General features: G+C 41.4%; 1 protein-coding gene across 1 annotated transcript; it reads left to right on the top strand.

Annotated features, from left to right (window-relative positions):
* The first annotated feature begins 19499 nt into the window (after positions 1–19499).
* LOC136844860 (uncharacterized) lies at positions 19500–84368 on the top strand. The gene is made up of 2 exons (XM_067114104.1): positions 19500–20068; positions 79774–84368. Exon 2 carries the CDS (start codon positions 79994–79996, stop codon positions 82604–82606), a length of 2613 nt encoding a protein of 870 aa, XP_066970205.1. The 5' UTR covers positions 19500–20068; positions 79774–79993; the 3' UTR covers positions 82607–84368.
* Positions 84369–144179: the final 59811 nt, after the last annotated feature.

Here is a 144179-nt window from a genome sequence, read left to right on the forward strand (position 1 = left end):
CCGTTTGTTGCAAAATGAAGGTGATTGATTGAATATTACTAGACTGTAAGTGTTTTAGATTACAATTGCAGTTTTCGACCATTTCAGTCGAGTTAAATTTGACCGAAGGGCTAATTTTTTCTATTTATCGTGATTTATATGAAAATATTTCAAAACTGATAAAAGCCACAACCATGAGTTATTTTGTGTTGTATTCTATATGAAATTGCGCACATTTTCATATATAACACTTTATGTAATGCCTAATAGAAAATGGTGCGAAAATTATGACAAGGTGACTAAAGAAATTCTGAGATTTTCAGCCGAGTTAGCGAGCATGGAGGTAAGGAAAAAGTTTTTTTAAAAAATTCACCATAAATTGAAATATTATGCTAGAGACTTCCCGTTTGTTGCAAAATGAAGGTAAATGATTGAATGTTACTAGAATGTAAGAGTTTTAGCTTACAATTGCATTTTTCGACCATTTCGGTCGAGTCAAAGTTAACCGTAGGTTTAAATTTTGGTACTTATTGTGATTTATATGGAAATATTTCAAAACTGATAAAAGCTACAACCATGAGTTAGTTTTTGTTGTATTCTACATGAAATTGCGCACATTTTCATATATAACACTTTATGTAACGCCTAATAGAAAATGGTGCGAAAATTACAACAAGGTAACTAAAGAAATTTTGAGATTTTCAGCCGAGTTACCAAACGGAGGTAAGGAAAAAGTTTTTTGAAAAATTCAACATAAATCGAAATATTGTGCTAGAGACTTCCCGTTTGTTGCAAAATGAAGGTAAATGATTGAATGTTACTAGAATGTAAGAGTTTTAGCAAAACTGATAAAAGCTACAACATTGAGTTATTTTTTGTTGTATTCTATTGCATTTTTCATATATAACTTTATGTAACACCTAATAGAAAATGGTGCGAAAATTACGACAAGGTAACTAAAGAAATTCCATTTTTCAAAAATTCACCATAAATCGAAATATTGTACTAGAGACTTCCAATTTGTTGCAAATGAAGGTTTAAATTTTTAAGAGTTTTAGCTTATCGCATTTTTCTACCATTTATTCGAGTCAAAGATTTATATGAAAATATTTCAAAACTGATAAAAGCCACAAATGAGTTATTTTGTTGTATTCTACAAAATTGCATTTTATAAATGAGTTATTTTTTACGACAAAGTGACGAAAGAATTTCAGAGATTTTCAAATATTTTTCAAAAATTCACCATAAATCGAAATTTGTGCAGACATTTTTGTTGCAAATGAAGGTAAATGATTAATGTTACTAGAATGTAAGAGTTTTAATATTTTTCGAAAATTTCGGTCGAGTCAAAGTTGACCGTAAAATTTTATTATCGTGATTTATAAGGTAACTAAAGAAATTTTTTGTTGTATTCTACATGATTTTTTCATATAAACCATTATGTAACACCTAATAGAAAATGGTGCGAAAATTACGACAAGGTAAGGAAAAGTTTTTCAAAAGTTTTTTCAAAATTCCCATAAATTGAAATATTGTGCTAGAGACTTCCAATTTGTTGCAAAATGAAGGTAAATGATTGAATGTTACTAGAATGTAAGAGTTTTAGCTTACAGTGGCATTTTTCGACCATTTCGGTCAAGTCAAAGTTGACTGAAGGTTGAAATTTTGGCACTTATCATGATTTATATGAAAATATTTCAAAACTGATAAAAGCTACAACCATGAGTTATTTTTGTTGTATTCTACATGAAATTGCACACATTTTCATATGTAAAACTTTATGTAATAAATCGAAATATTGCTAATATAAAATGGTGCAAATTTTAGCGCTTATTGTGATTTATATGAAAATATTTCAAAACTGATAAAAGCTACAACCATGAATTTTTGTTGTATTTTTGCACACATTTTCTAGTTACTTTATGAGCCTAATAGAAAATGGTAAGGAAAAAGTTTTTTTTTCAAAAATTCACCATAAATTGAAATATTGTGCCAGAGACTTCCCTTTTGTTGCAAAATGAAGGTAAATGATTGAATGTTACTAGAATGTAAGAGTTTTAGCTTATAATTGCATTTTTTTCGACCATTTCGGTCGAGTCAAAGTTGACCATAGGTTTAAATTTTGGCGCTTATCGTGATTTATATGAAAATATTTCAAAACTGATAAAAGCTACAACCTTTGTTTTTGTTATTTTTGTTAAATTGTATTTTCTACATGAAATTGCATTATATTTTCACAAATAACAAAAGAATTTCTATGTAACGATGCTTTCTAATAGAAAATTAAATTCGAAAATTTACACTTGTAAAACAAAACAACAGTGTGATAACTCAAGCATCCCTCAAACTAACTAGGAATTATTTTTCTGAAATTTTCAGCGACGAATTTTACCGACTTGGCACCCGACAGACAATTTTCATGTAAAATAAAAAAGTGCAGTTTTAAAGGTTAAGTCAAATCTTAGGTGGCTGACTTAAGGAAAATAAAACCTTTGCTACATAAAGTACCCACATTTCAAAAATTTAGAGGCAGTCCCATAAATCGAAATATTGGCACTGCTAGAGACTTCCAATTTGTTGCAAAAATGAAGGTAAATGATTGAATATTACCTTTCAGAGTGTAATAGTTTTAGCTTATAATCGCCGATTTTCGGTTAACATTCGATCATCACACCCTCAATGGAACATAACCAGGGACTGTCAATCTTTTACCATAATGTACTTCTATTGATATATTTTAATCATTTATGTGATATTATGTACAGGTTGACTACAATGGATTTAGGTTGAATGTCAAAAAGTTTGTTTTAATGTAAATCAGTTTGCAATTCAGTCTCCAGTACAGTTAATACTGTATGATGCTGCTGATAGGCCAGGGTAACTCAAACTGATGCTACCTGAGTGATGAGAGAGCTTTCCTGAGATGGCACATTGCTAAGTAACTCAGTGGTCAACTGTCATACGGCATGTATTCTTATCCATCAACCCACCCAGCCCACACTGCCAGAAGTAGGGTTGTAAGTACGAATGGTCGTATGGTGGGCAGGTTGTAAGTCGGATGGTACTTGTAAATATGCTGAGGTTGTTGAGCTCATTTGTAAATACAACAATCTTTCTATGGAAGCTGCAACGACTTCTTTGGATTTCCCTGCAGGCATTGAAGCTTTGCTCGGTCCTGAGAAGGATTCAGACACTTCTATAAGCAGTCCCTGGTTATCGGCGATCCAGTTTTATGGCGCTTGTCTAGTTATGACAATAACTGGATTTTTGGCGCCGATATGCGCTGTTATCGGCAATTTTCGGTTATCATCATGCTGTTGGGAACGGAACCAGCGCCAATAACCGGGGACTGCCTATAGAGTTGCCATGCTCAAATTATGCTGATTCTGTTCAGAGTCACGTTAACCCTTAAACGCCTACTGGATGTATCATACGTCGACTAAAATTGTCTGTTGGGTGCCAAGTGGACGTACCGTACGTCGACTACAAAAAATTTCAACCTCCGGTCAACTTTGACTCGACCGAAATGGTCGAAAAACGCAATTGTAAGCTAAAACTCTAACATTCTAGTAATATTCAATCATTTACCTTCATTTTGCAACAAATTGGAAGTCTCTTGCACAATATTTCGATTTATGGTGAATTTTTGAAAAAACTTTTTCCTTACGTCCGCGTGGTAACTCGGCCGAAAATTTCAGAAATTCTTTCGTCATTTTGTCGTAATTTTTGCATTGTTTTATATTAGCCGTTACGTAAAGTTTTATATATGAAAATGTGTGCAATTTCATGTAAAATACAAAAAAAATACAACCCATGGTCGTAGCTTTTATCAGGTTGGAAATATTTTCATATAAATCTCGATAACTGCCAAAATTTCAACCTTCGGTCAACTTTGACTCGACCAAAATGGTAAAAAAATGCAATTGTAAGCTAAAACTCTTACATTCTAGTAATATTCAATCATTTACCTTCATTTTCCAACAAATTGGAAGTCTCTAGCACAATATTTTGATTTATGATGAATTTTTGAAAAAAAACTTTTTCCTTACGTCCGCGCCAGAAATTCTTTCGTCACGTTGTCGTAATGTTTGCACCGTTTTATATTAGTCGTTACATAAAGTTTTATATATGGAAATGTGCGCAATTTCATTTAGAATACAACAGAAAATAACTCATGGTTGTAGCTTTTATCAGTTTGAAATATTTTCATATAAATCACGATAACTGCCAAAATTTCAACCTTCGGTCAACTTTAACTCGACCAAAATGGTAAAAAAACGCAATTATAAGCTAAAACTCTTACATTCTAGTAATATTCAATCATGTACCTTCATTTTGCAACAAACTGGAAGTCTCTAGCACAATATTTCAATTTATGGTGAATTTCTGAAAAAAACATTTTCCTTACGTCTGCGCGCGGTAACTCTGCCGAACATCTCAGAAATTCTTTCCTCACGTTGTCGTAATGTTTGCATCGTTTTATATTAGTCGTTACATAAACTTTTATATATGAAAATGTGCACAATTTCATGTAGAATACAACAGGAAATAATTCATGGTTGTAGCTTTTATCACTTTTGAAATATTTTCACATAAATCACGATAACTGCAAAAATTTCAACCTTCGGTCAACTTTAACTCTACCAAAATGGTCGAAAAACGCAATTGTAAGCTAAAACTCTTACATTCTAGTAATATTCAATCATTTATTTTCATTTTGCAATAAATTGGAAGTCTCTAGCACGATATTTTGATTTATGGTGAATTTTTTAAAAAAACATTTTCCTTACGTCCGCGTGGTAACTCGGCTGAACATCTCAGAAATTCTTTCGTCACATTGTCGTAATGTTTGCACCGTTTTATATTAGCCGTTACATAAACTTTTATATACGAAAATGTGCGCAATTTCATGTAGAATACAACAGAAAATAACTTGTGGTTGTAGCTTTTATCAGTTTTGAAATATTTACATATAAATCACATAAATAGAAAAATTCTACCTTCGGTTAACTTTAACTCGACCGAAATGGTCGAAAAAACTGCAATTATAAGCTAAAACACTTACAGTCTAGTAATATTCAATCAATTAGCTTCATTTTTCAACAAAGGGGAAGTCTCTAGCACAATATTTCGATTTATGGTGAATTTTTGAAAAAAAAAAATTTTTACGTCCGTATGCGTTTAATTCATGCATCATTTTGTGATAATATTTTCTCTGTGTTGCTTTGATCGTTTTACAATTTGTTATATACCAAAATCATTGCAATTTAGTGTACAATACAAAGAAAAAAAATAACCTGTTAGCTTTAACCGTTTTGCTCACAGCGCGATTTGTATACAATTATATATGAAAATTTTTTTTGTGCTGTCATATATTTCAATATTTATGTATGATGATATTTTTTCATTTCTGATGGTTGCATACTAAACTTCAGGCAATTACAAAAAAAAGGAGCCAAAAATGAACTCTTAATCTTAAAAACTAAGCGTGCTGTGATTTTTTGAAAAAAACTTTTTTTCCTCTTCGGCGCTAACTCCCGAATGCCGCCGGCATATGGTAGATGTTTTTGTAAACAGAGGCTTGGCGTTAGAGGGTTAAGCTGCATTGACCACCTTCTCTAGTGAAAGGTTTTTAAAGAAATTCAGATACACACTTATGGCACAAAAGTTGTTAGATTTTACTTCCTAACAATGGGAAAAGATCAGGATTTGAATCTACCGTCGATGGCTTGACTAGGCAGTGTAGGAGAATGACATAGCATTCTTTTACATAGGAGTGTATGGCCTCTTAATATTCACAGAATAAATTCTTAATTGCTCCTCTTCAAGGGTTAAGCCTTTCTACATAAATCCTAACTGCTATAAGTGAACATAGCAGAGCATCCTCTTTTATTTCCTACTAAAGCTGTTAAATTAGGTACTGTTGTAAATATATTAAGGGCTTTGCTTTGACATTGTGTTTAGCCCTACAAAATTGGAGAAAAAAAAAAAAAAAAAGAGATGTGTCCCTTAACCCTTTAACGCCGAAGCCCTATTTTCAAAAACGTCTCCCGTATGCCGGCGGCCTCTGAGAGGTAGCGCCGAAGCTGAAAAAAGTTTTTTTAAAAATCACAGCGCGCTTAGTTTTCAAGATTAAGAGTTCATTTTGGCTCCTTTTTTCTCATTGCCTGAAGTTTAGTATGCAACCATCAGAAATAAAAAAATATCATTATCATATATAAATATTGGAATATATGACAGAGAAAAAAACTTGTATATAATTGTATACAAATCGCGCTGTAAGGAAAACAGTTGAAGCTAATGAGTTAATTTTTTTAGTTGTATTGTACACTAAATTGCGATGATTTTGGTATATAACAGATTGTAAAACGATTAAAGCAACACAGAGAAAATATTATCACAAAATGATGCATGAATTCGTAACGCGCGGACGTAAAAAAAGTTTTTTCAAAAATTCACCAAAAATCAAAATATTGTGCTAGAGACTTTCCAATTGTGCCAAAATGAAGGAAATTGATTGAATATTACTAGCCTGTACGTTTTTTAGCTTACAATTGCATTTCTGAACCATTTCAATCGAGTTAAAGTTGACCGAAGGTTGATTTTTTTCTATTTATCGTTATTTCGATGTAAATATAAAAAAACTGTGAAGAGCTAAAGGAATGATTTATTTTTTGTTGTATTCTACATGAAATTGCACACATTTTGATGTATAACACTTTATGTCACTTTATGTAACGAATAATATGAAACGGCGAAAAAATTACGGCAAGCTGACGCAAGAAATGACAGGATTTTCAGCGGAATCTGCGCGCGTGGAGCGAAGGAAATTTTTTTTTCAAAAATTCACCAAAAATCTACATATTGTGCTAGAGACTTTCCGTTTGTTGCAAAATGAAGGTAAATGATTGATTGTTACTCGAATGTAATAATTATGGCTTTACGGATGCATTTTTCGATCATTTCGGTTGAGTCAAAGTTGACCGAATGTTAAAATTTTGTCAGTTATCGTGATTTTGGCGAAAATATTAAAAAACTGTGAAGAGCTAAAGGAGTGACATATTTTTTGTTGTATTCTACATGAAATTTTGCACATTTTGATGTATAACACTTTATGTAACGAATAATATGAAATGGCGAAAAAATTACGGCAAGCTGACGCAAGAAATGCTAAATATGCTGAGGATTTTTTTTTTTTTTTTTAAATTCACCAAAATCTAAATAATGTGCTAGAGACTTTCCGTTTGTTGCAAAATGAAGGTAAATTTTTTTACTCGAATGTAAATTCACCAAAATCTAAATAATGTGCTTATCGAGATTTCCGTTTGTTGCAAAAAGAAGAAATGATTGATTATTACTCGCACAATGTAATAACATTTTATGTAATGAATAATATGAAACGGCAAAAATTACGGATGCGTTTTTCGATCATTTGCGCTGAGCGAAGGAAATTTTTTTTTCAAAAATTCACCAAAAACCTAAATAATGTGCTAAGACTTTCCGTTTGTTGCAGAATGAAGGTAAATGATTGATTGTTACTCGAATTAATGTCAGTGTTTTCGATCATTTCGGGTCGATCAAAGTTGATTTTGTTAAAATTTTGTCAGTTATCGTGATTTCGGCGAAAATATTAAAAAACTGTGAAGAGCTAAAGGAATGACATATTTTTTCTGTATTCTACATGAAATTGCGCACATTTTGATGTATAACACTTTATGTAACGAATAATAAAACGACGAAAAAATTATGCTGAAAGAAATGCTAGGATTTTCAGAAAAATTTTTTTTTTTTTTAAATTCACGGCAAGCTGAAGGTAAATGATTGATTGTTACTCGAATGTAATAATTATGGCTTACGGATGAAATGACTAGGATTTTTTTGTCAGTTATCGTGATTTCGGCGAAAATATTAAAAAACTGTGAAGAGCTAAAGGAAAATTTTTTTTTATTCTAAAAATTCATAACACAAAAATCTAAAGAGTGTGCTTTTTTTTTTTTTTTCAAAATTCACCAAAAACCTAAATAATGTGCTAGAGACTTTCCGTTTGTTGCAGAATGAAGGTAAATGATTGATTGTTACTCGAATGTAATAATTATGGCTTACGGATGCGTTTTTTTCGATCATTTCGGTCGAATCAAAGTTGACCGAATGTTAAAATTTTGTCAGTTATCGTGATTTCGATGTAAATATTAAAAAACTGTGAAGAGCTAAAGGAATGATATATTTTTGTTGTATTCTACATGAAATTGCGGACATTTTGATGTATAATACTTTATGTAACGAATAATATGAAACGACGAAAAATTACGGCAAGCTGACGCAAGAAATGACAGGATTTTCATCGGAGTTTATGCAAGGAGCAGAGGAAAAAATTTTTTTTCAAAAATTCACCAAAATTCTAAATATTGTGCTAGAGACTTTCCGTTTGTTGCAAAATAAAGGTAAATGATTGATTGTTACTCGAATGTAATAATTATGGCTTTACGGATGCGTTTTTTTCGATCATTTCGGTCGAGTCAAAGTTGACCGAATGTTAAAATTTTGTCAGTTATCGTGATTTCGATATAAATATTAAAACATTGTGAAGAGCTAAAGGAATGATATATTTTTGTTGTATTCTACATGAAATTGCGCACATTTTGATGTATAACACTTTATGTAACGAATAATATGAAACGGCGAAAAAGTTACGCTGACGCAAGAAATGACAGGATTTTCAGCGGAGTTCGTGCGTGAGAGCGGAGGAAAATTTTTTTTTCAAAAATTCACCAAAATTGTAAATATTGTGCTAGACACTTTCCGTTTGTTGCAAAATGAAGGTAAATGATTGATTGTTACTCGAATGTAATAATTATGGCTTACGGATGCATTTTTCGATCATTTAGGTCGAGTCAAAGTTGACCAAATGTTAAAATTCACTTTGGATGCTGGGTCCTCCTCCAGCAACCCAGTCTAAAACTCGCCTCACACGCTCACTTCCGACAGGCAGTATGCGCCTTTCACGGTCCTGACGCCTTTGTGACATCTCTGCAAACGTTCTGTTGCAGCACGAATATGCTAACACTCGCAAAAGTTCAACAAAACACGTCTGTGTCAAAATATCGCTCTCGCAAGGTGCTGATCTGATGCTCTCTGATGTGAGATGGGGGAAATTCGCGCATGCGCGTCTGGGTGACGCTCAGAAACAAAACAACAGCTGGATCCGTGAACTCCCAGCATCCGCCGAGGCGCGGGATTTGAAATCTTCCGCAAACTAGGCCTACAATTATTTTTCCGCGAATATTTAAAAAAAGCATTTTCATTCGACGTTTGCAACGTCCACTCGGCATTCAACAGACAATTTAGGACGACGTTTAAAACGTCCAACAGGCGTTTAAGGGTTAAACAAAGCCAACATTACAAGAAAGGGCTTGAAGCTCACTAATACACTTAACTGTAGCAAAAGCAAAATGAAATAGTGTTTTGAAAGCTAAGTTCTCTTGGGAAGTTTTATCCAAAGGCTCAGACTGAGATAACATCATATTTAAGGGTTATGCCCAAATTTCCATCCTAAACAATGATATGAAGATTTCAGGGCTTCTGGCTAAAATTATCTGAAGACCTCCTTCAAATTCAGGAGCGATATTCAAGTTAGCATGCTCTGGGACTGAAGATAACATAAAGCAATATACTTTAAATTATGAAACAGAAAGTTGCTTCATGTACCTGAGATACCAGAAGAACTTGATAGGTTATCTATAGAGGTATGGGTGCTAGATATCCCTTGGGACAAGCACCTAGATCAATAAACTGACCACTGCTGTTGATAAGGGCTAACAATGGAGGGCCTTCTCAATTTAGAGATTGGTTACCTAGCTAGAATAGAGTCTGGAAGACAAAGACTTGACTCAAGAGTTCTAGAGGTAAAACTGAAGTGGTCACTCATAGACAGACCATGTTAATGAACATCACCAAAGAGATCAAGTGACCTGAAAGTGGTAGCCAATTTTTGGGCTGTTGGCTTTTTAGGGTCGAGATTCTCTTAGCAGGGATAGTAAATTATCTACCTAGCTTTCTGCCCAAAAAGTCCAAAGAGAGATTTGATCGTCATCCCAAGGTAAACAATTGACTGGGTTAGAAAAGCATAAACTTTTTGGCATTGATCAGAATGTCCAGCACCAAGTCCAGACACACAAGATAATCCCTTGCCCAGAAGATCGCTGAAATGAGCTTGCAAGAACTAACCAGTCATCCAAGTTCAGGGAAACATAGACTCCTAGCAGATGACTTCCTTCTGCTAATGGAGCCAAAACATGGGAGAACACCTGTGGTGCCATGCTCAGTCCAAAATACAAAGCTTTGAATTGGAGGACCTTCCCTTTGAAGACTTAAGTCCCCACGAGGCCTTGAGAACAAGGAAAAGGTGACTATAGTATAAATTGTCTCTACCATCTCTCTGCATAACAATTGTGTGATCTCCTTCAAAACAAAACTTGGAAGTTCTCTGAGTGAAGATGTCAGGGATTCCGACAGTGGTGGTAGAGCAACAAAAGGTACAAAGTATCCCTCCCTGAGAACAATCACTGCCCAATGTTCTTCTCAGAAGTTTTAACAAACACTCCAAAACTCTTTAGACAGTCTCCTACTTGACTTTGTGACTTCGAAACATCCGTTAAATTTCCATTGCGATTCTTTTACTTAGAATGTAAGCCTTGAGCACTTAGAAAGAACTTACTGAAAGCAGAAGAACTTGAGGGCAAATTGGGTTGATATTCTGCGTGGAGCTGTCATGCAGAAAAGGCTGCAGGCACAGGATGTTTAAGAGAAAACTGCAAAGAATTGTGCTAGAGATTCTCTATAGTCCTGATTTGAGACATATTTGGTAATGGCCTGAAACACTTAAGAGTTAAGGACTGTGGCAATGCCATAAGGCCCCATTGTAAAGTAGGTGAGCAATGCTGCCTGATGTTTAAAGGGATTTGCTTCAAATTTTTGCCCCTTATTAAACAACTAATACTGAAAATACATGCATAAGAAAATCACAAAATTCGATTTTTAAGTTTATAAACTTACAATCAAAATAATAACTAATTTTTCTTCACAAGAGACCAAAGATTTATAGTTATGCTACATGCTCTGAAAGTTTCACTGAATTTTGTTCAGTCTTCTTCAGATATGCTCATTTACATTTTTTGAAATAAGTTTTGAGAAAACAGCAAACAAAAATTTTTGCTTATTTTGTAATAACTATGAAACTTTGATAAGGTAGAAAGATGATTTTTGCTGTAAAAATATTTCTCCATATAAGAAACATCCCCTGAAATTTACAAAATAATCAGATGAAAAGAAATATGCACTCTGCTTGATTTCCTCTTGGGTGATTGAAGTTTGTGGCATTTCTCCAGTGGAGATCCATGCCTTTTGTTCAGATTGCTTTTTTCTTTTCAATTCTCATAGTGCATATAGTTTTTGTATAGTTCTCTTATAATACATCTCTTCTTTGCTCCTATTATGACAGAAAAAGTTGTATTCAGAAATGCACTAAAAAGCTGGGCGTGACATGATGCACAAAGTATACACTGTTTCACTACGTGACGCACCTGAAGGAAATGTTGCCATATATTAGACACCTGTAAAGGTATCCTAAGGAAATAAAACATATATTCATTTTATTTTTACCATTTGTCAAAAAAGTAAATTGACTTTTAAATGATTTCACTTGTGATAACATAAATTTTGTATACATGGATGGAAGATTGCCTGTATATCTGTATATAGCATGTTGATTTACATATCGTGGTTATTTTACTGTAAAAATAAGTGAAGAAATACAAAACATTATATGTAAGTTAATTGGTGCAGTACATGTGTGGTGCCACTTTAACTAATGCCGAGAGGAACAGAAAAATTTGAGTGAGCTGATCTTATGTTTTCTTTGATGCTATCACTAGAGGAAACGGAGATCTTTTAGAGGGTAATGCAAGTATATCAATTATTTCAAACTAAATGGGATTAAGAAATTATTTACAAATTTTACGACAATTTGTCGCTCACAGGGTATGTTTGTTTATTTAGACATCAAACAGTCCAAACCTGTCAGTAAATCAATTTTGGTCAGTCCTTGAAATTCAAAGATTGGCATGAACCCTTACCCCTTTGTGAGTGGCTGTCGTCAAATGACGACTATTTATAGCTTTAGGGTAACTTCTGATTATTGTCCTCTGACAGTCAACATTTTGCCCCATACAGTTTGAACAAATTTTGCGGGGAAAGTGTGCAGATCACTTCCCTTGGCCATAAATGACTCATGGCAACTCTCTCTCTCTCTCTCTCTCTCTCTCTCTCTCTCTCTCTCTCTCTCTCTCTCTCTCTCTCTCTCTCTCTCTCTCTCTCTCTCTCTCTCTCTCTCCGTAATTATTCATAAAAAGTTTTCACTCTCTTAAGTAAGGACAACTGTTATCTCTTTCTCTCGTTCGTAGTTAGTGAAACCTACGTATTACTGTTTCTCTGTATGTCTTTAACTGTACAGTAGATAATTTTAAATTGATCTAATTTTACTTGTACTGTTTACAAACTGTAAATGCGCTGTTTTAGAACATAGAGACATAGAGCATTTCAGAACAAAGAGAAAGAGACAGCATAATGAAGTTTTTAAAAATGAGGTTGATAAACCCCATTGTAAGTATGATAATACCTGTATAAGCATTTTTAGTTTTTGTGTGTGTTTGAACTATCAAAATAGGCAGTTTTAAGTGTTTTTAGAAGGGTTCTAAGTATTCGAGGGTTTTAGCTATTCACGGGGGTGCATGATACACATCCCCCGTGAATACGGGGTTTACTGTATATATATATATAATATATAAATATATATATATATATATATATATATATATATATATATATATATATATATATATATATATATATATATATGTGTGTGTGTGTGTATGTGTATAAAACTGATTCACAATGATATGGAATGTGATGAATGTATAATTAAAGGCAAATGCCACAAAGGAAAAAAAAACAACAGAGTGGTTGCTAGGCCTTTCAACACAACAGTCCTTTACTAGTAGACTGATGAAAAATATGAAAAATAAGTGTACAAGAAAGCTCGTATAATTGACAGATAACATACAGATATCCCTGAGGGTGGGGATTATAAGGAACAGATGAACCTATAATCTAACACAGTTGAAGAATTAGTGGACCTACCACAAAAACAAAGTTAAATATTTGAGAGGTTTTACAAAGTTCAGTCAGCCCCCGTATTCACAGGGGATGAGTACCAGACACCCCCCCCCAGGAATAGCTAAAATCTGGGAATAGTTAACACCCCCTCTAAAAACACTTATAACCGCATATCTTGAAAATTCAAATACCAAATGTATACAAAGTATCATCCTGCATCAAGTATACCTTAAATTATTATCCTATTACTGCATTAATATTTGAAATGATATTAATATCATTTCAAAGTCATCTTAAACATTTTACCCTTAAAAATATGTCTGTACTTCTAACCCTTCCAACCAATAACAGAGAGAGAGAGAGAGAGAGAGATGAACTGAGTTGCTTACATGGTTAAACAATTAAAAATGTCAATAATGCAGCATATATTATGTATATCTTTCTATCAACCACTCTCCCTTTCCATCTATCTCTAAATCTATCTATTTATCCATCTCTTACCTTTGGCATGAGAGAGAGAGAGAGAGCGAGCACTCAGTGGGCAACATATATTTGACCAAGTGTGGGCAACACTTTCTACCCTTCCACAGTCAATATGTCAAGATATTCAACATATTTGACAGGTTACACTTTCCCCCCCACGCCCTGAGAAGACTAGGATAAAGATGAGGGGAAAAAATTAATTTACCAAAATCTTAGTAATTCACTACAGTATTTTCTGTACTGAATTGATAATTTGCTGTTTTTACATTAATATTAATATTTGAAAATTAGTAAATCATTTATTTATCATACAAAACAAATGAACAGAGAGGGAGAGAAAGAGAGACAGAGCTGAGAAAGGAAGGGAGAGAGGGAAAATTATTATGTTTATTATTGAATGTTATTATTTAATCTTATTAAACTTAATAAATATTTGAAAAGTTAGTATTGTAAATCATTATTTTATCATAAAATGTATATGTAGTACAGTACTGTGTTTAAGCATGAAAATAATATGAAAATACAGAATATTGCTCTACAAAAAAAAAAAAATCCGCAAATGGGTGACCTTTTCCGCAGATAATTTATAGGTAGGTTCCACAGAAAATTCCACGAATCGCTGAGTCTGCAAGCTTGCGAATCCGGGGGTTGACTGTATTAGACCAACTGGCTCAAAAGCAAAGAGGAATCAGATAAAGGAGAAGACACTAACCACCAAAAATGACCCTGGAATGAGTAAACTAATTACATATTTATAAAAGTACAACACATTTTGTCCTTTTGGGAAGAAACAATATTTGCAAAATGAACATTCAAAAAAACTATTAACATATGAATATATAGAAAACATATGTAAGGTCACTAATTAGTAATTAAGTTAGTGATTTTATCTTTAAGGTCATTCTTGAACATTTTACTAATACAGTGGTCCAAATAATACATGCCAGGGCAAAGGTTGAAATTACAGCTGGAAGTAAGCTGAATAATTGCAGATTCTAAAAGATTTCATGAAGAGAAGTCTTTCGATCTGCCAATCGCCGAACTGTTGGTTTAATTGATCCAGTGAGAGTTTTCACTTAAAAGAATGAATATTGCATTGGATGTTTGCCCATTTTTGGGAGAATACTTATGTTGCTTAATTCTCACTTCTAAATCCTTACGAGATTAACCTATATAAAAAGAAGAGCAGTCCAAGCATGGATTTTATATACAGTGATCCCTCGTCTATCGCGGATAATGGGGCCAGAACCCCAACGATAAGTGAAATTCATGGATTGGCCCCTTTAGGGAGGCATATACTGTATTATATACATGGTATATATTTAAAGGCTTTATAGCCTTTCCCCACTGTTATAAACACTTCCTATGCACTTAAACACTGTATTACTATTTTGATCTCCTATCACAGTAATATGCATAAAAAAGATCGTCCCATATTTGTAATGTTTACGTTCTGAGAATCAGCTGACTGAGGCTGCTCACTACTAACGAAAGAATTAGGAAAATCATTTTTAGTTGTTAAAAAAACAAATTTATCAATGAAATTATTTTTAATTCTGTACATAAAAGTTTATGATACAGTAATTCATATTTCATTAGAGAGAGAGAGAGAGAGAGACAGAGAGAGAGAGAGAGAGAGAGAGAGAGAGAGAGAGAGAGAGAGAGAGAGAGAGAGAAGATGGTGTAACAACAGTAGCTGTCTTGACTAAGTCTTGACAAGCTGGTGATGAGAGAGTATACAGTATCCTTGAACGTAGGATTTTAATTATTTTTACAGTGATTTAAGATGAAACATCAACAGTGATAAGATATTCTCTTATGTACCACTCACGTGCCTTGTCCGAAAGTGCCTGTATTACTATTTTGATCTCCTATCACAGTAATATGCATAAAAAAAGATCCCCATATTTGTAATGTTTACGTTCTGAGAATCAGCTGACTGAAGCTGCTCACTACTAACGAAAGAATTAGGAAAATCATTTTTAGTTGCTAAAAGAAACAAATTTATCAATGAAATTATTTTTAATTCTGTACATAAAAGTTTATGATACAGTAATTCATATTTCATAGAATTAGAGAGAGAGAGAGAGAGAGAGAGAGAGAGAGAGAGAGAGAGAGAGAAATGGTGTGTACTGTACAGCACAGTAGCTTGGGACAAGACTAAGTCTTGACTAAGTCTTGACAAGCTGGTGATGATATATCAGTATCCTTTCAGTTGCTTCAGATTTTAATTATTTTTACAGTGATTTAAGATGAAACATCAACAGTGATAAGATATTCTCTACCACTCACTGAACCTGTAAATCTATCACAGTAATATGCATAAAAAAAGATCGTCCCATTTTGTAATTTTAAAATAATGATACTAACGAAAAGAATTAGGAAAATATTTTTTAGTTGCTAAAAGAAACAAATTTATCAATGAAATTATTTATACAGTATCCTTGAGTTGCTTACATATGAAATTCGGATTTTAATTATTTTTACAGTGATTTAAGATGAAACATCAACAGTGATAAGATATTCTCTTATGTACCACTCAATAATTCCGAAATATACAAAAGCTTCCAGTCCTTTCTCTCCGGTCTCGCAAGCCGTTCTTCTCACGTCTCTGATGAAACATCGCTGTTTTCCAAAATATGGCTGCCGATATGGCGGTACTTTTAATTTTAATTTTTCTGAATATTTCTGAAAAATCCAGCGATGCAGTGAAGCATATTTTTGTTTAATCTCATTTTGTACTGAATTATATGTCATAATGCAATGAACCAACAGTACTAGCAGATATTAATAACTATTAATGGAATTAATGAAATATTTGGGTCTTCATATTGCGACTATTTTGAAATTTCCGTAATCCGCATATATTTTCTCTTATAATATACATAAATAATGGAAAAATCCGCGAAATAATGTAATCATAGATGAACCGCATAGCGAGGGTTCACTGTATTATGTTGTTGCCTTCCTTAGGGCTATTTTTTATTAACATTCCTTTTAGTGTGTTGTTATAGGAAAAAACCAGGTTGACATTCAGAGATTTTAACAATGATTTCATGGGTTCAAACTCACTAAAATAAGACAGGCTAAGAATGTTCTTAGGCATTTCTTTCTTCATGTTACTTTAGCTATGAAACTTTTTGTGGGCTTTATTATAGCAAATATCTAGTACAGTAAACCCCCTGGATTTGCTTTTCACAAATTGCAGACTCAGTGATTTGTAAAATTTTCTGTGGAACCTATCTATAAATTATTCGTGGGAAAACTATGAGATTTTTTCATAGAGTAATATTCTGTATTTTCATATTATTTTCTTGACTAAATACTGTACTGAACCTAAATGTACCTTTTATTTTAAAATAATGATTTACAGTACTAATTTTCAGATATTATTATTAGGTTTAATAAGATTAAATAATAACATTAAATAATAAAAATAATTCTCTCTCTCTCTCTCTCTCTCTCTCTCTCTCTCTCTCTCTCTCTCTCTCTCTCTGTTATGTAAATGTGAGAATTTCTATGCATTTGTAATATGTATGTTTATTTGTTTTGTATGATAAACAAATAATTTACTAATTTTCAAATATTAATATTAATGTAAACACAGAAAAATATCAATTCATTAAAGAAAATATAGTGAATTAGTAAGATTTTAGTTCAGTCCCTGATCTTTTTCTGTATCCAACTTAGGGGGAGGGATGAAGGCTTAACTGTCATCATAAAAAAAAAAGGTTAGCACCTACCTGAAGAGTCTCTCTCTGTGTTGTTTGTATTTCTCTCTCTCTCTCTCTCTCTCTCTCTCTCTCTCTCTCTCTGAGATAGATTTTTTATGCATATGTAACATATGTTTATTTGCTTTGTATACTGTAGTTTTATAGATAAACATGATGTTACTTTGTTATTAATTTTTTCATATTTTCCATGCTATAATTACAACATTTCTATAGTAAATTAAGTAAAAATTTGAAAGAATACTTATCGATTCCCAGTCTTTTCTGAAAGCTTGGAGTGATGGGGGTTTGTAATCTAACTGTCAGTTATCTTGACATATTGACCATGAAGGGGAGGAAGTGTTGCCCAATAACGGTAAAAAATATTGCCTACTTGGTGGTCAAAATAACGCTACAAAGGATACTGAAAAATCTCTCTCTCTCTCTCTCTCTCTCTCTCTCTCTCTCTCTCTCTCTCTCTCTCTCTCTCTCTCTCTCTCTCTCTCAAGGATACTCAGAATGTGAGAGATGGATAGATAGATAGATAGATAGAAAGGGAGAGTGGTTGATAGAAAGATATACTCTCTCTCTCTCTCTCTCTCTCTCTTCTCTCTCTCTCTCTCTCTCTCTCTCTCTCTCTCTCTCTCTCTCTCTCTGTTATTAGCTGGAAGGGTTAGGAGTATATACATATATATTTTTAAGGGTAAAATGTTTAAGATGACTTGGAAATAATATTAATAATATCATTTCAAAGATCAATAGAGTAACAGGATAATAGTTTAAGGTATATTTGATGTAGGATGCTAGTTTAAGGTATACATTTGGCATTTAAACTTTCAAGATAGGCTGTTATAAGCGTCTTTAGAGGTGGGTGTTAACTGTTTGCAGATTTCAACTATTGGTGAGGGTTTGGCATGCATCCCCCGTGAATCCAGGGGTTTGCTGTATATGTGAAAGGTAACATATAAGCCTGTCCGTATTTTTCTTATGTTTTCAATTTCTTGATTACATCCTAAACTTTCATTAAAGATATTTTTAAGTAGGTTTAAAACCCAGTGTAACAGGAATTGATATTCATTAAGCTTTAGCATATATACAGACTAGGCTTATAATATAAAATATATCTCACCTAGGCTAACGCATGAATATACATCAGGCAAAATAAGTAAATTTTCATTATCTGGGTTTTACTGGATGCCAGCAGTGCAGTCTTCCCTGTTGGTCTTTGCAAAATGTCTTCTCGTCACAAAATATAAGTTTCCCAAAACTGTTCTCTCTTGGATAGATATTTGAGCGCAAAACCTATACAGTGGTCCTTATGAGTCTGTGTAAGTAGTAGAGGCTTGACTGCAGGTCTTCTACATAGAAGACCAGCTTCTCAAAACTGATGTCTTACAGTGTCAGCTGATATTTGAATACAGGTTTCCCATTTTACTGAAAATGGATGCTCATTTATAAAGTTAGTCAACTCTTTGTCTTCTGCAGTTGTGCAGCGGTCTCCCAGATCCAAGATAGCTTTTCAGTCCTTCTCCTTCATTGTATCATTTTAGCCATTGTTTTGTTGATGTTAAGATATCGGCTATGTCTTTTTTAGAATATCTGGCGAGATGTACTGTATAGCTCTCTGAGTTGGCGGTGATGTTTCCGGTTTTGGTGGGGTAGCTTCAACCATGTTTGACAGATGACTGGACGTTGGACACAGACAGTTGACGTCTGGTTAGACCATACCCACACCTACATCTCCAATATGTTCAGTACATTAAATCATTACTATGGTGGCTAAAAAGTCAAATTCTTGAAGTATTTACATCTTTTCATATTTACCATAATTAAGAATTACTGTGTTAATGTTTTTATAATGATCTAGCTGATATTTTGATAAAAAAAATATAGCACTGATACTTTAAAACCATGCTTAGTGAACTGTATCTTTTTTTGAGCGAATTTGCCAAAATGTTTCATCATTGCAACATAGCATCATTAGAAATGTGAAGGTAAGAGTTGCCAGTTGGTGACTTTTGAACGAAAATCACTGAAATCGTGTCATACAACTTTTGCTGCATGCTGTACACGAAAGCATTTTAAAAATTCATTTAAGTAAAATATAATATAAGTTGGTTATCAGTTTAAAAAATATGTGTACTGACTACTTTATATAAAAATTTCTTTTCAGAAATTGTTAATGAAAAGCAGAAAGCTTATGTTGAACCGAGCAAAGAAAAGCCAAAGTCATGGAGTTTTAAAGAGAAACCTGTTATTCCTCCTCAGCCTCTTGCTAAGTTGGATGCAAAGTTGGTCCCCTATTATTCCACAAAGTTAAAAAGCAAGACATATGCCTCAATCCCATTTAATTATGATGAAAGTGAGAGCACACCTTCAAGCCGAGCATCACTGAAAAAAGCAAATTCAGGAAAAAGTGTGTCTACCTCAATTGCACAGGATACTCTTGAGAAAGATAACATTTCAGTCTCTACTAGAAATTCAAGATACCCAGGAGTGGATTCCAACAGAATATCTGAACTGAGGGAATCTCGCTGGCCTTCACGCAGATCCCCATCCCCTGAAGATTCCAGCAGGTCTCCATTGAGGGAATCTCGAAGATCCCCAGCATCAAGTAGGAGTTCCCACAGATCTCCTGGACGGGACTTAAAGAGATCTGGGTCCCCCCATGCTTCATCCAGGGATTCTCAGAAGAAAAGAAGACTTTCACCTTATGGACATTCTGGGTAAGTTTCTTATTGTCTGTTTTTTAGGAAAATGGCAGCATAGATGTATAATAATTTTGTAGCAGTTAAAGTGTAAATATTCCCCTTCAGATTTACATCATGCTCTTCCTTCTGTTCAGTTGCCTTCTGATTTACAGCAGATATATACTGTAGCCTGTAAATTCTTTCTTTCAATGTAGACTTAAGCCTTTGGAGGATTTTATATGTAAAAAGTGATATGATTGAAAAATCTTGCCATGGTTAAGACAATGTTGTTATAATGAAACAAATTTCAATACAAATTCATTAATAATAATTAGCCTTATTCTGTGTGAAATAGACCCAGCTGCACTAACAGTACAGAAAATTATGGGTAGTGGGGTTGCATGAATGCATATCATTATAAAAGATTTTGTTATACAAAGCCAATTAATTGTAATTAGCCAGTCACAGTGTAGGAGGAAGGTGGAAAAAAAAAAGTCCCAAAGAGAATAGAAGACCCAGATGCCAGAAGTCCAATTCGCTTAGACAGTGAACAGTGAAACATCATCATTCTTAGAAGTCAAGGTAGTTTCCTAATTGATGAATGTAAGAGAGGTAGTAACCCCAGATAGTACCTACGATTAAAGGCAAGCACTTCAAAGAAACAACACTGCTTCTGCTACCTCAGATCTGTAGCTTATGACCAGCTGTGATAATCAGATGTGAGAGAAACTTCCATAGTTACTATGCCACAGACAGAGATAAGAGAAGGTGGAAGAAACTTAACAAAGCCAAAGGACTGCTCTAAAAGGAGGATGTCTGAACTTCAAGGTCACTGATCTTGATTAGTGCAAAGGCAGTCGAAAGCAGCACAAAGAGAGGTCTTGAGACCATTTCCAGGACTTGTAAGAAAGGACAAACAAAAACAAAAAGGCTGGAGGTATAGTGCAAAAGTCTCATAGGGAACAAAAGAAACAGTCCAAGAATGGCCCCTCACTTGAAGGTGATTGGCTATGAACTCCACGCCAAATGGAGCCCATGAAATGCTTAGAAGAGGCAGTTGGAAACAGGAACAGAGCTTTTCTAGGATAAAACAGAACATTTCTAACAGGAGCCAAAAAAGTGACAAGTGAGACTGTCAAGAAGGAAATGTAGGTTCAGGGAAGCTCCTTGGAATTGCTGGAGCCAAACCCGAAAAAGCGTGAAAAATTCTGTCACTATTGAGAGAGTGTTCCTTCTGAAGGAAGCCTGAAGAGAGAGCATTCAAAGACTCATGAAAAGAGGAACAAAAGCAAACCAACATTCTTATAAGAGAAGAATTTTGGTTGTCATGGGAACCAAAGACCAGTTTGTAAAGGGTGTCATGCTCTTCATGTACTCATACTCTATGAGACTGTACCTGATAACCCACATAAAAGTTGTTGTCACACCCTCCACATAGCTGCTCTATAAGACTAAATCATCACTTGAGTAAATGCAGAAATGAAAACATTGTGGAAGAGGCTGATCCAAAAGACACATTTCATGTGAACTGATATCAAAATCATAAACAGCAATAACAGAAAAGTCAGAATCCTTATATTTTTTTTATTATTTTTGATCATAGTTTTACTTTTCAATTCTTTTATCTTTTTTAATTTTTAATTACTTTACCATTAATATTTTAGGTTTTTTAGTTTATTTTTGATCACCATTTAAATAGAAAATGAGGGGTAATTATAATTATCCAAGGCTTCAGAATAGCTGGAGCTTCCAAACCTGTCTGGACCACCCAAGCAGGAAAAGTGCAAAGATAACCTACCATCTGTGGACTGGACCATGGCAACAACAGTGCAAGCCACTGAGCCTTACTGATAGTCAGAATTTGCAAACATACCTAGCCAGGGCATCCCTACTTGCATTGTGGATCTTCACAGCCATCCGAAGGAAGAAACCATTGCAAGGTAAGGAACTGAAGACATGATGATACAGAAGTTAAGGCATCACAAACATGCTGGGTAAATCAAGTCACGATGAAGACTCCATGACAAGTGAGGAAATTTTCTTCTCTCCCTTACTAATCACAGACAGCCACAACAGAGAAATGGTAGGTCATAGCACCAATGAAGCAACTTGGAACAGGGCAGGGTCTAAATCTTAGCAATTCAGCTCTTGAACAAGATGAACTTTGCTTGCTGCTCTAACAAGACGGGTATAAGAGGATTATGTTGTAAAAAAAGAAAAGCCATAGAAGGACAGATCAACACAGGGATGAAAAAGGCAGCAATTGGCTCTCCAGTACCCTCTTAGAAAAAGTCAAGATCATTGGCACAAACCAATATGCTGGAAGGTGCAAGTAGTAAACCCACCGGATTTGCGTTCTTACAATTCGCGGGCTAAGCTATTCGTGGAAAGTTCTGTGGAACCTATCTATAAATTATTCGCGGGAAAACTCACCCATTCACGGATTTTTTTGTGGAGCAATATTCTGTATTTTCATATTATTTTTGTGACTAAATACTGTGCTGTATGTACATATACATTTTATGATAAAATAATGATTTACAGTACTAATTTTCAAATATTAATATTAGGTTTAATAAGATTAAATAATAACATTAAATATTAAAAATAATAATTCTCTCTCTCTCTCTCTCTCTCTCTCTCTCTCTCTCTCTCTCTCTCTCTCTCTCTCTCTCTCTCTCTCTCTCTCTTTCTGACTGAGATGGAAGAATTTTTATGCATATGTATGTTTATTTGTTTTGTATGATATATAAATGATTTACTAATTTCCAGATATTAATATTAATGTAAACACAGCAAAATATCAATTCATTAAAGAAAATATAGTGAATTAGTAAGATTTTAGTTCAGTCCCTGATCTTTTTCTGTATCAGACTTAGGTGGAGGGATGAAAGCGTAACTGTCATCTTAAAAAAAAAAAAAAGATTAGCACCTGCCCGAAGAGTCAGTCTCTCTCTCTCTCTCTCTCTCTCTAGATTTTCTCTCTCTTTCTCATGCTCTTTTGATAAAAAAATTTGTATAGTAAGCTAGTTTTAAAAGACCACTGAGCTGATTAACAGCTCTCCTAGGGGACTGGGGAAAAGGATTACACTTATTTTCACTGGCTAAGAACCAATTGGTTACTTAGCAACGGGACTCTACAATTTATTGTGGAATCTCAACTCTCTCTCTCTCATTATCTCTCTGCTCTCTCTCTCTCTCTCTCTCTCTCTCTCTCTCCAAATGAATTTGGATATCACCAGAAATAAATTCCTCTAACTCTTCATCAGCTCAGAATGTGGAGATGGAACTATAGATAGAAATGGAGAGTGGTTGATAGAAAGATATACTCTCTCTCTCTCTCTCTCTCTCTCTCTCTCTCTCTCTCTCTCTCTCTCTCTCTCTCTCTCTCTCTCTCAAGGATACTCAGAATGTGAGAGATGGATAGATAGATAGATAGAAATGGAGAGTGGTTGATAGAAAGATATCTCTCTCTCTCTCTCTCTCTCTCTCTCTCTCTCTCTCTCTCTCTCTCTCTCTCTCTCTCTCTCTCTCTCTCTCTCTCCAAAGGATACTCAGAATGTGAGAGATGGATAGATAGATAGATAGAAATGGAGAGTGGTTGATAGAAAGATATACTCTCTCTCTCTCTCTCTCTCTCTCTCTCTCTCTCTCTCTCTCTCTCTCTCTCTCTCTCTCTCTCTCTCTCTCTTATTGGCTGGAAGGGTTAGAAATGCACGATGCGTTTATATTTTTAAGGGTAAAATGTTTAAGATGACTTTGAAATGATTGATAATATAATTTCAAAGATTAATACAGTAATAGGATAAAAGCTTAAGGTGTATATGGTGTAGGATGGTAGTTTAAGGTATACATTTGGTATTTGAAATTTCAAGATCGGCAGTTAGAAGCATTTTTAGAGATGGGTGTTAACTATTCGCTGGGGATCTGGTATGCATCCCCTGCAAATATGGGGGGTTTACTGTACATAGAAAGAGGCCAAAGAACATAGCTGCAAGGATAATTGAAGGGCAGTGTGCAGACTTAAACAAAGGGCCCAGTACAGGAATGTGCAGACTTAGCCAAAAAGCAACAAAACACCATCATGAGCTGGAGGAATTGGATGAGCAAACTTATGTCTCTTACGTCCAACTTACTAAAGAAGTCATTCATTCCAGTCCCCTGATGTCTCTCAGAAACCCAAAGTATCTAATGATGGTCACTATCCTAAATGCCAGAGGATTGGGCAAGGCAAATATTCATCCATAAGTCCACAGTAGTGTGAACATTATCACTGATCCTCAGACAATCTCCAAAACAACCCAAGATCAGTCAGAGGATCCATTGTTAAGTGCCATCATCTTTATCAGACAGAAGGGAAGAAAGGTGATTGGCAGTGAAAGTGGAAGGGAACCTATGTTGAGGAATGGGATTTGAAATGTTGCAAAGAAATTCAGAACTAAGATTCCATACTGGAAGGCACTGAGACCCAATTTCTCCAAGGAGGAAGAGGTAGGAAGGACAACAAAGCGTTAACTTTCCCAGGAATTTCTACCTCCAATTAACCTTCATTGAAGGCAGCAATCAGAAGCAGATTTCACCCTCAAGAACACACAATTGAAAGGAAAGGGCAAAGACTAAGGAAATTTGACAAATATCCGGTAAGGATTTAGAATTTTTTATGCTATACCATATAAATACACAGCCTGTGTGTATTGTAGTTTACATCAGTGTGATGCATACACATACATAAATGCACACACACATACATATGCTCTCAGTCAGAGACACTGATGGACAAGAAAAGTATATGTAACATGGCTTTGCAGTTTATACTGATACTATTTCATAATCTGTTCAAGTTTTTTCAGTTTGCTGCTATTTTAACCTAGGAAAACCTAATTTGTTATTTAGATTAATGAATGGAAAAAGCATAAAACAAAGTATTTTTACAAAAAATTAAGCAAAAATGACATGAGACAATTGAAGCAGATGAAGGCCACCCAAGTCTTCCCATTCAGCTCTCATGGCCTTCCCACCCCATAAGCACTTACCCTGGTTTCCTCATCCACGCAGAAGCAATAAACAAAATGACATTAAAGTGATGTTGATGTTTTTTTTTATAGTGTAGCTGTGTTTCGTCCTCAGAAGAGTTACTCTTACGGTTCCTCAGGGCTCCATAAGGCAGATCAACCACTCTCAAAGAATTCTCTTATAGTGGTTCTTAGCCAGAATAGTGTTTGTTGGCACAGTGATAGAATATAAAGGACTCAAGAAAAGAGGGAATTGTCTCTTGTGTACAGTGACTGTTTCTGCTTTCCCTTCATCCTGCTCACAAAGATGTGGCAACAACTTATATTTCTTCTATTGTCCCCATTACACTTGTGCTCTGTGCCAGTGTTGATTGTCCCAGGGTTTTTCTCTCAAAATTTTTTGTCTCCGAGTACTTTTTTCAATCATCATGGAGAATTCCTCATAAGAAGGAGGCTAAGTACATAGTTTTAAGACCCAGTGAAAAGGTTTGCTTCCCTGTATTTTTAACGGGTAGGATTATATTTGCTAAAATTTGGAGACAGTAGGTCTCCCACAAGGTGAGAAGTTAAGATTAGATGACTGGGCTATACTATAAGTGCCGTCCTGTTTTTCATGTCTAACAAAGTGATAATTAGCAAAAATGCAACAATATTAGACAATTTTATTATTGAGACTCGTTAGTCAGTGACTTATTTAACATTGATAGATAATTTGAGGTTACCCAAAGGTAAATTGTGTTAGCCTGACTTTTTAATTACAATATATAGCCATGATAGTAGTTGCCAGTTGAGCTTAACTTACAAACTACAAACCTTGGTGTTTGCTAAAGGCCAGTTTTTCCTTTGTAGTGTTTTATAATAAAACTAAATGGATTTTGTGATAGAGAAAGTTCCCCAGTTATCCTAAATATTGGGGGCCTTTTCAAGTGTTAAATACATGCATGCAGGTCTACTTTTTAGCCAATAGTGGTATCACAGATATTAAGAAAAATTCTTGTAATGCTTGTCTCTTTGATATGGGAATATAAAAAGTACATTTTTGTGGTGGTGATCTTTGCTAAACAAATTAAGATCTTAGATATACTGATTTTTTTATAAATTTTGTACAATAATTAATAATTTAAATTATGTACAGTCATGTACAAAAGTCTCAGTACTCTCAGTCTAGATATTCTGACAAATTATCAACCTAGAAAGTAACATCTGGCAACTAAGGCAGTGAAGGTGCTGCAGGCAGCAGAGTTGCCATGAAGTGACTGATTTAAAGGGATGCATTATCTTTGAAATGATCATAGTGGCTTACTTTTAATTTCAGGCTCTGATTTGTTTTAACTTGAAAAAAAGCTAAAATGACAAAAAGCAAAGCCTGTACTTTATCAATTATGTATGGTTTCAATTTTCAAGAACTCATAAAGAATTAAATTTCATTACTAGATCTGTTGGTCAGAAACACTTGTATGTATTAATTTATTCATTGTTAGGCATAGCCCTTATACCCCAGACTTATAATGTTTAGCCTAATTGAAATACTTATATACAATACTGCTGCCATAACCAATGCTTGATATTTGTGTTTGACTCAATATCAGACGATAGAGCTACTCTGAAGTATGTGAAGTTATATATCAATTGAAAGCTAATGCTTTGAATATCCTGATACATTATAACAAATAACTCTATATGCAAAGAATCTGATGTAAGAAAATGGTAAAGTTGAAGTAGATTTGAAAAAATTATTATTTTTTTTTTTCAAAATTTACTTTGAATGACCATATAATGTCTTTATAGTTAATTTTCAGTAGTGTTATGGGTATTAAATTGTAAGGTAAATAACATCCTTTCATTTGAAGCCTAGTGTTTCATTTTATTTTGAAAAACAGTGAACCATTCAGGGCAAATTCCCCAATCACATTTTGGGCAGAAAAAAGGGATTTTGACAAAGGAAAAATCTATTTCTGAGGAAGGCCCCGTGTCACCCAGTGAAATAGGCCTTTGACCCTGAGGCGTTTGCGAACTCGCTTTTCGAGAGGTTCTCGGCGGAGGTCGAGTTGAAGCTCTCCCAAATATCGGAGAAGCTTCACAGCCATGATAACATACTGGCGGGAATGGCTCGCCCCGGCGGAGCCAAACCGCAGTATGATATCCCTGACACGGCTGATCTCCCTCCCTTCGATGTCGGGAACCCTTGGCGTTTTGCTCTTCGTGCCATTCGGCACGAAGACACATTGACAGTTGAAGGTCTTGGCACGAGACGTTTAGAGGAACTAGAGTTTTTCCCTCCCGATCTCCTGCCTCCTTACCCAGGCTTCGTGAGGCTGACGGAGGAAGCCTGGGTACGTTCGGACAAGGTCCCTAGAGAGACGGTGATCTTCCCTAGGGACCAAGCTCAGTCGACTCTCCTGCCCACTCTTACGGAGTGGCAGGCAGAGAACACCAAGCTTACACCTTTCAAGGGCAACTACACCATGTTCGCCCTAGGTGATAAGTTGCCTACTCCCTGCATAAACAAAGTGGCTCTGGCTACGGCTCGAGCATGCTTTGAAGGCAACCCTTTGCCTCAATTAAGGGAGACAGACTCCACATCCCTGGTATTCCCAGGGGGTGAGGAGTTCTGGAGGGACGCCCTGTCCACCTTTACTGTGGGAAAGCTGGACGCTTACTGTGCGTCTACTCAGTTCAGCGAGCAGCTTCCTAAGCTCCCGGAAGCCTTGCTAAAGACAGAATTTGAGGCCTGGACTAGGCTAGGCCGGTCCTTGAACTCCGTCTGCCTCACAGAAGCGACTGCCGTCTCCTGTGCAGATGAGCCCTTCTTCCAGGTTCTGGCTAAATCCCTGTTAGCAGGGTTTCAGTCAGACCTATATGACTTTATGGTGGCTAAGCTGGAGTGTAGGAGATTCATCTTTGCTGAGGCCACCATACGTCATGAGCCTAACAAGCTCATGAAGAGCTCTATCTGGGGCCCTAACCTTTTCCCAGAGGAAGACGTAGCCAGTGTGCTGAGCGAGGCTACTAGAGCCAACCAAAGTCTTCGCTCCCGTTGGGATATCTCAGCTTACAAGCGCAAGACCCCAGAATCTGGCGGCTCCCAGGCTAAGTCTGGTAAACGGTTCAGGAGACACAAGAGGCCTCATCATCAGACGGTTGTTCAAGCTGTCCCGGTCTCGGCAGTGGCCCAGCCCTCCACCTCTAAGGCTCATCCCCAACAATACGTGCTGGTCCAACCAGCTCAATCCCTTGCTGCACCCTCGTACGTCGCCTCACCAGCGTACAATCCTACCTATGAAGGCCGTGGGTTCTTTCACGGCCTTAATAGGAGTGCAAGGGGGGGAAGAGGTCGGACCCCTTACAGAGGCAAGTCTAACACCGCCCCAAGAGGTAAACCTGGACGTGGTAGAGGAAACAAACCCGCTTCCTCCCACTGAGAACAGTCAGGTAGGTGGTCGTCTTTACTGGTTCAGAGACCAGTGGTCCTTCAGTCCTTGGGCACACAGCATTGTGTCCAAAGGTCTGGGTTGGAGCTGGACCAAGGACCCCCCTCCCCTGATCAGGTTTTACCAGCCACCCTCCAGAGTCCTACAAGACTATGTGGCAGAACTGCTCAACAAGCGAGCAATAAAGAAAGTAAGGCACCTCAAATTTCAAGGCAGGTTGTTCACTGTTCCAAAGAAAGACTCCAGTCAGCAAAGAGTGATTCTGGATCTGTCGGCGTCTAAATCATTATATAAAATGAGACAAATTTCGCATGCTTACGGTGGCGCAGGTGCGGACTCTACTTCAGCGTGAGCCGTCACCACCTCTATCGATCTTTCAGACGCTTATTATCACGTCCCGGTTGCGCGGAGCTTCTCTCCGTTCCTGGGTTTCAGACTGGAAACAAGCCTACTCCTTCAGGGTCATGCCTTTCGGTCTAAATATTGCCCCCCAGAATATTTACAAAGCTGGCGGACACGGTAGTACAGCAACTCCGGTCCCGAGGGATATCCCTAGCAGCGTACCTAGACGATTGGATAATTTGGGCACCAACAGTTCTAGAATGCCGGAAGGCCACGGCCACGGTCATCAACTTCCTGGAGTCGTTAGGCTTTCAACTGAACAGAGAGAAGTCCCGCCTGACTCCGGAGTCCCGGTTTCAGTGGCTGGGCCTCCAGTGGGATCTGTCCTCGTACACGTTATCCCTTCCGCCGCCCAAGCGGAAGGAGATAGCTTCCCTTACCAGGAAATTTCTGAGAGACAAAGCAGCATCCCGCTGGGCCCAAGAAAGAATCCTCGGTTCCCTTCAATTTGCCTCAGTGACGGACCTGCTCTTAAAAGCAAAATTAAAGGACATAAACAGAGTGTGGCGGAGTCAAGCCAATATCAGGCTCAGAGACAAGGTCTCCTCCATCCCCCGGATTTTAAAGGCGAGACTGCGGCCTTGGTCCACAGTCAGCGGCCTGTCCAAGACAGTCCCGCTTCAGTTCCCTCCTCCGGCGCTGGTGGTTCACACGGACGCCTCATTAAGCGGCTGGGGAGGGTATTCGCCAAAACAAAAAGTACAAGGAACGTGGTCTACAATGTTTCAACGGTTCCATATAAACACCTTGGAAGCTATGGCGGTATTTCTAACCTTAAAGAAAATCTGCCCCCAGCCGGATTCATATCAGACTGGTGTTGGACAGCGCCCGTGGTAGTTCATTGCATCAACAGGGGCGGCTCCAAATCAAGTCGTGTAAACCAGGTTATGGTAGCTATTTTCTCCCTGGCGAACAAGCACAGCTGGCATCTGTCAGCCACCCACCTAGCGGGGGTACGGAACGTGGTGGCGGATTCCCTGTCCAGAACCACTCCGTTGGAGACGGAGTGGTCTCTGGACGGAGAGTCTTTCAATTGGATTTGCCGCCGGGTTCCGGGTCTCCAAGTGGATCTGTTCGCGACGGAGAGCAACTTCAAGCTTCCCTGTTATGTGGCCCCGAACCTGGACCCTCAGGCTTATGCCACGGACGCAATGACCATAGACTGGAACAATTGGGAGAAGATTTACCTGTTTCCCCCAATAAACTTGCTGTTGAAAGTACTGCACAAACTCAGGTCATTCAAAGGTCAACTGGCCCTGGTAGCCCCTTATTGGCCGAAGAGCAACTGGTTCCCTCTACTTCAGGAACTCGTGTTGCAGAGTCATCGGATTCCCAATCCCAGACTGACCCAAGTAGTACAAACCAAGACTGTGTCAGCTTCCTTAAGAATTCAGAATGCCCTAGTTTTATGGACTTTATAAAGTTCGCTGCTCAAAGGGGAACAAACATTGACCCGTTAACACTCTGTTTTAGAATCAGACAAGAGAGATTCTACTCTCAGACAATATGACTCAGCAGTCAAGAAATTGGCTTCCTTTTTGAAGGCATCTGAAGCTCAAACCATGACTACTAACCTAGCAGTTACCTTCTTTAGATCATTGTTTGAAAAGGGCCTTGCCCCGGCCACTATTACCACAGCTAAGTCAGCCCTGAAGAGGGTATTTTTATATGGTTTTAAAATTGACCTTATAGATTCTTACTTTTCATCTATCCCTAGAGCATGCGCTCGTCTGAGACCCGTATCGCGCCCACATTCTGTTACGTGGTTCCTCAATGATGTTCTTAAGTTAGCATCTGAGATTGACAACTCACAATGCTCTTATTTGGATCTGTTAAGGAAAACCTTATTTCTGATTAGCTTGGCTTCAGGTGCCAGAATTTCAGAGCTGTCGGCTCTCTCTAGAGGTGATGATTTTGTTAGTTTCCTCCCGTCCGGAGAAGCCCTCCTTTCTCCTGACCATAGATTTTTAGCTAAAAATGAGGACCCTCAACACAGCTAACACAAATGTTTGGCAAAAAGATTGTCTTTTTTTTTTAAACAAACCCTTTTGAATGAAATCCAGTTGTTCATTGCTTTGCCAAACATTTTCCTTCACAATGAAACACACAAAACATTTCTGAATCACAGGAAGCCATTATATCCATAAATTTTAGTGTTTAAAGCCAAAACATTGCATAAAATATATCGCTAGCGAGTTCCAGTCACACAGCAGCAAAATTAGTCTCCTAAAGCAGCCACATTCAAGACCAAAAAATAAGCTAATCATCTGATTGGTTGCTACTTTATGACATGGAATCAGATAGCCAATGGTAAGGAAGCACTGTAGTGACGTTTTAAGGCCAGCAAAATTGCCTAGTGGGGACGTGAGAGCAGCAAGTTTGAACAGAACTTTAGAGAGCCATGAACGTGGCCTCACGAAGTCTACTGGTAAAGCCTTGATCATGGCCTCATGGAGTATAAGGGTTAATGCTTACTTGTCTTGCATATAAGTATTGTTGGAAGTCTGTTGTTATTTAACCGAGTCATAAAGAATAAAAGGAACAAAAACACAATAAATCACTTAAGAATTTTATTGAAATATGAAACATGAAATGTTGTGAGAAACTAAATATAAATTATAATAATCAATTCAGTCATGTGAGAACAAAATGAAAATATGAAGCATAAAAAGGTAATCTCTTTCTCTCTTAGTTAACAACCGTTAATCAAATAATTTAATTTTCCTTCTATGTCTTGCACATTATGATAGTGAATAAAAGTAAATACAGCAGCAGGTCCCCCTTAATCGTGGGGTTAAGGAACCACAACCACCCGCATTAAGGTAAAACACCCCTCAGAAAATGCTTATAACTGCCTATTTTATTAGTTCTAATACCAAAGACCCCCCTCCTCTAAAAATGCTTATAACTGGCTATTTTAATAGTTCAAACACCAGTTATACCTAGCACCAGTTATATCTGGTGTGTCCACCTCTTTGGAGGCTGTTCCAGCTGTAACTGGCACTCATGCCTCCTAGGAGGCTACATTATCTGTATCTGGTGCTTGTATCTCCCTGGATCCTGCACCAGCTCCGACTGGTGCTCCTGATGCTTCAGAGGGTGCACCAATTGTGTCTGACACTTCCACCTCTCCTTTGGCACTTTGTCTGGTGCTCATGAGCTTGATATTCCTCTAACAAAGATGCCCAACACCCATGAGACTGGGGAGGCTTTGCCATTGGCAGCAGATTCCTCCTCCATGGAAACAGCACCATCATCAACCTTAAAATAGAAGGCAACCATAAACAATCAGTCTCCTGGAAAAAGGCAAGAGCAATGCATTCAAGTGAAACCACTGATGAATTTAAATCCCTTCTTCAACAGCTACCATATAGCCCTTTATTATTGTGGGAGACATGAATAGCAGAAACCCTCTTTGAGGTGATATCATTACCAATCAAAGGGGAAATTGCCTCAGTTCTATCACAGAAAGTGAAAATTTGGGAATAGTAAACAGGGGGAAGTCTACACACATTTTTATGTTCAAACAGGCACATTGTCAGCAATTGACTTATCTATGTGCAGTGATGACTGCCTTATTGACTTCAACTGGAGAGTGATAAATAATAGATTTACCAGAGAACATTTTCCAGTAGTAATGAATGTATCTTCAAATCCTCCATCTTCATGGCTACTAATTGGAACACTGGCAAAGCTCATAGGGCAACATTCCAGTGTCACAGCTCAATAAATGACTCAGCAGATAGTGTTCCCACTGTATTTGATACTCTTGACTGTTTCAGTAGATATATTCTCAGCTGATCTTCAATTAATACCTATGACTTCAGGCATATTTACTCACTGACCAATTCCCTGGTGGACTCATAAATGCCAGGAAGCTCAGAACTATGAGGCCAGCTTTCACCTGATATTGCAGACAAAAATGTGAGCATTATCGTATTGAATTTTGAAAAGCAAGAGCTAATTTCTGCATGGAAATTGAAAAGGCACGAAAGGAATCTTGGACAATTTTCATATCCTCATTAAATTTAAAAACACCTCTGACATTAGTTTGGAAGAATTAGAAAAATAGCAGGCAGATTTACTCCTTGTCAACCCCAGTTATCAAGATCAGTGGTTATGAAGTAGCAGATCTCCACTTAGTCACAAATGAGTTTGCTAATTATTTTGCTAATGTTGCAAAGAAAAATGATGAGAGATCCTATTCAGCTCTAAGAAAACTATTGGAACAAGTAGGCATTGATATCAATACAGGCAGTTAACGGTGCCATTAAGCTGGTCATTAGTGGTATTATCGCCAATTTTTGGTTAGTGGCGCTCAGCCGGGAACGGAACCCCCACTGTTAACCGGGGACTGCCTTACCCCAAGGCATAAACCATACAATGTAACTTTTACTATGAGGGACTTTGCATCCGCCTTAAGTAAATGTAGTGAATCAGCTCCTGGACTGGATGATATAACACATTCAGTGATTAAGTATACTGCTTCAAAGATCAAATTCTTCATATTAAGCCTTATTAACGGAATTTTTCAAGAAAGAATCTTCCTTAAACTATGGGAGACGTTAAAATTACTCCCATTTGTGAAACCAGGGAAAGACCCTTTCAAGATACAATTATTGTTCGATTGCAATGACATGTCTGTGTAAGATCAGGGAAAAAATGGTGAATACACGTTTAATATGGTACTAGGAACGTGCTTAACCCTTATTGGACGGGCATGATCATATAACAAACTGTAACAGGTTTTGAGCAAACGCCGGGCTAAATCTTATGAGTATCAGTATTGAGCGGCACTTGGTTTGGATGAATATAGTGGGAAAAATGCTTATATCATTTCAAATTGCCATAAAGGATTTAAGGCAACTCTAGCCAGCTCAGTACAGGTCTGAATAGGGGATAGAGGTGGATTAGTGTGCCTTGAGACTACGAGGGAGAATGTAGAGCCTTCTCTATCCCAGGATGTCTATTTCTTTGCTCATAAATACAACCAGGTATTGCTGTTGGTTTTAGTTCTTATCTTTTATGATAGTATGTCAGCTATAATTATGATTTTGCAACGAAAAGTGCAAAGAAATATTAGAAAAATATCATGCATACCTTACAAAAAGATACTACATCTTCCCATCTCGGTAAATCTCGTAAATATTTTCCAATAAATGTACTCAGAATTTGTTATTGATTTTAGTTCTTATGTTATGATATTTTGTGAGCTGTAATTATAATTTTACAAAATAAAATCAAATAAATTATTGGAAAAAATGTATAACTTTGTAAAGTTAGCATATTTTTACAAGTGTCTTGAAAAAGAAACCTGGCACATAGTTGTAAATATTCACTTTCAACTTCCCCTGGAAGGTACAGAAAATTTTTTTGAATTTTTTTTTTTACACCTTGTGCATTTACATATCTTCCTCTTTCAGTTGGTGTTTTTTCTTAAACTGGCCAACCTTAAAGTTTGCTTGGTCGGGGGTGTGTCTTACATATTTTAGAAGTATGCACTCCACAATTGATGTGCTGGTTCAAGTGGAATCTTCAGTATACGAAGCTTTTGCTAACAAAATGCACCACATCACTGTTTTCTTTAATCTTGAGGAATATTACACAACATGGATATATGGCATACTGAGGGTTCTTTATGAATGTAAACTGAGGGGCAAGTTGCCATTTTCACCAAGGTTTTTTTTTTAATAGACTGTTTGAGGTTCAAGTTGGAGCAACATTGTCAGATGTATTCAACCAAGAAGAGGGAGTGCCCCAAGGAAGTGTTTTAATAGTAACCTAGTTTGCCTTAGCTATCAATAGGGTATCCAGAATAATTCCCACAGATGTAACTTATACTCTGTTTGTCGATGAGCTTTCACTATCTTTTGCAGCAACAAGGATGGCAGTAGCTGAATGCCAGCATCAGCTATGCATTGATAATGTAGTAAAGTGGGCTGAGATCATAGGCATAGGAGGCAGGGGGGCAAATGCCCCCCCTGGATTGGGAATCTGCTACAATTTGGGCAAATGGGTTGGCATATTCGGGCATTCTGGAGAAGAAAAAAAATTCTGTAACACTGTTGTGGATGTATTTGGCACATGAAAGGGAAGAGACAAAATGTTCTTCTAATTCATCCCCAAATACGCTATAACCTGTACCAGTGTAATACAGATTTTCATTCGTGTTTTTATATCTTTTCTACATGTAGTTGGTGATCTGTAATTCATGCCATATATCATGAAAAATAATGTAAGTATAATCTGTTGATAATATGCTCCTTTATAAGTTGCGTAAGATTTTAAAAGTTGCCCCTGCATTTTATTGTATTTGAGAGAGTTTTAGTACTTTTATAACGCATAAGATATATGCATGAACACTGAATGAAGAATAGAATAGTAGCTACATGGTTTTGCTAAACTTCTTTAAATTCGTAGCTACTGTACATAATTTAACCACTGTTTGGTGTTTATTACACAGATATATGGTGATTTGAAGAAACTCGGAGGGTTTCTGAAATTCGGGCAAATTTGGTGTTGCCCTCCCCAAATAAGTCCCACCTCCTGCGCCTGTGGCTGAGATGAATGGTTTTAGGTTTTCAGTTAGTAAAGTGGTAATCATGCACTTTTGCCATAAAAGAGGAGTCCATCCTGATCCAGATTTATTCATACATGGGCAGAGAATTCCATGTGTTGCTGAAACAAGATTTCTTGGGTTGGTTTTTGATAGCAAGCTGACTTAGATTCCACATCTGAAATATATCAAGACAAAATACTTGAAAGCAATGAATATCCTGAAAGTTCTGTCTTACACTTCCTGGGACACTGACCGAACTTAGATGTTGAGCTATTCAAAGCCCTAGTCTTTCAAAATTAACATATGGGTGGGGAGTCTACACCTCAGCAAAGCCTAATAACCTTAAAATGCTTAATTTAATTGATCAAGGAATGTGACTGACTACTGTACAGGAGCACTTAAATTGTCTCCACTGAGAGCATGCTTGTAGATTGGTGAGATGCCTCTGGATCTTCATTTAACATCTGCTGGTTCCAAACTGGTACAGATTTCAAGAAGTTCCGAAAACCCTAACCAGCATTTGTATCAGAAAGGAAGGGCTTGGCATTTTTAAATCTCACCCCAAGCTACCCACATTTGCTTTTAAGTAAAATGTCCTCAATTAAACATTCCAAGGACAAAGGGGGTATAAATATTCTGTTTTCAACCTGTCCTCAAAAATGCTGTAGATACTTTAATTTGAAAAAGCAAGAATTTTAGCGAGGCACTGAGATTAATATATTTGGAGGGTTTTCTTGAAAGAAAAAATGGAAGATTATCATCTGTTGCACCTATTTTTTACAGCAGAACTGCATGCAATTTTAACCCTGAATCAAAATAGTTTTATTAAATATTGTGACTTGAGAAGTGTTCTTCGCCTTTAGAATGTTTTAACTCCTTATATCCACTGATTTTAGAGATATTGGAATGGCTTTTGTTATTGAAAAGAAGGGGTAAAGAAGCAAATTTTTGCTGGATACCTTCCCATGCTAGGGTTCTCTGGGGAACAAACAAGCTGATCAACTTGCTAAGTCAGCAGTCACCTCTCCAGAACCCAGAAGATGCCTACTACCATAGGGACATATTTCCTCTTGTAGGTCAGAAAATGAAAAATCTCTAGCAGTCCCATTAGGAAAATATTGAAACAAACCAAAAAAATGTTCAGCACTGCATCATCAGTATCTCCTTGGTCATATCCTTATTTGCCAAGACTACAAATGATGCTATGCAGGCTAAGGATTGGACATACAAGACTCACTCATGTGTTCTTGATGTCAGGTAAAAACCATCCATTCTGCGACAGCTGTATTGTCCCCTTGTGTGTGAGACATTTGCTGGTCGAATGTTCCACTCTTGGGAATCTTAAGACAGCTGATTGAGGCCTACTACAAAAATAATTAGGAGAATAAAGGGATTTTGACAAAGGAAAAATCTATTTCTGGGGGAAGACCTGTGTCACCCAGTGAAATGGTTCCAATAGCACTCATTTCTAGGTATAACTATTGCTAAATATACCAGAGAAAAAAGCTATCCATAATGCCGGGGCTACTACCCCCGGATCGATCACCATAATGGTGTTGGTATGCACTAGGGGTGAATGGACTCCACTATCACAGGTCTTAGTCCAATAGATCTCTCTTTCTCAAAGTCCCAAATTTGGGTGTGCCGTACCAAGGATTGCTTCCCACTCACCCACTGGCGTCTGCCACCACGCGACCGCCACGTCATCCCAATATTAGCACCACCAAGCTTGGTATACCACCGGGTGGGAAAGGAAGTGCAGGGATGGGATGGGTCGCTGGACGACACAGGCCTTCCCCAGAAATAGATTTTCCTTTGTCAAAATCCCTTTTCTGGGCTCAAACCTGTCACCTGGTGAAATATCCTTTCTTACATATTTCTAGGTATAAGTATTCTTCGATATACCAGAGAAAAGCTAAACACAATGCAAGTTCTGACCCCTGGATCGAACGCCATTATATGGTGTCGGTATACACAAAGGGTGAGTGGTTGCCACTATCACAGGCCTCCACCCTATAGAGCTCTCCAATTCCAAAACCCCGAAAAGTGAGGAGCCGTTGCATACCTCATCCTCTTCTCCCAGCCAACCACCACCCCGGCCGCCATCTTGTAAACATTCCAATTTAGCACGCCACCAGACACACTGTGTTTTTTCTTTGGTGCCTTGTTTTTTGGATTTTGCTTCCAGAATTGCCACCAACTAAGTTGAGTACCATCTCCTTTTGGTTTTTTCTTACAGAGGCATCTAATTTGACCATTATATATATTGTTTACCAGGTAAATAACGCTTTGCATGTTATTAGCAGAAAGTTCCTGCTAGTTTTTATCCGTACTCCTTTCAATTTGGAGTTTTATTTATAGAATCACCATTTCGCGGGTAGGAGGTTGGGAGCCCGTATCATGACTGATCTAGGCTAGAGATGGAGGTTTTTTCCCCTCCCCTTTTCCCTTCCTTTACCAGCGAGTTGGTACATTCTCCATGGTGTTGTGCTCATGATCATTTCTGATGTGTACGAAGATGGATGACATATATATTCTTGAATTAGTTTTTATGTGTGATTCGACGTCAGGGTGTCCATCTTAGGTATCCCCCGCTTCCCGTATATCGGTGATTGTTTGGCCTTCTCTGCCGCTGAGTCATTCACGTATTTATAGTATATAATTCTATGTATATATGTTTTCATATTTCACACATCGTTTAGTTAACTTTTAGTACTCTTGAAGTCATTAGTTTATTTGATTAGGTATTTTCTAGCCTAGCCTACTCGGCCGTACCGCAATCGGTTTCGGAGAGTTAGGCTGGACAGGATAGGCTCTTTTACACGATGCTCATGCTTCCTAGCTCTCCTGACCAGGCCGTTTTGAGGTTTTGGAGTTCCCCCTCGTTCTCTCTTGGCCCACCTGACCATGCTGTTACGTTTTTGGAAGGTGAGGTTAGGCTAGTGAGGTAGTTGTCCTTCCCCCCCCCCCCTTAGCCCACCTGACCAGGCCGTGAGGTTTTGGAGGGTGAGGAGTTAGAATAGTGAAGAGGTCTCCTCAATTCATAATAGTCTTCCACCTGACCAGACTGTCGGTTTTGGAGGGTGTGGCCAGGCTTTGCGAGATTCCTCCCCCCCCCCTTTTGCACCTATTCAGGCCTTCCTGTCCAAGCCAAAAAGCTTTGGTTTTGGAGGGTGGACTGGGATCAAAGGTTGCACAGATCATTTCGTGCATGTAGCCTAGTTCTTCTTTACCTGATCAGTTAGCTTTTGGCGAGTGACCCGGACATCTCCCTATGAGAGGGACGCCGATCGCTTTCAGTTCGGCACCCCGTGGGGAGTTTTTCTTTATTTCCAGAGGTGTTACCCACCCGTCTGTCACGCCGTTCACTGGTGCACGCCACTATGCTACCTTTTCCCCTTATCGGCCGGTGTTTAGTTTGTTAAGCTTTCCACAGTGTTAGCTGGGCATGGCACAGTCCCAGGGATGCTATCTTGACTTTTCGCTATGTTCAGTCTCCGCCAGGTTAGTCAGATCTCTCGTTGTTATCGTCCACGTTACCACTCCGGTGGGTATGGTATTCGGTTAGTTGGCGCTTTCCACTATCTGGTTCCCGCTCTGTGCGCTGAGAGTTGAGCCATATGCAAACACTCCTCTCCGCCTCTTCCGCCGTTACCATAATGTGTGATATAACGAGATTTCCGTGACAATCATGGCGGAGTACCATAACATCAGAGTATCTTAGAGTACTTATGCTTACATAATTAGTAGTTGACCATTCCGTAGCATAACTTATGTTTATTAACGCCGGATTCATTACCCATAAATCTGTGTATTAATTTTGTACTGCGGATTTAACTCTGGCGGGTTTTGCTTTATGACAAACATCTTCCATCACCCATATTTAGGTTTTAGGTATCCTATTACCGCTGGACCTACTCGGCGAACCTTAACTCGACGTTACTCATGTATCGTCTTTCCACTTACAGATGGTACGCTGTCAGGAGCCAGGGTGCACAGCGGTTCTCCAACAACCCTGTGGCCACGAGGTGTGCCGTTCACACTCCGGCTGCTCGGTCCGCGTTGGGGACTTGATCGTCTGGCACCGGATGGCTGTGAAGTTTGTTACGCTCTGTCTGCGAGCTAGTGGATGAGTCGGTAAAAGCTTTAGAGACCGCTAACCTTTAGTCTCCTTTTGACTTTAATGTCTTATATTGACATATCTGATGGTGGAGAATATTTTCCAGTAAATCCACACCCTTTCTTTCAGTCTGACGTGATATCCGTGACTCTTAGCTGTCGACCCTGAAGATCTGGGTGGCGGTTAGAGGAGGCGTTGCATCAGCAAGCGTGCGTCCTGTCAGAGGATATGCAATCTCCTCTACCCCGAACCCGGATCTCAGCTGCAGTGCCAATGAGTAGCCACCCCTATGGTGAGCGGATCCGGGAGGCGCCCTCCCAAGAAGACAACCTGTGCGGAGAGTGCATTGGAAGGTGGCGACCATCAACATCACCTCGAACGATGGCGTCGTTTGGACCACCAGGTAGAAGGTAAGGTGGTAAGTGAGGCAGGGGAGAGTGTTGGTAGCCCCCTTTTGGTTCTCCTTCTTCATCTTCTTCTTCCTTTCAAGGGTTTCCCAAACCAGCTATCACTTGAGGACAGGTCGAGTCTGTTGTCCCCAAGAGTGAAATCCTTGAAAAAAGAGAAGGACTTTACCTAAGTCCTCTAGACCTCAAAGGTCTAATCCGTCCAGCTCCCTCCAGAATTAGGTCACTGGCTCTCAAACCAGTGGCATCCTCTGTAAGGCTACTCCCCCGCCCAAGGGGTTGAGATCCAGGACGTCTAAGGCTAATCCCCCACAGCCTAACTTTGACCCTGAGGCCTTTGCGGAACTTCTGATGCAGAAGTTAGACAAGAAGGTTGAGGCTAGGATTCAAGACCTTTCCTCCCAGCTTGCTACAAGCTTGCAGACCTCTGGTCAGTCTGTGCAGTCATTGGCACAGAGGTGCGAACCAGGAAGCTTATGAGGGTGGAGTAACGGGGGCAATCTTGCTGTTGTTCGGATGCCTCCCAGACTGCCCCTTTGATAAGAAACCCGTGGCGGCTGGCTCTTCCACGTCCCTCTGCACAATGATACCCTGACCATCGAGGGCTTGGGAACTGCGTCGGTTGGAGGAACGGAGTTCTTTCACCCGACCTGGTGCCTCCTACCCCAGGCTATGCCAGGCTGACAGAGGAAGCCTGGATCCAGATCAGACAAGGTCGAAGGGAGCAGTTATCTTCCCCAGGGACCAAGCCCAATCCACCTTGATCACGCTCACTGACTGGGAGTGCGAGAATATAGCTTACCACCTTTAAGGGGACTTTCACGATGTTCTCGGTAGAGTGACTCCATCCCCTACCCCTGCCGACTAAGATTGCAGTTCTGACTAGTCGAGGCGGGAATGTCGGAGTAACCGCTGCCTCAACTCCGGAGACAGATCCCACCTCCTCGTTTCCCGGGGTCCGAATTTTGGTCAGGGCTCCAGCCACGTTCACGGTAGATGGCTTCGACTGCGGTGCACCTCCACACTATTTAGTGAACAGCTTCCCAAGATTCGGAGAGGCCCAGCTACAGAGGAGTTCGAGGCTAGATGCGAGGTTAGTCGCTCCCTGCGTTATCCACTATTGCAGGTAACAGCGTTAACTTCGCTGAAGAACCTCTATTCCCAGGTCTGACAAAATCCTGTTATAGCGGGCATTCCAGGACCTGTATGACTTTGTAGTGGCGAGACTAAACTGCCAGAAACATAACTGGGCGCCCACTATTGAACCACGGTAATAGACTCATGAAGAGTTCTATCTGAGGTCCTAACATCTTCCCTGAGGACCAAAGTCGACAATGTTCTGGCGGAGGAGGCAGCCAGAGCAAATCAAAGTCTTGGCTCCCGCTGGGAGTCTCCCCTTTAAAGAGAAGGCCACGAGACATGGGACCTCAAGCCAGGGATAGGAAAGAGTTCAGGAGGTACAGAAAACCCCAGACCCAAACTATGCTCCAAGCTGTGCAGGTCTCTCAGATCGGGACCTTCCAGCTTCAAGCCCAGCCTCAGCAACAGTTTTGTTCTGATGCAGCAGCCAACAGACCCTTGCTCAACCTTTGTAGTGTCTAGCTTTCCAACTTAGTTTGAGAAAGCCAAGAGTGATTCGAGAGCTTTTATGAGCTTGTCGAGGAAGCAGAGCCAGACCCACCCTTCAGAGTAGAACTGCATACGACCTCTTTCACGTGGAAGAGGGAGGCGAGGAAGATAGAGGAAGTAAGCCCTCTTCCGTTCAATGAGTCTCCTCGGGTGGGAGTTACATCTTCATATGGAACCGTTGTGGACCTTCCAGTCCGTGGGCTACAGCATGATTTTCAGGGTCTGGGATGGAGCTGGAGCAGAGGGCCTCCGCCAGTCAGATCCCATCAGTCTTCTCCAAGACCTTCTGGACTTTGTAAAGTCCTTCTTCAAAAAGAAATAATACGAAAGTGGGAACACCTGAAATTTCCAAGGCGGCTGTTCAGTGTTCGAAGAAAGACTCAATCAGCAAGTAATTATAGACTTGTCGTCTAAACATGTTCAATGCGACAAGTTTAGCATGCTTACAATCTACTTGAGTCGCGGACCTACTTCCCGATGAGACGTCGCACCTCTGACGCTTATTATCACGTCCCGGTGCGGCTTCTCTCCTTGCCTTAGGATTCAAACTAGGGAAACAAGCATACTCGTTCAGAGTCATGCCATTCGGGCTCAACATAGCGCCCAGAATTTTCACCAAACTGGCAGAAACAGTAGTCCAGCAACTACGGGCCCAAGGGATTATGTTAGCCGCATACCTAGACGATTGGATAATTTGGGCGCAACACACCAAGGAATGTCGGAAAGCAACATCCATAGTGATCAGCTTCCTGGAATCCTTAGGTTTTTTCAAATAAGCGGGAAGAAATCCGCTAGTTCCAGACTCAGTTTCAGTGGTTAGAATCCAATGTGATTTGGACACACACAAACTGTCACTTCACTTCAGCAAAAGGAGGAAATAGCCAAAGCTACCAGGCAGTTCCTCAAAACAAAAAGCCTCTGGTATTGCAGGAAGAGTCCTGGGTTCTCTTCCAGTTCTGCGTCAGTGACAGATTTGCTGCTGAAAGCCAAACTGAAGGATATAAACAGAAGTATGGCGGAATGGGCAGCAGCAGGTACGGGAACAGGATGTCTCTAATTCCGCCAGTGTTGAAGAAGAGGCTTGACCATGGTCAGCGGTCAGAAGTTTGTCAAGGTCAGTGCCTCTCAATTTTCCCCTCCATCATTAGTGATCCATCACGGATGCTTCTCTGAGCGGGTGGGGAGGATATTCTCAACACAAGAAAGTTCAAGGCATTAGTCCTTCCTGTTCCGCCAGTTCCCATCAACATTCTAGAGGCAATGGCAGTATTTCTAACTGTAAAGAAACTCATTAACCAGGCGAATTCATATCAGACTGGTGCTGAATGATCTTAGTAGTTGTACATTGCGCATAAACAGAGGGCTCCAAATCGAGCCGGATCAAATCGAGTAATGATGTAATCTTCTCTCTGGCAAGGAAGCGTAGTTTGGCACCTGTCAGCTACTCATCTGGCAGGTGTCGGAATGTCGTGCAGATTCACTGTCAGGACAACTCCGCTGGAGTCGAATGGTCATTGGATAAGCATCGTCGAGTGGATTGTCTTGGTGCCAGGTCTCCAGGTGGACCTGTTTGCCACGAAGAGCAACCACAAGCTTCGTGTTCACGTTGCTCCCAATCCCCAGACCCTCTAGCTCACTCCACAGATGCGATGTCAATAGACTGGAACAGGTGGCAAAGAGATCTATCTGTTCCACCAATAAACCAATTAATAGAAAGTTTACACAAGCTCAGATCATTCAAGGTCAAGTAGCACTTGTGGCACCAACTGTTCGAGAAGAGTAATTGGCTCACCTCTTCTTCTAGAGTTGAAACTCCGGTATACAAATCCCAGTCAAGGTTGACACAAATGAGTACAAACTCGGACTGTGTCAGCTTCTTCAAAATTCTGAATACCCTAACTTTGTGGACTTCATGAAGTTTGCAGCTCAGAAAAGCGCTAACATTGATCCTATTAATACACTGTTCATAGAGGAATCAGACAAAGGGAATCTACCCTCAGACAATATGACAAGCTGTTCAAAAGTTAGCATTATTTCTGAAGGAATCTGAAACTCAGAAATGACTTCACGAACCTTGCAATCTCTTTCTTTAGATCATTATTAGAAAGGACTGGCCTCTAATTACTATTACTACAGCAAAATACGGCTTTGAAAAATATTTTTGTGGCTTCAATATTAACCTTACAGACTCATATTTTTCGTCAATTCCTAAAGCATGCGCTCGTCTTAGACCAGCAGCACGTCCCCACGCGGTTTCCTGGTTCTTAAATAGCCCGATACTTAAATTAGCATCAGACACTGGTAATGAACTGTGTTCATTTCGAGTCTGTTAAGGAAAACGTTATTCTAATTGGCTAGCCTCAGGTGCAGAATTTCTGAACTGTCGGCTCCTCTAGAGAACTGAACCATGTTGATTTCACTCCGTCAGGAGAAGTTCTCTTGTCTCGGATCTCAGGTTTCTAGCTAAAGTGAAGATTCACAAAATAGATGGACTCCATGTGGAAGGTTATTCCCCCTTCCACAGGATCTCATCCTTATGTCCAGTTAACACTTTAAAAGCTTATTTAAATAGAACTTCTAATAGAATGTCTGGCCCTCTTTTTGTTAGGGAGAATGGAGGAACCATTTCTTTAAAGGCCATCAGGCAACAAATACTGTATTTCATAAAGCAAGCAAACCCGTTCAGTACCTAGGGTGCATAATGTTCGAACGGTGGCCGCCTCCCCACTAATTATTTCCATAATATGAAATTTGATGACCTTAAAAATATACGAGGCTGGAAATCCTGTAGTTTTTCAAATGCCACTATCTTAAATCTCTAGGGGCTCTTAAATACCCCACAGTGTTTGGCTGCAGAGTGTATTCCCTCCTGCCCTAGACCTTATGTAACCTTAGTTTATCCTGTCCTTTATTCCTCTCTCGCCTGCGTGCCTCGTTTACTCTTGTGCCTTCTAACCTTTAGGTCAGGCCTTCACAACCTGACTCTGACCATTTGCATATCTTGTTGTACCCCTTGTTGTTAGCCTTAAGAGTATTGAATTGTAATTATTTTTGTCTGTGTACCTATATTGTTAATCATGTTTTATTATTAATGCTTTGAGTTATTAAAACACAGTAATTTTTCTTATAGTTTTATTTAGCTCCTTAAGGTAATTCTTGAGGCTCACCAAGCTTTTGTATTGCTGATTCTCTGTTATAATTTCACCCGGGTGACACAGGTCGAGCCCAGAAAGGGATTTTGACAAAGGAAAAATCTATTTCTGTCAGGAAGACCTGTGTCTCCATCCTGTCTCCCTTTCCTCCCCTGAGTGGCATACCAAGCTTGGGGTGCTAGCAGGATGTTTACAAGATGGCGGCAGGTGGTAGATTGCCTGGGAGAAGAGGATGATTGTCTAGCAGCTCCTCACTTTTAGGGTTTGGGATTGGAGAGAGCTCTGGGGTGGAGGCCTGTGGTAGTGGCAGCCACTCACCCTTTGTGTATACCCGACACCATATAATGGCGTTCGATCCAGGGTCGTAGCCCTGGCATTGTCGTTTAGCTTTTCTCTGGTATGTTAGCAATACTTATACTAGAAATATGTGCTAAAAGGATATTTCACGGGTGACACGGTCTTCCCAGAAATAGATTTTCCTTTAATCAAAATCCCTTTTCTGGAGGCTCGACCTGTATCACCCAGTAAATCATGTGAAGAATCCAACCCGTACAAAGGCTTTGGTGAGTACGCCTCAAAGATTACCTTAATGGAGCTAAATAAAACTAAGAGAAAACTTTTACTGTGATTTACTACTCCCAAATTATAAGATCAACAACAATTTCAAAACTATGAGGCACACAGTCTAAAATTATAAAATTAACCAAAACCAAGACACTTAAGGCTAACAAGATATGAATGAAAACAGGATATCTGCGGTATGTGTAGGAGTCAGGCTGTGAAGCAGACCTGACCTAAGGCTAGAAGCAGGGCAAGCAAAAGCGAGAGCAGGTGAAGCCAGAGAATATACCAATAGGTAAACAGGATTACAAACCAAAAGGACAAAGATATACATAAACTAATCTTGAGCTGGACGAAGTGAGACAATGCACCTGCAGCTACTGTGGAATATTTAGAGCCTCTAGGGACTTAAGATAGTGGCGTTTAAATACTGTTGATTTCAGCCCATTATGTTTTTAAAGGTCATCCAAAATTCATATTATGGAAATAGTTAGCTGAGGTGGCCACCGCTCGAATATCATGTACCCGAGGTACTGACTCCGGGTTTGCCTGTTTAATAAAATAAAGAATTTGTTGCCTGATGGCCTTTAAGGAAATATTACCTTCATTTTCCCTAACAAAAAGAGGGCCTGAAGTTCTCTTAGAAGTTCTATATTTAAATACTCTTAAAGTATTGACTGGACATAAAGACAGATCCTGTGGAAGGGAATACCAAGGAGACCATCTGTGGATCCTCATTCTTTGCTAGAAAACTGAGGTCGGAGGGCAACAGAGCTTCACCTGACAGGAGGAAATCAACATGATTGGGCTCTCTAGAAAGAGCAAGACAGTTCAGAAATTCTGGCTCCTGAGGCTAGACTTTACTAGAAGATACTTGTTTTCATAACAGACTCCTGGTATGAACATAGTGCGTTATCAGTGTCTGATGCCAATTTAAGGTATGTCATTTAAGTACCAGAAACCGTATGTGAGCGGGTTGTTGGTCTAAAACGAGCACATGCTTTAGGAACAATGAAAAATAGAGTCTGTAAGGTTCAATATTAAAAATACATGTAAAAATATTTTTCTTAGAGCAGATTTTGTTGTAGTAATAGTACTAGTGGCCAATCCTTTCTCGAATAGTGATCTGAAGAAAGAGATCGCTAGGTTCGTGGTCATTTCATGAGCTTCAGATTCTCTCAGAAACAATGCTAACTTTTTAACTGCTATGAGTCTGTTCTGTCACGAGAGTAGATTCCCTCTTATCTGATTCTATGAACAGTCATTAAGAGGTCAATGTTAGCATCTTTCTGTGCTGCAAATTTCATGAAGTCCATAAAGCTAGGGCATTCCAGGAGTGCCGAGGAAGCTGACACAGTCGAGTTTGCACTGCTTGTGTCAACGGGTTGGGGATATGTTTGTGCGTGAGCTTCAACTCTAGTATTAAAGGAAACCAACTGCTCTTGACCAGTTGGGTGCCACCAGTGCTATGAAGCCTTTGAATGATCTGAGTTTGTGTAAAACTTTCTCATGAACCGCGTTTGTCTGGTGAAACAGATAGATCCTTTGCCATCTGTTCCAGTCGATTGACATTGCATCTGTGGAATGAGCTAGAAGGATCAGATTGAGAGCAGCGTAACCGCGGAAGCTTGTGGTTACTCTCTGGCAAACAGGTCTACCTGGAGACCCGGTACCTGAGGCAAATCCACTCGAGCGACTTCTGTCCAAGGACCATTCCTACTCAGCAGAGTTGTCACAGACAGTGAATCTTTTAATGACATTCGAACACCTGCCAGGTGGGTGGCTGACAGGTGCCAGGTAACGCAGAAGAAAATTGCGATCATTACTTGATTGATATGGCTCGACTTGGAGGCCTCCTGTTCAGGCAATGCACCACTACTGCATTGTCCAGCACCAGTCTGATGTAGATCTGTCTGGCTGGACGCAGTTCTTAATGTTAGAAATACTGCCATTGCCTCTAGAATGTTGATATGGAACTGGCGAATACTGTCGACCTGTTCCTTGAACTTTCTTGTGTTGGGTCTCCTCCCATCAGCAAGGGGAGGCATCCGTGTGGATCACTCGTGATGGAGAAATTGAAGAGGCACTGACCTTGACAAACTCTTGACTGTAGACTGGTGAAGCCTCTTCCTCAATATCTGCGGAATCGGGAACGAAGCATCTCCTGTTTCTGCTGTTAACTCGTTCCGCCATACCCTGTTTATATCCTTAAGTTTGGCTTTTTAGCAGCAAGTCTGTTACTATTTAACTGAAGAGCTTAGAATTCTTTCCTGAATTGACGAGAAACTCTTTTGTTTGAGGAACTGTCTAGTAGCTTTGGCTATTTCTTCCTTTTTGCTGTGAGTGACAGTTTGTGTGTGTTGGGTCCCACTGGATTCCCAACCACTGGGGTGAGCCGCGGAACAGGCAGGTTTCTCTCTGTTTGTATTTGGAAACCCAGGTATTCAAGAAGTTGATTACTATAAGTTACTTTTGACATTCATGACTTTGGATGCCCAGAGTGTCAATCGATCCAGATATGCGGCCAGCATAATCCCTTAGACCCGCTAGCTCTTGGACTACTGTCTCTGCTAGTTTGGTAAAGATTCTGGAAACTATGTTGAGTGAATGGCATGACTCTGAGCAGTATGCTTGTTTTCCTAGTCTGAACCCTAGGTAAGAGGAAGTTTTACTTGGCAGACGTGATAATATGCGTCTGTAAGATCTATAGGGTGTTGTGACCCCACGAGGAAGTAGGGTCAGTACCTGCGGATTATGGCATCGACTTGTTCGCATTGAATGAATAAGTTGAGCGAATAATCCAGTACTCTTTGTTTGTCTGAGTCTTTCTTTGGGACACTGAACAGACAGCCTTGAAATTTCAAGTGTCTGACTTTCTTTATTACCTTCTTTTGCAGAAATTCTTTTCCAAAGTCAGTAAGTCTTTGGATGGATGTTGATGGAATCCTGACTGGTGGAGAAGGCCCCAGCAGCTCCATCCCAGACCTTTTAGGGTTATGCTGTGGGCTGCCCAGGCAGAGGTCCAATGGTCCCTGAAAATATAATCTCCGCCTACCTAAAGTGTCTCATTGATTGGGAGAAGGCCTTACTTCCTCTGGTCCATGGCCTCCTCTTCCACATGAGAGAGTCTGGATGCTGCTCTATCTCCTTAAAGCTCTAGCCCTGCTTCCCCTCGCATGCCTATTGTAGCATCGAAGCGTCCCTTGGCACAAGCAGGCGTTGAAAGCTGGGGGCGTCACGGCTGCGGAGCAGAAGCTTGCTGAGCCGGCTGCATCAGCTCTGAACTGCTGCTGAGGTTGCTGACTTAGATGTAGAAGGGTGGCGATCTGGCGGGCAGTACCGCCTGAAGCACTGTTTGAGCCTGAGGTTTCTTAAAGCCTGGAATCTCCTGAACCTTTTCCTTTAGTTAGGTTGAGGTCGGAGGTCTCAGAGAACTTCCTCTTGAAAGGAAGACCCCAGCGAGCAAGAGACTCTGGTTAGCTCCTGGTGCCTCCGCCATAACATTATTGACTCATCCTCTGGAAAGAGGTTAGGTCTGAATGAAACTCTTCATGTGATCCTATTGGGCTCATGCCTGATGGTGGCATCTGAGAAGATGTGTTTCCTGCAGTTCTGTCTCGCTACCACAAAGTCATAAAGGTCCGATTGGAAGGAAGCCAATAACGACTTCGTGAGGACCTGAAACAGAGGTTCGTCAGTATCAGCCAATTCCGTTACCTCTGAGATGGTGACCCGAGGAGTGCAGGGGCGACTCGACCTGCACTTGGCCTCAAATTCCGCCTTGAGCAGGCCTCCGAATTCTGGGAAGTTGCTTTCGCTGAATAGGGTGGAGAGCACTTTCGGGATGGTTTCCACAGTAAAGGTTGCGGAGCTCCCAGCCAGCACTCCAGGTCTCCGGGGAAGAGAAGGAAGTAGAACCTGTCTCCCGGGTTGAGGCGTAGACTACCATCTATCCCGCCTGGAGGTCAGCTCTGTAATCTTAGTAGTGCGGGGGTAGGGATGGCGTCACCTACTACAGGCTGGTAAAACTTCCCTTGAGAGGGATGGATTAGTGTTCACCTTGCGCTCCCATTCTGTGAGGCGCTATCCAGGGGTGGATTGAGCTTGGTCCCTTGGGAAGACTATTTATCTCTTTAGGGACCTTATCAGACTAATCCAGGCTTCTTCCGTTAACCACCAACAACCTGGATAGGGAGGCACTAGGTCGGCTGGAAAGAACTCCAGTTCCTCCAGACAGCGATTGCCCAAACCCTCAATGGTCCAGTGTGCCGTGCTTACGGGGAGCATGCAGGGCACGGCCGCCCGGGTTTTCTTATCAAAGGAGGCAGTTTGGAGGCATCGGGAACAGCGATAGGATTGTTGTGCTGCTCGGTTCGGATGAATCAGAAGGAGAGCAAGCTTTCTGGGCTGCACCTATTGTGCCAATGACTGCATTGACTCTCCGAGGAGGACTGCCAGCTTGTGACCAGGTAGTCGAAGCGTTTAGCTAGCTCTACCTTGGGTCGATTTTCTGCATCAGCAGTTCGACAAAGGCCTCAGAGTCAAAGCTAGGCTGTGGAGACTCAGCCTTTGAATCTGGACCTCGACCCCTTAGAGAGGGAGTAGCCTTGCTTGAGGCGCCGGTTTGGGAGCCAGTGGCGACCTAGAGGGAGCTGGCGGATTGAACCTTTGAGGTCTAGAGGACTTTAGTAAGTCCTTCTTTTCCAGGGATTTCTGTGAGGCATAACAGACCGAGGAATCTGTCCCAAGGTTAGCTGGTTCAGGAAATCCCTGGAAGGAGAGGAAGAAGAAGGTGAATTAAATAAGGTTCTATCTAAACTAGCAACTTTCGCCTGCCTCACCCACACCCTACCTTCTACTGTTGGTGCATCACGCTCTTGGGCTCAGGTGGATGTTGATTTCACGCCACCTCTCCGCACAGGTTGTCGTCTTGGGAGGAATGCGTCTCTTGCCTGATCTTCTCAATGAGTGGGTGACCCAGCTCCTCGGTAATGCGGAGAATCGGGCACCAGGGTAGGAGATTACAGATCCTCCGAGAGCATCTCAAAGGGGTGCGGACGCAACATTCCTCCCAAATCCATGACCCGGTCTTCCAGGGTCGACAGCTGAAGAAACGCGGTTGCTGGGTTAGACTGGAAGAGAAGGTAGGACTTACTGAAAATATTCTCCCAATTTTCGTATGTTTCCATATGAGGCATTATAGAGGGATGAGTGAGTTTATTAATTAGCATTTCCCAACGTTCTGTGTGAGAGAGAGAGAGAAGCGGCGATGTAATTCGCCTCCTAACTCATACAGCACTGTCCTAACAACTTCCGTACTAACTCCTTGCTATCTATCCCATCATCCCCAAACTTCTTCCTTGCCAAACGTCTCAGCCTACAATACAGTGACAAGAGTTTCCCCCAGCTTTCATTCTTGCCTCATCAAATTCATTCTTCCTCTTATATAACACTCGCTTTCCTCGCCTCGCTTGCTCAGCTAGTCTGGCGCCACCTTGTCATACTCAACATCTCCCACACTCATAATAACCCTATACATATCAAGCAAAAAGCCAAGTCAAATATTCTCCTATTCTCGTACTTTACTCTCTTACTCTCCCATTACTTATCACAGCCAAAACCTTTCATACTCCCTAAAAGAAATCATACACATCCCTACTTCCATACTCATTATACCTTTCACGAGTACCTCCCTCACATACATAGCCTTTCTCACTTCTGCTTTCTCTTTCGCTACTTTCACTCTGTCCTTTCATACCCTCTTCGAATACAAAAAGAGTCCACTTCCGCACTTACATTCATCTTACTCATTACACTCTTCTTCCCTCTTTTATCCACTTTTATCCTCACCTCATCCACCTCCTATCACTACTGCCTTCACCCTCTCTCCCTTCTTTCCTGCAGCACCCACTTCTTACCCTTCTTACCAATTTCCTTTTCCTTTCCCTTCTTTACTTTTCCTCCTGACTTATCCTTACTTCCTATAGCCCTTTGTTGTGATCGGTTGAGCTTTTAGACCGTCATTGATGGGCAGTTCAATTCGCCGCCCGGCTGATGAAGAGTTAGAGGAATTTATTTCTAGTGATAGAAATTAATTTCTCGCTATAATGTGGTTCGGATTCCACAATAAGCTGTAGGTCCCGTTGCTAAGTAACCAATTGGTTCTTAGCCACGTAAAATAAGTCTAACCCTTCGGGCCAGCCCTAGGAGAGCTGTTAATCAGCTCAGTGGTCTGGTAAAACTAAGGTATACTTAACTTTTTCCCTCAGTTCCTTCCCTTGCTTCATTCCCCCTTTTCATACCCTGCCTTTCATTCTCGTTTCTTACTTCCTATTTCCACATCTTTCCCATACTCCTTCCATTCACTTCTTCCTCCTTTTCTTTCTCTCTTGCCCTTACGTTCAGAGGACCTGCCTCCAACAAGCCCCTTCTCCAGCCACCTTAGACCTACCTTTCTGTCCATTTCTTCCACTTACTTCCTATTTCCACATCACTTTCATCCTCACGCTTCCATTCACTTCTTCCTCCTTTTCTTTCTCTCTTGCCCCTTACGTTCCAGAGGACCTGCCTCCAACAGCCCCTTCTCAAAACCACCCTTGAACCTACCTTTCATCATTTCTTCCACTTTTCTGCTCATTCCTCAACTTTTATCATCCTCTCTTCCATTCCTCTTCTGACTCTTTCATCTCCCCCTTTCATTTCTTCTTTTGCACTTCTTAGCATTCCCTCCACCTCCTCAACTGACTCCTCAATCATTCTCACCTCTCCAGCCACGTATTCTCCTCTCTCAACCTTACTAGTTCCTCTTCCATCCCCTTCTCTTCAGTCACACTACCAACACCATCTCACTTGCAGCTGCAATGCCAGCTGCACGTTCAGCGCCAAATATGTGGCGAATTCTAACCTTACAAACAAGTACTCACCCTGATCTTGGTTGCTGGAGATGGGTAAAGGTCCACAGTGCTGATACAGCACACAGAAACCACAAAAACAAAATTTCAAACAAACCCTCCACCAACAACGAGCGAAAAAAAGAGACACATGCACCATCAATATTGGTACCGGTATCCAAAAATAAAGCCAGACAAACTCCCGTTCACTTTCAAGGTTGGACCTCAACTGCCCAAGACTTCCCAAAACCGAAAAACTCCCGACAGACCGACAGACTGACAGACAGCGCTCCAAAACGAACTCCAACAACACTCCGAACCACTCCACACCCAAATTACACTCTCTCTCTCTCTCTCTCTCTCTCTCTCAAAACGTTGGGAAATGCTAAATAAAAACAAATTTCTTCATCCCTCTATAGTAAGAATGGGCATTATGCGAGAATGTGTTCAGAACCGAGAGCGAAGTGTGTCGAATGTGGAATGGAAGGGCATATATCAAGTGTATGTAGACAAAAGAGGGTGACTGTGACAGTGAATTCGGGAAACTGAGTGTGAAGGGGGTTCAAATGGGTGGATCCTCCAGGATGCAAGCGGTGCGTGTGATGCATGTACGTGAGGGGTTGTTGCATGAGGATCAGCAATTTGTTTTGATAGAGTATGGTTGGAAACGTAAGAAAGGGAAGAACGTAAGTGAGCGGAGTGATCATAAGTTGTGTGATAGGGGTGTGAGTGCCAAAGTGAAAATGAGTGATAAAGCGTGTAATGCGGATGAATGGGATGGTATGAATAGAACGTATAGCATATGCGGGTTTGATATAACTGAGTTGACTGAGCGTGTAGGGGTGAGTGAGCGGTTGGAGATGAGCAAAAGTGTAAGAGTAAGAGAGCGTAGCAGTAATATCTGAGTGATTGAAAGCATGAATGAATCGTTGCAAGAATTGGAAAGGTCAATGAGCCGAATGGGATGGGTTAGTTGAAGAATTGGGGGGAGGTATTTGGGAATGAGTTAGAGGGTATAGATGAGATTGTGGATGAAATTGAGAGTGGTAATAGTGAAGAAGATAGCGTGAATCTGAGAGAGAATGGAGGAGAAAATGTAAATCTGAATGTTGCTGGAAGAGAGAGCGAGTCTGAGAGAATGATTGTGTGCCTGAACAGCGTTCTAGAGGGACCTGCTAGTGAGCATCCGTGGGTGTTGCGTAAGGCAATTTAAATGCAGTGTGAAAAGTGTTGGTTGGGAAATGCTAAAAGGGGGAGAATTATAGAGGGATGAGTGAGTTTTTTAATTAGCATTTCCCAACGTTCTGTGAGAGAGAGAGAGAGAGAGCGAGCGAGTGAATGTAATTGTCGTTAGTGAGTGCTTCGGTTGTTGGAAGAGGGATGAGGTCGTTAGTTTGTTTACGGCGCTGTCTGTCTGTGGAATATGTGAAGGATTTTTCAGTTTTTGAGTGAGTCTTGAGTCAGAGCTAGTGCCGGTCAGTCGTTTGGTCTTGGACAGTTTTTTGTGTGCCTTTTGAGAGTTGTTGGTTTTTCTTGTTAGTGTGCTGTTCTTGTTGTGTATATAGTTCTATCTTCTTTTTTTTATGTTTCCTTGTTTTGTTTTTGTGGTTTTGGGTGCTGTGTTGGCGACGTGGATGCCTTATTCCATCTTCCAGCAACCGAGGTTCAGGGTGAGTGTTGTGTACTGTTTTTTGTGGTTTTGAATTCCGCCACAGCATCAGTATCAAAAGGGGACTAAAGGTTAGCAGACTCCCATCACTTACCGACTCATCGGACGCCAGCTCGTAAAGAGCGTAACAAATTTCACAGCCGTCCGGGTGCCAAACGGTCAGGTCCCCAACATGCACTGCACAGCTGGAGTGCAAGCGGCACACCTCGTGTCTGCACGATTGCTGGAGAACGGCCGAGCACCCTGGCTCCTGACAACGTACCATCTGTAAGTGAAATGATGGTACATGAGTATCATTAAGGCAAGACTCGCCGGACGGCCAGAGATTACCTTAACTTAGCTTATGGGTGATGATACAGATACATGTGAATCAACAAGGCAAAATCCCGCCGGAACTGATTCCGGCAGCAAATTCTAAAACATAGCTTAAACTACCGAATGGTTAACTTATTATATAAATGTTATAAGCAGGTACTCTATGACACTCTGCCGTGAATAGTCACTGAAATCTCATTGTGTCTCATATATGGGGACAGCGTAACAGTGGCAGAGTAGGGGGGTCGCATATAGCCCCTTCTCAAACGCCCAAGGCGGAAACCATATAATGGAAACGGCCAACAACCGTGACCCATATCCACCGGAGTGGTTAATTGGACAAAAACAACGAAAAATCAGACTAGCCCGGCGAAGAAGTAAATTCTGACATACCCTAACTGTTATTATGCATCCACGGGACAATGTTCGACGCTCCAGCTACTAACTACTAAAGCAATTAGAAGCGAGCTAACGAAACACCGCCTGTATGGGAAAGGTAGTAAGTGGCAGAAACCCGGCGACAGCGACGGTCAGGTGGGTAGCACCCTCCGGACGCCGACTATAACCACCTTACAGGGGTGCGAACGCATATTGAACAGCTTTCCTCTTACGAGGACAACGCTCAGGCAACGTCACCAAATTCTAATCATTAAGGTAAAAAGACGGGGACTAGGCTACATATACGAGAATATGGAGTTAATTGATCCTAGCCTACCCTCCAAAAACCAAAGCTTCTTGGTCTGGTCAGGAAGGCCAGGATTAATGCCACTGGTGTGGGGAGAGAAGGACCTACGTCCTAACTCAGCCACACTCCCCAAAACTGAGACAGCTTGGTCAGGTGGCAAAATAAGAAGTGAGGAGCCCCCTCACTAAACTAACCTTACTTTCCAAAACCTAACGGCCTGGTCAGGTGGGCTAAATGTGAATGAGGAACTCGCATACTAGCCTAACCTCACCTTCCAAAAACCTACCGGCCTGGTCGGGAGAGCTAGGTAGCCTGAACATCGTGTAAGAGCACTGTCATGCCTAGTCTTGGTAGGTTAGGCTAGTTAACTACCTTATATTAGAAATAAAACTACCTAGCATATGAACAACAAAATATAAGAGATAACCACTAAGTGATGTGGGGTAGCCTAGGATTAAACATATATAAATACATATATAAATACATAATTGACTCGGACATGGAAGGTCCAGGAAATATGGGTTATTTTGGTAACGTAAGGTACCCAAAATGGCCTCCTGACAGAATCACATGCATAAATTAATCCAGGAATAGACATGTCATCCTTCCTTGTACATAACAGCTATCATCATGATCAAATCATTTACACCATCGAAAGGAACCAGTTCGCTGGTGGAGGAAGGAGACCGATAAAAAGACTCAAATTCTGTTGTCAGAAAATGGTGAGCCTAATTCTCTCGTGATACCCGATTCCTCATCTCCAACCAGTGACCTGGTAAATTCTCCAATTAAGCTACAAACTAAATGGAGTATAGATAAAAACTAGGAGAATTCGTTCATTTAATAGAAAAGTTGAGATTGAAGGTCGAAAACGGGAAAGAGGCAAACATACAGCCCACACTCGGCTGTGACGCAGAACTGTTTACACTGGTAAACAATATTTACGTACAATTCAAAAATACGATGCCTCTTGCATTAAACAAACCAACCAGAATTAGTACTCAACTTGGTGGGAAACTCTCGGTGGAAGACATGATGAGCTGCCAAAATACAGAACACAATCACAAAAACAAAATTTCACGTGTTCTCGAGGTTGTGCTAAAATTGGAATGACGTGGCGGTCACGTGGTGACGCCTAGTGGGTGAGCGGGGAAGCAATCCTTGGTACGGCACACCCAAATTTGGGACTTTGAGAATAGAGAGATCTATTGGACGAAGACCTGTGATAATGGAGTCCACTCACCCCTAGTGCATACCAACACCGTTATGGTGATTGATCCGGGGGTAGTAACCCCGGCATTATGGATAGCTTTTTTCTCTGGTATATTTAGCAATAGTTATACCTAGAAATGAGTGCTATTGGAACCATTTCACTAGGTGACACAGGTCGAGCCCAGAAATATTTTAGTTGCTAAAATAAATGGATTATTACTGGAATTAATAATTTTATTTTTGTAAATAAATGTAAAACAGGTATACAAAGGTAAATTAACACCTAATGTTAAAATATAATCCCTCAGAATTGTAAAAAGGCTGTTTTTCAATTTGTTTATGTCATACTTCATGTTGTTTATATCAACTCTTTCGTAAGTGGTGCTCATGCAGTCTAGTAAGTGAGTGTTAATTATAAGAGATTGTTCTGAATTGCTATATAAGCCACAAGTTTGCTAACTTTGTTTGAAAGCCTAGCTTATTACAATCTACCAAAAATGAAATTCACTCTACAAGCATAACCTAGTAGAGCATAGTGTACCGAAAATGAAATTTGCCCTGTGAGCATAGCGTAGTACAGTTTGAACTACCAAAAATGAAATTTGCTCTGCGACCATAGCCTAGTACAGTATAATTTACTGAAAATGAAATTTCCTCAGTAAGAAAAGACTTTTGATATTTTTACTTTCATTTCTTTAACCAGATGGGATTACTGAGGAAAAGAAGTTAGGCTAATGTTATCTTAAAAAATGCAACTCTCATGATACACGAGATACACACTAAAATTATGTTCAAGGGGCAAAATTTGAAGTGTTGCATGATACTTGAGATCAAATGACACACAAGTATATAAAGGCTTATTTCATTTGTTTTACTCATTTTGCCCTATCATGGAAACTGTGTGTAAAACACCATGTTAACATCTTTATTACATATCTCAATGATGACTGTTGAAAGCAAACTCATTTTGAGAACTACTAAACAAGTAAAAAATATGCCGAAGAAAAAGTTTCCCGCACAGCGTATAATCAAGGCCACTGAATAGAGATCTATCTTTTGGTGGTCCCAGTATAATGCTATATGAGCCGAGGCCCATGAAACTCTCAGCTGGCCATGGTGGCCTGTGTTGTTGCATTGCCAGAAGCATGGTCATGGCTAACTTTAACCTTAAATAAAATAAAAACTACTCAGGCTAAAGGGCTGCAATTTTGTTTGTTTGATGATTGGAGGGTGGATGTTCAACATAGCAGTTTGCAACTCTCTAGCTTCAGCAAATTTTGAGATCTGAGGGCAGATAGACAGACAAATCCATCTCAATAGTTTTCTTTTACAGAAAACTAAAAGTACTTTATCAATTTCTGTTTTGTTAACCCTTAAGGGATGGGCTAAATATGTATCAAGCACACCCTCAGACTGGGCAGACTTTAAGATTGGCCAATTTAAGAAAAAACACATCAGCTGAAAGAGGAAGATATGCAAATGCACTTGGTGTAAGAAAAAAAATTCTAATAATTTTTCCCTACCTTCCACAGGAAGTTGAAAGTGACTATTTACAACCCTGTGTGGGGCCTCTTTTACACGGCACTCGTAAAAATATGTTAATTTTACCAAGTTATGCATGCTTTTTCTTATAATTTATTTTATTTTGTTTTGTAAAATTATAATTACAGCTCACACAGTATCATAACAGTTATGAACTAAAATCAGTAACAATTCTGAGTACATTTATTGTAAAATATTTATGAGATTTACTGAGATGGGAAGGGGCTCACTTGCCCACCAAAAAGCGACCCCGGAGGAAACAGCAACAAAATTCTCTCAACCTGATGGACTTCACGCCGAGGGCAAGGGGATGGAAGCAATAACCTACCCACTCAAAACCATCACACCAAAATATGAAATAAAAATTTTGTGCGTGCCTAAGGCAACAGTTAGATCTAAGGCTGCCGCCATAAAGATAAACAAATAACGAACTAGCACTATCGCCAAGAAAAAATAACAATAGCCTTAAAATAAAAGGGAACCCAACCTGGAGCGGGGAACAAAACCTAGGCCAATTATAGCTGATAGCATAACGTATACTAAGATCTCAAAATATATATATAAATGAGACCAAAACAGCCAAACCAACAAACACTTAACTTGGAGATAGTAAAGCCTGATGACATGATGAAAATGGGTAAATTCCACTAAAAAGGCAGCAAACAAAAACGAAAGATAATTAAAAAATGGAATGAGGTCCTGGAGCTGCAAAGGAGAGATCTTCGAGTATGTTTCCGTGGTAGTACATCCTCCTTTCCTGAAATCTTTTTCTCTGGTATATCTAGCAATTTATACCTAGAAATTCGTTGCTGTAATGGAATTTCACCGGGTGACACTGACCTTCTCAGAAATAGATTTTTCCTTTGTAAAATCCCTTTTCTAATATTTCTTTGCAAAATTACAATTATAGCTGACATAGTATCATCTAAGATAAGAACTAAAACCAACAGCAATCCCTGGGAATACTTATGAGCAAATAAATAAAAAGATGTCCTGGAGCTGCAAAGAGGCAGTACATCCTCCTCCAAAATCTCAAGGCACACTGATTGATGTGTCTCTCATTATAGTTGCCATAAGTCATTTATGGACCATTGAAGTGCTATGAACATCTTTCCCGCCGAAATTCATTCAAACATTATGACGTGTAATATTAATACTCATATGAGGATTCCTGTCCATCACCCAAAACCTGTTATAAGTACTCATATGAGGATTCCCATCCATTAGGGTTAAAATGAATGATTTTTCATTTCACCTCATAGTATCAAGGAAGCTTTACTTATAAGCCTGTGTGTGTGTGTGTGTGTGTTGACATCTACATGTGGCATTTCATTAATGTTGACGTCAACATTTAGCTTTTTTCTCTCTCTCTCTCTTTTTTAGGTGACTAATATGATTATCACCCATATCAAAGTAGTATGCAAGAGAATATTTTATCACTATTGAAATTTCATCTCAAATGTAATGTTCACATTCACAGTAAAATAATAGTTTAAGATATTTATACACTAATACAACATTCATCATGAGTTTTGTCATAGATGTTGGCAACATTATGCGCTATTTATGATTCGCTTTCCCCCTCCCTGAACTGAAGTGAAGCAATGTACATATGTATGCATGTGTATAAATGCACATGCTAAGATATTAGGAATGCATTTCTCTCTCTTTTAGGTTGCTAATTTTGTTGTTTTTTATCTTTTATGCAGTGAAAATTATGACAAAACACATAAAAATGAAAAATGAGAAAATACAGCAAAATTAACATGAGAACAGTGTAAAATAAAAATAAAAAGGGGAAGGAGTGTGTGTTATAGGCTTTGATATCTCTCTCTCTCTCTCTCTCTCTCTCTCTCTCTCTCTCTCTCTCTCTCTCTCTCTCTCTCTCTCTCTCTCTCTCTCTCTCTCTCTCTCTCTCTCTCTCTCTTTTACTTGGTGCTTGATGTATTTCATTACTCTGTTTCCTTTGGGTTGTAAACTTTATTGGTTTCTCATGTTTTATGCAGTAAAATTATGACAAAGCAAAGTGACGTTTCATGACACATTGAGTGGTGTCATGCTTTTAAACCAGTAACAATCTCTCTACATACCTCTCTCACTTTGTATGTTTCTTAGTGCAGTATCACATTGATTTTTTTTTTTGCTTTGCCTGATTTACTGTAAAGTGTTTGATTACAAGTATAATTGACTGTTAAGTATAATTATCACACATATAACAGTACACAAGTTAATATTTTATTACTACTGTATTGATATTTTATCTCTAATTAAAATACTTAAAATCTGAATTTCTAGATGTTGGCATCACTTTGTGCTATTTATAACTTGCCTTGATGCCATCAACCATAGTGAAGTGTGTGCATATATACTGCATAAACACATGCTAGAGGATATCAAATGCATTCATCTCTTGTGGGTAGTAAATTAATTGTTTTTAATCTTTTATGCTGTAAAAATAAAAATGAGAATAGTGTAGCATAGGTTACTTTATCTCTTTTTAATTTTTTGGTTTGTGCTATGATGTACTTCATTATAATTTACAGCACAGTACTGTATATATTATTTATTAAAATGTGGAAAAAGCATAAATGTAAAAAAACATAAACCAAAAAAAGCTCTAACAAGCCAAACGCCTGCCTACCCCTTTCTACACATCCCACACTGCATTCCCACTCCCCTCCCAGCCAGGGAAACTTTCCTGCTCCACCCAACCTCCAAAACAACCATTTCTCTGTGTGAGTTCTTGTAAACAGCCTTACTGCTGCTCCCCTCCCATGGTGCCCAGCCATCTGACTACCCCCCAAATCTTGGAAACTTCTCTAGGCCTCCCATACCACCAAAACCCTTTCTCAGTCTCTTCACAAGTGTAAGCAGTTTTACAATTTCCTTACACGGCACGGCACTGCCAGCCATCAGAAAGGGGGGCATTTCCAATTTTTTAAAAAATCTATATATATTATATGTCTTTGGTCTCTGGTCCTGCTGTGGTGTTGGATAATGAAGATCTGGATACTTGAGGGATTACTTACGTTAACATTTTAAAAACTGCGTCTGGATGGTTGGGAATGCTGTTGGGCAGAAAGAGGCAATGATAACACTGCTTACAGTTATATACATGCTTAGAAAGGGGTACTGGGGTGGGTTGGGGTGGGGGAAGCTGGGGTATGCTTTGAAAAGGGGAGGGGTGAGCTAAGTTGGCAGGGCCCCAGTCTGTAGGGGTGCTTTTCCAACTGTTATTGCCTTAAAAAGCAGTTTTTGATATAGGAAAAACCTATTTTGGGTAGCCTCTGTGAGTTCTCATAGGAGTTACTCCTGGTACGCCCAGGGCTCCATATGGCAGACCAACCAATCTCAAAGAATTCTCTTATAGTTGGCCTAGGCCAGGATAGTGCTTTTTGGCACAGTGATAGAATATAAAAGATTCAAGATAAGAGGCTTCTATCTCTTGTCTACAGCAACCACCTCACTTTTCCCTCTGTGCTTCTCACACAAATGTGGTAACAGTGTGTATGTCGGCCATTTTCCTCATTACATGCCAGGTCTATGCTAATTATTTTTATGTTATTTTTGCAACTAAATAAATGCTTTATGGTAAATGATTTACTAATTTTCAAATATTAATAATGTAAACACAGCAAAATACCAATAAAATGTTATTTCACTTATAGAATTCATGTATACTTTATTATTACATTGATCTATTATCCTCATAATATGTATAAAAAAACGATTATCCAGCTATTTGTAATGTTTACATTCTCAGAATCAGCTGAGTGAGCCTGCTACCGAAAGAATTAGGAAAATAATTTTTTAGTTGCTAAAAGAAACAAAGGTATTAATGGAATTATTTTTAATTTCATACATAAAAGTAACACAGGTATATAAAGGTAAACTAGCACTTTATGTTAAAGCAAAATCCCTCAAAATCACAAAGCAGCTGTTTCCTGACTCGTTTTACTGATGTGCATATCCCGTAATGAAATATGAATTGCAATACTGTATCGTAAACATAAAAATACAAAGCTAAAACTCCAAGAAGTTCATGATGCCATCAAGTGAGTGTGTTTACACATACTGATAAGAAAGTTGCCGTATAAAAACACATGAATGGTGTTAAAACCATGGTAGGCTGTGGGTATATACAGGTAGGCTACTTACCTACTGGATTGTGTGTTGTTTAGAAGAGATTGATTGATTTATTTATGGTTACTAGAACTGGTGTCACAACTTGTAGGTTACTGATGCTGTAATGATATTAAAGAGGAAAAAAATAGTATAAAAGGAGTTTCATTAAAGAAATGTCAGAAAATGTATCAGTATATTTATAGCCATATCTTTAAGTACAAATATTGTACATACACAAACACTGCATATGGACATGATCTAAATTTTTAACTGCAGTATACTACAGTACTCCCCAAGAATCGTAGCAAAGATAAACTGTCCATCTCTGTCACATCCCCAAGAGAGGAACCTACGTCTTAGATTCCCAAAAGTGGAACATTCGACTCGCAAATGTCTCACAGTCAAGGGAATAATAAAGCTTTCGCAGAATGGATGGTTTTTACCTGACATCAAGAACCCATGAGTCGTGTATGTCCAGTCCTTAGCCTGCACAGCATCATTTGTAGTCTTCTTGGCAAATAAGGATATGACCAAGGAGATACTGATGATGCAGTACTGCACATATTTTTGGTTTCATTCAATACAGTATTTTCCTAATGGGACTGCCAAAGATTTTTCATTTTCTGACCTATAAGAGGAAATATGTCCCTATGGTAGTAGGCATCTTCTGGGTTCTGGAGAGGTGACTGCTGACATAGCAAGTTGATCAGCTTGTTTGTTCCCCAGAGAACCCTAGCATGGGAAGGTATCCAGCAAAAATTTGCTTCTTTACCTCTTCTTTTCACTAACAGCCATTCCAATATCTAAAATCAGTGGGTGTAAAGAGTTAAAACATTCTAATGACTGAAGAACACTTCTCAAGTCACAATATGCAATAAAACTATTTTGATTCAGGGTTAAAATTTTCTTTAAGACTCTTAAAATTGCTTGCAGAACTGCTGTAAAAATAGGTGCAACAGATGATAATCTCCCACTTCTTTCTACATAAGGAAAAACCCCTCCAAATAAAAAAAAAAAATATTAATCTCATTGCCTCATTGGACATTTCTGCTTTTATCAAATTAATATAACTACAGCATTTTACCTCTGGATGGTTCCAGGTGTGCTAACAGAATATCTTGTTCGGAAAGTTTCTGTCCTTGGAATGTTTAATTGACGAGTAATACATTTTACTCTAAAAGCAAATGGTTGGGGTAGCTTGGGGTGATTTCCATAAAAATGCCAATGCCCTTCATTTCTGATACAAATGCTGGTTAAGGCCTTAGGGAACTTCTGAAATCTGTACCAGTTCGGAACCAGCAGATGTTAGTAATGAAGATCCAGAGGCATCTCACCAGCATCTACAAGCATGCTCACAGTAGATGATGTAAATGTTCCTGTACAGTAGTCAGTCATGTTCCTGCATGATGAAATAAATTAAGCATTTTAAGGTTATTAGGCTTTGCTGAGGTGTAGACTTCCCACTCATATGTTAATTTTGAAAAGACTAGGGCGTTGTATAGTCCCAACATCTGAGTTCAGTCAGTGTCCCAGGAAGTGTAGGTCAGAACTTTCAGGATATTTATTGCTTTCAAGTATTTTTCCTTAATATATTTCAGATGTGGAATCTAAGTGAGCTCAAGTCAGCTGGCTATCAAAAACCAACTCAAGAAATCTTGTTTCAGCAACGCATGGAATTCTCTGTCCATGTATGAATAGATCTGGATCAGGATGGACTCCAATTTTATGGCAAAAGTGCATGATTATACTATTTTACTAACTGAAAACCTAAAACCATTCATTGCAGCCCACTTTACTGTATTATCAGTGCATAGCTGAAGGTGGCATTTAGCTACTGCCATCCTTGTTACTGCAAAATATATTGAGAGCTCATCAACAAATAGAGTATATGTAACATCTAGGGGAATTATTTTGGACACCCCATTGATAGCTAAGGCAAACAAGGTTACTCTTAGAACACTACCTTGGGGCACTCCCTCTTCTTGGTTGAATACATCTGACAATGTTGCTCCAACTTGAACCTGAAATAGCCTATTACAAAAAAACCCTTGATGAAAAGGGCAACTTGCCCCTCAGTTTACATTCATAAAGAACCCTCAGTATGCCATACATCCATGTTGTGTAATATTCCTCAAGATTAAAGAAAACAGTGATGTGATGCAGTTTGTTAGCAAAAGCTTCATTTACTGAAGATTCCAGTTGAACCAGCACATCAATGGTGGAGTGCATACTTCTAAAATCAGACTGAGCAGGGGACAATTATTAACTCTTACTGGACAGGCTAAATGTATGTTAAGCACACCCCCAGACCAGGCAAACTTTAAGTTGACCAGTTTAAGAAAAAACACATCAACTGAAAGAGGAAGATATGTAAAGGCACAAGGTGTAATAAATAAAATTCAAAAAAATTTTCTGTGCCTTCCAGGGAAAGTTGAAAGTGAATATTTACAACTCTGTGCAGGTCCTCTTTTTCAAGACACTTGCAAAAATATGCTAATTGTTACAAAGTTATAAATTTTTTTCTAATTTATTTTATATTATTTTGTAAAGTTATAATTACAGCTCACAAAATATCATAACAGATAAGAACAAAAATCAGTAACAGATTCTGAGTATATTTATTTTAAAATATTTACAAGATTTACGTAGATGGGGAGATGCAGTATCTTTTTGTGAGGTCTGCATGTTTCTCTAATATTTCTTTGCACTTTTCATTGCAAAATTACAATTATAACTGACATACTATTATAAAAGATAAGAACTAAAACCAGCAGCAATCCCTGGTTATATTTATGAGCAAATAAATAAAAGACATCTTGGGATAGATAGGGGCTCTACATTCTCCCTCGTAGTCTCAAGGCACACTAATCTATCCCCTATTCAGACCTGTACTGAGCAAGCTAGAGTTGTCATAATTTCTTTATGGCAATTTGAAATGATATAAACATTTTCCCACTAAATTCATCCAAACCAAGTGCTGCGCAATATTGATACTCATAAGATTTAGCCCAGCGTTCACTCAAAACCTGTTATAGTTTGTTATATGATCATGCCTGTCCAACAAGGGTTAACCATGTTCCTAGTACCACATCAAACTTGTATTCACCATTTTTCCCCTGATCTTACACAGACATGTCATTGCAATGGAACAATAATTGTATCTTGAAAGGGTCTTTCCCTGGTTTCACAAATGGGAGTAATTTTAACGTTTCCCATAGTTTAAGGAAGATTCTTTCTTGAAAAATTCTGTTAATAAGGCTTAATATGAAGAATTTGGTCTTTTCAGCAGTATACTTAATCACTGAATGTGTTATATCATCCAGTCCAGGAGCTGATTCACTACATTTACTTAAGGCTGGTACAAAGTCCCTCATAGTAAAAGTTACATTGTATGGTTTATTCCTTGAGGTAAGGCAGTCCCCGGTTAATGGTGGGGGTTCTGTTCCCGGCTGAGCACTGCTAACAGAAAATCGGTGATAGTAGCACTAATGACCAGCTTAACGGCACTGTTAACAAAGGTCGGTGCTGCTGACTAGCGATCAGCACCGAAAATCCAGTTAACGGCATCGCTAGACAAGCTGTGTAAAACCGGTTCGCTGTTAACTGATGCCACCAGTAAGTGGGGACTGCCTGTATTGATATCAGTGTCTACTTGTTCCAGTAGTCTTCATGGAGCTGAATAGGGTCTCTCATCATTTTGCTATGCAACATTAGCAAAATAATTAGCTGGAGCTGAATAGGGTCTCTCATCATTTTTCTATGCAACATTAGCAAAATAATTAGCAAGCTCATTTGTGGCTAAGTGGGGATCTGCTATTTTTCTAATTCTTCCAAACTAATGTCAGAGGTATTTTTAAATTTAATGAAGATATGAAAATTGTCCAAGATTCCTTTCGTGCATTTTCAATTTCCATGCAGAAATGAGCTCTTGCTTTTCAAAACTCAATAAGGTAATGCTCACATTTTTGTCTGGCATTTACGAGTCCACCAGGGAATTGGTCGGTGAGTAAATATGCTTGAAGTCCTAGGTATTGATTGAAGATCAGCTGAGAATATATCTGCTGAGACAGTCAAAGTATCAAATACAGAGGGAACTGATTGAGCTCCTGGAATGTTGCCTCGAGCTTTTGCCAGTGTTCCAATTAGGTAGCCTCATTCATTACTATTGGAAAATAGTCGCTGGTAAATCTATTATTTATCACTCTCCAGTTGAAGTCAATAAGGCAGTCATCACTGCATATAGATAAGTCAATTGCTGACAATGTGCCTGTTTGAACCTAAAAATGTGTACTCCCCCATGTTTATTATTCCCAAATTTACACTTTCTGTAATAGAACTGATGCAATTTCTCCTTTGATTGGCAATGATATCACCTCAAAGAGGGTTTCTGCTATTTATATCTCCCAGAATAGTAAAGGGCTATATGGTAGCTGTGTTGCTCCTGCCTTTTTCCAGGAGACTGATTGTTTATGGTTGCCTTCTATTTCAAGGTTGATGGTGCTGTTTCCATGGAGGAGGAACCTGCTGCCAATGGCAAAGCCTCCCCAGTCTCATGGGTGTTGGGCATCTTTGTCAGAGGAATATCAAGCTCAGGAGCACCAGACAAAGCTGGCACTGCCTAAGGAGAGGCGGAAGTGCTGGACACAATTAGTGCATCCTCTGAAGCGTCAGGAGCACCAGTCGGAGCTGGTGCAGGACCCAGGGAGATAAAAGCTCCAGATACAGATAATGCAGCCTCCAAGGAGGCAGGAGTGCCAGTTGCAGCTGGCACAGCCTCCAAAGAGGTGGACACATCAGGTATAGCTGGTGCAGCCTCCAGAGAGGCAGAAGTGCCTGGCATATCTTGTGAGGACTCCGAAGAGACAGGAGTGCCAGAGACAACTAACACAGCCTTTGAAGAGGCATGAGTGCCAGAAATTACTGGAGCAACCTCCAAAGAGGCTGGAGTACAAATTGCCATTGAATTTCCCTTTACATTACCAAAAGGAGCACCTCTGGTAGTATTTACATTTCTTCTTTGGTTAACAGCAATACAAGAAAAGGATATTCCTGGTGTAACATACTGGCTTGCTCTGTTTCACTTCACATTTGGCAGGCTTGCCTTGCATCTTCTGCTGACAAGTTCCAAACATGTGACCATATTTTTGACCATAAAAACATCTCCATGGTCTTGGGATATATTGCTTAACCATAAAATGTAACCTTGCTGCTTTTATTACATCAAGGAAGCACGTAGAATTGAATGTAATAATTAAATTTGCAAGTGGAACTAAGGTTCCATTGATCATCTTCTTTCTTTCAGTTCTAATCACACCTTGATCTTTTAACTCTTCTACAAGTTTCCCTTAAGATGACATCATCAGTTGGGTTGCAAATATGATTCCCATGGAGTGATTCCAAATAGCATGTACTGTACTGAGCAGTCTACTTTAACTCCTCTAAGATGTGCTTTTAATTTTTAGTTTTCTTTTGGTGAGGCCAATTCTACTGTGAGTTTTCTCTGACCTCTTGATATTTTAGGCTATCATCTACATAATGTTTCTGTACACATTAATAATGTCATAGAAGCTTCCAGATTAAAGGTCAAATACTTATCATAAGAGGTTCCAAATATCCCTGGTCCTATTTCACACACAATTCTGGCAAATTTCCATTTGCATCATGCTCCAGGTTCCAGTGTAATTACACTAGAAAGTTTCCTAGTCATATCCAAACTGAGGATGTCAAACCTGCTTGTTGGGACTGAGAGCACTACAAGAATACATTCACCCCCACCCTAAATATATTAATGGGCAAACCAAACAGAATGTCAAAAGTCTTATCCCCATAACCAGACCACCTCTGTAATCCATGTCCTAGCTCTGCAGAATAGTTCTGCCCATGAGGTATCAATGTGATATCCCTCAGGTCTAAACATTATCGAGTTTGGATATAAACCTCAGTCCTAGCTATGATACCTTTTACTATTTATCAGATCAAATAAGTTTTACTAAAAATGGAAAATTTCACAAGACTTGACCCAAATTAATAAGTAATAGTATCTAGAACTTGAACTCTAACCCAGGAACAAATTCCAGGGGTTCAAGAGCCTCCTCACAAACGTCAAGGGGGGTTGTGCGAGAGAAAGAAAAAAAAGAGTGGTTGCTTTTTATTTCAAAGTATATTTATGCAGTACTCATATTATGTTACATGTAGTAATTGGGAAAAGGTAGATAATGGCCTTTTGCATTAAGTCTTCAGTATAAAGTCCAATGATGATTGTTTATAAGCATATTTAGTGTTTGCGAATTATGCAGTGTTGACATGTTAGGGTGAGGAAGGGTAGAGTTGCCCTTTGAATATCCATACATTTTTTTACTTGGGCTTATCTGGATTTTGCCATTATCCAACAGGGCTTTGGCTCTATTAATCCAGATAATCGAAGGATTACTTTTCTTTTTAATTTTACTCAAATCCATTACAGCAATCTTTAAAACACATCATACACCAAAGAACGAGCCCCCCTTTTTTTTTTTTTTTTTAGCATTTTGCCCAAACCCATTACAGCTGTCTTTAAAAAACATTGTACAGTATACAAAAGCAAACTTTTTTCTCATTTTACCCAAACCCATTGCGGCTCAGTCTTTAAAATCAGTTGAACACAAAAAAAAGCAACCTACAAATATAAAAATACAATTTCTCTGTCATCTACCTGTGCATGCTGCCCTTAGTGCTTACGATGGCTGGACTTTTAAAAACTTGTGAAGAGGTTTGCTAGTCTTCCTCCACCTCCTTCCCCTCAACCAGCTCAAGTCTATCATTGAGACTTGCATCTTCTTCCTGTTCTGCCTCCTGTGACTCTTGGGAGACATTGAGTAGTAAAGTGGCTGGAAGAGTCATAGAGGCCCCTAGAGGGTCATGCTCATTAAAGTTGAGCCCCGCATATCGACGAAAAGTGCAAACAGGCTCTTCTGCATTTCCAAGCTGAACAACTGAGTTACTGAAGAAGTGGATGGCAATGGACTTGGGGGCATGGGAATTTGGGATCTGAAGAAGCTGTCAAGGGTTCTTTGACATGACTGTTTTGCAGTGATATTCTGCTGAATTTCTTGTACTTGAGCCCCTGTGTCCAAGGCTGCAGGGCAGTCATTAGGGTCAGTTTTGGGGGTCTCCATAATCTTGATAAACATGTCAAAGACCATATGTTCTTGTATAAGGGCATTCATTGTGAAATAGTATCATTGTTGTCGTCTTCAGGAGCTTCCTTGTCACCAGCAGCAACTGCAGCAGCTATTTCACTCTCAGACAAAAGTTGGAGCCAGGGTCGCACTGTCATTCTCTTGCCACTCCTGTATGTCATCCTCGGGAATTTTGTCGCCTGACAATTTCTAGTTTCTTCTGCAGGGTTAGAACCTTCTTTGCCCTCTTAGGACAAGGTGGGGCCATACACAGCACATACACTACAACACAGTAATAGCAGGATCTGCAGTGTTGCAGGCACTGCAACAAAACAATGTGCTCAGGGTATAGCATAGGATAGTGTAAGGAACCCACTCACAAACAGCCCAAACAAGCGACTGATCGTGCACAATTATACAAAGAGGGAAAGTGCTATTTGTTACCAAGTGCATTGATACTTTCCAGAAGCATCCAGTTAGAGAAACAAATGTTTATGATGCATTAAAAGCAAAAAATCGCAATGATGCATGCATTTCTGCCAATAGCAGGAAAGCTTACAAAAAACACAAGTTCTTGATCACCCACCCACTGTCTACCATACACAGTTGAACTGATGACATGTCCATATCAGCTTATTAAAAGCAACAAAGTGATGTATGATGACTTGTAAAGTCATGCTTTTAAGCCCCTAACAGTGGTAAAAGCTTGCTTTCTGTCTCTCCCTCCTTCCTTTGCTTTGTAATTTTTATTGGTTTTTCATAACATTTTTTTGGTTATGCACCATTGATGCAGTGAAAATTACTGAATGACAAAACACTAAGAAGTGAAAAATGGAGAAGTAATAGGAGAGAAAGGGTAGGTAGGTGTGTATACTGTTATTTGTGTGTGTGTGTGTATGTATGTGTGTGTATGGGTAGTAAGTTAGCAACATTCACTTTAGGGTGTGACATCCCTGCCTACACGAGTTAGGGTAGGAGAGACTCTTTAGCTTTGGCAGGCAACTAATCTAGAAGGACACTGAAATCAAACCAACAGGCAGAAGGGACCCTTAGCCTAGGTAGGCAACCCTTCCAAAAGTAGGTTACTCAGAATACAAACCTTGTTCACCCATCTTGGACTGTGCTATAGCCATTGTACCATGGCCTTCCATAGTCTTGGGTTTGAATTTACTTGTGTGGGGATACAAGAAGAAATTTTTCCTCATTTTTGGTCACTTCCATTTTTTTGAAAAGTGTGTAGGACAGGCTGATGGGAAAGAAAACGTTTGGTGAGTTATTAGGAAAGTACCTTATTCTTTCTTTCTCAGCTAAATCTATCCTGACTTCCCTTCCCCCATTATTGTGGCAAATCTGTAGGGGCTCTTTTTTGCCTTACAAAGTGTCCCAGCTCCACTTTGTCAGCCAGTTGCTTCTGGCACTTTTATGTAATGATGTACAGTCAGCTATATTCAACAGTTTAATGAAATTATTGTAAATAACATATACTGCTGTTGATTATATTGTTTGTTGTTCTGTTGACTTTTACTGTGTTGCTGTTGGGAGACATTGAGCTGAACCCTGGCCCTGCTACTCATTGCCATAAGAAAAATTGCAGAGTACTTGACTCAAATATTTGAGGCATAAGGTCAAATTTTCTTGATCTCCAAATTTGTACCTGCGATTTGATGTTTTTATATGAGACGCTTGTAAGTAGTAACAAGTCAAAGGTTGAATTTTTAATCCAAGAGCATGATGGCACTGGCTTTATTTATAGTCATAACATCCCACATATGTAAAGCATGGCTGTATACACTAAGTCAGGACGACCTATTTATCGTCAGGAAAATGTCAAGTGTAGTTGCCATGAAGTTCTTTGTTTTAAGAATTCCAGTAAGTTCTGTAATGTTTATGTATTTGCTGTTTCCTGCTATCTAATATCAACAATTTTATATATTACCATCTCTTGGAGAGGATTAGTATTGCTCAGTCACAGGATTAAAAAGCTTCATTCATTACTTGTGGAGATTGCAATGCAAAACATAGCAAGTGGCTTAATTCAAATTCCACAGATCAACATGACCGGTTTGCTCTTGAGTTCTTTATATCCTCTGAGATTTTGTCCAGCAAATTGAGGATATTTCTGCTAATAGATTAGGCCTCATATTCACAGATGTTCCAGCTGTTGTAAAGTGCAAGGTCTGCGAGCATATAGGCACTTCCAAGCATTGTGCCATTGAAATGGACATACCTGTCAATCACCATATTCCTAATGCCACCATTGGAAATATAGTCTGGTAGAAATCTAGAGCCAATTGGGTTTGCATTATTGAAGTTTGTCAGACACTTAATATTTCAAATGCTGTATCAGATCCAGATCCCAAGAAGAAGTTAGATGAAATGCTAATGGCTGTTAAAAATACAGGCATTAATACAATTTCTATGGAAATGCAAAATTGCTTGAAGATATTGCCTTCCCATGTACACTAACACAAACAAAAGACTAGGCATTGAATAAAGTTCTCTCTCTCTCTCTCTCTCTCTCTCTCTCTCTCTCTCTCTCTCTCTCTCTCTCTCTCTCTCTCTCTCTCTCTCTGCAGGGTTAAAATTTTTCTAAATCTTGCAAATACTCATGGGTTGATTTTCATACCAGTAAACCTCCCGTCTTCGTGTTCTCACAATTTGCAGACTCACGTATTCGCGGGTTTCTCTGTGGAACGTGTCTACCCATTGTTCACGGAAAATTCGTCATGACTAAAATGCACTTTTTGTGGTAAAACTATTAAAATACTCAGGTATACGCATTTTTAGAGGGTTTTTCTTGTGTTTAAACTATCAAAATAGGTAGTTCTAAGTGTTTTTAGAGGGGTTTTAAGTATTTGCAGATTTTAGTTATTCCTGGGGGGGTGCAGTACACATCCTCTGTGGATACAGGGGGTTTACTGCATAGGGAACTGTGCGTGTCACTTTGTTTTTATACGTTGCTCGTATCCAAAGTATGAGCTGTATATACAGTACATGATAAAGTTTGATATCCTTTAAATGAATATAATAAATATAATTGTGTATATTAGTAAGTATAGTGCATTACATATTTGCCGAAAGTTTCAAACAATGATTTACAATAGCCTAAACTCTAGTAGTTTACAATGTGTTTCAGATGGTGCAAAGATTTCATAAATATTTGTATGGCATATGAAATAAATAACAATATTGCTGTAATATGTCTTTAAAAGGCCCTGTACACCCACAGATTTGACTGAAATGTTCAATAGATTTTTAATGTGAGAGAGAGAGAGCTGATAGTCAATATGCATACAGGAAACACTTAAGTACCTATGATGTTCTTTTAGACTTGACGTGCCATTTGCAGGGGAACCTTGATAAGGGTTTTGAGTGCAGAGTACAGTAATTCAAATAGATTTTAGTGCTGCTTTTGATTTAATAAATCACAAGGCACTTACATATAAACTTCAGAACTTTAGAGTGAGTGGATGTTTTAAGATTACTTCAAGATTTTCTTACAGGTAGGCACTCCAGTAAAATGAAAACACTATTGATTAGCAGATCTCACACAGATTTCCCCCCCCCCATCCTCCCCTTCAGGTGGATGGAACTTTGCTGAATGAGTCTGAACCTTTAACTATTCTAGGTGTAACTTTTGAGAAACATCTAATGAAAGTTTCAGCAAATGCTGCATGTTTAGTTAGCTATTTTTTGTAAGGCCTCATATATTTATAACAGTGATGAAATCAGTACAACTTGTTTTAGGTCATTTGTACTTCCTTTACTGGAATACTGTTCTCCGGTATGGATGCCTGCTTCTGTTAGAGATTTATCTCTTTCAGATAGAGTTGTTCATTGTGGTAGGTTTCTGTTTCCTAATACTACCTAGTAGCAGTTATGGCATGGACCATCGACAGATGATCTCTTGTTTGTTGCTTTTTATAAGTTCTATTTCAACAGAGATCTTTCACATTCACGATTGATCCCTGATCGATTTTATCTGCCAAGAGCAACCAGATTCGTTGTGCAGCAGCACTAATATGCAGTAAATGTGCCTTGCTGTTGAACTTCTCAGCTTTAGAGGTCCTTTATTCCTCACACCATTGGACTGTAGAACAGCATCCCAGAGGATATTGTGCAATTCGAACTTCAGAAGTTCAAGCAAAAATGCAATGCATTATTACCTTAATACTATTCTCCTTGCATTTCAGTACATTTTATCAAGTGATATATTTATTAATTTATTTTTCCTTTTTCAATAAGTGGTATCTCTTCTTTCTTAATTTCCAGTTACTTCCTCTTACTTCTTGTTAAAGAATTCTTCTTCCAAAGAATATGGTGTTCACACCATATTCTTTGGAAACTATATTCAAGGCAGTGGCCCCTGTGGGCTTGTTCCATATGAATATGTTTCATCTATTGAATAATATAATAATGATAATAATAATAATCAATAATAGTAATAATAATAATATAATTTGGCAGCAGACCCTCTTTTAAACAGGTTCTATTGAATATTATTGCTGCTTCAGCTGCATTTATTTTTCAGAAGACTTTTTCTATTTTCCTTATTGCGGACTTCTCTTCACTGGAGGTGCGTGCTAACAGCTCGCCTATATTTGTCATTTCATGGGGAAAAGTAAAAAGTCTGGATTCTGCTTTTTTATATATTCTATACAGTTAGAATATTATGACACATAGTTGCTAAACACTTGTTGCCGTGACGTTTCGACAGACTCTTCTGTCATTCTCCAGTGGGAGCTAGTAGAGGACTGGCAGATTGCATAGGTCCTTCTGAATTTATACACGGACTTCAGCGGGGGGTCATGGATGGTGAATTTTGATTGGTGCAGTTGGCGAACTTCAAGCCAAATTTCTGCGGCGAAGCTCGATCCTGACAGATCTTCACAATCTGGGAATATCACTCATTCCAGCATTCCCATTGGCCTGCCGTTGCGTGATGTCATGCCAACTGACATCATCAGTAGTTTGGCTGCTATTGGGCGGAGGGTGAATGATGTCATTATTTACTCTTTCTGTCGTAGTCGGGGGGTTGTCTCGAAGGGCGTCTCGCTCATCAGGGGCGTCTCCATTCTCAGGGTTGTCATTTTCAGTTATTCGTTGGATTTGGTGGATGTTCTGCATTACTCTTCTCAAATTCCTGGGTAGGAGCGTTGCCTCCTGTGTCGTATTCATTGTTGGTTTTCTCTCGGCAATGAGGAGCGCCTCCAGCAGGTGCAGACATCGAGGGTCGGCGGCTCTCCCGATTATACTTATATTTTGTATAATACTGTCGTGGAAATATTTTGGGTAGCACGGGCATGGTTCATGATGGCACCCTTCTGGGCATGGCAGGAGATCCTTTTTGGCAGACGCATCGTGGTCATTCCAATATAAGCACCGGGGCATCCATGGACAGGACATACAAAATAAAAAAAGAAATAAATAAATCTTGTAATTTATCATAAGAACCGCCACATCCTTGATTTCGTGATGAAGAATAACCCCTCTCCGCTGGCAAGAGAACCCCTCAATTAGAAGAACGTGGTCTACCAATTTGTATGTCCTGTCCGAGGATGCCCTGGCGCTTATATTGGAATGACCACGATGTCTGTCAAAAAGGATCTCCTGCCATGCCCAGGAGGGTGTCATCATGAACAATGCCCGTGCTACCCACATATTTCCATCTCCCGCAACAGTATTATACAAAATATGAGTATAATCGGGAGAGCTGCCGACCCTCGACGTCTGCGGCTGCTGGAGGCGCTCCTCATTGCCGAGAGAAAACCAACAGTGAATATGACGCAGGAGGCATCGCTCCTACCCACGAATTCGAGAAGAGTAATGCAGAACACCCACCAAATCCAACGAATAGCTGCAAATGACAACCCTGAGAATGGAGACGCCCCTGATGAGCGAGGTGCCCTTCGAGACAACCCCACGACTACAACAGAAAGAGTAAATAATGACATCATTCATCCTCCGCCCAATAGCAGCCAAACTACCGATGATGTCAGTCTGCATGACATCATGTAACAGCAGGCCAATGGGAACGCTGGAATAAGTGATATTCCCAGGTTGCGAAGATCTGTCAGGATCGAGCTTTGCCACAGAAATTTGGCTTGAAGTTCGCCGACTGCAACCAATCAAAATTCACTGTCCATGACCCCCCGCTGAAGCCCGTGTATAAATTCAGAAGGACCTATGCAATCTGTCAGTCCTCTACTAGCTCCCGCTGGAGAATGACTGAAGAGTCTGTCGAAATGTCGTGGCAACAAGTGTTTAGCAACTATATGTCATAATATTCTAACTGTGTAGAATATATAAAAAAGCAGAATCCAGATTTTTTACTTTTCCCCGTGAAATGACAAATATAGGCGAGCTGTTAGCTCGCACCTCCAATGAAGAGAAGTCCGCAATAAGGAAAATAGAAAAGTCTTCTACAAAATAAATGCAGCTGAAGCAGCAATAATATTCAATAGAATAATAATAATAATAATAATAACAATAGTAATAATAATAATAATATAGAGTTCTCTCTGTTTTTATAATAATTGATTTTTCTAGGTTACTGCATTCTGCCAGTAACACACCGATATTGGTCATACTTGGAGAGGAAAGCAGGTTGCAAAATTAGGTAGTTTATTTCTGATGTACACAGTAAAACAGTAACAGGATACATGTATTGAAATAGGGAGTTCATCATCCATAGGGTTGTCCTTCAGGAAAAACTCTCTTTGGAGTTGTCCATCTGGAGAAAGTCCTCTTCAGTGTTGATCGAGGCCATGTTTAGCTCAGGCTCCACTGAGCATGGTCACGTCAAAAGACAGGAGTAGACTAACTTTTGATGTGAGTATTGTTCTTTATACAGTATGCGAGAAGGTCAGCAGGGGTCAAATTCAGCTGCCCGCTGATTGGATGATGATAAACATTCGCGCTGCTTATTGGCTGGTGAGATTTTCTCATAAGCTAAAAATTTTACCAATGTTGGTTTCTCTGCTACAGCCTTGCTGAGCGGGGGCTGGTGTGTGACATCATTTTCTGGTATTTCCTGGCGAATATTCTGATTTGGCGCTGGTTGGCTCTTAGAATCTCCGACATCATTGTGAGTTTCAAGTTCGGGATAGTCGTTTCTTGTGGTGTCTGACGTCGGTCTGTCAGCTACAGAAGCAATAGGTTGCCTAATGCTGGAGGCACTCTTAATACAGCAGGAGAAGCCCTTATTAAAAAAATACCACCCAAGAGGTGTTCCTCCTGCCTACCAGCATTAAGCGACCTATTGCTTCTGTAGCTGACAAACCGACAACAGACACCTCAAGAAACGACAATCCCAAACGTGAAACTCAATGATGTTGGAGAATATTCACCAGGAAATACCAGAGAACGACGTCACACATCAGCCCCACTGCTCAGCAAGGCTGTAGCAGAGAAACCAACAGCTGTAAAATTTTTGGCTTGTGAGAAAATCTCGCCAGCCAATAAGCAGCACGAATGTTTCTCCTCATCCAATCAGCAGGCAGCTGAATTTGACCCCCTGCTGACCTTCTCATACATAAAGAACAAGACTCACATCGAAAGCAAGTCTACTCCTGTCTTTTGCTGTGACCATGCTCAGTGGAGCCTGAAGAATACTCTCCTGAAGGACAACTCAAAAGAAAATTTTTCCTGAAGGACAACCCTACAGACGATGAACTCCCTATTTCAGTATGCTGTTATTGTTTTACTGTGTACATCAGAAATAGACTACCTAATTTTGCAACCTGCTTTCCTCTCCAAGTATGACCACTATTGGCGTGTTACTGACAGAATGCAGTAACCTGGAAAAATCAGTTGTTAGAAAAACAGAGAAAACGCTATACAAACTGAATGCCACTGATGCAGCTATCACCCTCAACACCATGTGTATAAAAGAGGGTTTACTGCCTATTTATAATATGGTAATAATAATAATAGTAATAATAAAAGTACATGGGATTCATAGTTCACATTTTATATTCTATCCAAGGCATATAATCTGATATAAATTGTCAGTATTTTACTGTTTTACCCATTTATTTTGACAAAGTATATACACCATAAGAAATTTAATATTTACTTAATTCTCATCATACTGTATTTATGAATTCAAAATTACCACTATGTGCCATATTTCTGCTTTTCAACTATTTAGCATATAATTGTTTGTGCCTGGAATGCAGTAAAGTAAGCAGTGTTTATTGCCTTCAAAAGACTCTTATTAACATCCTGGAGTCCAGGGCAATGAGTGGGCCTGGGATTTTATGATAACTCTCCTGACAGTAATAAGTGTGTAGAAGCTGCTGTTATATTTTCATAGTTAATTGTTGATTTATATTAGAAATTTTATTTTGAGTTAGATGTGATTTATGTAAATGTATATGTAAGTTGTGAGACTCCATGTCTTTTATATACAGTATACAAAAGTTAATAAATATGACAAATTGTATGCTTTTAAAGACATATTGTTGTGGATGCTTGTCATTTTCAGTTTTATATCTTGCCAGTGAGTGATCTGTGAAAGTTCAAGTTTTAAAGAAGTTTGTAGTTAACCCTTAAACGCCGAGCCTCTATTTACAAAAGTGTCTGCCGTGTGCCAGCGGCGTTCAGGAGTTAGCGCCGAAGCAGAAAAAAAAGTTTTTTTTTAAAAATCACAGCACGCTTAGTTTTTAAGATTAAGAGTTCATTTTTGGCTCCTTTTTTTGGCATTGCCTGAAGTTTAGTATGGAACCATCAGAAATGAAAAAAAAATATCATTATCATATATAAATATTGAAATATATGACAGCACAAAAAAAAACTTTCATATATAATTGTATACAAATCGCGCTGTGAGCAAAACGGTTAAAGCTAATGAGTTATTTTTTCTTTTTATTGTACACTAAATTGCAATGATTTTGGTATATAACAAATTGTAAAACGATCAAAGCAACACAGAGAAAATATTATCACACAATGATGCATGAATTCATAACGAGCGGACGTAAAAAAAAGTTTTTTTCAAAAATTCACCATAAATCGAAATATTGTGCTAGTGACTTCCCGTTTGTTGCAAAATGAAGGTAATTGACTGAATATTACTAGACTGCAAGTGTTTTAGCTTACAATTGCAGTTTTCGACTATTTCGGTCGTGTTAAAGTTGACCGAAGGTCGAATTTTTTCTATTTATTGTGATTTATATGAAAATGTTTCAAAACTGATAAAAACTACAACCATGAGTTATTTTTTGTAGTATTCTACATGAAACTGTGCACATTTTCATATATAAAACTTTATGTAATGGCTAATAGAAAACGGTGCAAAAATTACGACAAAGTGACTAAAGAATTTCCAAGATGTTCGGCCGAGTTACCGCGCGGACGTAAGGAAAAAGTTTTTTCGAAAATTCACCATAAATCAAAATATTGTGCTAGAGACTTCCAATTTGTTGCAAAATGAAGGTAAATGATTAAATATTACTAGAATGTAAGAGTTTTAGCTTACAATTATGTTTTTCGACCATTTCGGTCGAGTCAAAGTTGACCAAAGGTTGAAATTTTGGCACTTATCGTGATTTATATGAAAATATTTCAAAACTGATAAAAGCTACAACCACGAGTTATTTTTTGTTGTATTCTGCATGAAATTGCACCCATTTTCATAAATAAAACTTTATGTAACGACTAATATAAAACGGTGCAAACATTACGACAAAGTGACAAAAGAATTTCAGAGATGTACGGCCGAGTTACCGCGCGCGGATGTAAGGAATTTTTTTTTTTTTAATTCACCATAAATCGAAATATTGTGCTAGAGACTTCCAATTTGTTGCAAAATGAAGGTAAATGATTGAATATTACTAGAATGTAAGAGTTTTAGCTTACAATTGCATTTTTCAAACCATTTCGTCGAGTCAAAGTTGACCGAAGGTTGAAATTTTGGCACATCGTGATTTATATGAAAATATTTCCAAACTGATAAAAGCTACAACCATGGGTTGTTTTTTGTTATATTTTACATGAAATTGCACACATTTTCATATATAAACTTTATGTAACGGCTAGTATAAAACGGTGCAAAATTTACGACAAAATGACGAAAGAATTTCTGAGATTTTCAGCCGAGTTACCACGAGGACGTAAGGAAAAAGTTTTTTTCAAAAATTCACCATAAATCAAATTATTGTGCTAGAGACTTCCAATTTGTTGCAAAATGAAGGTAAATGATTGAATATTACTAGAATGTAAGAGTTTTAGCTTATAATTGCATTTTTCAACCATTTCAGTCGAGTCAAAGTTGACCGAAGGTTGAAATTTTTTGTAGTCGACGTACAGTACATCCACTCGTCACCCGGCAGACAATTTTAGTCGACGTACGATATGTCCAGTTGGCGTTTAAGGGTTAATTTAATTAATATGTCTTTGGGTCTTTGTTTGCAATACAGTTAGGAGATTTAACGTTTAGTTTTTTAAAAATGGGCATGAGTTCTCTTTCAGTATTCTTAATTATACAGCATATTAAAATATATTTTCCAAGTACTTATGATCATTTTAGTAAGCGTCACTAACCATTTGAATTTGAATGCCATCAAATTTCATTTGTGTCAAATGAGATTAGGTTAGAAAAGTATATAGATAATAATTTGATGGATAATATTACAAGGTCAGCCAACTGACTAAGATTTCATTAAAAACTATTCACCTAGTAGTTTAGGGAAGGTCAGATTTGTTATAGGAATTGATTTTAAATGTTTTTGACATATGCCATCAAAAGTTTTTTCTGATTATTTATAAAAAAATTTGTTAATCTAAACTGTCTTATAATGTGAATAAATTTTGTACTTTTGTCTTTTTTGCATTATTGCGTTATGAAATAAAAAAAATTTTCTGTTTACAGGTATGATGATAAGAAAAGTTACATAGAAGCTGAACTTGATCTGAAAGAGGAACATGCAAAAGAAACCAAATTGTTCTTTGATGTCCCTGAAGTCCATTCAGAATTTGAAAACAAACACAAAATATTTAGTGAGAGATATGAAAAACAGTATCCTGGGAAAATTGATGCTAACCATAAGGAACAAAGATGGCAAGAATTTTGGAAGGTTATTGTCACTGGTATGCAAGAAATTGCATGGAGAGAAAAAGTTAATATACTGAAAAATCAGTTTAAAATGGAACCTGAGATTAGAGATTCAAAATCTTCCAATGCACGAAAGACAAGTGACACCAGAGATGAAAATGACAGTAATAGAAAATCCTCAAGAAGAGATGATGTTCATGGTTCTAGATTAAAGTCTAGAGGCAGATCTAGTAGTGTTGAAAGAAAATCTCCTTCCACAAGACAGAATAGTGACAAATCTTCTCCTTCCAGGAAAGATTATTCAAGGAGGTCAAGACAGAATAGTGACAAATCTTCTCCTTCAAGGAAAGATTGTTCAAGGAGGTCAGGGAAATCATCATCTAAAGAAAGAGAGATATCCAAAAAAGGCTCATCACATGATAGCAAAGGGGAAATTTTCTCAGTGAGTCATGCTTTGAATGTCATTGGAGAAGTCTCTACTCATTTAGGAGTATTGAAGCCAGCATTACAGGTAGTAATTGACAGAATAAGTAGATCAGGAGTTAACTCTAAGGAAGCAGTCAGCATTCTGACAGAAAATGACAATGCTTTGTTAATAGAAATGGCATACAAAAGGCTTGAGTCCATTGCAAAAACAGCACCTAGAGGATCTCATAGAAATAAGCTGATTAAAGCTTCTGAAGAAACAAAGAAATTAAAAGAATTTGCTGCTCTGAAATTGCAAGAAATGGCAATTGCTGCTACAGATAATGCAATATCTAGTAGCAAAAATCTTGAGGAGGATTCTCCAGCATCTAGTTCAGGCCTGAACAAGAATATTAAAATGAGTACGGAAGTGGCACCAAAACTTGTGCGAGGCTTAGATGTTAATAAGATTGCACGTGCTACACATGAAAAGGGCACTGAGGCCATCATAGAATTCATCAAAAATGCTTTTGCATATGAAGGCATTATTACTCCAACACCACAAGATATTAACGATATATACACAGAGGTATCACGGATTCACTTTCAGATAAGCCTGAGTGATACCACCATGCCATCTGGAAGAAACACTTCTGAGATACTTCTTACTCCAGAGGCTTTTCAAAATGATAATAGTCTATCATTCTGTTCATCACTTACAGATAAAAAGGTTTCCTACCTGTCAAACACTTCATCAAGAGATAAGAGTGATGATTCATTCCTTGCTGATTCATCTTCAAGGGATAGAGCTCACATGTCAAGTTCAAGCAATAACAGTCCATCATTGTCTTGTATTCCAAGTAAATCTGTAAAAGGTAACATTAACCAAGTCCAGTTACCTTTATCAGGAGTGGAAAGCATTCCTTCATTCCAGCCTAAAAATTCTGTAAATGAAAATGATGAGTCATCTTTCCAAAGCATAAGTTCAGTTCAAAGTAATCCCTCATTCACACGAGGTAATGAGCCGTCATTCCCTAGTGGGTCCCAAGGTTATTGTGCAATTGACCCATCAGGCAGAGACTCTTCTGCATTCCTTTGCCAGAATTATGTTGCACAAGGACAAGACAGTCTGGATAATCAAAATTCAAATGATAAAAGTAATGAATTGCAGAGAGATCTTGCAAGTAATTTTCAGCCATGGGATCTTAAGGAGAAGGATAAAAGTACTATTGATTTTATGAACCAAAGGTTAGATTTTCTATTGCAAGACACAAGGCTCCAAACATCAGAACAAAAGGATGAACAAAATGAAACTGAACAAAGTAGGTATAGTAGAAGTGGCCACCATTTTTCAAATCAAAGTAATGAACAAAGTCATATAGATGAGAGATTTGGTAGAACTGAAATGCAGTTTTCCAATGAGAACAGTGAACATAACCAGATGGATGAAAGTTTTGGCAGAGGTGAACAACAGTTTTACACTCAGAATGATGAATTTAATCGGATGGGTAAAAGATTTGGGAGAAGTGAACAGCAGTGTTCAAATCAAAGTAATGAATGTGAGGTTAATCAGATGGCTGGAAGATTAACAATGGGGAGCCAACAATTTTCAAACCAGAATAATGAATATATTCAGATGGATGAAAGATTCAGTAGAGGTGAAAGGCAATTTTCTAACCAAAACTTTGAAAGAAGTCAGATAGATGAAAATAGACTTAGCATTGGTGACATACCATTTGGCCATAGGAGGAGATATGATGAAGACCAAGACTTCGATATGGATAGTAGGAATTTCAGTAAAGATAATTATAAGATGACACAGCCTTTTGATGATGATCAGGATAATGGCCAAAGAGATTTTCCTGTAGATAGAGGATACATCTATAAAAATACCAGTCAGTTTGCGAGAAATGAACCATACCAAGGTAGTGGCCCTTTGAGCAGGGAAGGTACCGAGTTTAATATTGAAATGAAAGGAGACTTGAGGAATGTGTTGAGTAGAAATTTAGGGAAAAATGAACCTGAAATAGATATAAATAGCATGAGAATTAGAGGTGAACCTTCACAATTGCACAGTCAGTCCCTGAGGGGAATCACTGACAGTAATTGGGGTCAGCCAGGGCAGCACATGATGCACCAGAGAAATAACCAGCAATCATATCCTGGACAGCAAGGAGGAACTATCATACCTGGAAGGACTCCAAGTGAACGACACATTGATGAATTCCTCAATAGATTCCGTTAAATCTCTTTCGTCATATATAAGATTGCTTTTCAAACTTTTTAATATTTTGGTTGAATCTCTTCTTGTCAGGTTAAATTAGGTTTTTTACTCGCTTTGTAACTTCATTGACTTTTGTTATTTTAGTTGTAAAATTACAGTTTAAATGATAAATGTAGAGGATGCTGGGTAAATCACAATTGTTTTTTATTTTCTGCAAGAAGGTGTCTATATTTACAATAAAATTTTATTCATCTGTTGTTTCAACCTACGGTATTTGAATTATTTTTGTCCACTGGGCATGGTTAATTGTAAACCTTCTTTTAAACTTGTGCCAAGCACAGTGTAGTTGGTGTTAATTTTGTTCATTCATCTTGAGCAATTTTACTGAAACTAGCTGAATATATGTCTGGTAACAAATTTCATACATTCAATGGTTTTTACAAATTTTGACAATGTAGTTTTTCTTCTTTTCATATTTTTTTTCAAAATGGATTAATTTTTATTTAAGAATCTTATATTCGCTCTCATTTTTGAACTTGTATAGGTAAGGGTTTGATTATAAAACAAGTGTTGATGTTTACAACACAGTAATTTGTTTCTGAGTTAAATACTAAATTTCCCTTCTGTGTAGGAGATCAGGGAAGTATATTTTTATGGATATGCTTGTTGTTTAAAACTGTTTGCCCATTTGGCATGTCCAGTTTTTGGGATCACTAACAGTTTTGTCCATTTCTTGTAAAATTTTAAAGGGTAGAAAGAATTAAGAAAGTTAATACAGTTTTGGTTATAACATACCACAGAGATATGGCATATTTTTTCCAGCACTTTATAAAATTAGTTGATGAAGTAATTTTACCTTTCAAATATTACTTTCTTTTTTGTGCGTGATATTCTTATGTATGTTAAGTTAAGGAGAGGCCTAAATAAAGTAAGTAAGAGTAATAAGTAAAAGGTCATTTTATTGGGTAAAAGATGTGAGAACACAAGAAAGATTAAAATTGATGCTAGTTTATTAGTATATTAAAGTACAAGTTATTTTTGGTACATTTTCTTTGACCAGTGTTTTCAGTTATTGTGGAATACGTTTTCAACAGTATTTACCTGTTTTTCACAAACAATTTTGTATATCAGAACTTGAGTAATTTCAGAAGAGAATTTTATCTTAAATTGAGGTAAAGCTAAAGGCTATTCTGTTCTTGAATAGCTGCATTATGTATCCTCTGTGCATGATTGACACTTTGGTGACAATTGGACAAGAAGTATGACATGTTTTGATGAAATATGCTTTGTTGTTATGTGGAGATTCTTGTGCAGATATCTCTTTTTTTTTATGATTCTGAAAATTCTTTTGACAAGCATGAAGTATTTTTCATGTGTGTTTTGAAGAATAGAATATAGTTAATATTTATGTACTGAAGACATATTCTGGTGAATATTGGGGTATGACTGGTGATTTTTCATTAGGAGCACGTTGATAGTGATTTTATGGAAGATATCTCTCTTTTTAAATTGCAATTGGAATTTTGTGCAATTTTGCAATATCACAGGGAGTTTTAATATAAATTTTACTTTTCTGGTAAACAGCTGCCATTATTCTATAGTGTGAAGGATGCCATCTGTAATGAGGTAAGTATTTTTTTTGTCAGTTCATTCACCTAATGTATTTTTTTCCAGGTTGTATATACTTAGTATAGTCTTTGTACTGTATACTAAGAGGCATTTATATATGTGTAATGGATAGATAGAATGCTATTTTAATGTTCTAATAAAAGGTCATAAGAAATGTCAGTGTTTTGTAAACCTATTATAAAATGGAATTATTTTAAGTTAAAAAAATTATGGGCTAATTACAAGAAATGTGAACTAGGCATTTCAGTGTTATATACAGTACCCTATAACACAGTATAAACTAAAATCAGTAAAAATCTGCCACTAGCATAAGTAAACAAAGAGACTAGAAAATGAATAGTTGAATGATAGGAAAGGAAAACAAATATTAAATGGCTACTGTAGAAAATAATTGGCAGAAAGAAACATACTTGTGTAAAAGGGCTCTGCTGATGCTGTTTGTAAGTATTTTGGCATAATCTTATGTTCTCTAATGATTAAAATTGCTATTTCTAACTTTTCTGTATCCCAGTCTTTAACAAAATAAAGTAGTACAAAATTCTTTCAACAAGTTGCTAAAATTTCATCAGTTGTATGTATTAGGTAGCTTTTGATGTATGAACTGAGGAACCTAATCTCCTTGTACAGACGGTCAAAGGTTTAATAATCCACTATAAGTCTTGCACTTTGTTAATGACCATGTATAACTATAGTCAGATGGGCTGTTATGTCAGTTCCAGTAGTTTAATGCTATTTTTGTTCAAACAATTTGTTAAAAAGAGGATATTGTTAATTTCAATAAGAAAAATGTTATTGATGTGCAATGTTAAGGATTCCATCATATGAAATGGTGCTTAAAAAAAACCTCACTCGATGACAGTACTTCTCCACTAGTGGACAATAGACCAATCAGTAGACCTCCCAGCCAGGTATATTCCAGGCAAGAGGAATGTGGTGGTTGACTAACTGAGTAGTCAGGGTCAGGTCCTGGGGACAGAGTAATCCTTACATCAGGAGATAGCAGACAAGCTCTTCAATCTCTGGGGAAGACCAATGATAGATCTTTTTGCAACAAGGTTTAACAAAAAGCTGGAGGTGTGTTTGGTTGTCCCAGACTCTTTTGCTATGGCAGAGGATGCCTTTCAACATCCCTGGGACAATCTGGAAGTTTATGCTTCCCCTCCCTTTTGTCTGATCTGTCAAGTTCTGAACAGAGTAATGTCTTCCCAGAATCTCGGAATGACCCTTGTAGCTCCATGGTGCTCTCATGCAGAATGGTTCTCCAATCTGGTAACCCTTCTGTTAGCAGTTCCCAGAGAGATCCCTCCTTCGCACAACCTCCTTTGCCAACCTCACATAGAGAGGTATCACCAGTCGGTAAGGTCCCTATCTCTTCACGGCTGGAGACTATCCAGTGTCTCCTGCAAGTGAGAGGCTTTTCTTGCAGAGCAGCAACGGAGATGTCTAGCTAACTCAGACTGTTTACCAGGGTAAATGGGCCACCTACTGTGATTGGTGTCGTTGAAGGAGTCTCTCTCCAGTTGGAACCTCTGTTCAGCAATAGCGGATTTCTTGGCCTTTCTCTGAAAAGAGAAATGTCTTTCTATGTCTGCCATCAAGGGCTATAGGGCTGCTTTGTGTTTGGTTCTACACCTAATAGATGTAGACCTGTCTTCCTCTTGGGAAATATCAATGCTTCTAAAAAGCTTTGAATAGTCTTTTCCTGCAGAACTAAAACCTCCTAATTGGGGCCTGACTCTGGTACTAAGCAGTCTCACTCAAGCCCCATATGAACCATTGCAACAATCATCTGACAGAGACTTTACCCTTAAAACGGTCTTCTTGCTGGCTCTAGCTTCATGGGAGAGAGTAGGCAAATTCCATGGTCTCTCTTCCAATGTTAACACTCGTGGGTTTGGGGCTATAGTCTTCAAATTTATCCTGGAATTTGTAGCTAAAACTCAAAATCCCCCAGTTCATGATGACAGATTTGAATCCTTTTCCATTCCATCCTTAGGAGATTTTGTTGACAACGACCCAGACGAATTACTCTTATGTCCTGATAGGGCGCTGCATGATTATCTTAAAAGGACTCACCACTTTAGGCTGGGGTGTCAAAGACTTTTTGTAAGCACAGGCCGGAACAAGAAAGAAGTGTCCAAGAATACCTTCTCTTTCTGGCTACGTGAGGTTATCAGTCATGCTTATAACTCTTCTGTAGCCTCTTAACACAGTGTATGCAAGAGCGCATGATATTCAGGGTTTAGGTCCTTTGTCAGCCTTTAGAAGAACTTATTGGTCCATAGGATTTGGAAGGCTGATAGGTGGCTTCGTCAAACTTCCTTCACATCCTTCTATCTAAGGGACGTTGCCCACAGGTCCTTGGACACTGTTTCCTTTGGGTCCAGTGGTGGCTGCTCGTCAAGTTATGTAGGTCATCCAGTGCCCCTAGCGGGACAGTTTGTATCTTACCTAAGATGATGGTATGAAGTGAAAGTGAATGAGACAACTGGTCTTTTTCCTTTCTATTTTCCCCTTCTTCTCTGCCGGCAGGCAGTAGGAAGAATGATTCATCAAGAGCTAGAACTGGTTAGATACAGGTGAGTGAGCGCCTTTCTATTTGAGAAAAATTTTTTAATACACTAATCTTTCCTTGCAGAAGCTAGTCCCTCCTCTTTCTAACAAGGGGAGAGAGGAATCATAACAAACGAATTGGTGGCTAACTTAGGTTTGTTGTCTTAACAGACATAGCTCTTTCACTTCCTTTTATACATTACTGTATTCCTATACAAATGTATATTAGCCCGGTAAAATGACCATTTGATATTCTTTATTAGACTAGTCAGAGGCTTTTGTCTCTTTTCTCCGCTTTTATTTAACCAAGAAACAAGACCAAGTGTACTGAACCTCCAGTCAGTCTGAGAGTTCCTTTCCTCCCACCAAAAGTGAGTCTGTCCTAACGTTAAGGCCTAGGTTTGTTCTGCGTATGAACAACTGACAAATTTTTAATTAATTTTTACTTTTCAAAGCTAACAAACTTACGGTCTTAACATATATTGCCCACCTCTTGCCACCCCTCAATGGATTCCCAGGGCTGGAAGAAACTGATACGTCATGGCATTTTTGGATGAAGGTAGGTTGATTGTTCTTTCCTATCTCACCTGAGTAGCCAAACCCTGTTGCCACTGATACTTTCTTTTACAATTTCTATTTTTTTTTTTACCAGTTTCCAGCTGGTTCTTTTCTTGCAGAGCACCCTCAGAGATGTCTGGTTATCTCAGAAGATCTTCCTTAGCTGTGTACCAAGGCAAGTGGGCCGTTTACTGTGGTTGGTGTCATCAATGGGGTCTCTCTCTGATCAGAGCTGCTGTTCATCAAGTAGTATATTTCCTCGTTTTTCTCCGCAGAGAGAAACAACTTTCCATGTCTTACATCAAGGGCTACAGAGCTGCCTTGAGTGCAGTTTTACGAATGAAGGATGTTGATCTTTCTTCTTCATGGGAGATCTCAATGCTTCTCGAGAACTTTGAGCAGTCTTGTCCTCCAAAAGAGCTTAGACCACGCAGTTGGTACCTGACTTTGGTATTGGGCAGCCTCACTTGTGCCCCGTTTGAGCTTCTGTGTCGTGCGTCAGATAGGAAGCTGACTCTCAAGACGGTTTTCCTGCTGGCTCTGACCTCCTCGAAGCGAGTTGGTGAACTCCATGGCCTATCCTATGATGACAAGTATACAAGGGGTTGGACATCTGTAGCCTTCGAATTTGTCCCAGAATTCATGGCTAAGACCCAAAACCCCTCTTGTCATGATGACAGATTTGATTCCTTCTCAATTCCGTCTCATAATGACTTTGTTGATAGCAATCCAGAGGGATTGCTCCTTTGCCCTGTCAGAGCACTACGCTGCTACCTGAAAAGGACTCGCCATCTCCAACTGGGCTGCCAAAGACTTTTCCTTAGCACTGGCCAGAACAAGAAAGAAGTGTCCAAGAATATGATCTCCTTTTTGTTAAGTTTTGCTTATTCCTACACGAATATAAAACTTTGGCAAAAGCAAGTCCCTCCTTTCTCTAGCAAGGGGAAAGAAGATTGATAGCAAACTATTGGTGGTCACAAAGGTTTGTTATCTACAGATATATTTCTTTAACTTCCTCAACATTGTCTCATCACATTGTACGGATTCCCAGAAGTCTGACTGATAAATAATCACTTATTTATTATGTCAAAGGCTTTGGTTCCCTTCCATAGGCTTTTGTAAGCCAAGAAGAGTTATCAGGTATGTTGAACCTCCAGTTGGTTCCAGACTCTTTCCTTCCCCAAAAGTGAGTCTATCCATAAGTTAAGACCCAGGTTTGTTCTGCATATGAACAAATGACAAATTTATTAATCAATTTGTACTTTTCATAGCTAACAAACCTGCGGTCTTAACTTATATGGCCCACCTCTAGCCACCCCTCAATCAAGTTTCCTGGGGTGCAAGAAGCTGAGGCATCATTTCTTAAGCTACATGCGTGAAGGAAATTGATGGTTGCCACCTAGGCCTGTCGGCCTACTCTTTACCGGTTTTCAGCTGGCACTAAAAGAATTATCCATAAGTTAAGACTGGAGGTTCATTAGCTATGAAAATTGCAAACTGATTAATAAATTTGTCATTTTTAACTATTTTGGCAATATTAAAGTGCTGCTGCCTAATAGAAAACCAACAATAATTTCTTTGAAATATCTACCTTATAGCATCAGAGTGGAAGAAAGAGCAAAAGGGCATGAATCAGTAAGGACTGATAGTCCAGTTGAATCCTGGCTTCATTTGGGTCTTACTGATTGACATGTAAGCAAATGGCACTTGACAGAACTGAAGAGTAAAAACTCTCTTGAGAGATGTAAACAAATATGATATAATTTATTAATTTGTGTTTGAATAGGTATTTTTCCCATCATACCGTGAGCAATAGGCACTTGATAGGCAGCCATCCATATACGACTAGGTTAGGTTCCTCAGAAATGCCCTCCAGACTCCTTGCACTTTGTTTTTGATGGTTGCTGGCCCAAAGGAAAAGGCTGAACTGCTTCATTGAGCTTTTGGGACTAAGCAATCAGCTGGGGATGTCCTTCTCCATGATACTTGTCATCCTGAACCTATTCTTACAAAATTTGTGTTTTGCTGTAGGGGTGGAGAAGATCCTCATGGTTTCTTCCCTTTGTTTTTTAAAAAGGGTTTTCGTGTATTGTCTCCAAAGATTAGTAGATTCTATTGATTTTCAGGTCAACATGGTATCTTTGCAGATGAGTTCAAGCTGAGCAATACAGTGCCTGTTCCAAAGAGTGTCATATCTGCAGACTGCAGTAACTGCAGGCCAGATTTTATTCTCCCTGTGCTCTCAAAAGTTGCAGATTAAGTCACTCTGCAGTGTAATCTACAGGATTGTTAGCTGATAGTCAATATGCATATAGGAAGCAGTTAGGTACCTGTAATGCTCTTTTAGATTTGACATGCCATTTGCAAGAGAACCTGATAGATGTTTTGAGTGTAGAGTAATTCAAAAAGATTTTAGTGCTGCTTTTGATATAGTAAATCACAAGGCACTGATTTATAAACTTCAGAATCTTGAAGTGGGCGGATATGTTATTGGATTACTTCAAGAATTCCTTACAGGTAGGCAGAAGCAAGTGGCCATTGATGGAATCTTTAGCAAACCAAGACCTATTTTGTCTGGAGTTCCACATGGTAGTGTCCTTGGTCCACTGTTTTTCTTAGAGTATACAAGTGATATGGTTGTTGGCCTGGAAAACAAGATTGTTCAATATGCCGATGATGCATCACTAGTGGTTGCAATAGTCTCCACATCTGAGGAACGAAGTTGCCCTTATTCCCAATCATGACGTGAGAGTAGTGTATTAGTGAATGATGTGGTTGGTGGGTATGAAGGTAAACTCCAGTAAAATGAAAATACTGTTGATTAGCAGATCTCTTACAGATTTTCCACCCCATCCTCTCCTTCAGGTGGATGGGACTCTGCTGAATGAGTCTGAAGATTTAACTATTCTTGGTGGGACTTTTGACTAGCATCTTACTTTCGAGAAACATCTAATGAAAGTGTCAGCAAATGCCACTGTACTTCAATTCTTATTCTCTCTCTCTCTTCCATCTTGCTATCTACCCTCTCCTAACAGTTATTTCATAGTGTAACTGCAAGGTTTTCCTCCTGGTACACCTTTCAAGCCTTTTTACTCTCAATTTCCCTTTCAGCGCTGAATGACCTCACAGGTCCCAGCACTTGGCCTGTGGAGTAAATTCTATATTCCATTCCAATGCTGTACAGAAGTTAGGTATTATACCTAAGGTCTCATATATGTACAACAATGATAAAATCAATTCAACCTGTTTTAGGTCGTCCTTCCTTTACTAGAGTATTAGCAATTATGACTTAGATCATCAACTGATGGTCTCTTGTTGTCCATGTTTCATTAGTCGTATTTTAACAGAGATCTTTTACATTGACAATTGATACCTGATCCCCTTTACCTGCTGAAAGCAACCAGATTGGCTGAACAGTAGCACCAATATGCAGTACAGTAAATGTGCCTAGCTGTTGAACTTCTGAGTTTTGTTGGACTGTGGATGCAATTCATTACTACCCTAATATAATTCTCTTTGTATTTTGATACTGTAATTTACTTACATTTTTATTTATTTATTTATCACTTTGTTAATTTATCTTTTCTAATAAGTGATCTCTTCTTTCTGTATTTCCTATTACCTTATGTTACTTCTTCAAATGAACACCATATTCCTTGGAAGCTTGAATTTCAAATCATTGGCCTCAGTTTGTACCATATGAATAGTGTTCATGTTCTGGATAATAATAATAATAATAGCAATACAGTATTAATAAAATTACCTGGGCTTTTTTTATTACTCTTATTTTTGCTCCTTGCCCTGTCGTGACTGACCTATAGATAACAACCCCTGTGTGTCCTAGAATACATTTCTGATCACTCTCAGAAAATGAAGGGAGCTGACTTTGGATGATTTGCTTCCTCACCAATAGAATTTGAGTAGCTGACATGGCTGCCTTTTGTGGAGAATAATGTATCTCTGAGCAAGTCCATGAATGTGGAGGTCATTGACAATGATGTTGTGGAGTTAGTGGAGGAGCACAAAGCAGGGCTCACCACAGTAGAAGTGCAAGACCTTCAGATGGAGCAGCAACAAACAGCAGTTGAGGAATTATCTTCAGAGGAGGAGAAGGAAAGGAAGACCGTCACTAGTTCATTAATAAAAGAAATGTACGCAAAATGGGATAAGATGCAAAGTTTTGTTGAAACATAACACCCTGATAAACCTGTAAAAAGCTGTTGTAAACTTTCTGAGTGACAATGCTGCGTCTCATTTTAAGAATATTTTGAAACACAGGTAAACGCAAATATTATTGGACAGGTCTCTTCTTTCATTCCTTTTCCTGTACCTCTGTTCACATTCTCTTTCTTCCATCTGATTTTCCACCCTCTCCAACAATTGTTTCATAGTGCAACTGCAAGGTTTTCCTCCTGTTACACCTTCAAAACCTTACTATCAGTCTCCTTTTTGCTGCTGAATGACCTCATAGGTCCCAGTATGTGGCCTTTGGCCTAAATTCTGTATTCTTCTCTTTAGTGAGAAAGAAACTCAGTGAGTCTCAAGAAAAAAGCAGTAAAGACAGAAAAGAGAAACAGATCCAGAAACACAGTTATGTGCTGTTTTTATGGAAGGGGACTTCCCCTACCAAACAAAACAATCTCCTCTTCACATTTCTCACCACCTAACACATTTGCCATCAAGTCTCCCAATCACAGGAAAAACGAGAACAAATATGCATTTATCTCAACGATTTACTGTATTTTTGTATGTCATCCTGCTAGGCTTGTAAAATTTGAGTTAAAATGCTTTTATTTGTTGTGTTTTGGATCTGGAGTGGGTTGATCCAATTCTGTTTATTTCCTACAAAAAAAAAAAATGAAATTGCTCAGTTAAAGGACCCCCTTCTTGAATGGGTTAAGTCATTAACTTAGGTATGACCACTCTTCCTCAATCTTTTGACTAAGTTCGAAGTCACAGCATTGTGTAATTCAAAATCCTTCATTTTTGTGTGCTGCTGTAATTTTACATGTTCCTGGAAATAAAAATGTAATTGTAAAATATATAACCAGCCAAACTTTAATAATTATATTTTACATTGACAAAATATAGTAAATAATTAATACAGCCTTTACTACTGGTGAAGGTAGTAATGGGAATTTGTCTTTTAAACAGCTCCTTTGTTCTTATTTCGCCTTCGGCTGTGCTTGTTAAGCATATTTTCTCTGTGGTACCACAGTTTTTGATAAATTCTTTCCTAATTTTAATTCCTTTTTAGACAGATCAGTGAATAGTAAAATGTTAGCTACTGTATTAGTTATTCTTTATCTTCCTGATGTGGCTGTTGCATGAATCTATATCTGGTTCTAGTATTGTTGTGTGCTAGATAATAGTATGAAATGCTTTAGATATTTAGTTACCCCTTCACAATAGACATTTAATTTCTTCCCCTTTATTCTTTTCCTATCATTTGGCTTTAACATGTGCATTTTAGCTCTGCTAATAGCTTACTTTTATCAGAGTTAATTGTGCCAAGGTTTTACTCTTATATTTTCCTTAAAGTTCACATATTTTCATTGTTGACCTTTCTTTTATTTCTCTTTTCCATGCTTTTTTTATCCCATTCTTATACTGTTTCATTTATCTGATTTTCTTTAATAGATTCAATTTTGCTTGAATTCATGTAATTTCACATAAGTAAATTACCAAGTAATTACATAGCTATAGTGTCTAACTCGTGTGGCAGCCTTTTACTCAAATAATTACTGTAGCACTTTGATTGCTTAGTATAGGTGACAAGCCCCGTCCACTAACAGGAGTACTGGAAACGATGACTTAATAGATAACCGCATTCTGTTTCTGCCGGCTCTTGAGTAAACATCGGGGGTTTGCAGCAGTTTTTGTTCATTGGTTTTCGGTTGAATACAGTAACTGGATTTCGGTGAAGTACTATCACTTATTTTGAGTAACCTTCAAGCATTGATAGCTTTCAGAATCAGTTTTTATAGTTTTTGTTATTATTATGTCTGATTCAGGTTCATCTAGTTTTTGCTACTGTAGCGAAGGTTACAAAACCAGTTTGATCAAATCTTCATATGACCCATATAATTTGCAGTAAGTGTAGGGGCCAGTACATAAGAAAGCGAGGCAGCACTCACTCATTTTCTCTGCCAGACAGCAAGAGACCTTCTACCGTGGGCAGATCAAAATTTAGTGATTCTAGTCACTCGATTTATTCAGGGCAAACTTAAACATTCTGGCGGATGAACTGAGCCGTTGAATGCAGGTCCTTCCCACTAAGTTGACCTGCTTCCCCTGGTCTGTTGGAATTTGTGGAAACTATGGGGCAGGCTGACATTAGACCTGTTTGCCACCTCAAGGAACCATCACCTTCCTCTCTTTTGTTCTCAGGCCCCAGACCCTCTAGCATGGGAAACAGACGCCATGCTGCAAGATTGGTCCAACTTGGACCTCTATGTTTTCCCGCCCTTCAACATGGTCAGAGAAGTGGTGAAGAAGTCTTGGGCTCATTGCAACATTATGATGACTCTCAAAGGCCCATTCTGGCCCATTAAAGAATGGTTCCAGGACCTGCTATGGTTGTGGGTGGATTTTCCGAGACTGTGTCTACTCGGACAACCTCACTTCAAGAGATACCACCAAGGGTTGTCCACTCGTGCCCTGACAGGCTTCAAACTGTCTGGAAGCTTGTCAGAGCAAAAGGATTTTCAAGACGTGCTGCAGAGGCTATTGCAAGATGCAGGCGTCGATTTTCTAGCCGCGTCTACCAGGCTAAGTTGGTGATTTTCTGAAGCTGGTGTCTGAGACATCTGTGACCCGAACTGTAGATTTCCTCCTTTTTCTGAGGAGATCTAGGAATCTCTCATCCTCCACCATTAAGGAGCCTGGGTCTTTCCTCAAACCCAGATCTTAATGACCTCATCAACACCTTTGATACGTCCAAGCAAAGGAAGGAAGATCTGGCCTCCTGGAACCTGGACGTAGTGTTGAAGTGGCTGACAGGTCACTCTTTTGAACCCCTACATTCCTCTTCTCAGAGACACCTTACCTGGAAGACACTCTTCCACGTGGCCTTGGCTACTGCTAACATATTAGCAAGATCCAAGCCATCAATACAAGGGTAGGTTTTTTCTCAGGGAGATGCAGTTTGCTCCTTTACCCTTGGATTTTTAGCCAAGAATGAGAACCCATCCAAGCCCTGGCCCCATTCTTTCTCCATTAAGAACTTAACAGACATCCTTGGCTCTGAGGAAGAACAGAGAGTTCTTTGTCCTGCTAGGGCTCTAAGGTATTACTTGAGCAGGACCAAGAAGACCAGAGGGCCATCCAGTAACCTCTGGTGTTCTATCAAGAACCTGTCTCACCCTCTGACTAAGACGCATTGTCCTTCTTTGTGAAAGACTTAATTTCTGAGGTGCACTCTCAGATTCAGGAGGACATTTTGCCTATTTTTAAAGTGAAAGCTCATAAAGTCAGGACATCTCTACCTCATTAGCTTTCAGACACAATATGTCCCTCATTTCCATTCTGCAGTAGACCTAACGAAGTGCAAACCAATCTTCATGTCTTATTATTTGAAGGAAATTGAAACATTGTTTGAAAATTGCAGTACCTTGGGGCCATTATCAGTGGCTGGCATGGTATTGGGGGAAGAAGCATAGAAATCTCTTTTTCTCCTACTATCACTTCGCCTTGAAGTAAGGTGTCGAGTTTTCAGGAGCCAGGGGTTACAATGTACCTGGAGTACCAACCAGTCTCAGTGGATGGATTTTGGTGTTTTCAGTGTAGGTGACAGCGTTGTCTGGTTGTTTTTTATATTGGTACTGTGCCCAGGGCAAAAGCATTTTTGTATGCTTTGCCAGCAATCAGGCCTATCCTCCACTGCAAGGCTCCCACTTAAGTAGAGGCAACCCACAACTCAACTACCACGCCACTACAGGTTAAGAAGAGCACCAACCAGAGGCAGTATTCACCTGCAGTACCTCTCTTACCAGGTAAGGAAACGACAAGCATTGTTTCAGTGCTAGCAAATTTTCTATTTCAAAGTCATTACCATGCCTTAATGTAATGGTCCTTATTTATTATTCTTTCTTTCTGTTTATGTCTGCTATTCATTGCTAAGTTAAGAAGATTACCTTTCTTTATAGATGTTTATCACTCTGGCTTTGTTATGTAGTAGCGTGTTTTATTTCCCAGGAGGCTTGAAAAAGACACAATGTATTTTTCTTTACTTCATTAACACAATAATAAAGTTACAGTAGGTTTACAAAATGAATTGCAGTGCAAGAGTACAGTGAGTGTCAATGTGAGGCTTTCTTCTTATATCAACCCACAATTGGTGAGGCTTACAACCTCACCCCCTATCTTTTCTCTGCTTCTCTGCTACCTTCTCTTTCTCTGCTCTGCTCTTTTTCTCTGCTGCTCCCCCTCAGAACTGGGCTTGATAAGGATTTCTGGAAGTCAATTGTCCCACCCATCGAAGGCAGAAACCTTGCTTCTGTCCTGCCTTGGTAGATGTTTCATTGGTTGAGACTCATCAAAGACAGCCCATTTTGGGTGGATTTTTGGAAAATGCACTGCCTTCAAAAGGATGTGCTTTGACATCACCGGAAGTTATGAATTCCAGCGACTGTTTATCCCACTAAGGCCACCATGCGTTTTATTAGGAATTCCTTGTGATTTCCAACTTGATTAAGTGCAGTCATAATGCCTTTGTCAGCATGACAGAGTCATAACACGTACCCGAGTTTGACTTTTGTAATCACAACACAGGTTTTGCTTTTCTGGCGCTAGTTTACAATCCTTCATGCTTTCCAGTTTGGTCTTGTCATCTCGATATAGCCAAAACACAGATGTTTTGTTACTCTCTCTCTCTCTCTCTCTCTCTCTGTTCGTTTCTTCTGGTCTCTCTCTAACTATCAATGTCTATTAATGGAAGGTTTCCCCCTCTTTCTCTCTTTCACTATGTTAATTAACATTTAGAATATTCAGAATTCCTAGTTATCATTACATCGCTCGGTCACATAACAACTTTGTCTTCAATGTTTAAACAATTATAATAAAATGGATACAGCATTAAAAAAATCAAAATTGGTAATAGAATGACATAACAAAAATTGTTTCTCCAACCCTGGAGTAAAGATATTTGTGTACTAAAGCATCACACTAAATTACAATCAAACGCAATAAAATATAAAACATTTCAACACAATTACAGTACCTCATTTGGATGTCAAACAAATGTTAATATATACATGATGTTAACATCAACTATCAATTATTGTTTCCTCTTAATTCTGCCAAAATCTCTTGTATTTTTCTGATCACAAGATTCCTTACTACAATTATGAGTAAAACAATAAGCACTGTTATTAGCATTAGACTGAATAATGATAAAACTTGGGAGACAGTTTCTTTATAGTAGAAATATTCATCAACATAGTTCAAATTGTCAGGTTTCTTTAATTCTAACTGAGACAGTGTGAATTCATCAATTTTGTGGGAGTAATTCTTATATGGCACATGTTTGTTTAAGTTATATGTTGTAAAAAGATGAGGTTCATAATACAATTGGTTTGCTATTACTAACTGACATGATGTTGTAAAAGATTTAACATTTTTAAACTTTACCTATGTAGTAATGTTGTGACATTTAACTTAGCTACAACTGTATCTATGGAAAATACAAAAATTTCCTGATCAACTATAAAGGCCTCGAAATCTTTTTCATAATTTGTTGTACATACATCTTTCCCTTAGTTTTGGTTTAACACAATTTCTTGAATACATGGATATGCATTAGTGCTCTTATACAAGTTATCGAAGTTACATATATACTCCTGTTCTCTTAACATATTACACTCTTGAAATTGTTGGTCTGTAAAGAATGACAACAACAAAGCGTATTCTTCTAATGCAAAATGCTTGATTGTTCCCTTTTGAATGATTGGTTGGTCATTTACCAACATGGGAAATGGATACAGTGTGATTAATGTGTTTGTGATCCTAGTATTGAAAGGTACAATCAAAAAAATTTTATCATAAAGTACTTTGACACTTGTTAAACTGTAATACATTTTAAGGGCATCAAATCGCCTCTCCATTCTTGTGTTTCACTCCTCATATGTACATTAATCATGTCATAGGCTATATGTTACTTGTTATTATTTCAGATTCTTTATGTATCTCATTGTATGTATCATTGTACAGCCTTTCTACCGATATATATATCTGCCTTTTACATGTTCTGTAATGCATTATATATGTCTTCTTATGCCTGTTAACAAACACAATTTCTGTATGGACGCAGCGGGGGCCCTCAGGCACGGCCACCTAAAGAGAATGCCTGTTCGATGACTCAAAAATGGTGACCTACGTCATCAGGATGGGGCTATTAATCACGGCCAGTCGGCCATCTCAAGCCTCAGTTTTCCACTGACCTCGGTTAAGGTCACTGCGCAAATTTTTCCTTGAAAAGGACTTTAATATCGGGCATTATCAGCATTGCTTAATACGACAAAATGCCAAACAAGTGTTGTGTGCCTCGTTGGAGAGGCAATTACAATAAACACAGTAAAGTTTGTGTTTTTTCCTTTCCTAAGGACGAAACCCTTAGAAGGAAGTGGGTAGGCTACTAGCGGTGAATAGAGAAGAAGGATACACACCAACAAGTAACAGCAGGGTAAGTGAGAGTGATCATTTGTTTACATGCATAGATATACATATACTGTATATGTATGTGTAAATATATGCAGTATATAGGCTATATATGTATATATATTTACATATATATGTATATATATACATATACACAAGTCTCCTGGCTATAACTGAATGAGTAAAAAGTAGCTTTTAGTTTTCAAATGAGATATAGACGTGTAACGTAAGGAACATGTATTGAAATGGGGTTATTTGATTGCAGGTGTGCGAGTTGTATTTTCGTCCCGAAGATATTAAATGGGAGGTTTCACATTTTGATGAAAAGGCTGCCAAAACCATAACTGCAAGACTTGCGAAACCTCGACTACATTCTGATGCTGTTCCATCACTATTGCCCAATTGTCCAGCTTACCTATCATCTGCCTCTAAAGTAAGAGAATCTCCAGAATGCAGGAGAGCAAGGCTGGAGGAAAAAGCTTTGCATGCTGCAATGGTAGATGGCATTGCAACTCACGATGTATATGAAGAGAGTAAAATTTTTTGTAATCTAAAGTATTTAACTGATAGCAAATTGAACTTCATTGACACTTCTTATTGGTCTATCATAAGAAAAGAGAAATATTTGCTCATTTATAGGATTTTGGAGCCCCCATTAAGTCATATGCCTATGTCTGTTCATATATGATGATTGTTCAATCCGTGTATTTGTTCACGATGCTGAAATTAAGAAACTGGGAAACTATAAAATTCCTTCTACGGTTGGTGACATAAATGAGCTAGAAATGATACTGAATAACCTTAGAAATACGGATGTACAACAGTTTTCGAAAGAATCTAGCAGTACCATTCTTATTTTGCAACTAGTCATTTCTTTGTTGACAGCCCTACTTGAAGAAGATTTTAAATATTTCTCAGCGCTTAAGTTTATATGTGAACAGCTACGTCTGATGACTCTAAAAAACTAGAATATTCGTCAGAAATCACAATTTTTCATCTCTTTTGTACAATTGCTCCTCAAGGTTACAGACTTCTGAGAGATAGTGGTTATGTAATCTTCCCAAGCTTCTCAACAGTCAAGAGAGTTTTTATTTCTAAAGATTTTAGTCCTTCCTTGAGCAGCATGATGAAAACTTCCTTGCATATATCAAACAAAAGTTTAAGTCCCTTTCAGATGACGACAAAACAGTGAATCTATTGATAGATGAAATTCATTTAAAAGCTTATTTTGATTACAAAGGTGGTAATATTGTAGGGTCAGCATTTGACAGCTGTGAAGCAGCAAACAGCACATTCGTTTTCATGGTAAATAGTATTAAGTCATCGTTCAAAGATGTTCATATCATTCCACGAAATGCATGAAAGCAGAGACGTTGCACTCCATAATTAAGAAGGTTATAATGGGATTAGAAAAGATTGGATTGACTATACTTTGCGTTATAACAGACAATAATGCCATCAATGGGAAAGCAATGTCATATTTTGCCAACCCTCCAAAGTTATCCATAGTATATGAACATCCTTTCCAAAAAACCTGACCCCTCTTTTTTATGTTTGATTCAGTTCATTTGTTAAAATGCATCAGGAATAACTGGGTGGGCCAGAAAGATCAAGAAAAAACTATGCGATTTCCTAAATTTTCTTATAGTGGCAAGTACTTTGAAAACGAAGTTGAAATGAATTATGCTCCTCTAAATACTTTGCAAAACTTCACTCGTTGGAAAGAAAGTCTCTTTTAAGTCATTCATACAAGTTGACGCAAAAGGCATTGTGGCCATCAAGTCTCGAAAGACAAAATGTGAATCTGGTATTAAAGCTTTTTAATGAGTATGTAATTGAAGCTCTGTTAAATTTTGGAATGAAAAATTCCCTGCCATTTTCATCTGAAGTAGCAGATTACATTAAGATAATTCACATATGGTGGACCATAATGAATGTAAAATCCAAGTTTAAAGGGAAACGGCTTAACAACCAATATTCAGCACCTCTAACCAATGATGCTGGAGATATAAAACATGAATTTCTCAATAGTTTTTATTTATGGTTAGAAGTTTGGGCTGACAACAAGGGAATTAAAGGTAATTTAACACGAGAGACATTTACAGCTTTGAAACATACAACTCATGCAATTATAGAACTTACAGATTACTGTATTTCTGAATTGAAAATGGATTACATTCTTACAGGTAAATTTCAAACAGATAATCTAGAAGAAAGGTTTAGTAAATACCGTCAGCTCTCAGGTGGAAATTATAATATATCAGTACGCCAAGTTTTTGAATCCGAGAAAAAACTCAGAATGATGTCAATTCTTAAAAAGTCTTTACCTATAAATGGCAAGCATGTAAATTTAACAGAATTTGAGGAGATTAAGTGGGAGGAAATGGGTAACACTGAGCATATTAATCTAGATGATTTTGATTTGAATATTGGCAAGAAAGATTTTGACAAATGTAAAGAAGTGATTCCAGTCATAGTGTATTTAGCTGGTTATTGTTGTTACTCTGTTGACAAGAAGATAAAATGTTCATCTTGCAAAGAACTTACGACCCATTCAAACGATGAAGAACTTTCCCATACTCACAGTTACATTAATGGTGTAGCAGAGGTTCCCTTTTATACCCAAGTGAAATTACAGTAAATATTATCATGCATAGTTACATAATTCTTAGTAAAATACTAAAATGGAAATTTTCTTAAGAGCAAAGAATCAACGAAATATGGCAATGGCTCTCATTATGAAAACTCTTACTGACAATGACGGCCGATTTCCAATTGATGTCTGTGATGCAGGTCATAACATGGAAAAAGTCGAAAAAATGCTTGTGTGGGCTTCTACAAATTCACTTTTAAACAATTTTTGTCGAAAAGAAAATGATTCATTGGCTTGTGGTAAAAGTGTAGGTAAAAAACGAAAACTGCAAACTTTAGCTAATGATATTTCCCAATTGATGTTTATACCTTCATATTTAACTTATATTGTTATTATTTGTTCATGTTTAATTTTATTGTTATTATATTCTGTAAAAATGCCACAATTATGTTTATTTTTTTTCTCTTAGCTTTTTGTACTGAATAAAATTATATTTTAATATAGAAACCTGTATTATTTACCTATTCTGTTTACCTTAGATTTTGATAACTTCAAGCTTTTAACTAAAATAAAGTAAATGTAGAAGAGAAAGAAAGTGAGAGTAAGCCGAGATTCTCTCTACATGATGGGAAGCAAACAGTAGTGATAAGCACGGTCAAGGTCTCAGTCAGGTAGCGGCCATACCATAGACCCATCTTGCCTACGTCATAATTCAGTGAGAGGGCCTTCTCTTTAGGTGGCCGTGCCTCAGGTCGCCCGCTACCTTTCCATCTGCTTTCCACATTATAAACAGATGTCGAGAATAATAAAGAATCAGTCTTTCATTTCTGATATTTCTAAAACCTCACACTGGTGACCCCAGAGTGACAGGTAGCGCGGTTTTGGTCCAGCCATTAACGGACTAAAAATGGCCGCAGCTTACCATCAGAGAGCCTTTAGCGGACTAATTACGGAGTCAAAGTTTAGGCCTCTGATAGCTCCCTCCCTGGTGGAAACCATGCCATTAATGGACTAAATACGGCATACCCAAAAAGGGCACGTTTTGGCACTTCGTTTGACCACTCGAACAATCAGCACCATTAGCGGACTCAATACGGCGCATTTTCCCGCATTTTGGTGCGTGAGTAGTAAAGATGTCGGAAGCTGAACTTCAATGTGAACCTGTGAGCATCGTCTGTACGCTCCTCTCGCCAACAAAGCCAGACGCAGTAAAACTTCCATTTTTGCAGCAGAACATCGGATCATGGTTCCTGCGCGCAGACATGCACTTTCGCGTGGCGCACATCTCAGACGATGCTATCAAATCCGATGTCACCGTGACAGCGCTCCCAGAAGAGGTGTTCAACAGAATCTCCCCCCTGGCTCGACGCGCAGCCGGACAAGGTCACATATGCAGCCTTGAAGGATAAACTCATCCAAACTTACTCTATGCCCGTGACCGAGAGAGCGCAGCGCGCACTCAACCTATTATCCCAGCCCCTTGGAGAAGTATCACCCAGGGAAGCCTGGGACGAACTACGGGGGTTGGTAACACTGCTAGGCCGCGGCGAAAATGGGAGGAAGAGGAAGGTTGACTTAACGAGAGCGATCTTCCTTCAGCACCTCGCAAGAAGTTAGGGGCCCAATAAAAGACGCAGACGCCCTTGACATGGACGCCTTAGTCGACGTCGCCCAGAAAATACATGAGGCCACCAAGGCCTCGAAGCACACTGTCACCCTCACGGCCGCCGCCCTCGCAGCCGCCACCCTGGGAGCCTGCAGCCTGATGGAGGACGACGACAACAGCGAGGGAGACATCAACGCCATTTACAGGAAGAAGACATCATTCAGGGAACATAGGACATGGTCATACCCGGCGTGGTGCTTCTTCCATAGAAAATTCAGCTCCAATGCCAGGAATTGCAGACCTCCCTGTTCCTTTACAAAAAACGACAAAAACAGCCACAAGTAACAGAAGTGGCCGCGAAATCCAGCTTCCCCCAACCAGCAGGCTTCTTCATCAGAGACGAAATTTTGAAACTGTGCCTGCTGGTAGATATGGGAGCAATGCAGTCGGTCTTCCCACTATCTGAGGAAGATTTAGAAAAGATACCTGACTCAACACCCACCCTCATAGTAGCAAACAGAACTCCCATCCGCACGTATGGCACGACGACCTGGACTATCTCAATTCTGGGCCGCAGATACCACTGGCCCTTCGTCATTGTGGAGGTCAAGTTCTCCCTGCTGGGCACAGACTTCCTAGGGCACCATGCACTTCTGGTCGACGTTGGAAGACAACGCCTCCTTGACACAGAAACCTGCCACTCCTGTCAGCTCTCCACCGGACCTGGAATGCCCACCATCTGCTCCACAGCCCCCAACAGCTACACGTCCCTCCTACAGGAGTTCCCAGATGTATTCAAACCAGAGCTACGCCAGTCACCAGGGGCTTCAGCAAAGCACGGCATCTTCCATCATATCACCATGACAGGTCCACCGACCCATTCCAAGTTCCAACGACTGTCCCCCCAAAAGTTACAAGATGCCAAACGGGCCTTTGAAGAGATGGAATGGATGGGCATCTGTAAAAAAGCATCAAGCCCGTGGGCATCTCCCCCCCACGTGGTAAAGAAGTCCGATGGTTCATGGAGGCCCTGCAGGGACTATCGGCGCTTGAGTTTACTGACAACACCAGACCACTATCCCTTCCCTAACATGCAAGACCTGACAGGCGCCGCCCACAGTGTGAAGATTTTCTCCAAGATGGACCTGTTGAAGTCATACTTCAAGTCCCTGTGCATCCCGACGACATCCCAAAGACTGCCATCATCAAGCCCTTCAGGACTTATACATTTTCCTATTCCACGTTCGGTCTCAGGAACGCAGGTGCCACATTCCAGCGCCTGATGGACACCATCTAGAGGAATCTGCCTTTCTGCATCTGATATGTCGACGACATTCTCATCTTCTCCAGATCCCCAGAGGAACACCTTTGCCACGTCCGCGCTGTCCTGAAACGTCTGCAGAACAGCGGACTAGTCATCAGGTTCGACAAATACATTTTCAGAACAGAAAAAGTAGATTTCCTCAGACACGAGATTTCCCCAGCAGGAGTGCACCCCACAGCCTTCTAAAGTAAAAGCTATAGAGAATTTCCCAAAACCACAAACTATCAACGCCCCTCAGGAGTTTCTCGGGATGATAAACTACTACCGATGTTTCATCCCAGACGTCGCCAGCACTATGTACCCCCTGACATCAATCCTGAAGGGCAAGCCAAAAACACTGACCTGGGAGGCTCCACAGAAGCAGGCATTCATAGAAACAAAGACTGCCCTCGCCAAAGCCACTACCTTGACTCACCACAACCTTGCAGCCGCACTCAGACTGACAACGGACGCCAGCAACATTGCCTGTGGCGCAGTACTCGAGCAACTAGTGAACGACGCCTCCCAACCCTTGGCCTTCTTCAGCCACAAGTTTCGCCATCAGAGACCTGGTACAGCGCCTTCGACAGGGAGCTGCTGGCTATCGACCAGGCCGTGAGACACTTCAAGTACCTGCTGGAGGGGACTGAATTCACAATCCTAACAGATCACAAACCCTTGGTGCAATCATTTGTAAAGCCGGGAGACGCATGGTCTGCAAGGCAACAGTGACACCTGACTGCCATCTCCGAATTCGGGTGCACCATCAACTACGTCCCTGGCAGAAAGAGCCCAGTAGCCAGCGCCCTGTCGAGAGCAGAAACCAATTCCCTTCATCTTGGCATCGACTACGAAGACCTGGCAAAAGAACAAGCAGCAGACCCAGAGACGGCAGACTACAGAACAGCAGTGACAGCTCTTAAGTAGGTAGACATGCCCTTAGCAAACTCGAACACAACTCTCCTCTGCGGCACCAGCACAGGCCCCCCCCTGCCCGCTAGTACCTGCCTCGAGGAGGAAGCAGGCGTTTGACATAGTCCACGGTCTCTCCCATCCATCAGGGTGCACAACAGCGCACCTCATGACTGACAAGTTCGTCTGGCATGGTATCAACAAGGACGTCTGACAGTGGGCAAGGAGCTGCATCCCATGCCAGGCGAGCAAAACATCCCGGCACACAGAATCCGGGGTCGGCGACTTCCCCCAGCCTTGTCGGCGCTTCGGCCACATCCACATCGACGTCGTTGGGCCTCTTCTGCAGTCAGGAGGAGCCAGATACCTCCTGACGATCATAGGCCACTCCACCTGCTGGCCCAAGGCAACCCCCATGGAGGAGACATCAACAGCGTCATGTGCAGAGGCCCTCCTCTCCAGTTGGATCAGCTGTTTCGGAGTGCCAGACAGCATCACTACAGACAGGGGTCCAGCCTTCCTGTCAGAGCTCTGGGTCTCCTTGGCATGCCTGATGGGTACAACACTACACAGCACAACGGCCTATAACCCCGCAGCGAATGGCATGGTCAAGAGGGCGCACCGCTCTCTTAAGGCAGCCCTCATAGCACGTTGCACCGATGAGAGATGGAGGGAACAGCTCCCCTGGGTCCTGATGGGTCTCTGCACCACACCGAAAGCAAATGGCAACGCCTCCCCTGCTGAGAAAGTCTACGGGGAGACACTGGCTGTTCCCGGAGAATTCTTCCCGCTGAAAGCGCCGACACCCCCCTCCCGAGGTTGAGGGAACTCGCACAGAAGTTTGCGCCCTGCCACAAGACCTTCACCGACAGAACCACCACCTACAGCCCACCCGCCTTAGACTCCTGCGCCTACATCTTCGTCAGGGTGGACGCCCGTCAACCGCCCTTAACCAGGCCCTACAGGGGGTCCCACCGAGTCATCAGGCGGGCCGCCAAGGCATACATCCTTGACATACACGCATGTGAAGACTGGGTCACCAGTGACAGGCTGGAGCCGGCATTCCTGTTGGAAGCGAAGTACACGAGGAGTCAGGCAGGCGCCCCAGAGTTCCCCCTCAGTACCTCCCGCAGGGACACCCGCCGCCCCCCAATCAAAGCGGGGTCTGGGGCGGCCCAAGGGACACATCGAGCCAACCCCAGATGTCGGTTCCACTCCACGCCCACAATTCTCCAGGAGTAGGGGCCCACTCCAGCTACCTCAGAGATTTCGTGATTAATGTTGTTTCATCCAATAATTGCTCCTCTAATTATTGTCTTGGGTGGGGGGAGTATTTGTAAGAGGGTCAAATCGCCTCTTCATTCTTGTGTTTCACTCCTCATATGTACATTAATCACGTCATATATATGTGTGATTAATGTGTTTGTGATCCTAGTATTGAAAGGTACAATAAAAAAAATTTTATCATAAAGTACTTTGACACTTGTTAAACTGTAATACATTTTAAGGGCATCAAATCGCCTCTCCATTCTTGTGTTTCACTCCTCATATGTACATTAATCATGTCATAGGCTATATGTTACTTGTTATTATTTCAGATTCTTTATGTATCTCATCGTATGCATCATTGTACAGCCTTTCCGCTGATATATATATATGCCTTTCACATGTTCTGTAACGCATTATATATGTCTTCTTATGCCTGTTAACAAACGCAATTTCTGTATGGACGCAGCAGTGGGCCTCAGGCTGCCCGCTACCTTTCCATCCGCTTTTCGCATTATAAACACCTGTTGAGAATAATGAAGAGTCAATCTTTCACTTCTGACATTTCTTGAACCTCACATCCACTCCCCCTCACTTATCCTGAACGTTGTGAAGGATTGTCGAGAAAAAACGGATCGAATTTTTTCACGAAATAAATCTTGCATTAATGTAACATTGTTGTAATTTTGCAGTTAGTTTGTAGTAACGTAAGTTCAATAGCTTTGGTGTTTTTCTGTGTTATAGTATGTTTTTGTAGTAAAACTTTTTAAAACGATCTAGTGTTTGTGTAGCCACACCTGTAGTACTGGTTTGGAGCCAGTCTCTTTTAGACTGTGTATTAGGCCCAGAACAGCGGGCAAGAGCAAGTAAACTGAGTTAACATTGAGAAATTCTCAACTGTGATGTCAGTGATTTTGTAGCAAACTTAACGTAACTTTTGCACCTTGATTACAGCCTCCATGTGCTCCAGAATTCATCCTTTATTCTTTGTTAAATTCATTCTCGATTGTTCCAGAATATGTTCTTCATTCAGTTCACATGGTAGTAAACTAAACGTAAGTTATCAGTAGCCGAAGCCTGCATTACTTTGTAGTGAAACGAAAATGCTGAGTATCTTAGTATATGTCCTCGTCTATTATTCTTGTGATTTATTTACTTTTATGCATTCACGTCTTGCTTGATGACTTTGTCGTCATTAAATTTCTTTGTAAACCCAGCTATAGTTGAATTAGCGTAAAGTTATTGTAAATTTGCCTGTATTTTTTTCACATTAACGTAATATTACTTAGTTTGGGTATATTTTTTGTACTAGAGATTATTTTTGTAAACAAAATTAGAAAATGGACTCGTGTTTGGTGATGCCACCATCTTGTTGTGCTGGTTCGAAGCCGTTGTCTGTTGACCGAGTATCCCTGCCCAGAACAACGGGTATGAATCAGTGTAAGCTGAGCTATCGTTGAGGGAAAATTCACGACATTTTGTCCTTCGACAGCGGATACTCAGATAAAGAGCCAGGACACACGTGGTCAGGCTATACCATTCCGGGTAGCATTAATTGGACATATCCAACTTCCTTCTGTCCAGCCGGTAATGGAAGGAGTTGTGGAAATCTTAAGGAAACCAGGTGGCCTCACCACACATTTTTACACGTACATATGATTTCGTTGTCTTGTACATCGGGGGTAACAATCTAGCAGTGGACAAGCCCAAATCCGTTTGGGATAAAATTAAGAACTTAATTGAGAGCATAAGGGTTTTAACTCGAATGCTCGCGATCTGCAGTGCCGAATTGCGAGATTACCCAGCATGAAATCGTCTTAACATAACAACAGTTTTACAACACCCGAGTGCGTATCTTGATGCCCGATGTCGTGAAAAAATTGGATCCGTTTTTTCTCGACAATCTTTCACGACATTCAGGATAAGTGAGGGGGAGTAATAAGCAGGCGGCTGAGTTCCTGGTTCACTTTTTTTCTGTAAATATGTCTGATTATTTTTTGTGCCCGGTGAATTGCCTGTGTTGTCTGTGTCGGGAATGACGGAGACGCTCCTTTTTATACAATTTGAGTGCCTCCTTTAGTAAAATAACGTATGTATAAGTTTTGAAAGGGAACCGAGGTGACGACGAAGCATGCACAGAGGCAATGTGCATCTTTCTCGAGGGTATCGCTTTCAGGTAAGGTACACACCTCCCTGTCGTCACCTCCACAGCCAGATTGTTCATTTTAAAGTCAAGAGCCGGTTCCTTTAGTATGCTAATTAATCTCCTCACATTTTTGCCATTCGGGGCCTGATATAGTTAATATTCATTTAAAGTGTAGCCTGATTGTACGGAAATAAGTTTTGTGTAAAATTGTAGCTTTTAGAGGCATTTTTTTTTTTTTTTTAGTTTTAGGGAGTTTTGTATAGCTTTCAGCATTCTCTTGTACCCGACCGTGTGGTCCTTGTGTGTTAATGTATGTTAAACTTAGTCTATTTTTTAAAATAAAATTGTAAAACCCTGCTTGATCTTGCTGGACCTTCGCTTCCATGTTTGCTGGTAGAGCCCTTCAGGTCTGATCATCCCAGTCCCCTGCCATTAGGGACTTAAACCTTCCCAGTCGTGGAGAAAAATTCGCGACATTTTGGTCCTTCGAACCGGATGGTCAGTATCAGCAAGCATTAGGAACATCCACCAAGTGATGGTTTTCTGAGTTGGCTGAGGAGGTGGCGAGAGTGACAAGGGCATAACAGAAGTTCAGAGTACAGTGATCATTGTTATTTCGAAACGCAGAATTTAGATGTGAATTGAAGCAACATGGCTGTCACAAGTAACTTGCAGGCCAGTTCACTGGTTGCTTTACTGACAGATGTGGTGGCAGAAGCCCATCATGAACTGTTGGAGACACACTATGGTGGTGTACCAGAATCTGATCGATCACATTAAAGCAGATGAGCAAATGTTGAGAAATTTCTATTTGACCAGTACAATAAAGTTGGAATCAAGCTTTGAATTGTCAATTCATCAAGCGCTTGATGGAGCGAATAATGTAATTGCCCTTCTCCTTACCAGAATTGAATTCCTTGATAGCATATTGCAGCAACGGACTAGATTGCCGAAGTTGAAAAAACTTCCTTTAATGCTGAGATTAGCGAATACGCTACTTTTTGAGAATTGTTTGATGTTCACGTTAACAGACGTACTGATTTAGATAATGTAACTAAGTTTACGTATTTGCTTGGTGCCCTCGAGAACGAACCGCTTAGAGTAGTCAAGGCTTGTAAGTGTAACGGCTACTAACTACGTCGTTACATTAGGGTGTTGGAACGTTACTATGGTAATCAGCAGCAAACGTTAGTTGTTTTGCATCGGTGACTTGCCAATATTTTTGTTCTGTGTAGATTTTAAAAATTTCTGCATCGAGTTGACAGTGTTGTTAGAGCAAATTAAACGCTTGAGTACAGTAGATGTGGGGCAGGGAATGGTCATGAGTTTGATTAATCAGAAGCTCTCTGAAAGCAATGTATATCATAAAGTTGTGGATTACTTGAGAAAGTGTGATTACACTTCAGATGAGTTTTTTGAGGCACTTGATTTCCTCATTAGGAGTTTGGAGGACAATGCATTGCAAAAGGGAGAGGACAAGTCTGTAAGACCTAAGACAGTTCCATTTCAAACCCTCGTACTAGAACGTGTCCATTTTGCCAAGGTGAGCATTTGGCCAACGATCGTAACAATCACACCACCGTTGAAGACTGAAGGCAACAATTAATGTATTTCTGTAGGTGCTTTAAATGTCTCAGCAAAGGCCATACATAGTAGCATTCATTGTAACAAACAGAATTGTAAATTGTGTAATGGTAGACATCATAACTTGATTTGTAGTAATAATGCCTTCAGGCCTCAGTCAAATGCGTCTACCAGGCAGTTCAACAACATAAATAATCAGAGTCATTCATCAAGTCATGTCACATTTAAGCCAGTAAAGGGCCAATGTAGAGGTAGAAATCCCAAGGGTTCAAGCGTAAGTAGAGTAAGTGGGAAGAAAAAGAGTGATGAAAACCCGTGTGAATGCAAAGTCAGTAAATGCGTCTGACTCGGGCCTACCATTGACGCTGTTACCAACCGCATCAGCCATCTTGTGTGCCCAGTGTTGACAGGCTCCAACCAGAGTGTTTTTAGACACTGGGAGCCAACGTAGTTTTGTATTGAGTTGGCTAGCCCAGAAATTAAAGTTCCCTGTAATAAAGAGTCTCCCTTAGTATTGCACCATTTGGTTCTGATGTTACTGATGGCAAATACGATTTGGTTTCCCGACCAGCAGGATTCTTTAACAGGGACAAAATATCAAAGCAGCACCTGCTGGTTGACACGGGGCCTCTGCAGTTGGTGTTCCCACCATCAGAGGAAGACTACACCCATACAGCTGACTCCATGCCCTTCATTAGCCGTGAACGGAACCCCCACCTGCTGCTATGGAACCACGACCCGCACAATCTCCATCTTGGGACGCAGGTACCACTGGCCTTTCGTCATCGTGGAGGTCAAGTTCCCCCTCCTGGGCATCGATTTCCTGGGACACCACGGACCCCTGGTCGACGTCAGCAGGCAACGCCTCCTCGACACTGGAACCTGCCACTCCCGACCACTCTCCACTGGACTGGGGATGCCCACCGTCTGCTTCACAGCCTCCAACAATTACACCCCCCCTCCTCCGGGAGTTCCTGGAAGTTTTCAAACTAGAGTTCCGTCAGTTGCCGGGGGCCGGGGCCAAGCACAGCATCTTCCACCACATAACTACAACGGGCCCCAACTCATGCCAAATTCTGTAGCCTGCCCCCCCCACCCCCAAAACTACAAGACGCCAAAGGGCTTTCGTCGAGATGGAACAAATGGGCATCTGTACCAAAGCATCGAGCCCGTGGGCGTCTCCCCTACATATGGTAAAGAAGTCAGATGGCTCCTGGAGGCCCTGCGGAGACTTCCGTCGTCTGAATTTAGTTACCACACCAGACCACTACCCCTTGCCAAACATGCAAGACCTGACGAACGCCCTTCACAGGGCCAAGGTCTTCACTAAGATGGATTTGCTTAAATCATACTTTCAGGTTCCTGTGCATCCTGACGACGTTCCGAAGACAGCCATCATCACGCCGTTCGAAACGTACACCTTCTCCTACTCCACCTTCTCAGGAACACAGGGGCCACATTCCAACGCCTGATGGACACCATCCTCGGGGACCTGCCATTTTGCGTCTGTTACACAGCCTAAAACAATTACACCACCCTCCTCCAGGAGTTCCTGGAACTTTTTAAACCAGAGCTCCACCAGTTGCCGGGGCCAAGCACGGCATCTTCCACCACATGACTACAACGGGGCCCTCAACTCATGCCAAATTCTATAGCCTGCCCCCCCAAAAACTACAAGACACCAAAGGGCTTTCACCAAGATGGAACAAATGGGCGTCTGTACCAAAGCATCGAGCCCGTCTCCCCTACATATGGTAAAGAAGTCAGATGGCTCCTGGAGGCCCTGCAGAGACTACCGTCGTCTGAATTTAGTTACCACACTAGACCACTACCCCTTGCCGAACATGCAAGACCTGACAAGCGCCCTTCACGGGGCCAAGGTCTTCACTAAGATGGATTTGCTTAAATCATACTTTCAGGTTCCTGTGCATCCTGACAACGTTCCGAAGACAGCCATCATTACGCCGTTCAGGACGTACACCTTCTCCTTCTCCACCTTTGGCCTCAGGAACGCAGGGGCCACATTCCAACGCCTGATGGACACCATCCTCGGGGACCTGCCCTTTTGCATCTGTTACGTAGATGACATCCTTATCTTCTCCAGGTCCCCAGAGGAACACCTTCGCCACATCCATGCCGTCCTGAAACGCCTGCAGGAGAATGGATTAGTCATCAGAGAGAGAGAGAGAGAGAAAGAGAGAGAACATAGTCTAATTGAGAGAGAGAGAGAGAGAGAGAGAGAAGCACCACCACTTTGCAACAAAATCTCTCATCAGGTTCGACAAATGCACATTCAGGGCGGAAAAAATAGATTTCCTCGGACATGAGATCTCCCCAGCAGGAATACGCCCCATGGCCTCAAAGTGAAAGCAATAGAAAAGTTCCCGACGCCGCAGACAATCAAGGCCCTCAAGAGTTCCTGAGCATGGTGAACTACTACCGCCGTTTCATCCGAGGCATCGCCTGCATCATGTGTCCCCTGACAGTAGTCCTGAAGGGCAAGCCAAAAATGCTGACATGGGATGCTTCGCAGCAGCAGGAGTTCGAAGAGAAGAAGGCAGCCCTCGCGAGTGTCACCACCTTGACACATCATAACCCCACCACTGCCTTGAGACTCACCACCGAGCAAATAGTTGACGGCGCCCCCCGGACCTCTAGCCTTCTTCAGTCATAAGTTGTCGCCGGCAGAGACCCACTACAGCGCCTTCGACAGAGAGCTGCTCACAATCTACCAGGCTGTGTGGCACTTCAAATACCTGCTTGACAATAGTCAATTCACCATCCTCATGGACCACAAGCCCCTGGTGCCCGTATTTGCAAAGGCGGGTGACGTGTGATCGGCAAGGCAGCAGCAACACTTGGCCACCATCTCCGAGTTTGGTTGCACCATCACCTACAGTATGTCCGCAGCAGGAAGAATCCAGTAGCCGACGCCCTATCACAGGTGGAAAGCAACTCAAGTGCCTCTTCCATTTCTACATTAATCACGTCATGTATATTACCTGTTATTATTTCATATTTTTATATATCTCTCCATATGTATTATTGTCTGGCCTTTCCGCCAATGCACGTCCGCGACAACGAAGTCCCAGGAATACTTCCGGCCAGGGATGGAGATCGACAGGAGCCTGGTGCCGTAGGAGAGAATGGGTCCCCCATTGGCGGCCATCAGGAAGGCAGCCGGGTCCGGTGTACGCTTGCGGTCCTCTCTGGACAGCGGTAAGATTGATCTAACGGCCCCTGTGTCAACCAACATCATCCTGCCGGAGACAGTGTCGCGGACGTAGAAGCCTACTGGCTCTGGGCCCCTGGGTTCTTCTGTTGCCATGGCAGCCTGTCCTGCTGGCCGCCGCCTCCCCCGTTTTTTGGACGGGCGAATGAACACGGCGGCTGGCAGTTCCAGGCATCCTTGCCGAACCACCTGTGGTAGTGGCAAGAACACGGGGGATTCCACCTGCTGCGAGGCGTTGGGCACTCCTGGTGACGGCGTTTATCTCCTCCTCTGCAGCCTCCTCCTGCTGGATGGCGCTGACAGGGAGTGCGGGCGCTGGTACCTGCTTCGTTGCCTTCACGGAGTCCGTTAGGTGCTGCGCCGTGCGGATCAGGACCTAAAGGGGCATGGCGTAGGGCTCAAGGATTTGAGTGCAGACCTTCGGGAGGAGCTGACGGAGGAGGAGCTCCCACGACAGGCTTATTTTGAGTTGTTTTCCACTGCCATCAGTGTCAGGGAGGGTGAGGAGGTCCTGTATCATGCCCCATGACTCCATGACGCTCTGATCCTGCCGCGGGCTGACGGCGAGGTCGAGGGCACAGGCGGCCCGCTTGGCGACCGGCAGGGAGCATGTCTCAAGGAGGGACTTCTTCAGGAGGTGGTAGGTGAGGGGGCGTGCGGCGGACACCCACGGGACGAGTTTCCTGTAGATCTCCTCCGGCAGGGCATTGAGTACTGTGTCTGCTTGTAGCACTTCGTCGTTGAGTTCCGCCAGCCTGAATTGACTCTCGAGCCTGTACAGCCATGCCGACGGGTTTCCCTGCGTGAAAGGTGGCAGCTTTATGGTCAGGGCAGCCTTTGCTTGTCCTGCTGGGCAGGGCCCCGGGCAGGGGAGAGTGCAGGGCGTGGGCGGGGGTGTGGAGGAGCGCGAGAGCCTCGGCGCGGGGGTGGGCGCGGGTGATATGGGCAGGAGGTAGACATCCGAATCCACGAGGTTAGCGGTTAACTGAACGAGGGAGGGGATGTCCGCGCCCATGCTCGCTCTTGCCCTCTTATTGGAGTGGGATACTCGCGTCAAAACGCACTTGGAAGCGCGCCGTGTGAGTCCATTAATGACGCTGGTGATTTGCCGACGAGAGTCAGCATGCCCGAACGCTGGTTACAGCGCCGCTGTGAGTCCATTACAGGCGTGGGTAGTTCCTGGAGCCAAGACTGAGTTGCTGTGTGAGTCCGCTAATGGCTCCGGGAACCACTCCAGGGTCACCACTTCAAGAGGTGCTAAAGAAACAAGCAGGAAAAAATTACTGCTGCTTTATTGGTGACCCAGGCGGTTTATATAGCGGCAGACTGACGTCACGCCGCAGAATACAATGAGAACAAGGGTGACCTGAGGTCGATAATAATTAACAATAAATACAGTGAACAAATACACTTTGAATTATACAAATGGACAGAAATGGAGTTGAATACAGTCTGATGCCTGTGAAAGAAGAATATATGATATACAAATTGGAGACAGGTAAATAATTATATACATAGTTTAAATGATTGGATCTGTGTGACCCATCACGCCAGGTGTGACGAATTGTAGAGGCAAAGAAAATGGGACGTCACCATAGAAAACTCGCTCAGCAGACTTTACAAACAGTTCTCAAAAACTGAAGATTTAAATATCAAAAATGTAAAGTCAGTACTGTTTTTCGAGGAGAGGCAAGATAAACTCGAGGCAAGAAAAGAAGAGGAATCTTCAGTCTATAAAACAAGCTTCAGAAGAGATTCAAGAAAAGAAAAAGGGAATTCAAGCACAAATTACTGAAGAGAAGATGATGTAAGAGGCTCCAAGAAAGAAGAAGACAAAAGATTTGTCTGTTATGCTTGTAGCCAGCGTGGACATAGAGCAAAAAACTGTCCAAAATTTGAATAAAGAAGAGATGAGGAAGAAAGGAGAGACAAGGAAGAAAGAAGATACAAGACGGAAGACAAACAAAATAAAAGCAGCAAGAAGAAATTATCAGGGAAGAAAGCACGATATGACAGTGATGAAAACAGTGAAAATGAAATCCAAGAAGAGCAGCTAACAGCAAAGGTTGGCAAAACTAAAATAAGTACAAAGGTAATTGTTGCCGTAACTGAAAATAAAAGTGAAATGACAGAAAAAAAAAAAATTAATGCAATTGTGAATAAGTCATCAGTAAAAGAAGAAAATTCCAAATTGATATGGAACTTAGATTCTGGTGCTAGTGATCACATGACACCTCATAAAGACATTTGTTGATTTTGACAGTAGCATCACAGGTAACGTAAAGTGGGGTGATGGAAAGAAGTCTTCAGTTCTGGGGAGAGGAAAAGTGATTATGAAAATAAAGGACCAGTATGGTGGTTATGAGTTAACCCTAAAAGAAGTATACCATGCTCCAAATCTAGATCAAAACTTAATGTCTGAAAGATCTGATGAAAAGGTTTTCAGGCTAGTTACTTACAAAGGGGTTAAACTACCGAAAGATGTGAAAGAAATATTTCTGAGAGGATACTGGAATGAAACAGCAAAGATGTATCAGGTGAAAGCCAAGGAAATTTTGCAAGGAACTGAAACAAAATTAAAGAATGAAGACATAGAAATTACAGGGAACAGAGCAACAATAAATTTGTGGCACAGAAGACTTGGATGTGTACTAGCTTTACCCGAAGTCTGTGAAGCAAAGGGAAAACTTAAAGACTGCACCACGTGCATGGAAGGTAAGTCCAAAAAGAAGCCAATGCCTGCAAGTGATTCAAGGAGTAGTAGAGTGCTAGAAATAGTACATGATGATGTTTGTCAGATTCCCTAACCATCATCGAATGGAAGTGGAAGCCATTACTTTGCCACTTTTCTGGACGACCATGCAAGGTACAGTGAAACTGCTACAATGCAGAAGAAAAGTGAAACAATGGAGAAATTCAGGGAGTATATTGTCGGGAATTTCCTTGACAGACGTCACTGTATTTTCGTTGTGCCGACAGACTGCATGATCAACCCACGATCTACGAAAGTGACTTAGCCGCCGTGCAAGGATAAATGAGCCACGTACCAGGTTTTCTCAATTTATTTACAAAAATAAAACAATCTCAATCATCACCCTTATATAACAAACACACAAAACCCTCTCAAAAAAAAGACACACTAACGAACCTGCAATCTCTGTACCTGCAACACGAAATACTTGGCATACGCAATTGCCCTCAACTTCAAAGAAACCACTGAAACTTAATCACAACTAATGTGTAAGGAAAGGATTGAGTGACATAGTGGCTGAGTGTTGTCCAGTTTATTGGTGGTTCTTTACTGAGATGAATGTACAGAATCTTCGAAGTTGTTATTAGCAGACAAGGGAAAACAGAGATTATGTTTCGGACATCTGTGCTTGTAGAAAGACAAACAGATGGCGATGGTGAGAGACATAATAAACGTACAATGATAAACCATATATCAATGGAAAGGCCACAAAATTCCACATATGGACATTTTCATGAGATTCGAGACAGATTAATGAATACAATGCAGTAGCATAATATATGTGAAATGGCGAGACGTTTGGCGTCTTCACAAACAGAAACATACACAGTTTGATACAGAAGATTCGGTGGAACATTATGAGTACATGATCGGAATGCTTGCATGGCAATGCAAGTAGTGGTGATTGTACATGAATCGAGACAACAATGGTTAGAGAGAAACAGACAGGAATATTGTATGGTAGAAGTTGCGTTCCTTCGAGTGATCCCTGCTGAAACGCGGGAGGGAGAGAGAGAGCAGGATGCTTTTTCATCTTGTTTTGTCCGATGGATGATTCACACACACACACACATGCGCCCGTGGGACCACCATGCGGTCCCTCACAATACTCCCCCCCCCCAGCAAGGCCCTGATGCGAAAATCGTCTTGCTGACAATTCGAAGGGCTCGGGCTTTAGGCGGGCAGGAGGTTGAAGGGCGGCGCCAGCCAGCAGGAACTCAAGGAGGACGGCATCGGGTTGAAGGATGATGTCGGCTGGTCCTTCGCTGGTCAGGTCGTCTGGTACGAGTTCGGGGGCGGCGGCAGGCTGTCTGGAGGAGGCGTCCAGGGTTCCTGTGGTGGGGTGAGTCATCTTGGGGGGTCAGACATCTACTGAAGGCTTGGGAATGGCGGGAAGCTGAGTCGGGGAGGTGGGGAAGGGTTTGTTGGTGTGTGGGTCATCATCATGGGTCGGACGTCTACCATCGGCTCCTTTGGGTCACTCTGGGGTTACCAGTGTAAGGAAAGGATTGAGTGACATATTGGCTGAGTGTTGTCTAGTTTATTGGTGGTTCCTTACCGAGTTGAATGTACAGAATCTTCGAAGTTGTTATTGGCTGGTGCGAGCCGCAAAGTAGTTTCTACACACAGACAAGGGAAAACAGAGATTATGTTTCGGACATGTGTGTGTGTTTAATCCATCGGACAAAACAAGACGACAAAGCACCCCGCTCTCTCTCTCTCCCTCCTGTGCGTCGGTGGGGATCCCTCGAAGGAACGCAACTTCTACCATACAATATTCCTGTCTATTTCTCTCGAACCATTGTTGTCTCGATTCATGTACAATCACCACTACTTGCATAGCCATGCAAGCATTCCGATCATGTACTCATAATGTTCCACCGAATCTTCTGTAACAAACTGTGTGTATGTTTCTGTTTGTGAAGACGCCAAACGTCTCGCCATTTCACATATATTATGCTACTACATTGTATTCATTAATCTGTCTCAAATCTCATGCAAATGTCCATATGTGGAATTTCCTGGCCTTTGGACATTTGAGACAGATTAATGAATACAATGTAGTAGCATAATGGATGTGAAATGGCGAGACGTTTGGCGTCTTCACAAACAGAAACATACACACAGTTTGATACAGAAGATTCGGTGGAACATTATGAGTACATTGTGGTGGAATTCAAAACACAAAAACAACACACAACACAGATACATAGAACACTCACCCTGATCCTCGGTTGCTGGGAGATGGATTAAGGGTCCACGGTCGCCAACACAGCACACAAAACCACACAAACAAAACTAAAATGGACTCTCAACCAACAAATGGCATTAAACAGGAAAACACACGACTCACGAACATACAAGTACAATAACAAAAGGAAGACGAGATGTGGCGGAATTCAAAACACAAAAAAACAACACACAACACTCACCCTGATCCTCGGTTGCTGGGAGATGGATTAAGGCCGCCGTAACAACCACAACCGCAAACAACCACAGACACAACAAGGAAATGCAAAAAAAAGGAAACAGATCACACACACAATAAAACAGCACACCAACAAGAAAAACCAACAACTCCCGGAAAAGCATACAAAAACTGTCCAACACGAAAACCACTGACCGGCACTAGCTCTGACTAAAGACTCTCCCAAAACCGAAATCTCCTTCACATTTTCACAGACAGACAGCGCCATAAACAAACTTCAACTAACGACCCTTATCCCTCTTCCAACAACCGAAACACTCACTAACGACAATTACACTCTCTCTCTCTCTTTCTCTCTCTCTCTCTCACAAAACATTGGGAAATGCTAAATAAAAATTCATTCACCCCTCTATAATTCTCCCCCCTTTTAGCATTTCCCAACAAACGCTTTTCACACTGCATTCAAATTGCCTTACGCAACACCCATGGATGCTCACTAGCAGGTCCTTTAGAACGAGTTCGCGGGCACGCAATCATTCTCTCAGACTCGGTCTCTCTTCCAGCAACATTCAGATTTACATTTTCTCACCCATTCTCTCTCAGATTCACGCTATCTTCTTCACTATTACCACTCTCAGTTTCATCCACAATCTCATCTATACCCTCTAACTAGTTCCCAAATACCTCCCCAATTCTTCAACTAACCCATCCCATTCGCTCATTGACCTTTCCAATTTTTGCAACGATTCATTCATGCTTTCAATCACTCGTATATTACTGTTACGCTCTCTTACTCTTACACTTTCGCTCACCTCCAACCGTTCACTCACCCCCACACATTCAGTCAACTCAGTTATATCAAACCCGCATATGCTATATGTTCTATTCATACCATCCCATTCATCCGTATTACACGCTTTATCACTCATTTTCACTTTGGCACTCACACCCCTATCACACAACTTACGATCATTCCGTTCACTCACGTTCTTCCCTTTCTTACGTTTCCTACCATACTCTATCAAAACAAATTGCTGATCCTCCATACACAAGCTCTCATGCATACTTGGTTCACCCATATTCGATTTTAACCATTTATACACCCCATTCTTTCTCACATATTCCGGTACATCCTTCCATCTACGCAATTGGTTATGATGCGCTCGTATTTCTCTCACACTACCATCTACACATACTTCCCCTACAACATAACTAAGCCCACTGGGACCAACTTCCAACACTTCATACGGACCCTCAAATTTTTCACGCACTTTATTTACATTCAACCACCCTTTCTCGATTACTTCTTTCAACACTTTTTGCCCACTTTGTAACTTTCAAACCTCTCATGCGCCTTCTTCCATACCTCCTATCATTCTCAGATATACCCAATCTCAGTCTCACTATCTTTTCAAAATTTAACACATATTTACACGGAGACATACCAATACCCTTATGCACGGTGGCGTTGTATACCCACAACGATCGCCCAACATTTACATCCCAATCATTATCACATTCACTCATCATACGTAATATCTCCGTCAACGTTCTCACCGTTCGTTCTACCAATCCATTCGCACTGGGCATATACGGCGTAGAGTGCACATGCTCTATGCCCCAATCACGCAACATTTGCTCAAACTCCCATCCAACAAATTCAGGCCCATTGTCACTCAACATTCGCGTCGGCTTGCACACACACATTGGCAATATCACTTGACCCACCATTCTCGCTACAGTCTCACTCTTTTTGTTCCGAATCGCTACTGTATATGCAAACTTACTCAAATGATCTACCATTACAACCATTCCCACATGTCCTCTAGCAGTCACAGGCAACGACACACAATCAATCACAACCATCTCAAATAACTCTTTCATCTGCAATCGCAACACAGGTGGATTCGCATGCACACTTTGATACTTACCCTTCTGACAGTCCGCACACGTAATCGCTACATCCGCACAAATTTTATTCAACCCAGGCACATACAATCTCTCTCTCATACATTCCCATAATTTATTTTTCCCCAGATGCCCAAACCTATCATGCACTAATAAACATACCCATGGCTGCATCTTCCGAAAACACTGGCACATACACTTCCCCATCCCACATTCCTTCCTGATGCAAAAAATAAACTATACCTTTACATAAAACAAATCTCTTAGCACTTCGCTTATACACTTCTAACTCAGACAGCCAACTTCCTACTCTTACACCCTCTAACACACACTCTCTTAACATACTTATTCTCATGCACTGATTTTGCATCTGCTTAATTTCCTCTTCACTCAACAAATCATTTTCACTCCTTGCAATATCTACCATACCTACAAAACTAGTTTTAGACACATCCCCTCCTTTAACCTTCATTATTTCCCTGCCGCCCTTTCCTAAAATTCCCCTCCCGACATCCACACTTATATCATGCATTCTCAAAAACTCACATCCCAATAAAATATCATATTTATCATTCGTACTCTCAATCCCACAAAAATCACTTTCTTCCATCATTACACCCCCAATTTCTAACCGTTCACACACTCTTCCAACCATTGCTACCCCTAAATTTCCAATCCCTCTTACTTTCCCCTGACAATTCCTAATTTCACACGTATTCCTCAATTTCTCACATCCATTCTTAAATATGACATTCAATCTTACTCCCTTACAACACACTTGCACACTCATGCACTCGTCAGTCTTTCCAGCAAGCCTCCCTCATGCAACAACCCCTCACGTACATGCATCACATGCACCGCTTGCATCAGACCTAGAGGATCCACCCATTTGAACCCCTTCACACTCAGTTTCCCGAATTCGCTGTCACAGTCACCCTCTTTCGTCTACATACACTTGATATATGCCCTTCCATTCCACATTCGACACACTTCGCTCTCAGTTCTGAACACATTCTCGCATAATGCCCATTCTTACCACAGTTGCCACATATTACATTCACTCGGGTACCCCTACAACCATTAGCAATATGACCCACCTGTCCGCACCTGTAGCATTTAACCCCCCTATCTTTCGTACACTCACTTACCAAATGTACCGATTGCCCACACCCGAAACACGCTCCTAAAGCCCACCTACACTCATTCTTTGTATGTCCTTCCTTTCCACATCTAAAACACTTCGCTCGACTTCCACTCACCGACCTTCCCCTTTGTACACTACTATCCCTAACCCGTCCAACCTGTTGTTCCTTTACAAACCCACCATTCATCCTCACTGGCACCTCCACATTACTTGCTCTTACACTCCTATCTATTACACTATCTGCCATTCTCATTGGGCCCCTCAACACTGCATCCCTAAAGCTTCCAAACTCTGGCACTCTCTCATCTACCCCAGCCCTTACACTCACACTTCTGCTCTCTTTTATAACCCTGTCAAGCTCATAATCTTCTACAATTTCCAAAATTTCTCCCCAAGTCAACCTTTCACTCGTCCATCTTTTCTTCTCCTTCCGCTTCAAGTTCACAAATTCTCTCACTCCATCTGGCACTGTCTCTAACAACTTTCATACTAACTCCTTACATTCATCTATCCCATCATCCCCAAACTTCTTCCTCGCCAATGTCTCCAGCCTACAAGCATACAGTGACAAGGTTTCCCCAGCTTTCATTCTTGCCTCATCAAATCCATTCTTCCTCTTATACCTAACACTCGCTTTCATACGCATCGCTTGCTCAACTAGTCTAGCTTTCACCTTGTCATACTCAACATCTCCCACACTCATAATAACCCTATACATATCAAGCAAAAACCCAGTCAAATATTCTCCTAATTCTCGTGCTCACACTCTCTTACGCTCCCCATACTTATCCTGACAAAACCTTTCATACTCCCTAAAGAAATCATGCACATCCCTACTTCCATACTCATTATACCTTTCACACCGGGGTACCTCCCTCACATACATAGCCTTTCTCACTTCATTCTCACTTTCACTCTCACTTGCGCTACTTTCACTCTGTCCTTTCATACCCTCTTCTGAATACAAAGAGTCCACTTCCGCACTTACATTCATCTTACTCATTACACTCTTCTTCCCCTTCTTTTTATCCACTTTTATCCATTCACCTCCATCCACCTCACTATCACTACTATCTTTACCCTCTCCCTTCTTTCCTGCCTTTCCCACTTCCTTACCCTTCTTACCAGTTTCCTTTCCTTTTCCCTTCTTCCCTTTTTCTTCCCCTGACTTATCCTTACTTTCCCTCTGTTCCTTCCCCTGCTTTTCATTCCCCTTTTCCTTACCCTGCCTTTCATTCTCTCATTTCTCACTTCCTATTCCCACATCACTTTCATCACTCACACTTCCACTCACTTCTTCCTCCTTTTCTTTCTCTCTTGCCCCTTCACACGTTCCAGAGGACCTGCCTCCAACAGCCCCTTCTCCAAAAACACCCTTGAACATACCTTTCACCATTTCTTCCACACCTTTTATCATTCCCTCCAACTTTTTATCCATCCTCTCTTCCATTCTCTCTTTTGACTCTTTCATTTCCTCTTTTGCTCCTTTTACCAATGATCCCATCTCTTCCAACTGAAGCCTCAATTTCTCATTCTCACTCTTTAACCATGCATTCTCCTCTCTCAACCTCACCAGTTCCTCTTCCATCCTTTCCTCCAGTCACACTACCCGCCACCAATCTTAATTGCAACTGCAACACCAGTTGCCCCACGTTGGGCGCCAAATATAATGTGGCGGAATTCAAAACACAAAAACAACACACAACACAGATACATAGAACACTCGCCCTGATCCTCGGTTGCTGGGAGATGGATTAAGGGTCCACGGTCGCCAACACAGCACACAAAACCACACAAACAAAACTAAAACGGACTCTCAACCAACAAACGGCATTAAACAGGAAAACACACGACTCACGAACATACAATAACAAAAGGAAGACGAGACACATGCACCGATAACAACAGCATCAAAAACTCAGACGAACTGAACTCACTACTTTCAAGTTGAACCTCAACTCAAGACTGAACTACAGACAGACAGTGCCATAAACAAACTCCAACTAACGACCCTCATCCCTCCTCCAACAACCGAAACACTCACTAACGACAATTACACTCGCTCTCTCTCTCTCTCTCTTTCTCTCTCTCTCTCTCTCTCTCTCTCTCTCTCTCACAAAACGTTGGGAAATGCTAAATAAAAATTCATTCATCCCTCTATAATTCTCCCCCTTTAGCATTTCCCAACCAACACTTTTCACACTGCATTCAGATTGCCTTACGCAACACCCACGGATGCTCACTAGCAGGTCCTTTAGAACGCCGTCATGGGCACGCAAATCATTTTCTCAGACTCGCTCTCTTTCCAGCAACATTCAGATTTACATTTTCTCCTCCATTCTCTCTCACATTCACGCTATCTTCTTCACTATTACCACTCTCAATTTCATCCACAATCTCATCTATTCCCTCTAACTACATGATCGGAGTGCTTGCATGGCAATGCAAGTAGTGGTGATTGTACATGAATCAAGACAACAATGGTTAGAGAGAAATAGACAGGAATATTGTATGGTAGAAGTTGTGTTCCTTCGAGGGATCCCCACTGACGCACGGGAGGGAGAGAGAGAGAGCGGGATGCTTTTTCGTCTTGTTTTGTCTGATGGATGAATCACACACGTGTGCCCGTAGGACCGCCATGCGGTCCCTTACAAATGTAACGCCACCGCAGTACACAAACGCCCAAACAGTTATTCTCACCCAGACACACTCATTACAAACACAGGAACACTCACAATTGTCAACTCTACACAACCCTTTGGGAGCCCAAACACACACATCTACTGAGAACAAGATCCATGGAGCAACAAGCCAGAGACAAGCACGTGACAGTCACACTTTCCTGCCCAGGTGGCTGCCAATTGGGCTAATCTATTTTCAGGTACTTGGGCCTAAGGACCCCAAACTCACAACAAATCACTCAAACAAGTGACAAGACAAAACATGACGTTACATACTGCGGCCATACGTGCATTTCAACAAAATGTGCAATAACAGTCGTGTTTATAACGTGCCTCGTATACGAGCCTCATAGAATCGGCGGGAGTTTGAAGCAAAAAAATCCCATGCACTGAACTTTTTCACGACATTTTCCACCCCCCCAAAAAAGCCAGGAAGATTCAGGTGGAACGTAGTAGTCAAGCAAACTCTAAGCGGACCATCCGCCAGAATTAGTCACGGCCCAAACTCGTCCGCAACGCTACAAGACGAGGTCGGCTCTCTACAGTACAATGACATGCAGAGTGATCACTCAAATGAAATTCAATATATACAATCAAAGAAAAATTCAATAGTAGACACGTGCGTTACAATACAATGTGCTTAGCAATGGCAATTATGGACACAATGGGTGTCACTAACAATGTAAATCAGTGGAACACAGAAATCGATTCACTCAGCTAAGCAAGCAATTCAAGTAGTAATCAATAGAACATGTAATTTTGCTATAAAACTGACAAATTAAAGTAAGAATTGCAACAATAAGGAATTAGTCCCAAGTCGACCAATGAAGGTAAACTTAGCAATAAGGAGATTACATACATGGAAATGATTCAATCCAATCAACAGAAGGCAATGCTCTCATCAAGGCATTGTCGACATCAATACATAAGCATGAGATATCAAAAAGCATCAATAATAAGCATAAGACATATCAAAAGCATCAATAATAAGCATGAGACATCAAAAGCATCAATGACAAGCATGAGATATCAAAAAGCATTGTAAGGGTGTCAAACCGCCTCTCCGTTCCTTGTGTTTCGCGCTACATTTGTACATTAACCATGTCGTATTTGTCACTTGTTATTGTTTCAGATTCTTTATGTACCTCATTATATGTATCATAAAGAATCAGTCTCACTTCTGACCTTTCTTGAACCTCACACTGGTGACCCCGGGAAGCGACAGGTAGTGCGGTTTTGGCCCAGCCATTAACGGACTAACTACGGCTGCAGCCTACCGTCCAGAGAGCCTTTAATGGACTAAACACGGCATCAAGTTTAGTCCTCGGATAGCTCCTTCCCCGGCAGAAACCATGCCATTAACGGACTAAATATGGCGTACCCACCAAAGGGAATGTTTTGGCACTACAATCAGCACCATTATCAAACTCAACACGGCGCATTTTCCTGCGTTTTGGTGCATGAGCAGTAAAGATGGCAGAAGATGGAATTCAATGCGAACGCATGAGCATCGTCTGTATGCCTCTCTCGCCAACAAAAGCAGACGCTGTCAAACTCCCTCAGTTTTTGCGCGAAAACACAGCATCGTGGTTCCAGCACGCAGAAGTACACTTCCGCATGGCGTGCATAACAGATGATGCAAGCAAGTCCAACATCACTATGGCGGCACTCCAGGTAGAGGTGTTCAACAGGATCTCCCCCTGGCTCAACGCGCATGCAGACGAAGTCACATACGCAGCATTAAAAGATAAACTAATCAAGACCTACTCAATGCCAAAGACAGACAGAGCACGGCGTGCACTCGACCTGGCATCCCAGCCCCCCAGAGAAGCCTGGGACGAACTGCAGGGGCTTGTAACATTACCAGGCCGGGACGAGAACAGGAGGATAAGGGAAATCGACCTGGCAAGGGTGATCTTCCTTTGACGCCTCCCGCTGGAAGTAAGGAGCCAGACAAGGGACGCTGACGCCCTCAACACCGGGACATTAATAGACGTCCCCCAGCCGGTACACGAGGCCACCAAGGCCTCAGAACACGCTGCCACCCTTGCAGCCACCGCTCTCAGGTTAACAACAGATGCCAGCAACATCGCCTGCAGTGCAGTACTGGAGCAGGTGGTGAACAGCACCCCTCAGCCCTTGGCCTTCTTCAGCTGCAAGTTCTCACCAGCCAAAACCCACTACAGTGCCTTCAACAGGGAACTGCTGGCTATCTACCAGGCTGTAAGGCACTTTAAGTACCTGCTGGAGGGCACCGAATTCACCATCCTGACGAACCACAAACCCCTGGTACACGCCTCCACAAAGCAGAGAGATGCATGGTCGGCAAGACAGCAGTGGCACCTAACTGCCATCTCAGAATTCGGCTGCACCATCAAATACATCCTTGGGAGAAAAAACCCAGTAGCCAACGCCCAGTCAAGAGTAGAAATAAACTCCCTCCAGCTCAGCATCGACTGCAAAGACTTGGTGAAGGAGCAAGCAGTGGACCCTGAGACGGCAGCCTACAGAACGTCACTGACAGCACTGAAGTGGAAAGACATGCCCTTAGGAAACTCCAGAACAACGCTCCTCTGTGACACCAGCACAGGCCACCCTCAGGCATTCAGTGTGATACATGTTCTCTCCCATCCTTCAGGGCGCACAACGGTGCACCTTATTAGCAACAAGTTCACCTGGCACAGCATCAACAAGGATGTACGTCGTTGGGCAAGGAACTGCATACCATGCCAGATGAGCAAAACATCTCGTCACATGGAATCGGGGATCGGCGAATTTCCCCAACCACATCGGCACTTCGGCCATATCCACATCGATATCGTCAGCCCCCTTCCGCAGTCCGGAGGAGCAAGATACCTCCTGACGATTATAGACCGCTCCACCATTGGCCCAAAGCAACCCTCATAAAGGATTCATCCACAACGTCGTGCGCAGGGGCCCTTTTCTCCAGCTGGATCAGCTGCTTCGGAATGCCCGATAGCATCACCACGGACAGGGGCCCTGTCTTCCTATCAGAACTCTGGGTCTCCCTGGCATGTCTGATGGGCACAAAGCTGCACAGCACAATGGCGTACAACCCTGCGGTGAATGGCATGATCAAGAGAGCCCACCACTCTCTTAAGGCAGCTCTCATGGCACGCTGCACCAACGGGAACTGGAATGCACAGCTTCCCTGGGTCCTCTTGGGTCTTCGCACTGCACCTAAAGCAGATGGCGACGCCTCTCCAGCTGAAAAAGTCTACGGGGAAACATTGGTTGTGCCCGGGGAATTCTTCCTGCCGTCAGCTGGGGGTGCAGATACGCCCCTCTCAAGGTTGAGGGAACTCTCACGTAAGTTCGCTCCCTGCCATAGGACCTTTTTAAGAGGTGCAAAATAATGAGCAAGAGGAAAGTTACCGCTACTTTATTCAGGACACAGGCCGTTTATATAGCGGCGGACTGACGTCACACAGAGGAATACAATAGAATCTTGGTGACCTGAGGTCAATTACTCTCAACAATAATTACAATGGATAAATACAAGTCATGTAAAAAGAAAGTGGACAATGATCTAACAACATTCTATACATGTGCAAAAGAAACAGGTGCAAAATAAGTTAGTAACAAGTACAAATTTACGTAGATAAGCATGGTTGATTCAGTATGGCTGATCCTGCTTGACCCGCTCCTATAGGAGCGGTATTGAAGAAAACGGGTCATTCATCATAGAAGACTCGCTCAGCGGGGACTTTACAAATACTCCCCCCCAAAAAACGTGGGTAACGTCTGATTAATCTAGGTATTTGCTGGGATGTTGGAGAGTGCCGCGGCTCCGCGAAGTCAGCTGGGGGGTGCGGTGTGAGTGGGAGCGGCCAGCTGTGGGTGTGGCTGGTTGCTTTCGGGGGCGGCCACGCGACCGTCTTTTGAAGTGGCCCGGCTGCGGAGGCAACGGCTCTCGAGGAGGGCGCTGCGTGGTGCCATCTGCTGTTTCGTCCAGGAGGGTGGGCTTGAGGCAGTCGATGGACACCCAGCCGTCCTTCCCGTGCAGGGCGAGGCAGAAGGCTTTGTTGTTCCTCTCAAGCATGCGAAAGGGCCCCCTGTAGGGTCTGGTTAGTGGGGGGCGGATGGCATCGTCCCTGACGAAGACGTGGGTGGTGGAGGACAAGCCGGGAGGTGTGAAGGTGGTTGATCTGTTGGTATATGTCCGTTGGCAGGGGGTGAACTTCCCAACTATGTCGCGGAGCCTCTGGACTGATGGGTTGTGCTGATCTTCTGTGACTAGTTCGCCCAGGACTATGAGGGGCTCCCCGTAGATTTTCTCCGCTGCGGACGGGTCGCCGTTGGCTCTGGGGGCGTTTCTCAGCCCGAGGAGGACCCAAGGCAGCTGGTACTTCTAGTCCACAGCGGTGCAGCAGGCCATGAGGAACGCCTTCAGGGACCTGTGGAATCTCTCCACCAATCCGTTGGCTGCAGGGTTGTAGGTGGTGGTGGTGTGGTGAGATGTCCCCAGCAGGTGTGCCAGGGCGGACCACATCTCGAACAGGAAGGCTTGGCCCTGTCGGTTGTTATGTGGTCCGGGACGCCGAACCGGCTGATCCAGCTGAAGAGGAGGGTCTTGGCGCACGCACTGGCGGTAGCTTCCTGCATGGGCGTCGCTTAAGGCCACCTGGTTGAGCGGTCGACGATTGTCAGGAGGTATCTGGCCCTGCCCGATAGGGGAAGAGGGCCTACGACGTCCATGTGTATGTATATTAGGAAATATGTCTAATTTAGAATTACCATGTTATAAGGTGTGATGAAAGAAAGATCGCTTCAAGAGTGAACTAGGTCGAACGCTCAGTTGCAAAATCATTGCATTCAGCAAATAGTTTGGTTACTTCAGCTGTTTGGCTTGATGAACACACAATATTGGCTCTGATATGTGAAACAGACGACCGAGCTGGTATGCGAGTGTGTGAGTTCGTGCGTTAGAAAATATGGATTGTGTGTCTAATTCTGCCCAAAAGTAAGTCTGATCGATTATTAGCGAAGCAAGAGCGTTATCGTCCAGACGTAGCTTTGAGTGTTCCAATCTCTTAGAAACTGGCAGATAAGGTAAAGTTCAGACTTTTCGTTTTTCTGTGTGAACTGTGAACTTGTGAATTTTTACCATGATTCAAGACACTTATGAATTTGTGTGGAGAGTTGAACATAACCATTTATGTCACTTTAATAGTCTATTTTATTGTGTTTTGTTCACATTATTAACCATGCATTTTAAACTTTTCATTATTATGTTTTGCACTTGTATATTTGTGGGAGATTACGATTTTGCTTAATTCTTCGACAGATGTCTGTGGAATTGCTGTGGTTATAGGAAAGGACCCTGCAATCTTTGCAATGTGGTTATTTCTCATGTGGTTGACTTTGAGACTAGAAGTATAATGTCTAAGATGAAGTGTGTGAGAGTTTTGGGTGTAAAGACTTTTCAGTCATAGTAAGACTTTTTTAGTCAGAGTAAGAATAAATCTTGAGTAGACCATTTTGACTTGATAATTCATTTATTATGCATTTTAATCTTCTTTGTTCATTCATTACTTGTTGGGTTTGTTGATAATAAATCTATTTTTGTAGGAAAGATTGCGTTTCCTTAGAATATCCATTTCTTTTTGAGGATGATGTTCAGAGAGAGAGAGAAATCTGTGTGCTGTGAGAGAGAGAGAGATTTGCTGAGAGGGGAAATATGCGAGCGGAGTCCGAGAGGGGGGATCTGTAGGGAGAGTGATAGGGAGAGGGGAGTGAGTGAGAGCTGAGGGTACCACGTCTCTGATGGTAGACTGCAAGGTCCGTTACGTAACACTTCTAAAAAGAAGTGTTTAATCTGAAAGGGGTATAACATATGTGACCAAAGTCTTGGGAAACTTGCTTACCCCGGACTCGGTGTGACGCCCTATCTTGCTGGTTTGGCACTGGATGCACTGTCTCACCCAGGCCCTCACGTCCTTCCGCATCCTGTGCCAGACGAACTTCTCTGTCAGCAGCTTGGCCGTCATCCTGCTGGAGGGGTGAGACAGCCCGTGGATGACGTCGAACACCAGACGGCGGCGGGAGGCAGGCACCAGGGGCGAGGCTGGCCGGTGCTTACATAGCACAGGAGTTTTAGTCTCCCAGGGGCGAGGGTCACGTCCTTCCACTTTAGGGACGCGATGGCGGTGTGGTAGGCTGGAGTCTCTGGGTCGGCGGTCTCCTCCCGGGCGAGGTCCTCGTAGTTGATCCCGAGCTGCACCGCATTGAGCTCGATTCTGGAGGGGGTGTCTGCCACAGGGTTCTTCCTGCCAGGAGGTACTTGATTGAGCAGGTGAACTCTGCGATGGCCGCGAGGTGTTGCTGCTGCCTGGAAGACCATGCGTCCCCCTGCCTGGGGAAGGCATGGACCAGCAGCTGGTGGTCCGTCCAGATTATGAAGGGCGTACCCTCCAGGAGGAACTTGAAGTGTTGTAGGAGAGAATGGGGGACCCGTTGGCACCTGTCAGGAAGGCAGCCTGGTCTGGCAGGTGCTTGCGGTCCTCCCTGGATGGTGGAAATACTGATTGAACGGCCCCGGTGTTGACCAACATCATCCTGCCGGAGATGCTGTCACGGACGTAGAAGCCTAGTGGTTTTGGGCTCCTGGGTTCCTCTGCTGCCATGGCGGCCTGTTCTATTGGCTGTCGCCTCCCCTATTTCTTGGATGGGCGAATGAGCAGGGGGTTGGCAGTTCCGGGTATCCTTGCTGTACCGCTGGTGGTAGTAGCAAGGGCCCGGTGGGTTTTTCTTGTGGTGATACACTGGCCGCCTTCTGGTGACAGCGCTTATCTCCTCCTCTGCATTATCCTCCAGCTGGAGGGAACTGATGGGGTGTGCGGGCATGGATGCCCACTTCGCTGCCCTTGCGGAGTCTGTCAGCCGCTGTGCCGTCCTAATCAGGTCCTCGAGCGGCATGGTGTAAGGGTCGAGGATCTGAGTTCGGACCTCCGGGAGGAGCTGACGGAGGAGGATCTCCCTTGATAGGCTAATCTCTGACTGCCTACCGCTTGTCTGTGCCAGGAAGGGTGAGGAGGTCCTGGATCATGCCCCAAGTCTCCAGGATGTTCTGGTATTGCCGAGGGCTGGTGATGAGGTCAAGGGCGCGGGCGGCCCTATCAGAGATCGGCAGGGAGCAGGTCTCGACGAGGGAGGTTTTTAGATGCTGGTAGGTGACGGGGCGTGCGGCAGACAACCACGGGACGAGCTTCCTATAGATTTCCTCTGGCAGGGCGTTGATCACGGCGTCGGCTTGTAGTACCTCGACAGTGAGTCCTGCCAGTCTGAACTCTCCCTCGACCCTGTAGAACATGATGATGGGTTACCGTGCGTGAAGGGCGGCAGTTTTATGGCGAGGGCGGCTTTAGTTTGTTCCACCGGGATGAGCAGCTCGCGGGTAGCGGCGTGGAGGAGAGCGTGATTCTCAGCGCGGGGAAGGATGCGGGCGGGATGTGCAAGAGGTAGATGTCTGAGTCCGTGAAGTTCGCGGTTAACTGTACGTGGGAGAGAATGTCCGCGTCCATGCTCACTATTGCCCTCTTAATTGGAGTGGGATACTCGCATCAATACGCACTTGGGAGTGCGTCGTGTGGGTCCGCTAATGACGCTGGTGATTTTTTAAGAGGTGCAAAAGAAACGAGCAGGTAAAAAGTGAACTGCTGATTTATTCATGATCCAGGCGGTTTATATAGCGGCAGACTGGTGTTGTGCTGTGGAAAACAATGGGAGCATAGGTGACCTGAGGTCAATAACAATTAACAATAAAATACAGCAAACGAGCACAATTTACAATGTGAAAATAGACAGAATTAAAGTTGAATACAATCTTGATGCCTGCGAAAGAAGAAATACATGGTACATAAATTGAGGACAGATAAATAATTACATACATATTTTAAATGATTGGATTTACGTGACCTGGCCCGTCAGGTGTGACGAATTGTAGACACAAAGAAAATGGGCCGTCACCAAAGAAAACTTGCTCAGCAGGGGCTTGACAAATAACATGATCAGCAGAGACTTTACAAATGACTTTACAAATACTCCCCCCCCCCAAAGACGTAGGTAACGTCTGATTAGTTGGCGTATCTCCTGGGGCATTGAAGGGTGCCCCGGCTGCGTGAGGACAACGGAGGGACGTCCTGTGTGTGAGGGTGGCTGATTGCGGGGTGTGGGCAGCCTTTTCCGGGGGCGGCCGCATGTCTGCTTCTTACGAGGGCCCGGTTGCAGTAGTGGCTGCACCGGCGGAGGGTAAGGTGTGCTGACGGCTGTGTCCTCCTCCAGGAGGGCGGGCTTGACTCGGTCAATTGACACCCAATCGTTCCTCCCGTGAAGTGCGAGCAGGAACTCCTTGCTGTTCCATTCCAGCACGCAGAAGGGCCCCCTGTAGGGCCTGGTCAGTGACGGGCAGACGGCGTCATCCCTGACGAGGACGTGGGTAGTGGAGACCAGCCCGGGCGGTGTGAAGGTGGCCGACCCGTTGGTACATGTCCTCTTGCAGGGGGCGAACTTGCCGACGATTTCGCAAAGCCTCTGGACCGATGGGTTGTGGCAATCCTCTGTCACTAGCTTGCCCTTCACCATAAGGGGGCTCGCCCACCAGGTTTTTCCTGCGGACGGGGCGCTGTCGGCCCTGGGGCGGTCCTCAACCCGAGGAGGACCCACGGCAGCTGGTACTTCCAGTCTCGGCATCTACGGGCCATGAGGACGCCTTCAGGGACCTGTGAAAACGCTCGACAAGCCGTTGGTGGCTGGGTTGTAGGCCGTGGTGGTGTGATGAGCTGTCCCCAGCAGCTGGGCCAGGGCGGACCACAATTCGGTTGTGATTTGGTCAGGGACGCTGAAGCGGCTGATCCAGCTGGAGAGCAGGGCCTCGGCGCATGCGCTGGTGGTGGCTTCTTGCATTGGCGTGGCTTTGGGCCACCTTTGTCGAGCGGTCTACCACCGTCAAGAGATATCTGGACCCACCTGACGGGGAAGGGGCCTCGACGTCGATGTGAACATGGCCAAAATGCCACCCTGGCTGCAAACCGCCTACCCCAGGTGGTGTGCGCCCCACCTTGCTGGTTTGGCAATTGGTACTGCCTCGTCCAGGTCCTTTGTGTCCTTCTGCACTCCGTGCCAGACGAACTTCTCTGACAGCAGCTTGTACTGTTCGTCCTGCCGGAGGGGTGTGACAGGCCGTGGATGATGTCTGAATACCTGGCGGCAGCAGGAGGCTGGCACTAGGGGCCGGGCTGGCCCATGCTGACGTCGCAGAGGAGATTTGGGCCCCAAAGAGGGGCATGTCCCTCCACTTTAGGGACGTGATGGCGGTATTATTAGCGGTAGGCTGGGGTTTCTGGGTTGGCGGCCTGCTCCTGGCGAGGTCTTCGTAGTTGATCCCCAGCTGCACCGTTCAGCTCGACTCTAGAGAGGGTGTCAGCCACAGGGTTCTTCCTGCCAGGGGAGGTTCTTGACGGAGCAGGTGAACTTTCGATGGCCGAGAGATGCACGCTGCTGCCTGGAAGACCACGCGTCCCCTGCTTGGTGAAGGCGTGGACCAGCGGCTGGTGGTCCGTATTTATTGTGAAGGGCGTGCCCTCCAGGAGGAAATCTTGAAGTGCCGGACTGCACGGTACACTGCAAAGAGTTCCCTGTCGAAGGTGCTGTAGCAGGCCTCTGCTGGGTTGAACTTCTTGCTGAAGAAGGCGATGGGCTGGGGAGCACCGTTGATGACCTGCTCCAGGACAGCACCACAACGACGTTGCTGGCGTCCATTGTCAGCTGGAGGGGGCACTGGGATCCTGGTGGGCCAAGGCTTGCCTCGAACATGCTCACTACAGGGTTCCCTGCTGCTGGTGGGTCCCCACAACAAGATTTTGGTCTGGCCTTTCTTGGTCTCCGTCAGAGGGGCCATGGTGTGTGGGTTCCCGGGGATGAACCTCCTGTAGTAGTTCACCATCCCGATGAAACTCTTGGAATGCCTTGATCGGAGGTGGGGACGGGGAACCTGGTGACGGCTGCGACTTTGGATGTGAGTGGATGGACGCCATCTGGGGATACCTCGTGGCCCAAGAAGTTGGCTTTCTGGTAAAGGTGCATTTGTCGAAACGCAGACAAAGTCGTTCTCCTGCAGGCACTGCAGGACTGCCCGTGTGTTTCTGGTGCTCCTTGACTGGGACCTGGAAAATATAAACATATCATCTATGTAGCAGACGCAAACTTTAGGTCTCCCAGAATGCTGTCCATGAGCTGCTGGAAAGTTGCCCCTTGATGTTCTGTCAATGGCCAAATGTACACAAGGCAAACACATAGGACCCGAAAGGGTGATGATGGCAGTCTTTGGTATGTCCTCTGGCATGACCGGTACCTGAAAATAGGACTTCAAGAGATCCAACTTAGTAAATATTTTGGCCCCGTGAAGGAGGCTGTGAGGTCCTGCATGTTCGGCAGGGGATAATGGTCAAATTCCGTTGCCAGACGTTGAGCTTCCTGTTAATCGCCTGTATCTGCTGGGTCTCCAGGAGCCGTCCGGTTTCTGCACCATGTGGAGGGGGGGAGACCCACGGGCTGGAGGCCTTCTTGCAGATTCCCATCCGTTCCATTTTGGTGAACGCGTCCTTGGCCTCCTGAAGGCGTTGAGGGGGAAGACTCTGGAACTTTGCATGTGCAGGAGGGCCCTTTGTTTTATGTGGTGATATATGCCATGTTTGTCTGGGGCCCCGGACTTTTGGTGGAGCTCGGGCCTGAACACATCAGGGAACTCCGTCAGCAGCTGCAAGTACTGGTGGGGGGCGGCGGAGCAAATGGTGGGCGCCTTGGGTCCCACTGCCAATGGGAGGGACTGGCAGGAGTTTGTATCAAGGAGGCGCTTCCGACCGACGTCGACTGCCAGCCCGAAGTGTGCCAGGAATCCACACCCAGGAGCGGGGTCCTAACGTTCATCCGACGAAGTCCCAGGAGTACCTCTGGCCAGGATGGAGATCGACAGGGGCCTGGTTCCAGGAGAGGATGGGGACCCGTTGGCGGCCGTCAGGGAGGCAGCTGGGTCCCAGTTCTCGCTTGCGGTCCTCTCTGGATGCCGGGAAGATTGATCTAACGGCCCCGTGTCGACCAGCATCATCCTGTGCTGGAGACGCGTGGTTCCCAGCGGACGAGCCAGGGCAGCCTACTGGTTCTGGGCCCTGGGTTCTTCTGCTGCCTTGGCGGCTTGTCCTGCTGGCCGCCACCTCCCCCATTTTTTGAACGGGCGAATAAACAGGGCGGCAGGCAGTTCCGGGCATCCTTGCCGAACCACCTGTGGTAGTGGCAAAGACCCGGGGAATTCCATCTGCTGGGAGGCGCTGGGCGCCTCCTGGTGATGGCATTGGCCTCTTGCTGTGCGCCCTCCTCTTGCTGGATGGTGCTGACTGGGAGTGTGGTCTGGGCGCTGGTACCCACTGTTTTGCCCAGGCTCCGTGGCGTGCTGTGCCCGTGCCAGATCAGGGCTTTGAGGGCATCGCGTGGGGCTCTGGGATTTGTGTGCGGACCTGTGGGAGGAGCTGAATGAGGAGGGCTCCGGACGGCTTACTTCGCGCTTCTTTTACCAAAGCCGTCTGTGTCTGGGAGGGTGAGGAGGTCTTGGATCATGCCCCATGACTCCATGATGCTCTGATCCTGCCAGGGTTGATGGCGAGGTCGATGGCGCGGCGGCCTGCTGGGGTTTCTGGCAGGGAGCATGTTCTCGAGGAGGGTTTTCTAAGGAGGTGGTAGGTAAGGGGCATGCGTTCAGACACCCTCTGGACAAGCTTCCTGCTAGATTTTTCTTGGCAGGGTGTTGAGTACTATATCTGCCTGAGCACCTCGTCGTTAAGATCCGCTATGGCTGAACTGGCTCTCAACCCTGTAGAGCCCATGATGGGTTCCCTGCATGAACAGCGGCAACTTTATGGACCAGTGGCTGGTGGTCCTGCCGGGCTGGGGAGAGTGCGGGGCATGGGCAGGGGTGTGGAGGAGCTGAGAGCCTCGGCGGGGACAGGCACCTGATATGAGGCTGGTAGACCTCCGACTCTGCGGGTCAACGGTTAACTGAACGAGGGAAGGGATGTTCTGGGGCATACTCACTCTTTGCCCTCTTAAATGGAGTACAGTACTCGCAAAACGCAATTGGGAGTCTGTCGCAGCTGGAGGGAGTCCACTAATGATGCTGGTGATTTTGCCGAGATTCAGCACGCCCAAACGCTGGTTCAGCGCTGGGATTAATCCTGCTGCTGGCTGGGTCCCAAGACAAGACTGAGTCGCCTTTTGGGTCCGCTAATGGCTTCAGGAACCGTGGGGTCACCACTTTAAGAGGTGCAAAAGAAACGAGCAGGTTACGGTCCCAGTGAACTGCTGATTTATTCATGATCCAGGCGGTTTATATAGCGGCAGACTGGTTGTCACGCCACGGAAAACAATGGGAGCATAGGTGACCTGAGGTCAATAACAATTAACAATAAAATACAGCAAACAAGTACAATTTACAATGTGAAAATAGATGGAGTTGAATACAATCTTGATGCCTCTGGTGAAGAAATACACCTGGTACATAAATTGAGGACAGATAAATAATTACATACATAATTTAAATGATTGGATTTAGCGTGACCTGGCCAGTCAGGTGTGACGAATTGTGGATACAAAGAAAATGGGCCCACCAAAAAAACTTGCTCAGCAGGGTCTTTACAAAAACATGATCAGCAGAGACTTTACAAATGACTTTACAAATTTTGCCCAATTTAGTAACATCTGATTTTGGCCCTGGGGCATTAAAGGGTGCCGTCTGAGGTCCGTTAGGGGCGTGGGGTAGTGGTGGGCTCTGTTGCAATTTTGAGTCCGCCTGGGCTCCGACCACTCTGGGGTCTCCAGGAGCTTTAAGAGTTGGCTGCACCATGTGCAGGAGGCCCATGTGACTGGAGGCTTTCCTCCTCAGGACCCATCTGTTTGATATCGACGGACTGACGTTCCTCCTGAAGGAATACAGCAGGAACTCTTGCTGTTCCACCTCCAGCACGTCAATTACCCTTTAGTCACTAATTGGTATATGGATAAATACAAGTCATGTAAAAAGGAAGTGGACAATGAGCTAACGGGCATTCTGGCCCGATACCTTGGGAACTCCTTGCAGATGGTGTAAGTTAGTAACATACTGGTTTCTGGACCCGATGGTTGATTCAGGGTCCTCTGTCACTAGCTTGCCTGGGACCAGACCGGCTCGCTGTCGGTTTTTTCGAAAGAAAACGGGCGCCCCAGCCCTGGGGCGGTCCTCAACCGGAAAGGACCCCCACCTTCACAGTCCGGCGGTAGACCAGAAGTCCCAGGAGGGACCTGTGGCCTCCTGGAGATGCAACGCCTTGGTGGCTGGTGCCGTGGAGGATGGTGGTGTGATCCGTCCCCCAGGCCCGGGCAGGGGCGGCCACACACAGGAGTCATTCCTGTGTCTGGTTGCGTGATTTGGTCTCTGATGCTGGGGTCTGACCAGCTGGAAAGGCTTCCTGTTGGACAAGGTCATCCTGCATTGGAGCTTTGGCAGGCGACCCCAGAAACCTACCCTCAGTTTTCTGGACCCCCTGGGTTCAGCCGCCCAGCCATGGCGGCCTGTCCTGGCTGGCCGCCCAGAACCGTTTTTGCCTACCCCGGTTGGACTCTTGAGAAGCCCCACCTTGGCTGGTTTGGCAATGGCGTACTTCCAACCACTTGTGTCATCCAACTTCTCTGACAGCCGCTTGGCTGTCTTGTGTGGGGGTCTGACATGGCGTGGATGATGCTCGTCCTCTTCAGGCTGGACGGAGGCTGACCGGCTGTGTGGCCGGTTTAATCATGAGGCCTTTGGGCCACTCTGTGAGGGTTGTCCTCCACTTTAGGTCCTCGACAGGCATGGTGTAGGGCTGGGGTTTCTGGGTTGGCGCCTGCTTCCGGCGGGTTGCCTTGTATCCCCATTTCCCGCGTATGAGCTTACTCTAGAGAGGGTGTCATTGTTCTTCACCCAAGTCTGGTATTGAACTTGGCGATCTACGACCATGCCTGGAAGACCATCCCTTGCTTGGATTGACCAGTACCTGTTGTGAACAACATAGGGTGAAGGGCGTGCTCACTCCAGGAGGAAACTTGAAGTGCGGACTGCAACACTATTAGGAGGAACTTTTGTGGTGCTGTATGTGTAGGTGTGTGTTTCATATTTTAACTTTGAGTGCTGACAGAAGTCCTCCGGGCTGGGAGCACTGTTGTCGGCCTGTTACAGCACCGTGGTCCGACGATTCTGGGTTCCATTCTCACCTGGAGGGCACTGGGCCTGGTGTCAAGATGAATTTCCCCTGAAACAGGCGGCAGCTGCGGTTCTTTGTGCCGAGCGATTGTGTTGCCCGGCCACAACACAGGATTTTGGTCGGCGCTTTGAGGGTCTCCCATGCAGGGCCAAACAATGTCACGATCAAGGTTTTCGCAATGTGATGTAGGTGGTAAACCACCTAAATCATCACCACGGAAACTCTTGGACAGCATGAAGGAGGTGATACGGGAACCAATGGTGCGGCTCCTTTGGATGTGAGTGGATGGAGCCATCTGGGATACCTCGTGGCCCAAAGAAGTTGGCTTTCTGAAATCTGCATTTGTGAAGCTGGTGAAGGCGTTCTCCTGCAAGAGTCAGGACTGCCCAAATGTGTTTACTGGTGCTCCTTGTGGGACCTGGAAAATTTGGAGAAATCATCTGAGCAGAAGCCAGACTGGTCTCCCAGGAATGCTGTCCATGAGCTGCTGGAAAGTTGCCCCAGCGTTCCTCAGGCCAAATGTAGGTGTCAAAACACATAGGACCCGAAAAGTGATGATGGCAGTCTTTGGTATGTCCAGATGACCAGGTACCTGAAAATAGGACTTCAAGACTCCAACTTAGTAAATATTTTGGGCCAATGGAATTGACTGTGAGGTCCTGATGTCGGGGATAATGGTCAATAATATGCAGGTTGAGCGGTACAAATTACAATCTCCAGGAAACATACAGGTTTCTGCACCATGTGGAGAGACCCAGGGCTGGAGGCCTGTGAATGAAGATTCCCATCCGTTCCAATTTTGGTGAACATTCCTATAAATCCATAAAGGCGTCGAGGGGAAGACTCTGGAACTGCATGTGCACCTGGCCCTTTGTTTTAGTGGTGATAATTGAGCTTGAAGAAACCCCGGACTTTGGTGGGCTTTCAAGCTCAGCAGGAACTCCGAGCAGCTGCAATTAATGGCGAGGCGGCGAGCAAATGGTGGGCCTTGGGTCCCACTGCCACTTGGAGGGACTGGCAGGAGTTTGTAAAACAAGGGCGCTTTACCGACGTCGACTGCCAGCCGAGTGTGCCAGAAAATCCACACCCAGGAGCGGGTCAGTCCGCGACGACGACTTACCATTTCTGTAATTATGGAGATTTAAATGGCCTGGTTCCATCCAGAGGATGGGGACCGTTGGCGGCCAACAGGAACTGGGTCTTCTCAGCTCAGTATCACTCTGAGACTGTGAAGTCGATCTCTTGCCCCGTGTCGACCAGCATCATCCTGCTGGAGGTATGTCAGCGATCAGTTCCTTGGTTCTGGGCCCTGTTCTTCTGCTGAAGTGAGGGTTGTTTTTGTCCCCATTTTTGAGCAGGATGTGTGGCAGTGCTGCTACTTGTGTTATCCTTGCCGAACCTTGGCAAAGACCGGGGTAAATTATCATCTGCTGGGAGGCGCTGGGCCCTCAGTGATATTGGCCTACTTGTGCACCCTAATTTGCTGGATTTGCTGACTGGGAGTGTGGGTGTCGCTGGTACCCACTTACGTTCACCTTACTTATAATCATGCTGTTTTATGATCAGGGCTTGGTGAAGCATTGTTGGGGCTCTGGTTTTATTTTACTACTGTGGGAAAGCTGACAGAAGGGCTAGGCCCACTTATTCGATACCATTGTCTGGGAGGGTCAGAGGCCCTCCTGGCTATGCTTTGAATGAGACAAAGTTCTGATCCTGTGCTGAGGCGTTTACTAACATGGCTGGCATGTACCATGTCTCAAGGAGGTTATATTCTTTCCAGGTAAAGGGCATTGAGAACAATCAAGCTATAGATCTCCTGCGGCAGGGTCTTTTTACTATATCTGCCTGCAGCACCTCAAAATACGCAATTAAACTGTTTAACCCATATAATTAGCCATTTAAAGGACACAACAATCATCAACAGCAGCATTTATGGAAGGGCAAGCCCATTGACATGTCCTGCCAGGCTTGGGAAAACGTTACGTTATTCGATAGAGTGGAGGAACATAAATAGCCAAAAAAGACGGGGACAGGCACGAATGATATGTGAAGGAGGTAGACCTGCAATGACGACGACAGTTCACTGAGGTGATGGGGATGTTCGCGTTTACTCACTCTTTGCCCTCTTAAATGGAGTTCTTCGTACAAAAACCAATCTGGGTTTGCTGTGTGAGTCAGGCAGATGCTGGTGATTTTTGCCCTGGAAGTCGCAACGCTGGTTCAGTACATTGATTAATCCGCTAGCACAGTTGTCAGCATCTACAAAACTAGTCGGGGTCCACTAACAAACCATCAACTAAAACACAAACTTTAAGAGTTTAAAAGAAACCCAACATACAAAAAAAACTGGTTTTATTCAGAAGGCAAGCTTTATATAGCGGCACTGGCATGTCACGCCACGGAAAACAATGGGAATAACACATATACTCGATAACAATTTGACAATAAAATGCAATCGAGCGTACAATTTAAATTTGAAAATAGATAAAATTAAAGTTGAATACAATCTTGATGCCTGCTTTAAATATCAATACACGGTACATAAATTGAGGACAGATAAATAATTACATACATAATTTAAATGATTGGATTTGTGACCTGGCAATCACATGTGACGTATTTTTTACAAAGAAAATGGGCCGTCATCAAAAAAACTTGCTCTGCAAGGAAACTACAAAATTTTATTCAAGAGAATAAAATGACAATTTTTGACAACTTGTGATGGAGTCAGTTGGTTATAGATCGCTGGTTACCAGTGTTATATTAGTCCGTTAGCATCCATGGGTGTTTATGGATATCAAAGACCATATATACAACTGAGTCCGTGATGGCATCCAGGGACCACTAATTATCACCACTTTAATTTCATGTTTATGAAGGATATCGTTGTGTCTGATTATTCAGGACGCAGGCCGTTTATAGCATGTTGTTCAATGAGTTGTACAATACCAACTTATTGACCTTGAGGTTTATGGTCTCGACAATAATTACAATGGATAAATACAAGTCCTACTGTAAAATGAAAGTGGACAATGATCTAACAACATTCTAATACATTTAGCAAAAGAAACAGATTATAAGCAAAACAAGTTAGTAACATACAAATTTACTCAACGTGGTTGATTCAATGACTGATCCTGCACAAGAAAATTAGGAAAAGGTATTGAAAATACTAAAGGGTTAATCATGGACTAGGTGTTGGTAGGACTTTTATTATCCATTTTTGGTGATTCTTTGCAGATAATTCAACCATATCTACCTTACTACTTGAAAGTATTATTTTTGTATGGTGGCCTCGTCGGCTGCCCTTTTCCTAAGCCCATTTATAACGTTATTCCTGCTGGATAACTAAAGTTAATGCCTTCTTAATGGTCGACAGGCTAAAACCAGCGTTCCTGTTGGACAAGGAAATCTTCAGCAAGGACAGGCAGAAAAACCCAGAGTTTTTCTTAGCAACACTCCGCAGGAACAGCCGCCCTTATGTGGAAAAGAGGTCCAGGTCGGCCCAGGAATCAGCCAGCAGAAAACCGTGCCCACAACAGCTTTGAGAAGTAGAGGACCACTTATAGTTATTGTAACCATGATTGATGTCATCCAATAATTTCTCTATAATTATTGTCTTGTGGGGAGTATATATATATCAAACATATATATATATATATGTTATCTACACTTGTACATTAATCATGTCGTATTTGTCACTTGTTATTGTTTCAGATTCTTTGTATATCTCATTATATGTATCATTCTACGGCCTGTTCGCTGATATATATATCTGCCTTGTACATGTTCTGTAATGCTATGTATATGTCATTTATGTCTTTCAGCAAACAATTCTGTACAGACTATCACCTGCGTAACTTTTTTTGATCTCGCCCTACTTTTAATCCGCTTTTCGCATTGTAAGTACCTGTTTTGAACAATTCAAAGAACCAGCTGGAAAAAATTTCTTGAACCTCACTTATATTATTAGAAAATATATTTTGTTTTATGTTGTATTCTGTGTTCATATTTTAACTTTATATTTTGACAGGAAGTCATTTTACAGACAATTAGTTATAATTATAATCCCTACAGTAACATGGTTATATTCTACCTGGGCACACGTTTTATCATGTCAACTTTCCAAAAGACATGCATTTTCTTTGTGCATAGACTGCAAGATAAACCCAATGACCTCCGAAAGTGACTTTGCTTAATGCAAGGACAAACGAGTCATGTACAAGGTTTTCTCAATTTAGTCAAAAATAAAACCACCTAAATCATCACCCTTACAAACAAACAACTGGTTTTGTTGTGATTTTGACACTAACGAGTGAAATTCACAAAAAAACAGGTGGGTACACAACCCCTGGTTTGGCCACTGAAAGTTTAATCACAACCAATGGAACGCCAAATTCCACAGTAGAAAAACGGCAAACAGTTACTCTTACCCGAACATGCTCACTACAACCACGCAAGTGCACTCACAGTTACTAACCTTACACAAACATTTAGGAGCCCAAACACACACTTCTGCCAAGAACGAGATCCCTGGATCGACAAGGCAGAGACAAGCGCACGACAGTCACACTTCCCTGTCCAGGCGGCTGCTAAATGGGCTAACCTACCTTCAGTTACTCGGGCCTAAGGACCCCAAACCACAACAAATCACTCAAACAAGCGACAAGACGAAACATGGCGTTGTATACTGCAGCCGTACGCGCATTTCAACAAAATGTGCAATAACAGTCGTGTTTATTACTGCCTTGTCTTGTAAGTTCCCGGCATTCGGTCAGCCTCGTAGAATTGGCGGGAGTTTGAAGCGAAAAAATGTCATGCACTGAACCCTTTCGCTACAAGACACACACAAATGAGAACTGTCAAATCACTGTTGAGATAGGTTAGCCTAGGCTGAAAACCTAGTCAGCATCGGCTATGCCTGGCATAACCTATCCTAGTAACCTTAAAATTGCAAAAATCTGAACCTTATGTAAAATCATTTAGGATTACCAAATTGTCAATAAGTCTTGCAGCCAAAATCATCTTTTGACTGAGTGGCTCGCCCTTGAATCGAGGTATATAATCTTGCCAGCTGATATTCTGAACATATTTCAAAAGTACTGCTAATTTTGATTTGCACATTTTTTAAAAGTTTCATTTTCTCTTTATCTGAACTTATGAAAGTATATCATGCCGTCATTCATATCCAGTTTAATATTATTGATTTGAACATTATTTTTTACAAGTTTTAAGTTTCATTTTTTTCTTTATCTGAATTTATGAATATATCAACCTTCATTCACCTCCAGTTCAATAACTGTAAATATTGGAGAATGGTTTGTAGTTAAGGAAGCTGTTACCCAAAAATTACTGTGTTCAACAGTTCAAGATAAAATATTGTTATAGAAATAACTTATTGCTTTTAGAAAAGTTTAGTATATACACAATATAAACATTTAACACAATTTATTATATTATAAAAAATACACATATACACACATATATATATATATATATATATATATATATATATATATATATATATATATATATATATATATATATATATATATATATATATATATATATATATACAATTTATAGTAGCACAAGAATTTATAGTATCATAATTATACAAAAGGTACAAAAAGAATTTACAGTAGAGGACAGTTACAAGTGATTTTGGTGGGGGTGATTTTGAAGTGAAAAGATTTAACAGGCAAGGTTGCAACCTCTTTGAACCCTAAGGTACCCATCAGATGAGGACAAAAGTATGATAGCAGTGAGTGTTGGGTAGTGGGAGAGGCCAACAGATGGGAAAAGGAAGAATTTGAGTAGTAGGCACAGGTAGCTAGTATGCTAGCTCGTGATGATCTAAAGACATATTCCCTGTCCGGTCCTAGATTTATTCATGTTGTTGCTGTTTCAGATTTAGCTGGCCTTGTGCCAGCAGGGGCTCTTGCTCCTAGGGCAGCCCGTAACTCTATGTTGATGAGTCTGTGAGATAGATAGGTTACATGAAAACTTTATTATGATGCATGAAAGTGATTTTGGTTGGGGGGGGGGATTTATTCAGTTGTTGTTTTAGATTTAGCTGGCCTTGTGCCAGCACGGGCTCTTGCTCCTAGAACAGCCCATTAGGATTTATTCACCTGGGCTCAGGTTATTCATTGTTGTTGTTGTTTCAAATTTAGCTGGCCTTGTGCCAGCATGGGCTCTTGCTCTGGGAGCAGCCTGTAACTCTATGTTGATGGTGAGTCTGTGAGATGGATAGGTTAGATGAAAACTTTATTATGATGCATGAAAAGTGATTTTGGTGGGGGTGATTTTGAAGTGAAAAATTTAACAGGCAAGGTTGCAACCTCTTTGAACCCTA

This window comes from Macrobrachium rosenbergii, chromosome 13 (genome assembly GCF_040412425.1).
Source record: "Macrobrachium rosenbergii isolate ZJJX-2024 chromosome 13, ASM4041242v1, whole genome shotgun sequence".
Lineage (NCBI taxonomy): Eukaryota > Metazoa > Arthropoda > Malacostraca > Decapoda > Palaemonidae > Macrobrachium > Macrobrachium rosenbergii.

Excerpts from the sequence above, each read along its gene's own strand:
- LOC136844860 (XM_067114104.1), top strand. The coding sequence starts at position 79,994 with ATGCAAGAAATTGCATGGAGAGAAAAAGTTAATATACTGAAAAATCAG.